Source organism: Uloborus diversus, chromosome 4 (genome assembly GCF_026930045.1).
Source record: "Uloborus diversus isolate 005 chromosome 4, Udiv.v.3.1, whole genome shotgun sequence".
NCBI lineage: Eukaryota > Metazoa > Arthropoda > Arachnida > Araneae > Uloboridae > Uloborus > Uloborus diversus.
The window spans coordinates 85,091,036-85,220,892 of record NC_072734.1 but is presented as its reverse complement, the minus strand read 5'-3'; the positions used below and the strand labels follow the sequence as shown (position 1 = coordinate 85,220,892).

At 32.9% G+C, this 129,857-nt stretch overlaps 2 protein-coding genes across 2 annotated transcripts; one reads left to right on the top strand and one right to left on the bottom strand.

Moving 5' to 3' along the window:
* Positions 1 to 8,565: 8,565 nt before the first annotated feature.
* LOC129221648 (developmentally-regulated GTP-binding protein 2-like) lies at positions 8,566 to 41,644 on the top strand (the record flags this gene model as incomplete). Its single annotated transcript, XM_054856174.1, is given in 12 exon segments — positions 8,566 to 8,651; positions 9,258 to 9,329; positions 11,264 to 11,353; positions 16,112 to 16,172; positions 19,240 to 19,330; positions 22,114 to 22,186; positions 24,931 to 25,021; positions 25,803 to 25,977; positions 29,244 to 29,332; positions 31,874 to 31,932; positions 35,079 to 35,132; positions 41,292 to 41,644. Coding segments are annotated over 12 exon segments (1,028 nt in total), but the record flags the coding sequence as incomplete, so codon positions are not given.
* Positions 41,645 to 52,367: 10,723 nt separating this feature from the next.
* Positions 52,368 to 101,683, bottom strand: LOC129221431 (forkhead box protein J1-B-like). Its single transcript, XM_054855917.1, has 2 exons — positions 101,204 to 101,683; positions 52,368 to 53,516 (listed from the first exon to the last, which is right to left on the bottom strand). The coding sequence occupies exons 1-2, from the start codon at positions 101,681 to 101,683 to the stop codon at positions 52,368 to 52,370; spliced, it is 1,629 nt and encodes a 542-aa protein (XP_054711892.1).
* Between the last annotated feature and the right edge of the window lie 28,174 nt (positions 101,684 to 129,857).

Below are 129,857 nucleotides of genomic sequence, written 5' to 3'. Positions count from 1 at the left end.
CATTTTGTGCGTTGAAAAAGGAATTCCTTGTAATGATAAAACACGTGTCTGCACTGTGCTTTTAACATTGTTTTATTTCCATTTACTTTTTAAGCAAAGGTATTTTTATATTTCTTATAACTAATTTTTATTTGTAGCAAAAATCCATTTTTAATATAAAAATTCCATATTTCTACACTTACTTTTTTTGCACAATTTTTAATAAATAAGTTTTATTAACTTTAAGTTTAATAAACTTTGGGGACATTAAAATAAAGATTAATTCCATTGAAGCATTACTAACTTCATTATTCTCAAAATTTAAATTTGACTGGTAAATGATTGCAGAAAATTATATATGCTTGTGCTTTTTTATAAATTTTAATATCTGTCTTGGACAATATTCAATTTTTTGCAACTACTCGATATTGGTCGAGTATCTGATCAAAATTGGGCCGAGAACCGAGTAGTTACCGAGTACTCGGTACGTCTCTAGTTTTAAAAACTAAATTCCTGCTGAAATTTAATCACGTATTATATAAACAATTTTGTTTGTGTCAAAAGTTTTACAAACAAATTATTTTTAACATTAAAAATAAATAAATAAAAGGTATGGATAATCAAATTGGAATTAAAACAAATTACAGTGAAATCCCTCTAATGCGGACACTAACAGGACAATTTTTTTTTGTCTGCAATAGAGAGGTGTCCACAGGACAGAGGTTTAATAATGTTATTTGCATCGGAACTGGGCAATTAAAAATTGTCCCCATAAGAGGGGTGTCCGTTAGGGGGGTTTCACTGTATACCAATCAATTATAGTTCTAGTCTGCCAAACATAAATAATTTTTAAAAGCAGATAAAACAAATATGCAGAAACACTGCAGACACATGTTTCTGACCCCCCCCCCCCCCCCCCCCCCCGTTACAAGGAGTCTTTTTCAGTGCATAACATTTGAGCTAAAGAATAAAGACATACGACAAAAAAATCCGACTTTTGTCGGATGCCTTTTAAATCCACGAGCTCCCATTTTGTGCATTGAAAAAGAAATTCCTTGTAACGCCAAAACACGTGTCTGCAGTGTTCCTGCACTGTGCTTTTAACGTTGTTTTATTTCCTTTTATTTTTTAATCAAAGGTATTTTTATATTTTTTATAACTAAGTTTTGTTTGTAGCAAAAATCCATTTTTAACATAAAAATTACATATTTTCTATACTTATCTTTTTTGCATAATTTTTATTAAATAAGTTTTATTAACTTTGGGGACGTTAAAATAAAGATTTATTCCATTGAAGCATTACAAACTTCATTTTTCTCAAAATTTAAATTTGACTTATAAATTTTAATTGTAAATGATTGCAGAATATAATGCTTGCTCTCTTTTTTATAAATTTTAGTATCTGTCTTGGACAATATTCAATTTTTTGCAGCTACTCGGTATTGGCCGAGTATCTGATCAAAATTTGGCCGAGTACCGAGTACTCGGCAAATTGGCCGAGTACTGAGTAGTTACCGAGTACTCGGTACGTCTCTAGCTGATTTCATCGGAATTAGTTTGTAATTAAGATGCTAGTTTAGTATTTATGATGTGAAGTTTTGCCTGATCCATTTTCAGACCGGAAATTTTTAACTGACAATTTAAACATAGCTGTAAAAAAAAAAAAAAGCTCACAAATGCATCCTACATGAAGGTTTGAAATTCACTCATCCTATTACAGAAGAAATTGAGTGTGAGCTTCTTCGTGAATCCCAAATGATTTCAAAAATTATTGAAATTTACATAAATATAAGATTGTACACTCATGCTAAATACTTAACAATTCACAAATGCCATAAAAATACTACAACAGTGCATCAAAAATCGAATAAGATGATATTATTCAAATATTGATAATTATATATAGTCTGGGTTAGGGTGGAGCTTATTTTTCAACTATGAAAATATTAACCTCTTACCCTCTCATTTTGTTCCTTTGTATGAAAAAAAAATTCAGGCCAAATATTAGCACATTTAAAGATTATTTAGAGGTAGCTCAACAACTGAAATTTTTAACATTGCAGGATCTTTTTTTTTTTTCGAAAAGCAAAGATTGCTTACTTTTCTATTATTTTATAAATATACCTTGGACTTATTTTAACTTCACATATAACTTACTAGATGGCACCCCTGGCAAGACCACAAATACTTAAAAGTCATGCTAGCTCTGATTTAGCCATTTTGACTTTTTAATAGCGCAAAGAAAGAAAGGTAGGTGTGGATCAGTGTTAGGAGTTGATAAAAAGCTTGATATAAAAGAGTAAAAAGCTCTTGAACGAGAAACAAAAGCAAATGCCCGAATACAGCAACAGAAAATTAAAGAATTAAAAGATTCTATAGTGAAACTTGAATCATCTACTGATACTGAAACTGATAGCAACTTAAGCTCAGTGGAAGAAGGTAAGAAAATGGATGTCACAGAACAAGCATCAAAAAGACAGAAAAAGAAGCGAGGGAGAAAAACTATAGTTACTCCCCAACTTGCTGCAGCTTTGGACAGAACAAAAGTGTCAGACCGAAAGGCTTTCTATGTCATAGCAGAAACTGCAAAAGGCTGAGGATTCAATATCGATGAATTTTCTTTAAATAAGGACTCAATTCGCCGTCAAAGAAGGAAGGAAAGAGCTCAGAAATATGCAGACATAAAGGCTAAGTTTCAACCTAAAGTCCCTCTAGTTATCCATTGGGACAGCAAATTAATTTCTGATTTAGTTGCAAAAAATAGAGTGGATCGCCTGTCTGTACTAGTAAATGTTAAAGAAATTCACCAGCTACTTGCAGTTCCCAAGCTTCCATCTGGGACAGGTGAGGCACAGGCTACAGCAGTATTTAAAGCTATTGAAAGCTGGGGTATATCAAACAAAATACGAGCTATGTGTTTTGACACAACCAGTTCAAACACTGGCAGTAACTCGGGTGCACGTGTTCTTTTAGAACAAAAGCTTGAAAAGGAACTTATGTCTCTAGCGTGCAGGCATCATATGTTGGAACTCATTATAGGTTCAGTGTTTCAAGTGTGCATGGGAGCCACATCTTCTTCTGAAATTCCATTATTCAAACGTTTCAAGGAATTTTGGAGCTTTATTGACACCGACCAGTACGAAACTGGAATTTCAATTGACATAGTTTATGAACTGATAAAGGATATAAAAGAAGATACAATTGCTTATGCAAAAAAATACATGGAAGAGTCACATAACCAACTAAGAGATGATTATAAAAAATTCGTTGAACTTGTGCTTATTTTCCTTGGAACTGCCCCTGTTAGAGGTGTTAAATTTATGTCGCCTGGAGCCATGCATCACGCCTGTTGGATGTCGAAATGTATTTATAGTCTCAAAATCTGGATGTATAGATCTCAATTCAAGCTTACATCTAAAGAAGAGAAGGGATTAACAGCTGTATGGTTTTCATTGCACGTGTATACATAAAAGCATGGATATCAGCACCAGAAGCTGCAAGTGCTCCATATAATGACCTGTTACTAATGAAGTCTTTGATTGAATATTCGGCTATTCATACAAATATCTCGAAAGCAGCTGCAAATAAGTTTTCCAGCCATTTATGGAATTTAACAGAGAAACTAGTTTCGTTGGCTTTTTTTGATAGTCATGTCAGTGCATCTACCAAGATAAAAATGGTCAGTGCTATAAAAAAAAACCAGCTAAAGAAAATTCTAAACAGAGGAAGATTGATCTTCAAACATTTGAGAACAAAAATTTGAATGATTTTGTAACAGCAAAGTCTATGTCACTGTTCCAGGCATTAAACCTGCCCGTAGATTATCTTTTTGTTGATCCAGCATTGTGGGAAACAAGAGATGACTACAAAGAAGCCTAAAAAATTATTCAAGCTTTAAATGTAGTGAATGGATCATGCTGAACGCGGAGTGGCTCTCACTCAGGAGTTCAGTGGACTGATAACATATGATGAAACGCAGTTGTAGTTTCTGCTGCACGTCCATCAAGGAACACCGCAGAATATGCCCTGACAGCAGGAAAGTGACTTTATCTGGGACTGTTTTAAAACAATAACTTGTTTCCAGAACAATGCCAGGTGCATTTTATAACCCAGAAACCACCTTTCATGTCTCAATTGATTTACAAGTGCTATATAAATAAATGTGTAACTATCACTTTTTGTCGTAATTTTCTCTATGTAACAAACTTCAAGTTCATTGAGCTACCTCTAAATATCAAAATTTTTCATTCAAACTTTATATTTAGTGGTTTTTCATCAAAAGGAACAAATTAAGAGGGTAAGACCTACAAAAATTAAAACTTTATTTTTTCAGTGCAAATAAGCTCCACCCTAGTCTGGGTGTGCCAATAAGCAAGTTTCAAGTCTTCTTTTATAATAATAAAGGGCTGCCAATACCAGCTTATTTTTACTTTCTGTACTTTTAATGTACATAATTAATTGTAACAGGAAAAAAAATTGCCTCCAACTTTACGTTTGCCTTTGACTTTTTTATGCTCAAAATGTCAAAAACAGCAAATTTAGAACCACGGTTTGACTTAAAAACGGCTAAATATACTGAATAAATACCTGATAAAATGCCATATAAACAAATTTCATTGAAATGTATTTACAAATTATAATTTTACACAGCAAATAGCTTTCAATTTTTATTAACTATATTTACAAAACAGAATTTTTGACCAAAATAAATATTTTTTTCAAAAGCTTTTGTATTTTCTACGCCTAAGGAAATCAAGACAGTTTTTGTTTCTTTGTAAAAGGTAACGTAAATGCTTCTTGCCCTAGCATTTTCAAATTTTAATCACATAACCACAAGTCGTTTTAGGAAAGTGAAAAAGCCCATTTTTCTTTCTTTTTTTTTTTAAGTTTAAGCATTCATTAAGGTTAAATTATTCTTCATGAAGACCTACTAGAATTAACCTGTTTTTTCTTTCTGGGCTTCTAGTATGCATTACTATATTCATTCACTCAACTATTTTTTTCTCATATATTATTTAATTAATGTATTCATTTACTCGTTTATTGTTTCCCTTTCTTTTTATTCATTCATAAAAAAATTTCTACTTTGAATACCACTATTCATTGTTTCACTTATTGTAAAAGCATAAAAGTTCAATTTCACAATTACAGGTTTTTTTTAAATTTTTGACAACAGTGCATAAAATGCGTAAAACATCATTTACCCATGCTTAATATATTGAAAAATTTTAGAAAAAGATCAGACCTTTTGATTAAAATGAGGAGTGCTTTGTGTAAACTATTTTAATACTCCATTTTGAACTGTATTGAAACATATTTTTGAAATGGCTTACTAAAAAGAAATAAGAAATCATTTAGTTAAAACGCGAACTTATTTTAAGTCAATTTATCAAGTCAAACAGAATGAAAACTTTTTGACACTGTAAATAACTTGCCTTGTAATAATTTAATCAGCTTTACAAAAAAAACTTTTTCGGTAATGTTTTCTATAGATTCTTTAAAGATTCTGAATTTTGCAGTCCGTTTTTTTTACAAACTTATTTTGTAATTATGTACTTAAATATCTTCTTAAAACATAAAAATAAAAACTTTATTTATGTTCCTCCCTTTTTATTGTTTATTTAAGGTGTTTAAATAATGATTCGAAAGTGGAAAAAAAATGGAGTAAATGGGTTCATTAAACAAATAGTTTGTTATGAAATCAGGATGCGTTTTTGTGCGAACCTAAGAGGGATATTATTTTAAATACTGGAGTTGTTCCATATTAATAAACTCCTCTGTATCTTGAGCAAAGAAGATTCCCCTAACCAGATTATCTTGCCGTCGAAACCTCTGTCAAATAGTGAGGAGGAATGAGAGCTTTTTTGGATCACATTTTCTCCCTCAGCAGTCATTGCACCTTACTTATACTTCAATGTTGCTTACAATGACAACGTGACACTATGGGGAACTGCCTTTAAAATTTTGTATGCTCTGATAAAAGCCATCTCTATTGATCTTGACTCTTATCTGAAAGCTGTCAAACTCAATCCACAAAGCATGAATAGGAACCTACAGTAAGCAGCCTGGGGAAACAAAACTCTCTGTTTTTACCTGAGTTAAGGGGGGATGGTGGATGATCCCTCCTACTCAGGTCAGTTCAGTCGTCTTCTCTACAGCATTCTAGTGTCTCTACGTGCTTTTTTTCCTAGAATTTAAGAAGTTCTTTGGGCAGATGGTATTTTTTCGATAAAAGATCACATACTAGGGAAAATTTGTGAAACTGAATCAGTGAGGCATTGAAATTATTCAAAGAAAGTCAGACAAAAATGACTTTATACAGGGTTCGTACGCTCCTTCAAAACTCCTCCATTACTCCTTCATTTAGGAAATTTTTTTGAAGGGCCCTTCAAACTCCTACATTTTGGTTTTAACTCCTTCAAAACGCCCTCTTTTTTTGCTCTAGACTACATAATCTTCTTCTATGACAATAACTAAAATATTTCAATCAACACCTTAACTTCATCCCAAGGGCGATTGTATAAGGGCAATTTTAATGTAATTTCGTATTTTTTTTTTGTTTTGTTTCGTAAAGATGCGATTTTCAAATTGATATAGAAGTCATAAAAGTTGAAGGTGAAAATATTATTAGTTAACTACGATGTTTCACAAGTGAAGTTTAAATCATGCTTAAATGGCGCTTGGCTATTTTTTTCAAGTTTTATGATCATTGTTTCTCCCTCTACCATACTCACAGCAGCAAAAGTCAGGTTGTGTATTTAAATATTTATAAATACATACGTTGATCTACTATACTAAGTGAGTGTGTTAAAAAAAACAATTGTTTAGTAAATCGCAGATATGATATTGTAAAAAGGGTCATCCACAAGTGATGGGGGGAGACGGGTTCATGAAATTGTGATAAGGGGAAGAGAGAGGGTGACATCACAGTCATTGTAACAATATATTTATAAAAAAATATGACATGTGATATGTGGCAAGAGGAAGAGTTAGGTGAAGTGTGACACTTTTGTGACAAGGGGGAAGGGGACCAAATATGTTGAAAAAATGTGCAACATCATTAACTGACAGCCCATTAGAACTCCTTCAAAATCTCATTTTACTCCTTCAAAACTCCTCCAAAACTCCTTCATTTTATTTCTGAAATTGAGTACGAACCCTGTTTATAAGCAATGGCGGTATTTGAGACCTGACCATATATCCGATTATCCATAACACAAATTGGGACTTTACTAAAGTGACCTTATATGCGGGTGACTTTATATCAAGCTCTGACTGTATAAACAAATGTTTAAATGTCAAACCAAACTTTTTTTTGGGAGGGGGGACATTAATTTATTGGATGCATGGCATATGTTGCACTCAGCATGGAATTTAGTGAAGCCAACGACAATAGAAAATAGTTTTCACCATGCAATGTTCTTCAAAGCATCACATTCTTCAGTATCTCAAGAATCAAAACCGAGATTGAGACTGAACCAACTTGTAATGATCTTTTTGGGAAAGTCTCAACATTACTTGGTTGTCCTGCACTATCATTAAATGAATATGTTGCAGTGGATAATGATGTGTGTACAGCACCTGTTTTGACAGACAGAAATTTTAGAAATTTCAGAATCCAAATGTTTCCTCTAATGTAGGTTCCGACGACGAATCCGACATTGCCAACAATACAGTTCCTGCTCCTTCTTCTTCAAAAATGAAGAAAATGATAAAAGAATGTGCAGTTATTTAGATGTTCATTCAAATGGAGAGATGACTAAAGCAACTTATTTGTTTTGTTGCTCATGTTTTTGATACAAGTAAGGATTGAATTGTCTTTTTCAATGCCTTATTCTCCGTAAATTGCTTGAGAGCATCCACTTGGATGCTCTGAAGCAATTTACGGAGAATATGGCATTGAAAAAGACAATTCAAAAAAAGATAACTGACATGTTCCCTAAAACACAATAATATTTTACTTGAATTTTATTCCAATGGATGTCACCTACTAGTTATTTGAATGGAATTCAAAATAAAACTTGATGGCATTGAAAATGTTTGTAAGTATTGTTCTTTTATTAGAAATATTTTAACACAAAATTTTTTTTAACATGAAAAAATATTTTGGTCACCTCAGTTTTATGTTAAATGTATTCCACTGCAGTTGTAACAAAAGTAACTATAATTGGATCCTATGAGAAAGATTGATGGAGAAGATTTTTACAAAATGAGTTTTGCATTTAGAAAAGTAATATGGAAACACAGTTTGATCAAAACTGATATAATCTCATCTAAATATAACTGGATGTATAAACTCTCTAAAGATTTTAATTCCTAATTTAAGTTCATAAGCTAAAAACGCTAAAAATTAGAGCTATACAAACTATTTTAAATTATTACCAAAATGCACTGTACTATCCTACTGAAAACTTTTTGTGCATTCTTTCTGATTATGCTTAGATGTGTAACTTATACACATACCGTTTAAACCAGATTCTTCGAATTTTAATTTTCTTTATTACTATAAATTCTAAAACTGTTTGATTTTTTTTTTTTTTTATTTCTTCAGTGTTCAAAGCATAATTTTCTTGTTCTCTGTTATAGCTACGGAATATCATTTAGGAGTTCTCAAAGCAAAACTTGCAAAATACAGATCTCAATTGTTAGAACCTACTGGCAAAAAAGAGAAGGTAATTTTTATTTTTTGTATTACTGGTTCTATGGCGTTTAGTTTTTTTTTTTTGCACCCCCTCCCCCTTTCCCTATGAGCCTCAAGTGCCGTCTCAGCCAGAATAACATGTGGAGGTCGGCAACAGCATGCAGAGGTTCCTGTTAATGTGTCTCAAGTAGGAGGGTTTTTTGCCCATTGACATTAGCATTTGACCAACCATTGGAAAAATGAATGTCAACTTAGCAGGGTAGGTGAGTTACCAGAGTTTCACTCTAAAAAGAAAAGGTGATATGTGTAATCTCCAAAAAAGTAGTTTCTTCATAACTTTGCCCTAACATGGCGGTATTTACTGGAGTTGCCAAACAGTTGTAGAATGTTGGCAACTAGAACATCCTTAGTTTTCGATAACGATAAATCCATTCCATATTACCAATGAACCTCAATATTGCCCAATTCATTCCCCCCCTCCCCTTGTTCATTCAAAGTATCAGTTTGCTTAAAACATATTTTTTCTGAATAATTTTTCTGTAAAGTATAACTAGTTCTAGTCTCAAAAAATATTTTTATAATTTTCTTTTTTTATTGCTTGCTCCAGTTGTATTTCTATTCATTATTTTTTCTCCAGGGTGAAGGTTTTGATGTTATGAAATCTGGTGATGCTCGTGTAGCACTCATTGGATTTCCATCTGTTGGTAAGGTAATTGAAAATTTTTATTGTTCCTCATTAGTTAACCATTTTTTCAAGTTGTTCCTGAAATCTAGCATTTAATTTTGATTTCTAAATAAGCATAATATTGTTAAAAATTATATCGTTCATATATCGTTAAAAATGCTACTGAATAAAGTTTTAGTCAAACGTTTGGTAGGAGTAATTCTGAGCACTCTTAGATTTATAAAGAAAAAAGTGGAGTGTCACATTTTAGGAAGAAAAAATTTACTTTAATATTTGTAAATTTTTTCCCCTTCTTTTACAGTCAAATATTTTATGTAGAGCATGCTTCACCAAATTGAAACAAAAGATTTTTTTGCAAGGTCTGATTACTAAATAGGCCATTTAGACTGTCCCAGGGCCTCTGCTTTTGTGGGGCCCCCAAATTGTTTTAGATTACAGGTATAATTGTAAAAGTTTGACTATTCCCAAAAAGTATTTGGTATAGAAGAACCTCTTGATATCTTAATCGGGTCTTGCTTTTTTGTATTGTTTCAGTTCATTGAAACATGCTCTGTAGAAAATATTAATACTTGAAGCACAAATACAAAATCATTGGGGGAGAAAGACAAAGTTGGCATTTAGTAATGTATTACTCATATCATAAAGGAAAAGATGGAAAAGAATTCTTGTTTTACATAAAAATGTAGTGTTTGATATATATATATATATATATATATAAATTTGTTAAATATGGGATTTTTAACTCCTGTTTTGTGAATATGCAAAACTAGTAAAACTAATGTAAAAAATGTAAGGTTTGATAAAGTTATTAAAAGTGTCTACATAATTATATGACATGTCATGACAATTAGTACTATGAAGGAAGATAATGATTTAAAAGGTTATTATTATTATTTTAATTCATTTTTCTTATTCTCCAGTTTATAATTTAAAAAATAGAAGAATTCAACTATAATGTTTAATAGAAATGGACTATCAAAGCAATGATGTTCTCAACAAAATTATTTTACTTAGTAATTTTTCCAAACATGTTATCGTAATGAAATTGTATAGAAAATTGGATATACAATCATGTGCCCGTTTATAACAAATCAGTGATAGGGAATGTATAGCTTTAATTCTCCTTTGCATTTTCCTGTGTGTTATTTATTTTTTTATAACAGAATAATGGCAGAAATGAAATTTTTAATTGGTTCCTTCGACTCTGCTCTAAACAGGCATGACTGTATATGTTTATAACTCATCATATGAATGATGTGTTATGCATTCATGCAATGTTTCCCATTTTTTCATCTAAATCAACACAAAATTTCTTATTGTCTTGTACAGAATGTATAATTTTAACCCCCTTTGTACATGTTCCTATTTGCGTTACATCAATTTTTGATATTTATTTCCTCCTTAACAAAAACTGAAATAATAACTAATATAATTGGTGTAGTAATAAAAATTTAACAAAAGTTTACTTGTATAAATTACATTTTTAAGCTGGAGAAAATAATTTTTACTGATGGTATTAGTAGTTGAAAGGGTCAGTAGATAAAGGTTTTAACTGACAAGTCATAAGTCAACATACCTAAACATTTTGACCCATAAGAAAACTTACGGTTTTCTGTTAGATAACACCTTTTTCATCCAGGATGTCTGGAAATTCACAGAATAGGACTTCTAATGTTAGCAATGTTAGCTAATATGAAAAATGATAATTTAACACCTTAGTCCAAATCAACAAAACCCGTTTTTTAAAAAAAAATTCAGTTAACACCTTTATCCACTGATCCTTTCGATTCACTGCCTAAAAGTTTTATGTAAAAGAGTTGAATAGTTCAACAACTCACATTTTTGGAAAAAGCTTTTCTCTTTTTATGAATCTTTGTAAATTGTATTGGAAGTTTTTAAACAAATTATGTAATATGACTTACATAACAACTACAATGCTTTGTTTTGTTTTAAAATAGTCAACATTATTGAATATTCTGACTGACACCCACAGTGAATCAGCTTCCTATGAATTTACTACATTGACTTGTATACCCGGTGTCATCCCCGTAAGTATCAGAAATCTTAATTTTCATTTTCAATATTTCACTGTTACTTTCATGATATACTAGCGGTATCTGCACGGCTTTGCCTGTAGTAGAAAATTAAAAGGTCATTAGGTTTCTTGTATATTTACAAATAATGGATGATGAATTTCTCACCAATATTCTATATGTTAATTTGCTCGTCCATGTTATGGTAATTTACTCGTCTATGTTTTGGTAATGCGCTTGCTGCAAAGGAATTAAAGCCATCAATGGTAGCAATAATAAAATCATAGAAAAAGAACAAAATCAAATTTTTGACAAATCGCTTCAAGCTTCTCACCCCAATGCTGCAAACTAATTTTATGCCGAATTTCATGAAAATCGGCTGAACTGTCTGGACGCTTTGCATGTAACAGACATCCAGACTTTAGCTTTATTATTAGTAAAGATTTTGTACCTACATGGTAATTACTATGCAGGATGCTTAAAAGAAGTCACTGTCGATCCTTTTCTGTAGGTATTTAAGATTAACCAAAAGGTTTAATTAAATAATTGCACTTTTCACCAATTTAATTAAAATACATATTAAAAGCTTTATATCTCATTAATGCAGAACAGCAGTCCCTTAAAATCCACTATAGTATTGTAAAACACTGGTCACAACAAAAGCAGTGCCCTAAAAATCTTCATTAGAGTAAAGACAATAATTCTCAACTGATGTCAATAGTTTTGATAATTCTCACTAGAATACAGACCACAGTCCATAAAGATCCCTATCAAATTTTACAAAAGTCATATATGTAAAAAATTTCCAATGAATTGAGGATAGCAGTCCCTTAAAACTTTCATCAGAATAAGGATTTTTGTTCCAAAATTGGCACCACAAAAGAAACGACATCCCTTAAAAATATGATTGGAATAAGAATTTTTTAAGGTCCTTACAATATCCTTAGTTTAAGTTTGTTTCCCCAAAATTGTAAATTAATTTTCCTGGAATTTTATTTCTAATTGTCCTCAACCAGTGATAGAAAGAATTCTTCATAAAGTATGCCTAAGACTGTTTTTGAATAAAAGCTAGGATTTAAAGTATTGTACAGAAAATCAAAGAAAGTTTTTAATTTTTGTTTTTCCTAAATTCTATTGTATTAAGAATAATTTGTAAAAAAAATTATAATGAAAATTTGCAAACGGTTTTTGATTCACATTCCTTACTGAACAAGTTAAAAATAGCTGTATTCAAAAACTGTTGGGTTATGACAAAATTTTGAAGTTTAAAATGAATATTCACAGTTTAATCAGCCACTTTGTTGATTATTTATGATTGCCCGATTTTCACCTATTAATTGGCAAGTAATTGTTTTAACAACATTGGAAAACTATTGTTTGCAACAAGCTGTAATTATGTACTTAGATCAAGAAGCTATGTTCAACGAGTTCATAAGCAGTAAGGTAAGTGCATCTGTAGTGAATACTACACTAGAAGTAAAGAAGTACCTAAGAAGGTTCTTCTGCCTTTATATAGGAGTTTAGTAAGACCTCATTTGGAGTACGCTGTTCAATTTTGGTCGCCTTATCTGAAGAAAGATATTTTTGTATTGGAAAGGATTCAAAGAAGGGTAACTAAATTAGTAAGGGGACTCTCAGATTTAGATTATGATACCAGACTTAATAGGCTTAACATGTATAGCCTGGAGCAAAGGAGAGTCAGAGGGGACATGATTCAGTTATTTAAATTTATCAAAATGAAAGATGTAAATGGATTAAATTTTTGCGGGGAAAGCAGGACAAGGGGTCATTATTTTAAGCTATTTAAATCTCAGGCTAACTCAGAGATTAGGAAAAACTACTACTTTAGCAGGGTTGTGGGCACTTGGAATAGCTTACAGGAAGAGGTGGTAATGAGCAAGGGGGTGGATAGCTTTAAGAGGCCATTGTTCTTCATTGGGGACTAATTAATTGACTCGGACCAGCCTAGCTGGGCCCAGAGCCTGTTGCTGGTCGTCACATTTGTATTTGTATTTGTATAACGTCCTCTAAAAATAAGGATAAAACTCTTTCCCTATCAGGGTGCCCCTCTAAAAATTATCCCTTTTTTTTATTAATGCCACATGGCTAGGCAGGGTTAAGATATTATCCTTGTTTTTCAAGGACATTATCCGCTTCTGGTGTACATCCACTATAGGTGCACTTACCTCAAATGAATAATTTTCTGCAGCAAATGGTAATGTGTATTTATAAGTTAATTGTAATAATCATAATAGAAATAAAAAAGATTAAATCATCCTTTTTCAAAAATATTTTTTGAATGACTGCATTTCAAAAAAAAAAAAGTAGATAAGAGGTAAGTTATGTATGCCTGCCTGACAGATTTTCCTTTCTCCCCCTTTTTTTTTTGATATTCCATAACTGTATTCACTGTCAACGCCTACAATTGCTATATGCATTTTACAATTTCTTTTCAAAATCCATATATTTTTACATTCAATAAGGATTTTAGCATTGTTAAATGTGTTGATTTTTTTTTCAATTTTAGGAGCATTCTGAAGCAATGATAGTTAAATTTAATTTTTCTACTTTATATTGAACTGCATATGTATCATATAATACAATGATGCACGCATTTCATGTGTCAATACTTTTTTCTGTACCCTACCTTTACCATTGTATTTTAAAATTCCCTCATTTTTTGTAAAAAGATAAAAGTCCTGCATTAAATGGCTACTAAAAATAAGAAAGTCGATACTGAACCAAAAGTGTGATTAGACGATGTTTTATATGGTTTTCATGTCTAGTGAACTAGAGAGCAATTTTATTTCAAATAGTAAGAAAACTGGTTTACAGAATTTGAAAAAAAAAGAAAAGAAACATTTTAAAGAATAGTCATGAAAATAGAAAAAAATAATTTATTACTCACAGAAATCGACTTATTCTAAAAGCTTAATTAAAAAAAAAGTTGATGGAGGGAAATTATAATATTAAAAATCATTATCGTTACAACTACAGAGGGCGGCCAAATTATTATACTTAAACCAAATTTTCTGTACTTTCATTGTTTTTCATTGTTGTTAAATAGTTTTATTATTTGATCACATTTTACAGTGCATTAAAAAAGCTTAAAGTTTATTCTGGCAACACTTTACTTTTTGTTTTTTTAAAAATAGTTTAAATGTGATAGACATCAGTATCAGTGTCCGTTAAAATTTCAAGTTACAAACTTCTTCTTGTGAGTGTTTTTTGGGAAAAATTAACGAATTTATGTAAAATACTAAGTAACTCAAATAACCATATCATGTGTTGAAAGCATGCCATGCCGCATTCAAGCTGTGGTGACAGCAAAATGCGGAGTTACTAAATATTAAATAATTATTTTTTTACCTATTTGTAGTATCGATCAGATGGTACTTTACACTTAAAATGTTTAATTCATATTTTAAATAAACTTTAAAATATGTCAAATAATAAAACTATGTAACAACATTAAACTAGTATGTTGTGGCCATCACGAAACTTTCTTCTGTATCTTTCTTATAATGCTGATCCCTCCCCATGCTTGACGAGGAAGCAATATTCCCAACAAAAACAAAATTACACACGCCAAAACTTGACGACCATCCCAATTCTCAATTTATCTCAAAAGCAAAGCAAAGAATGAAAATTAAAATTATTTTAAAAGCCTTGCTTAAAATAATTACAAACATTTAGTTGTTAACAAACACAAGATGGCAATAGTTCAAAAGTTAAAATCATCACAATTTTCTGGTCATTTTCCAACAATTACAATCATGTAAAATATGCACACGTTAATTTGTTACGATTTATCTTTCTTTTTGAATTGCAATTACAAAGCTATTTTTATTCCCAAAAAAAAAAAAAATCTGCCCCCCCCCCCCCCCATGGAGTATTTGGTGCTAAAATTGAACCAACGCCTCTTACAAATGGATTCACATTTATTCCAAATTTCTTCCAGAACGTAGCATTACTTCTTGAGATATGGCACTCACAATGGAAAAAAAAAGAACGTTTGATTGCGCCACCCCCTTTTCAACTGTTGACGTCAAAGTAGAATCAGCTTTTAAACCCTCTAAGGGCAACTTGTGGATAAATTTTTGTTTAATTCCTTTCATTATTTCTTGAGATACAGCAGTCCCAATTGACTTCAAAAAACTTTCTATAGCTTAACCCCCGTTTGAGCTATTGACACCAAAATTGAATCCACACCTGTACCTGTTAGGGGCAACATATGTACCAAATTTTGTTTGATTCTGCCAGTTACTTCTTGGAGAATAGCAAGCATGTATAACTCAAGAAACGTCCCATTGCTCCACCCCCCTTGGAGGAATTCTCACCAAAAACCAATGGGCTCAAGTTCAAATAGAGGCACATATGTGTACCAAGTTTCGTTTGATTTCATGCTGTAGTTTTTGCTGTAGAGCAGCCACAAAAAGCTGGTCACACACATATACACTGACAGACATTTTTCAGAAACGGTCGAAATGGACTCAAAACACCTCAAAACGTTTGAATCCATCAAAATTCGAATTTCGAAAATTTGCACGAATCCAATACTTTTTTCTGTATATCAGATATAGAAGAAAGTAAAAACAATAAAAATGCAGAAAGTTTTGTTTGAGTAAAATAACTTGGCAACCCTCTGTAATTGGTGTTGGCCGATTATCTTTTATCAAACAGTGGATAATCTGCTTTCTTGCTTATCAGTGCACCCCTAGTTAAAAATATTATTTAAAGAAATTTTTTCTGAAAATTCATTTTCTTTTATAGTATAAAGGAGCAAATATTCAGTTACTCGATCTCCCTGGTATAATAGAAGGTGCAGCTGCTGGTAAGTTTCCATACTTGAACTTTATCTTTTAAGAGTTCATAGATTTATTTTCAACCTTTAAAACTATTTGCTAACTTTTGTAATATCCATGATTCAAGTCAACTGTACAGCATTTCTACCATGCATAACTTTGTTAGATATTCAACAACCAAACTGGTTCTTTTTTTTTAAATTTAAATTTTGAATGAATATTTCTTTAAAGTAATTGAAAATAATACATAAGTGAGTACTTTTTTGTTTGCTTGTATGAGTTAGGATTATTACTGAATGTTTACTGTCATTGTAACAGTAGTTATAAAGTATACATTTAAGATTGAGTTTAATAGACAAAGTTCAGTCAAACCACGTTACCTTGACACCTCTCAGTCTTTTTGAAAATTGTTGTCAGAAGCAGAGTCAAGCTTGAGCTGGAATTCCTTCAAAATGCATAATTGAACAATAACATACGATATAATTATGTATTTTGTATGTTAATTTGTGAATTCAAATTCTCAATTGGATTGAATGGATAGAAAGAATTTTGAAAATATTTAATTGAGACAAGGCTATAAAATCATAAAGAAAAAAGGCAGCATTTTTATTTCACCTTAAAATGCTTTCTGATAAGGGTTTGTTAACTTCTTGAACACAAATTCAAAATTCTATCTTTTGTATCTTTCTAAAGCTATAATCGTCTTGTTTAGTTTCTACAAGGGAAAAAAAATGGTATTTTTCATTTTCAGCTTATTTGCTTTAAATTTCTTTCCATTTCAGTTTGTCGAAGGGAAATGATTCTCAATCAGCCGGCTGGCTTTATTTTACATACCAGATTACTAGCCGTATATATTTCAGTAGAAACCAAATAAGCAAGCTTGTCCAATAAAGCTAATGTACTGTAGATGACAAAAATGCAAAAAAAAAAAAAAAAAAGACAAATTTGTTGTTACTGTCCTTTATTTGCACACTGCAGTGTTCTGGTCTACTTACAGTGTGCCTGGTCCACTTAACAAGAAATGTAATTTTACGTGAAAAATGTTTTAAGCCCTTTATTTACATCTAATTAATTTTCATTTACTGTCCGATATTGTAACTCAAAACCTTACTCGAATTTGCGCATGCGTCAGGTTTCTTCTGATTTTATCAAAACAGGGGTGAGAGCAAGAAGGAAGTAACGAGCAAGCAAAAACTGAATGCATCGGGAAGTGTGCTTCCTTAAACCATCACCACTTTTTCAGTTGGAACCGTTTCGCAGCTGTTAGTCGCGGAGTTCGAGAACAGACATTAATCTGCATAATGCAGCTAATTGACTTTAATTCAAAATCTGAAACATAAACCTGAAAGTGTGTACAAGATAAATTTACCTAAATGTAATTTCCGAAACTGATATACAGTGAAACCTGTGTAAGTTGACCACTTGCGGTTCAGCACTTTGGTGGTCAACTTAGACAGGTGGTCAACTTATAAAGGGCGGTAATGTTTTTTTTTTTTGTCATTTCTTGCATCATGTATTCATTTTTTGAGGAGTTCACTCTTACTCTTTCTGTTAAACTCACTTTAAGTGTTTAACATTATTGAAAGTGAAACAATAATTAAAAATACCTATTAGTATTTTTAATAATAAACAAAAAATAATTTCGTTATTTTTTCCTTGTTTTTAACTATATTAAACACTGTAGGATTAGAAATTCCATATATGCCAGCTAATTTCCTCTGGATTTCTCCATTTTCAATTAATTTTAATATTTGATACTTTTTATTAATCTCAAGTTCAACTAACTTTCTTTTTGAAGCCTTTGTATGTATAGCACAAAGAGTAACAAGCTCGACTCTCCCAGTTCATAAAGGCAAAATTAAAATGTCCTATCTCTTAATCCCTTGCACCAGAAACATGTAACTTTACTCATTAGCAGCCCAGATCTGTGTACCCGCAGTGCGAGGGGCCCACGTCCTTAAAGTGGCTACTGACCCTACAAATTGAAGATAAAATAGAAAAAAACTAGCACTAAGACTTATGCACTTTACAAATAGACACTGCTGGCCACTAGGGAGGGGCCCAACACATTTTGTTGCAGGGAGGCCCAAAATAGCTAGATCCGGGCCAGCTCTTTTTGCACAATTCCTCTGTTGCCATAACATATTGCAACTGAAAGAAAAGATTTTGAACTTTTCTACTGACACCTATTTTCATTGAACAGAGAACAAAAAGCTATCTCAAATAGAACAACAAATGAAAAACAAGTTTAGAGAATAAAGAGCAGCATAAGCTTTATGCTGCTGTTTAGTTAGTAAAATGCTAGTCCGTCATCAAAGCATTAAAAACATTCTTAGAAAGCTATCAAATAATAATAATAATAATAATAATTAATAAATAATAAAATAAAATGATTTGCTTAAGAAAGTTTTAAAAAATAAACCAAGTGGTCAACTTACAAAGGTTTTTTTACAATACTTCAAACCAAATTTGGCGTACATAAGTGGTCAAGATAGACAGGTGGTCAAGATAGAGAGGTGGTCAAGTTACAGAGGTTTTCCTTCATTATATGAGATAGGGGTAATTCCGTTCCTGACAAAAGCGGTCAACATAGACAGGTGGTCAACTTACAAGGGTGGTCAACTTTACAGGTTTTACTGTATATCTTTAACTTTTTTTAAAAAAGTAAATGGTATGAAATTTGGTTTTATTAATGGAGAACAATCATTGATCCCTTGTACTACTAAATTCTCTTTCATGGTGGTCTGAATAAGGTTTAATCCAACTTCTGGTTTTGAAGGAATCATTATCGAAAAGGTGCAACTTTTGGGATCTAATGCAGGATTGGGCAAAGGTTTGAAATATAAATGAACGAAGTGCCGCATTAGTCAATATTTAGTCACTTATGGGGTAGGTATCCATGCTTTTATCTGAAAGTTTTAAGTGGTCTCAGACCAGCAGATGACAATGATTTTGATCACTAATAAAGTTGTAGCTTTAATGCATTTTTGCAGGAGTTTTAGCTGTTACTGAATTTTCATGCTGCCATTTGCTTAAATTATGTTTTATTTGCAAAATATTTGCTTTCCTAACAAAAATAAATGCTATTCATTTAAGGTAAGGGTCGTGGCCGACAAGTAATAGCAGTTGCTAGAACAGCTGATTTAGTTCTAATGATGCTTGATGCTACCAAAGGAGAAATTCAAAAGTAAGTAATGCTTATAATGATTAACTATGTATGTAATAAAAAATTAGATTGGTTTGATATTCTGATGATTTTGTTTTTTTAATTTCTTCTGAAGAAAGTAATGCATTTTCGCATTGCAGAAATTTCACACTGAAATTTCATTTCTATTAGCATTATTGTAATGCAACTTGCATTACAATAAAGGCAATTCCTTAAAGTAATTACAATTCTAAAATTCTTCTGATATTCGCAATTCAAAGAAATTGTAGAAGGCACTGAGGCTGAAAGTGGTGAAACAAAACTGACCGACCTGCTTACATAGGATATGACTCGTCCAATCAGACAGCTACTTTGTCCACTCCAAATTATACGTTTTTACCTCTTTGGCTAATTTTTCCAATCACTCCAAGGTGACCAAGTTTTCACTGTAAAACATTTTAGTGTGTGATGCTTGTTAATATTTGTTGATAGCATTTTTTATTTATTTATTTATTTATTTATTTGCATTCACTATATCATGAATGACAAAAAAAAAAATTACGTAAGTTATTTAAATTTCTGCTACCAGTAGTTGTAAATTGTTTAAAATCATTGTATATGCTGACTTAATACACATTGGGGATTTTATTCAAGAATACCAATAAATAAATAAATAAATAAATAAATAAAATACTGAATCCACTTAACTGCTATTTAGTTTTTTAATACAGTCGACGCTCGATATAACGACCATCTCCGTCTCAGAGAAAAAGGTCCTTATAATGGGTGGTCGTTATAAGAGGTAGAAGTTAAAAAACATATATACATGCATCACGCATGTTATGTTGCTCTAATAAAGTTTGCATTTTTTCAAAGATTCCAGTTAAATTCCTAAAGTATTTTTTATCATAGACATTTTTTAAAAAATAATGGGTGAAAAATATTATGACCGATTTTAAAGTAGAAAATATGGGAAAAAACTGATTACATATTTAAAAATCGTTTACTTAAAAATCATTTATTTTCTGAAGATAAAATCAGAAACACTTGTTTGCCTTTTTAACGCACATGATTTTTGCAAAACACAATTTTCCATTTCAGTTATAGATGATAAGTAGTGTGCTTTTGAAAGAACATTTAAAATTCCCTTGAACATTCAAAACTTTTCGCACTAGAAACTTTGGTCTCAATTCCTTCTTCATCTGATCATGATACATCAATTAATTTTTGTGCACAGTATCGAGAAATAGTTCATCTTCTGACAGATGCTCAACACATGCTAAATCAGAATTGATGTTAGCATAATTGTTTTAGTTTAACTCTTCATCCAGTTTCATTTTCTTAAAAACATTTTACAGCATTTCATCTTCTTCATCGAATTTTTCATCTTGGATTGCCTGACTTCAGCAAGTTGCTTTTGCATTTCAGCAGTAGATTCCAATTCCTTTTGCTTTTCAAAATCAACATGATGAAAGCAATTTTTGAGGGTCTTTTCTGAGATTTCATTCCATACTGCTTCAGAGAGATGCAAAACTGCCAAGATCTTAAAAACCACGTGATCAAACACCAAACTAACATAAAATGTGTCAACCCCTTTTACTTCGGAATCCGGAAATTTCACTTTATACCCCCTTTATTTTTTCTGTGCTGTTTTGAGTAGTACTCCCACCCCCTCTCAAAGTTGGATTGAACACTGAAGACTACATGCAGCTGTCTGTAAACAGTTATCAAGATCATTTCAAGCTACAAATTTGCTTTATTGGAAAAACATCGGAAATAGTGCCCGCTGAATTCGGTCGTTGTATTGGATTAGAAGATACAGAACGGCCGTTATACCGAAAGCAAATTAACATTAAGTTCATAGAGACAAAGTACGGACTTTTACCACTGGTCGTTATAATGGAATGGTCTTTATAATGTGTGGTCGTTATAATGAGCGTCGACTGTATATGTGTGTTCTAGATAAAATGACTGACGTGTAAACAAATACTGTTAAAAGAGTATTTTTCAAAAAAATATTATTCTTTTATGAAAAACAACTAATAATTAAAAATGATTAGTTTTCGTTTAAATGTCATCATTTGTACCTGAACTGTTTATAAACTCAAAGAACTGCCATTTTATTGCTTTTGAGACCAGTTTTGATTACTCAACTTGTTTTGAAACTTGTTTTGGAAAAAAAAGTAAATAACAAATTTTAATTATTTGAAAGCTACTTTTCTTTACAGAAAAATCTTTTAAACTTTTTTCTAATGTTGTGGTATTGTTTTACACTTAATTTTAGGAGATAATCTGGAATATCCCCCCAAAGATTTTAATTGATAATTTTACATCTGTAAATACCTACTAATTATTTTCTAAGTAATGAAATTTATCACTAAAAATTATCTTATTTTCATAAAAGTATTTTGAAATATGCAAGTAAAGTATCCCATCCAGAATCTGTTTTATTATGATCTTGGGGTCAAAGTACTAATTTCATTATATTCTCTGATTTATTAAAAATGTAAGAAATCATAGTTTCCAATTATGCTATAGTTAGATTATTTTACAACAAGTGTTCGTAATAAAGTAATAGCACTAAGTAAAATGTTCTTTTTCTCAGATCTTCCTGCATATTCAAAAAAGTTACAAATTTTTTTATTTAACTGGAAGTGACTCTTAATTAATGTGTTTTGTATTGGTACTTAACATTCTGTGTGTGTAATAGTTTGTTCTTCCTATTATAAATTCCATAGGCTCTATGAAGCATTGATTTTTGCATCTTGTGTAGAATTCTTTCTTACAGATCAGTTAAATATCTGGAAAATATTTCATTTTTGCAGGCAGCTTTTGGAGAAAGAGTTGGAAACTGTTGGCATTAGATTAAATAAGCAAAAACCAAACATATACTTCAAGGTTAGTTTAAAGTTTTTTTTCAAACTTATAGTTTTTTCAACTTGATTTTATTTATGTATTTTTCTGTACACATATAATACTTTTTATGCAACAGTCCAAAGTAAAAATCCAAAGATAGGCCAAACAGTGAATCTGAGGGTTCCATATAGTCGATTTCCGTTTTGTTTCAGGCTCATATATATAGATCCATGATTCGTCACCTACACTAGTGTCCAAAAGTTAAGCATAATTCATAAAATGCGAGAAAAATCTGTTAATTTTTGTATAATTATATAAAGTTACTTATGGAGATTCATTGGTTGAAGAAGAAACACTATGTTGATGCAAAATAGTATAGTCGATGATGTCATGCGCGAATTAGGTGCGCGTTTCGGAATGTGGATAAAACAGCTCACACACTTTAGAGAGTTCAGGCGCGTTTCATGCAATTGCTGTACCAGGAAACATTGGATCTGGTGAAACAGAACTAATAATAGCACAAAGACGCCAATTGGACATGTTTGCGAAAGGAAGAATCGTTGGAATGCTAAAATCTGGACAATCACAAACTGAAGTGTCTCATATTCTTAATGTGCCTCAGTGTGTAATCTCGAGACTGTGGCAGAGGTTTTCAACTATGGGAGATGTTACCCGCCGACCAGTACCAGGTCTACCAAGAGTCACAACCGCAAGCCAAGATCGTTTTCTGGCAATTGCTGCACGACGTCATTGAGACAGCTGTGCCAGAGAACTGGGTTCCCCGCTCAGTGCCGTAACAGGTATAACAATTTCAAGGCAAACTGTTTACAGGAGACTCAATCATGTCCGTCTATATGCCAGAAGACCAGCAGTTTGCATTCCTCTCACATCAGTGCATAAACGCGCTCGTTTAAACTGGAGCTTGCAACATCGGCATTGGAGTCTGGGACAGTGGGCTAATGTGATGTTCAGTGATGAGTCCCGCTTTACTCTACAGGGGGATTCTCGTCAGGTAACAATCTGGAGAGAAAAGGGGACTCGTTTCCAACCGCAAAACATAAGAGAAAGACATCACTTTGCGTCAGCAGGAGTAATGGTGTGGGCGGGCATTATGTTGGATGGCCGCACCGACCTCCATATTTTAGAAACAGGCTCAATCACTGGTCAAAGATACAGAAACGAGGTTCTTGAACCTTATGTTCGCTTGTTTCGAGGTGCTGTTGGTCCTGAGTTCATATTCAAGGATGATAACGCGCCATGTCACGGAACAGCTGTGGTTGATGACTTCCTCGAATCAGAAAATATCCGAATGACGTGGCCTGCGAACTCCCCTGATCTGAACCCTATCGAGCATGTCTGGGATATGCTCGGGAGACAACTTGCAGCCCGTTCGCCCCCACCAAGCTCCGCTCCGGAGCTAAAAAGAGCTCTCCAGCATGCTTGGAACTGTTTAAGCCCACGACTCATCCTCCACCTCATAGAAAGTATGAGTAATCGTTGTGCAGCGTGCCTGGCAGTCAGAGGTGGCCATACACACTACTGAACTTCAGCATCATCTTTTAAAGAAAATTTTTTATGCAAAGAGTAAACTCCTCATATGCCTAATTTTCATTTAAACTATTTTTTGGGAAGATAAAAGTAAATATTACCGTTTTTTTGAGCAGTTTCCTTATTTTGTAACCGTGTTGCACTCGCATATCACGTTTCCTTCTATTTCGATATATATTTCTCACACATTACTCACATAAATAACAATTATGCTTAAATTTTGGACACCAGTGTATGTAGATGTTATACACTGATTTGATGCACCTTGAACGGATTTTTTTAACCTACCCATGCACCAATAGACAGAACCTTCTTTTGAGCGTTTGTCAGATTGCATATCTAATATACATTATCTAATTCTGTTTTATGTTGGCTTCTTAATTACAGTCTTATCAACCATTGCTAATGTTCAACTTTCCGTAAATAAATACTCCGAAACAGCCTGAGGGATTGGCTAAAAATCATAATTATGAATTTCAATTAGCAATCTGGTCTTTGTATTCACCTGACTTTTGAATTCCAGTTAACTTTTCTACAGCTGAAATTAGTTTATCTCATATAACCTATATAGTATATATTGACTGCTGTACATTTGAAAAACAGCTAACTTTAAATTGAATTTTTTACATGTATTTTTTAACTTTAAAGAATCAATCACAAAATTGTTTACCTATTAAATAAGATTGAACAAATGAGTTGATATTTTTTAAATGATCACAATGAAATGGTATATAAATAGTATATAAGTTAAAAGAGGAAAATTTCTTCTCTTTATATAATTACTAGTGGTACCCGCACGGCTTTGCTCATAGTAGAAAATTTTAAGGTCTTTTGGTTCGCCTGTATATTTACAAATAATGTATAGTGAATTTCTCGCCAATTGGCTTGCCCATGTTACTGTTCCACATTGTGATAACTTGGTATTATACTCGTCCATCTTATAATAATTTTGCTTGGGAAAATGTTCTGAAAATTGGAATAGAAAAAGAACAAAATCAAATTTTCAAAAAATCGCTTCGAGGTGCACACTCCCATGCTACAAACTAACTTTGCGCCAAATTTCATGAAAATCAGCCAAACGGTCTAGGCGCTATGCTCGTCACAGAGATCCAGAGAGACTTTCAGCTTTAATATTAGTAAAGAAAATACTTGCTTTGAATTTTCCATAGACCAGTGAAATGTTTCTAAGAGCAGTATTGTATATATATGTATAACATTCAATCAATTTTTATTTTTAGATTAAAAAAGCTGGTGGAATATCTTTCAATGCAATGTGCAATCTTACTAGGTGTGATGAAAAATTAGTGCAAATGGTTTTACATGAATACAGTATCCTTTGAATAAGCTTGTTTCATGATATTTTCTTCATTTACCCAGTTCATTTGGAATTGCATTAAATATATAATTTGCATGAGGTTATGAATGTGTAAGTTTTATGTTTCAAAAATGTTAAAAAGTGTTCTACTTTCTTTAACTTAGTTATGATAGATTTTGTAGCATTTTTATGCATCCTGTATTTTGTCATCAGTGCAATACAAATAAACTTATTGCTGGAATACATTTATTCATTTGTATGACTGGTTACAAAATTGATAAATTTACTATTGAATTAATTTTATTATGTATGCTTGTAGATAGATCTCTTATAATCACTTTACAGGGTCATTTCAGTGAAAAAATTTAATATGAATCTGTGATTGAATTTTTAATTTGTTCCCAAGTGAATCCCCATTGATGTTTGATATCTACTTTCTTACATAATTTAAAGAATTTTATTTTTTGAGAGCGAATGGTAAAAATTGTCTATACATAGTGCTATGAAAATTAATTAATACTTTTCAGTGTAACTTAAAAAAAAAAAAAAAATGTTTACCCTGCTCACTAGTGTAATGAGAATGTTTCCTCCTAACTGGGGTTGATTCATCACAACCCTTACATGTATAAAAAATACTATACTCGACATTATAATAGAAAACAGAGTGTTCTGTGTTGGATTTAGCCCCCATCCTTCTCACTGCACCCCTGTCATTTTTAAGATGTTATTTTTTTCCTCTTTTTATTTGTCTGGTTTTACATTTTAAGTTCAAATCATCTCCTTGACTTTTTCAAGAAATTTTTAATGCGGAAGTTTTATTTCGAGAAGATTGTACACCAGATGAATTAATCGATGTGATCAATAGGAATCGAGTTTACCTTCCTTGCCTTTATGTGTATAACAAAATCGATCAAGTATCTATAGAAGAAGTCGATCGGCTTGCTCATTTACCAAATTCAATTGTAGTTAGGTGAGTGTTCAGGATTTTAGATTTTTCTCAATTTTTCAAATATGTTGATTAGTTTTTTTTATTGCCCTAAAAGTTGTGAATTTAAAATGCTTTCAAATATGTTGATCTTGAAGTTTAACTATTATTTATGACAACATTTGAAATCTTATTAATGCTATTATTTTTCATAGTTTATCGAAAATAATCTGTTGGTACAGCAACAATCTCTCTCCTAAACATTGATAAGTGTCTTCAAAATTCTTGGGGACTATATCCACTTATAGTTGGTGACCATATCCAGTGTTATAAAAGTTGAAAAAAAAAAAAGCTCTGTCTTAACTAAAAGTACCTGTAAAATATTCACTTACAGTAAAATATTTATGTATGTTTGCTATTAACTGCCTATGACAACCAACTAGTTTGCCAATTATACATTTAAAGCAATAAGGCAGCTAAGGTTACTACTTTCTGTATTTAATTTTTACTGACCTGCATGGGTGCCATGTTTCAGTACTGAGAGCAGAATTCTGTCTTTAAAAAATATCAGCAACCAGATTTCTGTCACTTAATTAAAAGTTTCACTTCAAAAACTTTCAATTGTAGGATAGAAATCCATCTGCCGAATTTTTTTTAGGGACTGAATTTTGCCCTTAGTATGAAAATTAGCTCCACCTGTGCTTTCCTATAAGCAATGCATTCTAACAGTTATTGGCAAAAAACAGTTTTTTTTTTTTTTGCTTTTTGTGTCTTGCAATTTAAAATGATGTAAAAAATGTTTTTCTTCACCAATTCTTTAGAAATTGCAGATAAAAATTGTTAAAATTTTAGATCAACTTTTAAGATGCATTATAGATTTTAGATAAAACTGTACTTTACTCAAACATATCATTAGGTCATTAGAAAGTATTTTTAGCACTTTTAAATTTCATGACTATTTTTTTTTTTTTTTGTGCAAAAATTCTTTACAAAAATGGCTAAAAAGACTCCAATATTTCAGAATTAATGTTTTTTTTTTGGGGGGGGGATCATCTGAGACTCATATTTACTTTCAAATTTTGTTATGCCAGGCTGTAATGTCTGCTTCACAGAATTCCAATAGTCATACGTTGTCATTCATTACTGGTAGTGACTATGTTCTTTTCTTTCTTTTCATTTTATTCTCCCTTTTTTTAAGTAATGAAACTTATACTATAAGAACTATGGTGATTTTTAATGATTTGTCACAAATTTAATATCCAAAATTATTAAGTAATGAAAAATTAAAGGTGAGGATAACATAAATTGGCAAATTATTTAGTAAATCTTGAATTTCTACCTAAGGAATCTATACTAATATTATAAAGAGGGCGGATTTTTGTGTGTTTATATGTTCAAGGTAATCTCCGGAACCCCTGCACCTAGTTGAAAAATTCCTTCACCATATGAAAGGTGCTTTCTTACTGAGTGACATAGGCTGTAATTCGAAAAAATCCGATAAATAGTTCTTTTTTTATCCCAATTTGGGCCCAAATTTCACATAAATTCCCGAATATGGGAGTGAAAAATTACTGGCTCATATTAATATTATATATCGTTGTAAAGGGTAAAATTTTCTGCGTTCTAAACAATTTGTTTCAATGCTCTAACTTAATTACGGCGGGAATAATTTGTGTTTTCAGCTCGAACTTTTTTAGGCTTAGCTGAAATTTATTCACTACTTTCTTCATTAAATCTATCAATAAAAGTGAAGGAATTATCCCACAGTTTTCTTTTTGACACCATTGGAAAAAGCAACATTTTTTGCTTCAGATCTCTCTCGACCTTTGGTCGAAAAACTTAGCTTCTGTCTTCAAAGGAAAAAAAAGTTACAAGCGTTTTTAAATCAAGTTTGGAAGGTGTCATTTTGATTCAGGTTGTCAACCATTTTATTTTCGCGTTTCCACGGCTACGCTTTTTGAATCCATTGCTTCTTTCCTTATTTTGCATTTAATTTCTTAAACTTTTTTTATTTCTTGTTTCCATGGTTATGCTTTTAAAATCCATCTTTCGCATTTTAATTTCTTAAAAGTATTTTAATATCTGTCGTAATTGTTTGGAAGGATAATTTTGCATGGTGTTTTTTTTTCTTTTATTTTAGCCTGATTGTTGAATATATGTCATTTGACACAATTTTTATTCTCAAGGTAGATCGGGCAAAGCCGGGCAACACAGCTCTTAATATATAAATATTTGAAAGCTATTGTTTATGTGATTTTATACTTCTTTCTTTGTCTGGCGAAACATTTATTATTGCCAAAGAAAAAACATCCGCTTCACTCAAAAAAGGGCTAGGTTCCGGTAGTGTGGTCACTTGGCGCGTTAGGTGTTGAGCAGTTCAGTCTAGGATTATTGTTTTAAAGCAACCGTAAATGTAATTCATTGTTTTGGCGATTTGTTTTGAAAGAAAAGAAACTTTTGATTTGTTTTTATCCGAATGAAATGTACTACATTTTCTTTCTTTCTGACGATGGTTTCTGAATGTTCTACTGGATGTTTTTTTCATTTCCTAGACGGATGCATTATGATAGCGTGGTTGCTGGGCAAGTTTGGCGATTAACAATACAGTTGCGGAACTATTTCTACATTTGAAAGATATTATTTGATTACCTTTTTTTTTTTGTTTATTTGGCAAAATATTTTAATTTGCAATAAAAACCGCTTCACTTGCTAAATAGAGTTTTAAAGCAAGTGTAAATCTAATTTAATAATTTGACAAAAAATTTTATATTCCAAAGGTATTTTAACAGGTTTTTTTTTTTTTTTTTTGAAAAGGCGTGTACGTATTTTATATAAATGAAAATGATCATTTCACATCAGAGGGGGAGGGGCTGTCAGTTTTTTTATTCAACGGGCTTCCATTAAATTTTTAGCACGGGCATCACTGTGCGGGTACTACTAGTTAATTTTTATGTTTCTTTTACGGTTTTATCAATAAGTTATTGCAGCAGTTGCGCAAAATAATAACAAGAAAACAAAATCTTCAAAAGAAAAAAAGTTTCCTATAGCAACTTCAACTTCGATTGACCTTAAATGTGAAATGAATTGTGTTTGTGAGGCATATTTAAAAACTTTTAATGCAGTATTAGTTTTATGCTTAATACATGAACAAGTTTTAAAATTATTCATTACTTTTATTCCAGTGTATGGTCTGCTAGTTTACTTAGTTTTATGTTAAGCAATGTATTTTTTTAATTTTTGAAACTTCTGTTCTGTGTTGAAAATAGTTAGCATAAAAAAATATTTTTAAAATTATTTTTTGAACATTTCAGCTGTAATATGAAACTTAATTTAGACTACTTACTGGAGAAATTGTGGGAATACCTTGCCTTAATTAGAGTTTATACTAAAAAAAGAGGAGGTTAGTGTTTTTTATGAGTCAAAAATTGTGATGAAAATGCTTATAGTTTTCACAAATCCATTTCTGATTGATGTATGAGGCAAAGGAATGCAAGTGGACTATTTTAAGTTTCGAGTAAAACGTGTTTAAAGATCAGATCCTAGGTAGGATTTCATTGAAAATTTTTTCTAAATCATGCTGTACAGCAGTACCTACCAGGACTACTAGTACAATCTTGCCCCAAGACAGAGGAGAGGTTCACCTACCATTTGTACTGGTTATCTCCAAATTTTTAATTTTGCCACTTGCATCCCTTTATTTCTCACTACCTCATATGTAATATATGGAATGTTGCAGAGCTTGTGATTTTGACAAAAAAAAAAAGCTTCATTTATTAATACTGTTGCTCAATTTTATTTCTTTTTTTCATATTGTTACAAGTTTTATGCAGTCTTCATTGTCCTTTATGTATTAAAAGCATGCCGAAACAACCCATGATTGAAGCAAAAATGCATAATTTAACCTTTTCTTATGTGATCATATCTTAGTAGACCTTATTTTATGCTTTAGCGTGCTTGGGATTAATAAAAATGGTCAAGATAACAGAAATTTGACATACATTTTCTCTTATTCTGCCCTCCCCCCTATTTTTTGAACCCCTCTCAAAAAAAAAAAAAAAACATCTAGCCTTTGGCATTGGTTTGAATTTTGACGCCTTGGTTTCAAATTACGTTTTTCACATTCACAAATTGCGATAGGGCGCTACTTGTTGGGTTTCTTGCTTCTACAAGTGTAATACAAATGGAAAAGAAATTTGCACCTGTAATATCAAGATTGTTGGTTTTTGAGATTAAGTCATGCGAGGCGTATCCATAGATAATGAAGTAGTAATTAGGATGTAGTTATAAAGATATGTTTATTATGGCCAATTTGCACCTTTGCACTTTCATGAAGATCATATTTACAGCATATTCCGGTATGGTATTTTTCATTTCTTATCAATTGAACTATGCCTTAAAAAGAAAAAAAAAATTGAATGCAAACTACAGACAATTTGTAACAATGAGGAGGAAAATAAATCTTGCTTAATAAATCTTGAAAACAACAAGCTAGACTTACATTACTTACTTGGCTAGACTTAGACTACTACTATCTATTCTTGTCGTCATATTAATTTGAAAATCAAAGGAACATCGACTTCAGTGAATAAGCAATTTGTGATTACTTAGTAATAAAAGAAAAAGGAAAATCATTAAACAATTATTCTACAATTGTTCTTTGGGAAACATTATTTTGCCAATCACTAAAAAATATTTGCATAAGTTCTTATTCTGTCATCAATCATTTATATACTTGTATTTTTTTCATAATCAGCATTCTTATTAATATCATTATAATGACACTCTTATTGTAATAATGTTTTTAGGTCTTAAACATTTTGGGTTAAATTTTAGTTTGATGCATTTTCATTTACTGACCTGCTATTGGAATTTTTCAAGACTTATATGAAGTCTCTAATTACTTCAAATATCTGTGGTTCCCAACCTGATATAGCCATGTAGGTGAGATGGCCCCCACATATGCAATTTAGTTCCCCAAGGGGTCGATAAGTTCTTGAGGGACAATAGGGAGATGATGAGTATTTAAAAGATAAAATAATAACATAAAAAGCCAGAAAATATCGAAAGTGAACACGCATATGAAATCGATTGTTCAGAGTTCATTCAGAGATTCCAAAAAGCTAAAAGAGAAACAAATTAAAGTTCAGGAGCTTCCTCCTCACTCTTTGGTTGAACCTAAGGAGTTATTTCATCATCCATCAACAAGTTAATGAATTTTCATATTTTCAATTTCCTTTAAATTTAAAGGGTGCATTTTAAATTCCCCCAGATTTCAGTTTAAGAAAGAATATTTTCTTCAATCAAACTTCTCTTTTTTTTAAACACGTCAATTCTCTTAGTTAAGTATTTCCCTTCAAACAGCTCTCAGTTCGTTTTGTAAAATTAAAAGAAAAAAAGTGCTTTTATTTATTTATTTTTTTAGTTTAAAAATGATTGGATAAAATTGCTTTATATATTACATACATTTTATTCTAAATTAAAATTAGACATATATATTTATGTTCACTGGAGTTAACTTATGGTTTTTTCAAGGGAGAAAGGGGGAGGGGGCCATCTGTGTCAGTCAACCTCTAGAAGGCGGCTATGGGTTCAAAAAGATTGGGAACTACTGATCTATATCAATTTTTATCTCTCTGTTTTCTATGAGCAAATGAATTTGTATATGTGTTTTAACAGACATGACTCAAAAACTATGTTGAACGTTTGCTGTTGAACCTTTTGATTTTTTTTTACAAAAAAAGTGAGATTTTTCTTGGAAAATACTTCTAAATCTCGTTATTGTCTAAAAACCTTATACAAATATAGTTACTCAATATCACTCAATTACTTGCTTTTTCTTTGTTCTTGAAAAAAATTATAATTTACAACTCAAGTATCTTTAATTGTTGACTTTTTACCTGAAATGTAAACTTATAACTGTTATTATTGTATTGTTTCATAGAACCTCCAGATTTTGAAGGTGGCCTTATTCTTAGACGTGGTTCTAGTATTGAACATGTGGTAAGTATTCAAAAGTTTAAAAAATGCTAATAAAATATAACTTTGATTTAACAATACCCGATTAAACAATTTCCTCAATTTAATGATACATTTCACTGGTCCAGATTTGACTGCATTGAATGTCTACGCTCCTTGATTGGACTATATCCTTCGTTTAACGATAACGTTTTCCAGTCCCTTGACAATCATTAAATCATGGTTATACTGTATTTCTTTCGGAGCATGTCTGTACACTATTTTGCCGTATTCTTTTACCAAAAATTTTGTTGATTTACATTTTTTTCTAACTAATTGTTTATATTGTGTAAAAAAAACCTTATCTTTTCGCAAACTAAATCCAGAATTCATCTTAAGCATTCGTAAAAGCAGATTTTGACAACTTTTTTTAATTTCTTGAATTTAGCCTCTTTACTCTTTCTTTCAAAAGTTTCTACTCACTTGCCCATAGATTAGAAAAATCGAAATAAAATGAATTCAAGATGGCTGGTTAGAGAGACCGAACGCTATGTGAAGGAGGCTTCTATTAAAAGGATGTTTTTATGCGTAGGCATTATCTTGTCTATTGATGTATTTTTTAAAGACATTGATGCTTATCTTTCTTGAACATGCTCTTTTGAAGGTTCACGTTTTATTCTTCGTTCTAAAAAAGAAAAAAGAGTAGTGCAAGTTTTTTTTGTCAAGTACATTAACAGACTGCATAGTATTTGAAAGCAAATTTGTGTGGCATATTTCTGTTGAGACCAAGGGCAGATCCAGCTTCTGGCTTTGGAAGGGGGTCATTACAGAAAAAGGATAGGGGAGGGGTAAAAGTTAAATATTCCAGTGCAAATAGGGGGCCAGGAGCTAATTTTGTGAAATATATGTTCCCAAAATGCAGTTTTAGGCTGTATTTAATTGCTTAAATGGGGGTCTTGGCCTCCACCTCCCTAAAGATGTAAAATTTAAATTTTGAGTCGGCGGAGTTTTTTTCTGGATTTTTTTTTAACGCATAAAACTAGATTTTAAGTTATATTTTCTCCGTAGTGTAAACATTTAAAGAGTATTTTCTTCTTCTTAATAGAGAAGTACATTAAAAATTTATTATTTAAGAACTAAACCTTCCTTTTTTATAACCAGTGGCAGCAGCTATGAAAAAGATGTGATATGTGACCTCTTTCAAAACATAAAATTTCCTAAATTAGTTTAATCATCTTTCAACCATTAAAAGGATTGGACATAATTTTTCTTCGTCAAATCAATTTTTTGAGCAATTTTGTTATTTTTTTAATGAGTTTTAAAATTTTTAAACAGAAAGTTTTTTTTTTTTTTTTTAATTTTATGTATGTTTACATATATATGATATACACACACATCAAATGACACTATTTTAAGCTTAAACATTTTCCACTACTTAATGTTATTGTGTTGATATAATTCTGTTCTGTAAAAACATTAGTTTTGGAGTGGAAATGTAGCAAATAATATTTAATATGCGTAGAAATTTAATTATCTTAAAGCTTCCTGCTTTATTAAAGTTAGTTGTTTTCATGTGGGATACTGAACATTAAAAAATATTTAACAAAATAAATAAAATAAAATGTAGATGTTATAAATTAATGAGTACATTTTTTTGGGGGGTAGAAGTTTTTAAGTTTTTAAACAAAATAAACCCTATTGGAAAAAAACTAAACTTTTCTTTTCCTAAAATTTCCTTAATTTTCCTCCATTCCCATGTCTACCCCCCTCCCCTCTGGATGTGTAACTGGTATACATTTAATTTTATACTGCAATTAACTTACAGGTATAAAGTTATTAAGAAATTTTTCAAAAATTAGGGAAATAATTTGGATACGAGGCTTGTTTTTAAAGTAAGGTCCGTTTAGAAATAAAAAAAGAACGAGTATAGATAGAGCAAAGACATTTATTGCACAAAAATCTACCACCCTTACGCTATATTTTGACATTGCTCCAGTGATTTTCCAAGCATTTGTCATAGCGTGGTACAGGTTTTTGTATACCTATTCGAACAAATTTGCCGCCTGTGTAGACGACCATGAGAACTCTTACAAGGCTTTGACTGGGACGTTTTTGAACATCCTCTGGATCTGCCCCCACCTTGCTCGCAGCAACTTTCATTGGTTTCGGCATCTAAAGTCTTTCCTTGGTGGTCTGTGGCACAACAGCAATAATGAGCTCAGAGAACATGTTACCCCATGGTTGACTACACAGGCGGCAATTTTCTACGAGTAGGTATACAAAAACCTGTACCACGCTATGACAAATGCTTGGAAAATCACGGGAGCAGTATCGAAATGTAGCGTAAGGGTGGTAGATTTTTTTTGCAATAATTGTCTTTGCTTTATCTGTTCTCGTTCTTTTTTTATTTCAAAATGAACCTTACTTTAAAAACGTCCCTCTTATTAAAACAGTCTTTAAGATCATATTGTTTTGCTAATTTATTTGAGTATACTTGTGTATGAATTGAGCAATTTAGGCAAAAAACATGGTTCAGAATAAGGAGACTTTTTTGCATGTGAATGTAAGGCAAAATTTTGAAACAGTTTTCTGGGACAACTCCTTTAATGTATGAAAATCTGGACATTCTACCAGTTTTAGTGTAGTTATCCTTTTAAAGAAAGAAATACTGACATATTTTTGTGTAATTTATATTATCTGATGCCTTATTAAACACTTAAATTTAGTAAAAGCATGACTCCTTAATAAAAAGAGAGATGTTGAACTTCCAATTCAGATTTTCTGTCTAGCTCATAACATGAAAATGAGAGTTTTTTTTTTTAAATAAATAAATGTAGTAAGGCCACAAGAACTATTGAACAAAACATTTTTATTATCAATTCTAAATAAAATCAACAGTAAACAAAAATCAGAATCACAATAGTGGAACAATTTCTTTTTCCTTTTTTTAACATTTTCAAAGCTGCAGCTAAACTTTAAAAAAAACTAGGTAGAGGGTGGGTCAACATTCTATACGAGTACATGTACTAGATATGAATTTCATACAATCTGAAGGCTTTTGTGTCACAGTACTTTCTTTTGTGTTGGAACCTCCTGCTGTTATTCATTTCTAGAGAGATCTTTGTCATTTTATTAATAGACTTCAGCAATAGTCTCTGTAATTTTTTTCAATTTTTATGCTTTTCTTTCAGTGCCATGCAATTCATAGGAGTATAGCTAATGTATTCAAATATGCCTTAGTTTGGGTAAGTTATCCACTTGAGATTTTTTTAAATAATAGTTAAGTTTCTTGCCTTTTTTTGTTTTGTTATTTTCTTAAGTATCTTTTGTCATTTCAAGGAGTCAATGTACTTTTGTTATTTAAAATCTTGCAATGTCTTGGTTAGAAATTCTGATTTATATCAAGCCAAGAAATAAATAATTCAATATTTGGCTGGGAAAATACTTAGCATGATAAGCAGCAAAAGTATAAAATCATGTGCATTTAAAACAAAATATGTAAACCTGTTCCACATATTGCAAAGTGTTCTTCAGTTCAATGTTTCATTCTAGTAAAATGATAAGAAACTTGAATTTTTCCAAGTTATTTTCCTTTTTAAAAGATGAGATGAAAATACATCATTGTCAAATTTGCTTCATATTTCATACCCATAACATTATAGAAAAGGCAAAAAAGAAATGAAGGGAAAAACCCACTGATGTTGCAACTCAATAAGCCAAAATTGTTGTATCATTCTGCATTACACTATGCAAATGTTGCATTTAATCTTAAATAAATTCTATTGTATTGTATGTTAATGGGTCTTTTTGAATAACAAGGATCATACGCTCCAGGAAAACCTGCAGATCCTGGAAAAGTCAGGGAAGTTGATATCCTTTCCAAAAAGTCATGAATAAGTCCTGGAATGATGTAAAAAATTGCCAAAACCGGGAAAAGTCAGCATGTTTTTTTTTTTTTTTGCTACTGATGGAAGGGCCTTTTGCTGATTGTAAAATTAGATTTCCAATAAAATCCATGCAAAATACGCCTTTCACAAAATATTTTAGCATATCATTGGACCCTTCACAAAATTCTTCCCCGAAAAAATTATATACAGTAAAACCTGCAAAGTTGACCACCTGTCTTAAGTTGAGCCACTCCTTAAGTACTGCAGTGCAAAAGGTCAACTTACACAGGTTTCACTGTAACATGTGGCATCGCAAGGGGTGCAGTCTGCCCTGGGTTTCACCCGTCAGGGAGTGACACCCAAAGTAAAATTGCTAGCTTTTGAAAAATATTAAGGTAAAATGTATTTTTAAGCCTACAAATTTGAAAATTTTTCTCGAAGAGCGGGGGACCCCCAGTTCCCTTATCCCCCACTCCACATTATGGAGTGAATATTATACTCAAAATTAGGTACATATTGTCAATAGCCCTACTAGTGACTTTCTCTTAAACCAAAAACCTGAAACTCATTATCTTTCCCTATGCTTGTGATACGTTTTTGAAATAATTAAGGGCCATCAATTTCTTACCCCCCCCCCCCTATTGTTTTGACCTCAAGTTGGCCCTACACATATCCCTTTAGGACAAGTTATTATATATATATATATATATATATTAATATATATATATTAGGGTGGTCCTTATTTTTGAAGTTGCAGATATTTTACGCGACGCCCCCTTAATTTGTTCCATTTTACAAATAAATGATCCTTGCAAAATTTAAAGCCAATCCATGAATATTAACACGTGCCCCTAGGGCTCTCTTTTTTGAGTTTCGAAGAAAAAATTGCGGATTTTCTCATTTTTATGTAAAAATATTCTAATGTTTTATATTTAAAGTAATTTTGAACTTCAATAGGTGCTGCTACTTCCAGATCGACCATTCTCTCACTTTCATTCTGTAAAATTTAACATGTTACAGAGAATAAAATGTACACTAATGGCCTTGTGTCAAGTGTACCGCTCTTCTGCGATTGTTCCAATCAAGCAGCAGGGTAACGTTTCTTCCCATCAAGATGGGCACAAGGGATTCTATAGTCCATTAATTAATGACCTAGGCCATTAATGAATGATCTTTGGCAACAACAAATTGCCTCCTCCAGGCTTTGGGGGTGTTGATTTACAAAATTCCCTGTGTATGTAATAGGTGTGTCAAATAGAGTCGCAAGGTTTCAATGCTATAAATATAAGTAATTGCAATTATATTTTAATTCGCTGTTCTTTAGTTATAAACATACCCAAATGCTTATACAATTTCTAATTTTTAAAATATAAATTTCGAAAAATCCTCGATTACTGTTAACATAAAAATATACTGTATTTTCCGTAGATAAAATATAAATTTTAAAAAAATATCCAGATCGGAACAATGTAGAAATCTATCTATCCTAACCTGTTGAACTTTTGTTTTCTACAGCTGGTTTACCACAATGCAAAAAAGCTTGACAACTATTGATATCTGCTCGCCTTTTATCACTGTTAGACAAATGCCATATTAGAGATAAAGGTGTTGTTCATTTATTTACAGCCTACGTAGATGCAGTAAATTTAAATCCAAATGACATAGTGATCAATCGTACATTCCTTAAGAGAGCAAAAGAAAATCTTCGAGAGGTAAAATTAAATTTCATGAATTTAAATTTATATTTTGTAGTTATTCACTGGGATACAAAGCTACATCCAGATGTAACTGGAAAAAGAACGCCTACAGGATTGCCGTGATAGCTTCAGGTCCTAATATTGAACAGCTACTCGGAATTCCTTAGATATTTCTTCAGTTGTATATGATAGCTCTTTATTGCTAACTGTTCTAGCTGTAGTGTTTGATACAACAATTTGCAATACCAACCGTATAAATTGTGCATGCAATTTTTTAGAGCAAAAACTGAACGGTGATATATCACATTTGGATTGCCATCATCATGCACTTGAAATCGTACTGCAGAATGTGTCCTTAAAGAAGTTCTTGCCTTTCTTAGTTCTAGATCAAATATTCAATTATTTAAGCGCTTTAAAATTTTGTGAAAAGATCTCCATCATTCAGAACTTATAACATTTCTATCTAGTACACATACCACTTAAATTCTAAAAGACGTAGTGAATGACATATTATTGTTCGTAAAAAGCGGAATTGAGAAAGATTACAGAGAATTCTCATAACTTGTAATAATATTTCCTGGTGAATTTCCTCCTACAGGGATATGTTTTTGGCAACCTGGAGTTTATCCCTGAACCACATGGGTGGCAAAAGGAATTTTTGTTTGAAACTTTTTATATTTAGGAAACAATTTAAAGTGACCTTACATGAAAAGAAAGCCCTTCAATGCTTTTTTACAAAGCTGTTTCACAATTAAATGCTTTATGAATGTATGGTTTTTCGCAGCAACCCAATCGAGGCTCCTTTGAATAATATAATATGTCTGAAAAACTAGCAGCGTACAAAATAACGACAAACATGCAGCAGAAACTGTAATTGGAAAATTCACAAATCACTTACGGTATTTAGGGGATAAACTAGTAGCTTTGTCCGTATTGGATGAAGGAATTAACTTTGAAGATAGGAAAAGACTAATCCAAAAAATGCTTGTGATAAGGAAGACGTGTCTGATGACTGTTTAACAAATTTCAGATAACAGTAGATGATTTAGAATACTTTCTTAGTAAAGATGTTTCTCTTTATAGAGTCAATTACGAATCAATAAAATTGTTTGATAAGTTGCAAATACTAAAAGAATTTTTTCCTATTTGAGCCTGATTCACGGCAAAATGTTTAAGCTATTTAAAGGGAAGAGAGATTGTTAAAATACTGAAAATTGTGAATGATGCAACTGAAAGAGGAGCACAATATTAATCGAAGAATTTCACAACTAATTTACCAAATATGAGTCAAAACGCAATTTATTTTACAGACCGTCCAAGACTATCGGAAAAAATACACACTATCGAGATACATTGAGAAAAGCGTACGATTAAGGAAAGTTTCTAAAACTTTATTTCATTCTTATTCAACGTAAAATCTTTAGATGATATAAAGTAATTAAAAAGGTTAATTTTAGCGCTACCTCACTGTAAAAATATTTTGCAAACCTAGGGGAAACTATGTACTGGGTCTGAAGTAAAAACTCGGAAGATTTGTGGGAAAATTATCAAAAGTGTCAAAGTTCAACGGCCTAGGGGCACGTGTTATTATTGACCGATCGAGCTCAAATTTTGCACACGTTACTTTTTATTATAGTGTCACAAAACTAGGGGGCGTCACTTGTTGAATTCCGAAAAAAAAAATTTCCCATATAAATAAGGACCACCCTAATATATATATATATATATATATATATATATATATATATATATATATATATATATATATATATAAATTTGCTGTTTGTATATGAACACTGCAATGAGAATTAGTTTAAAAATTTTCAAACGAACAGAAATGGCTTTTAAATTGTATAAGCTGTTTTTAATTTTAATGAGATCCTTTGTTTTTCCTTTCCTTTTAGCAGATTGTACACTTTTCTGTTGTGTAAGAATTAGTTTGGAAGAGTATTGTCAGTGGTGACACAAGGGAGTGGTCCAGGGGGTCCGGACTCCTCCCTTGAACTCTTGCATTTTTTTCGATTGATTTTGATTCTATGTGTTTTGTTTGTGCATTAATTCCAAACAAAGACTACAATAATTTCAGTGCTAATAAAAGAAAAAATGGAATTCTCATTTTTTTTTTTTTTTAATTGTGCACTTTTCCTGTAATAAGAGATCTTTTTCGACTTCGAGGAGGCTAAAAACATACTTAAGTAGTACCATGTGTGATGAACGTTTAAATGATCTTGCACTGCTAAATTCAAGCAATGTAACCATCACACTCTGAGGAAGTTATAAATGAAATTGAAAGAAAACTTTATTTTATGCTATGATGTTTTGTAAGCATATAGAAGCAGACTGGTGGCTATAAATGATTAAACCATAATAATCGTATTTTTAGTTTTGTAATTGCAGATTATAATGGTTTTTTTCTTATTAATTATGTTAATTAGTTATTCAATGATTCATTTTCACTGCTTTTTATTCTCGCAAATCGATAAATCAAGTAAATATGTTTGACGTCATGTTGGAATGTGATATGAGAATGGGACTTCCAATCTTGGACCCTCCCCTAACAAAATTCCTGTGTGCCACTGAGTGTTGTATAGGACAAATTTTGTCTTATATAATTCTCATATTCAATTTACAAGTTATGTATTGAGTCTTACATTGATAAAAATGTAAAAAAAAAAAGAAAACTTGAAAATTTAAACATACTTCTTTTATTTTAATCTTTATTCCAAATTGTTTTTGCAATGTTAATACACTTTTATGTGCGCACCTTTCGTAGGTCAGAAAAGACTTAGACGATTTTCAACTTTGTGTTAGGTACTAGCAAAGTCAGAATTAACCTTCTGAAGGGTGAAGGTTTGGTCATTAAAGTCTTTACATCAGGGGCGGATACTATAGGGATCATGACCCTGACCCTCCTCCTAAACCATCAACAATATTATCCATCCATAATTTTTGTGTATGACTGTAATTTAATAATTGCATACAAAGCTGATGAACGTAGAATTTTACGCAAATATATGATTTAATCATTGTGTTCAAATTATTTATGAATAAAATGTATTTTTCTGCACTCTTTATAATACAGTAAATTTTTGTTTTTGTAAATATTTGACGCAACATTTGTTTCTTTTTTTCTGAAATTAATTAACACAGTTTATGCCTTACTAGTTGCCTTACTGCTGGCCAATTTGGTGCTTTTCCTTGACACTTAAAACATTTTCAGAAGTTTTTGGGTATCCAAAACACTTTACTTTCTAGCATGACTCCCCTCCTTTTCAAAATACCAATTTGTATCTGTTCCTGCCTTATATAGATATAAACTGGCAAACTCAAATTGGCAATATGTGGTAAAACCAAGTATTGCCAATAACGATTCTAGTGCCACCTACATGCCTTTATCTTATATTGTACTAATGGGGAAAAAGCTTGAGAAGATTAAGATCAAAATAGAAAAAAAATATGGATAAATCTTAAATAGTTTTTTTTAATGATTTTCTTTATTGGTGCAAAACTTTATCAAAACCCTGTATTTTATACAGCATTTTCATTTTAAAGATAAAAAAGAGAAGTTTTTTAATTTAAATTTTCATAAGCCAGACTTTAAAGTCTGGCTGTAATAAAATTTGTTATATTTGAACTTCTTGGCACTTACTTTTTGACTCTATTATTCACAATTTTATATATATATATATATATATATATATATATATATATATATATATATATATATATATATATATATATATATATATATATATAGTTTCTCTTTAAAAAAAAAAAATAATAATAATACTTTTATAAGACAAATGTTTCTTATTTTTAGGGTACTAGCACAAAATATAGTCCGCAAAGAGTTGGTTTGCAGCATATAGTGCATCATGAAGATGTTGTACAGATTGTAAAGAAATGATATGAACTCATATTAAATGATATAAATAATGTTATTTCTGGTTTATTTATATTCTTTTGTTACAGGCTGTTTTTTATTTCGGTAATATATGTCCATATAAATTTTTTGAAGTGGAGAATTCATTCATATTTCTAACTTAAACTATGAAAAGATAAGAAATGTATATTGATAAAATATGTTTTAAAAATATTTGAAGAGTTGATTCTATGCCTTGGAATATTTTTATGGATGAAGTGTAAAACTATTTGCCAAAAAATAAATCTGATTTCGACTTACTGATTTTTTCTCTTATGTAACAATGCTCTATTATTTACACTAAACTCTCAGATCATGATAATCATTTCAACCTTTGAAATTATTTCTTGATGATTTTGTTTTTAAATTTTTGAAGGAATTCATTAAATTTATAGCAAATTGATTAAAAACACAAAAATGAAAGGTCAAAAGCGATTTAAATCACCCTTTTGCAGTTCCTAGTGTATAAAAAAAATTAGAAACATTCTAAACATTAATCAACATTTGGTATCATAGCAGCACAGTGTGTTAAACCTGCAGCACACTGGACTGACATGTTGGGAGCACATGATCCAGACTTTGTGGTGATTAACTTTCTCTGTCACAGGTTACATTCTTAGGCGCTTCTTGGAATTTATTTTTCTCTTTAAATCAAAGTTTTTACTGAGGTTCTTAAGTCTCAAACGAGAGCAATTCCAGAACAATCAATGTTTATCCAATTGGTGGTAAGGCTAAGGAAGGGAACCATTATCATTGGTAACATAAATCAGAGAAATTTGGTGAAACAAATTGGGAGAAAGTCAGGAATTTTTTTTTTTTGAAGATCCTGGTGCTACTTTGATATGTACATTTAAGTTTAACTTTTACCTATCTCATATTTTGATGTTACGGTTATCATCCATTTACCTTTTACGTTTTTTCAACCAAAATATGCCATTTTTTGGTATTCACCCTAGCCTTCGGTCAGGCTCAGATCTACATACCTGCAGAATCCCCAGTGCAGGGGGGGGGGGGGCTCTGAGGGGACCTCAGCCCAATCCAGTGGGCGGTAAGGGGCCCTGGTGATTTTTCGCAGAGGGGCCTCAAATTTGTAGATCTGGTCTTGCTTTGGGTAACATATCCACAAAAAATATTTACTTACCTACTGGGTTTACGCGATCCACATCTTCAATGTTCCACTGAGTGATGTATTTCTATTCCTTGTGGAAAAGGTTTTAAACTTTTCATCCCTACTGTCTCTACAGTGCACAGTGCAGTGCAAAAAAGAAAAGAAAAAAAAAAACTTCTAGCAAGAATGTGGATTTTCTATTGAATCAAGACAATAATCAAAACAAAACAATTTTTTCTTAACAGTTTATTTCTAATGGAACGACAATAAATACAATTATTAAAAATCACACACTTGTAGTTTTAGAGAAGAGCATTTGAAGTGTAGATGCAAAGATAAATTGTTCTACAACAAAATAACGTTTAAATAATTGGCAAATCTTATATTAATGTCTTTGAAAAAATTAGACACACATTAATACTTAAAATGGTGCCATTTCAAAAATTTAAAATTCATTTTACTGGCTGGCACTATGGAGTGATTTTATGTTCATTATTACTGGAAAAGATCATAGTAGTATTGTGTACAGTACAAAATTTTCAAATAAGGAACATTCTTGATACTTGCAACATTTATTGGACAGATAGATTTCATATAGTGATTTCTTGTAGGGTCATATAGTGATTTGGTTTATTCAGGGGAAAAAAGAGCTGTGGTATCAAGTGTTAAATACAGAGTTGAAGTCGTTTTGCACAAGGGAATGCTGGATCCAACTGATGCCAAGTTTCCACATTTTGATTTGTTTGGAATGAATTCTAAGAAAAACATGTAAATGAAAATTACTTTTTGCAATCAAGAGATGTTCATATTTTTGGAGTTCAGAGGTATTTCCTTGTCTATGACGATGGGTTTTGAATAAAAAATGTAATGAGCTATATCTTCAAAACGTGCAAATTATAAAAATAATCTTTTTGCTATAAGAGTGATTCCCGAACTGTTAACTGAAATTATTGGAGGCTTATTAGTTATGAAACTTGAATTTTGCCCTTGCAGTGTAAATAAAGGTTATGCAGTGAATGGCACACATGTTTTATTTATTTTTGTCTGTTTGTAATAATTATACATTGAGAAGGGTTCCTTGTCTTAAAAAAGTTTCAAAAGCACTGTGCTTAGGTTAAAGGCCAAGAAAAAAAACGTGCTCTGAATGAGCCTTGTGCTTGTATTATTTCAGTTTTGTCTATATTCGGAAAATAAATAAAAGTAACACCAGTTTCCTTGTGTTCCATATTTAAGGCAAAAGTTTTAAAAAGTGATGTCAACATTTAAATTTTTAAGGAGAGTTTTGGTACTTAGAAAAATATCTTACTCTGAAAAATATTAAAATAGTTTTCAAAACTTAAAAAAAAAAAGAATCAGGATCAAAAGAATTGTTTAACAGTATTTATTATAAATAATATAGCAGTTTGGTTGTAGTGTCGTATCTGCTACAGATGCATATGAAAAGGTTATTGCTATGCGTGTTTTGACTTTTTACAAATTGGACAGCATGTTCTATAAGTGCAGGGAACAAAGCATGAGAAAAATTCATTCATGGGGTTTTAAGTCAGAATTGAGACTTCTTTTACCAGAGTTGAATTAAAATGCGTTTTGTTTCTCATTTGACTTACTGCCGATAATCCGCTCATAGAATTACAAAAAAAAAAAAGAAGAAAAATATTTCAACAATCGTGGCTTAAATTCACAAGCATTTTTCTGTCATAAGTGCCCTGTGATGAGAACCAAAATTTTCCTGCACATAAATAAAATGAGTTGTAAAAACTAAGAATTCGAAGAATGAAATTGGAATTTCATCGAAGTTATTAGATTAACAATTCTTCCCCTCTCTTTTATGGCGATAAAGACCCCAAACGTACAACCATACATTAACGTTTTTTAGAGCATGTACCTCCTGAGTGAAACAAAATGCCATATTATTTCAACCTGGTTTTAGAAGATCGCTTGCAGCACAAACGATGCTTTAAGAAAATGATGAATTCAAGAAATTCAAATTATCTTCATTATTTAAAGTTGCTGCACATTTTTTTAAAAAATGAAACTGTTCAAATTGAAGTGACAAAGATCATATCTTCTAGTGACAAAAATTACATAAATATGATACTGATAATATACAACTGTATCCCTTGTCAGCTTGAGCATTATAAATTGAATGTTAAAAGTTTGTGACGTCTTTATGACTCAGTTTTCTGATATGAGTTTCTTGTTATGTTTCCAATGATTCAAATGCATTGAATACACCTGAAACTAATCATCTTAATAAAGTAGACAGCTGAGAAAAGTCTCAGTAATTTTACAATGTATTAGAATTTCACGTAACTTTTGGTGTCTATATTTGGATCAATTTGCGTTTTGAGGGAGTTTTTGTAATTTATCCTGTCTTACTGATTCAGCTTTTGAAAACAAGAAGTAAACCAGAAACATCTGTGTTAATTTCCTACTGAATTTATGATGATGATCTTTTTTTTCATTCTGCATGTTCACAGCCTTACTAGTAAATACATATAAATACTATTTTAAATAATGTTACTAACACTAATAATCATTTTTTGGCAGTCGAAATTTAGTATTGCAAAGTTCCATTTTAATCTGACTTAGCATTGCTCCATAAAAGTTCAGGTATTTTAAGTCAAATTTTGTAGCATTATATCTATTTTTTTTTAATTAATTAATAATTTTTTTTAAAAAATATCTTTTTTTTATATTTGTATTGTTTTATTATGAATCTCAATATGAAAAAAAACCATTTTCTTCTTTACAAAATAATTTTTTGCTAAGTGCCCATAAAAATGTTATTAAATTTCAATAATTAGTATTGATAGCAATGTGGATGAAGAGTTTTTCTTTATTTACTCCACTGCACTAGGTAACTTAATCAAGCTGAAGAATTAATTTTGTAATCTCAGCTTTGTAACCCTTTGTTGCTCTCTGTGCCGAATCGTCGGTTTTTTTTCCGTGCCGAGGCAAATCTTGAAATTGAGCCATCTTCTTTTAAGTTTTCATAACGTCTCCGGAAAAAAAAAAAAAAAACACATTACTTGACAAATAGGGTTTGTCACCTCACAGAAGTTGTTGCCTGGCAATGGACCCTGAGTTGCTCTCTCTCTAGATTCAGTCTTAGTCCAAAGTAACTGTATTTGAGCTTTATCAGATTTTGAATAAAATTTACACATGTAAGTTTTTTCTTTCTTGTAATGGTTTAATTTTTATGCACACAAAAGTGCTTCAGTAATTAAGATGAAGCCTAAATGAAAACTAAACCTTCATACATCAGTGTTTGAAACAAATTTCGTGGGTTTATTTTCTGAGCCGAGCAAATTCCTCAGATAGAGTTCTAGTAATTTATTCTGGATGTGTGTTTTTTTATTTTTATTATTTCATGGTTTTAAAAACAAGCGAATATGAATTTCTGACCAGGTGATCGTTTAGATTTTTTTTAGCATTATACTGCCGATTATTTAACCTCCCTCCCCGCCCCTCTTTTTTTGTGAAATTGTTGAAAAAGTAATACTTTTTTGCTGTTTTGGTATATTTATTTTATAGATGGTGAATTCCAGCGGTAAAGGAAGGACAGTCTAACAAAAAAATCGATGCACTTCTGTCTGTGAGCATATGAAAATACATATATATTTTTTAAACTGATGCATAGACTTTTATACACATCATAGTAAGTTGCTAAAAAAGACAAAGCTAAGATTTTTTTTGTTAGTAACTTTTTTTTTAAATCAAATTTAAAAAACAATAATGGGAGGACATTTTTGCGACATGATTTTCACGCTATCATGTTCTATGAAAATTAGAGCACATACTGGAGTGTTCAATCATTGCATTTTGACCTCTAGTTTTAAAAAAATAACTATTTTAAGCATATGAATCATGTATTTGTTAAGGGTAAGGGAAGGACAAGTCCAAAGCAATTAAACTTGGTGAATTTCAACTTACAAACATTTATTCAGCTAATACAATAGTTTAAAACAATGATATCTAATGCCGGAGCCAACTGTTATATTCTGAATTCTTTAAATACTCAATAATTTTATCATAATCCATAGAACAATTATCTTCCTCCTCAGCAAACATGAAGGTCATTCCCACATTATTACACATTCTCAACAAGATATTTCTATTCCTTCATTTTCTATATGAAGTACCTGTGCAACATTGCTCTTTTTAAATTTCTTTCCCTTCCATCCAACTAGCAAAACTTGTCCAAAAGTCAATGAAACTTCTGGCATATTCTTATGATTTGGTGTTTTTGATTTAGCTGTATCTTCATTTTCAACATTGTTTACTGACTTAAGTCAGTCAGTTGACTTTAAAGTGAAATCTCCTTCAATTTGTTGAAGTACTTACTACATTCAATATCATAACTTGTTACAGGATTCAAATAGCGCACATTTTGTGTGTCAAGATGAGAATGGATATTTTTAGATCATTTTTTCTCCATCTTTTTGAAAGTTGATCTATGAATTTACTGATCTCTTTGCAGTACGTTTAATGGTTTAATCAATGCTCTCAACAGTCCTTTCCTGTAACTTGTGGCAACAAATCCAGGGCTCCCAAATGGTCCGCTTTTCCCGCCAAAGTCCGTTTTTTAGGGTCAAGTCCGCTTTAGACCGCTTTTTTAGCATTTTGGTCCAATTAGTCCGCTTTTATATTATTTTTACTTAAAAATCAGATTTTAAAAATTTTCCATTACGTTAAAAGGTACTGTACACCCAAACACGCGGCCGCGGAGCCTTAACCTGACTTTCCCGTATTATTTCACTTCAGATAGACGTCATTACTCCTCCTTCAACCGCTGCAGCATGGAAATCCATTAAAAAAAGTTTTGGGGGAGGAGTTATGACGTCGAATCGCGGAGCAGGGTGCTACCGATATTTCTCGGAATTTCAGCCTCATGTTTACATAATCTCGCGTTTGAAATTTCAATCCTTTTGCATCTTGTAAATATTTTGATGTTTATGACAGTAGGAAGTTATTTTGACATATACTACTTTAGATTAGCTTATTTTTCGTTTAATTTCAATAATTAACGAAGTACTTATTTTGGAAACTATGGCAACATTGAACTTACTCGGACTTCGCGGAAAATGAGTTTTAGTGTTTGAAATTTCAATCTTTTTGCATCATGAAAATATTAAAATTATTTACCCAATCCAATGTTATTTTCCCAAATGCTACCTTAGATTAGCATGTTTTATGTTTAATTTAATAGAAAATAAATAAATTTATTTTATGGGAAATATGCCAAAATTTGAACTTGGTTCGTGAGAATTTGCTTATCTGAGCTTTCAATCGTTATGCATCTAATAAATATTTTTATATTTTTGGCAATTTGAAATTGTTTTGACATGCTACATTGGATTAACGTTTTAATTTTTATTTAAATAACTAAAAAATTAATAATTTTTTGTTTTTAATTAAAATTTCTAGTTTTGCAAACTTAATTTTAATTACTATTAGCTTATTTTCGGTTATTACTGTTTTTTTATGGGGGGGGGGAATATGAAATGTAAACAATTGAGTGCATAATATTTTAACTGTTTGTATTTGAAACAAATTTGAATTATAAAATTTTATGAAGTTGAATTTATGTACATCATTTCACTGTCATGATGCCTGCAAAGAGGGGAATTAATCCCCCCCCCCCCATTAAAGTTCAAAGCACTCATGGCCTTGCAATCATGGAGTTTTTTTTTTTTTTAATCTAAGCTTTATGATTCTTGAAAATATACTTTGAATATGAAAGTTGCAAAACTAAAGTCTCACGTGATCTGCTTCTCTTTGTCATTAAGTATTTCAGACATTGTTATATTAGGAAAACTTTCAATACAGCAGATCTTTTATCAAAGTGTCTCTTGTAGAAAAAGCAGTTTGTTTTCCTCTACTTTTTATATTACTTCCTGTTATTTATATGCTAGCATTAAATGAAATGTGCATGCAGTATTTATAGTGCGAATTTAGGGTAGTACCTTGAAAAATATGTTTTTATTCTTGAAAAGTGCTTAAATTTTTTTCTCCCTAAAGGGTATGAACCCTGTGATAAGAGATTAAATTTAAAATCCAAAAGTATAAAATAATTTTATTATAAACTGAGTTGTAGCTTTGTTGAAAATTAAAACAATATTTTTTAGGTTTCAGTGTGAGTCATAGGGAAGTGCAAATTTCTCAGCAAATAGTTAGATGAAACTGGTGAAAATGGGAACACACAAAGTTAGAGACTGAGGAAAACAACAAGAGAATAACATTCTTTTGTTTGGTGTATGATAACGCTATTAAAGACAGAAGAACATAAAAATAATTTTAAACTAAATAAAGATGAAGGGCTGCTTCATCTATCCTTCAGTGAGACTACCAGCATCCATGGTTCAAGTCAAAATGTATCATGCCTATTTAGTTCTACAGAGGCTGCCTTAAGTGCTGAACTAAGTGCCCCCCCCCCCCCTCCCTCATCCAAATATTTGTGTAAATAATATTATTCAATGGATAAAAAGATCAGTTTCACAGGTGATAAAGGAATTGTATCATTATTATAGTTAATTAACGAATTATTTTCACCAATTTAACCCAGCTGGCAACTAATTTGCCTTTTGGTGCTTCCCTGGGTTTAACTATGAGTGGTCCTCCCAAGGTCCTCTTTTTGATCCTAACTGGTCCTCTTTAGTCCTCTTTTTGATCCTAACTGGTCCTCTTTAGTCCCCTTTTTGATTGAAAATGGTCCTCTTTTACCCTTTTCTGAAGCTAAAATGTGTTGGAAGCCCTGCAAATCTGAAAGCAATTTCAATATTCTATTGTTCCAAATGAAATTTAGTTTTTAAGCAAATGTTTGTGCTTGAATTGACTTCTCATATCACAAACATGTCGTACCAAATGATTTTCACATGCTTAGAATTTTTAAGTGTAGTTATCATAATTTTCATCACATACAATAGAAGAAATAAAATCACGAAACAGTTTTTAAAAAAACATAAATAAAAGTTAAATTTTTAAATAAAAGCACACATAATTTTTGCATAAATATTATTTATGTATGTTTTAAATGTGACTACTAACTCTAAATAATAGTTTGTTTTGTACTAGCATTCTAAAATTTTACCTTGTACCAGCTCATAGTTAAATGTCCTTCCATTACTGTATTTTTTTTGTCCTTCTGTTACCATTAAAAACCGTATAAATTAAATCTATATTAAAATTCTAACTATGCCTCCTTGACAAGGGATATAATTCTGCTTTGCATAAGAAAACATCAGTTTCTATACCCAATAGGTTCTTGGTGAACTAACTGAGCTGTAGTATTTTGGTAACGGAAGGACATCAAATTGTCACCTTAGTAATAGACCTATTTCATGTTTGAAAAAAAAAAAACTTTAAATTACTTACCAAAACGTTTAACTAGACATTCAATAGATAAAAGTTAACCTAAATACTATATGCTGCTAACAAGTTTATTGAAGTTACAGTATGTAACAAAAAAAGAGATTTTTTGCTCTGTAAATACCACTAAGAGAAAACTTGACTTTGCACTTGATTTTCTAAAAGTCATCAAACTATTTGGGAAAAACAGGTTGGTCAAAACAGGTCAAAAATTCAAGAAACTCATTTATTTCTGAAGAGAATGGTATATGACCGGTGACAGAATATTAGTTTTTAAAATTCAAGTGTCATGTCTCCTTTTTCCTGGAATTCACCAGATGTGCATTTTCGCCTTCGTTTTCCCATTAGATTTTTTTTTTCTCAAAGTTAAAACTTCTTTATGGGATAAAACTTTTTAAAAGATTTTTACCTGTTTGTACGTTTGAAGATTTCTTTCGCATAAGTGACCTCTTTGGTGAATTATAAAAAAAAAAAAAAAAATAGGGTAGAAATAAGTACATCAGAAAGGCTCTTATTATTGTCTAAAATGATATCTTTTTTTCATAAGAATCAAGGACTTGTGATTACAATAACATTTTTCCACTTCTAATCCTACATGAATTAGAGTTGCTGAGCCAAGGGACAGTTGTAGGACAACATTGGAAGCCTTACTACTGAGTCACCACCTAAATGGGGATATTTTACACATATTTATAAGTAATATATATGTATACATAATGTCTTATTTACATACAAAACGGCAACGAACTTAATTTGTCGATGGACCTCTTTTGAGCATTAGCAGTTGGCCGCCAGTTTTCTAATAATTTTCTCACGTGATTAATTTATAGGAAGTAGTACTACAAAAAGAATAAAATGCACCAACATTGAATGACGAAATATGTACATAACTGAGGAAAAAAGTTGTTACCTCAAAAACAAAACTAGAAATTTACAAACAAGTAGGATTTTATGTAAATGGTTGCTCAAAATATTTAAAGAAATGGTTCTTGAATATAATTGAATCATATATTTTTTAACAAATAAGATAACATGAAAATCTTTTGGCTAAGATCCATTGCTTGATAAAACTTTTTATTCAATCATTTGCTTTAAAGAAATGAAAGTCGCAAAGTGTTCTTTAAAGTTGTTACCAAACTATTGTGGCCAAAATACATCAATGTATCGCTAAAAACTTGTTTAGAAAAGGTTAGAGAAGGTCATAAGAGTTCGGTCAAAAAAGGTCCTCCAACTCAAACCATGAGGTTGCTAACCAACGAATAACTTTCATTTTTAGTTTAATTTTAATAGTAATACCTAAGTTTACTGATTACATAGTATAACAATTTTGAATCATTTGTATGTAAAATTCTGTTTTAAATCATGAAAATTAATTGCTTCTTAAAGTGAAAAGTATTTGGTGACTCACCATAACTGAACTATTTTGCATAGTAACATCTGACAAAGGATTTTGTATTAGTTGAAAGAATTTTTTGATTGTTAAAATATAGGTTTTAATATAGGATTTTTAAATGTAGTACAGTAACCCCCCCCCTGACGGACACCCCTCAAAGGCGGACAACCCTCTTATGCGGACAATTTTTAATTCCCCGGTTCCAAGGCAAACAACATTATTAAAACTCTGTCCTGCGAACACCCCTTTACTGCGGACAAAAAAATTTGTCCCGTTAGTGTCCGCATTAGAAGGATTTCTCTGTATTATAACTCTTAAAATCCTCTATTCATTGAACCTTTTTAATTATTGAGATAAATGCCTTCATATGAACAGAAACCTTGGAAAGAGTTTTGCTATGGCAAATTTTTAACCTTTCTAATATGATTCTTTTTTTTTTTTTCAGGAAACAGTAGTTTAATTACCAGTTTTGTCATTTCAAAGTAAAAAATTTTTTGTCATCGATTTTAATAATATGGTACAAAATTATCCTATGAGTATAGAAATGTAATTTGCTCAAATCTTTTAAATACATTATATTTCACAACATGTCATATTCATGGAAAAATATTTAATATATTTTCTCAGAAAAACAGAAAAAAAATCACACTAGTTCTACTCTGAGACATGATTATGTAATATAAAAAAAAACATTTAAATTCAATGGAAATGTATATTCATTTTGTAACCTGAATTGAATTTTATTAAGTTATCATTATTATTTTATTATTTATATTGTTATTATTATTTTATTATTTATATTATTATTATTCCATCATTTCAAGCCCGAGCTGAGCAATAAATGAAAAAAAATCTTCTAAATTAAAAAAAAAAATTAAGTAAATTTAGAGTTATTTATCAAATATTTGGGCGTTTATAGGGGTTTTTTTTTTCCAAGGGTAAAAAAATATTTCTTTTCTAAGCGTCCAAAGGTTTATTGGGAATGTTTTGAATATAGTGATGCTGTTAGCAACCTCAAATGGAATCATGCACACAGAAAAAGCAAAAGGTTTCTTCGTTTTACGGAACAGTTCATAATACTAGGGGGAAACGAATATGGATCTCAATATGCATGGACGGGATCCAGATCACCAAGATCATCAAGATCAAGGGCTGCTGCCTCCAGGGCAGCTTTGCACTCTGCCCACGGTTGATTCTGCAAAACATCATGATGCTGCTGTTGCTGTTGGGACAACTGAGGCCTTTCCACAACATAAGATGATGTTGCATTTTGGACGGTATAGCCGTTGATGAATAGGCCGTTGCTGTTTCCATTAGACATTGAGTTGTTCACACTGTTGCTGAAAGGTACAGAAATACTGAGCAGAGGGGTGAGGGTAACATCTAATGAGGAATGCTGAAATCCCCACCAGTCCGTCGTCATGCCATTATGGGTCGCAACTGATGATCCGATGCCATCGAGATGATCAGCTGTTGCGGCCACCAAGTCCAATTCATTAGGCAGATCTTGACAGCTGCTACCATCAGAACTGAAGAGGTCATCATTGAGGGCCAACGCTGTGTTGACAACAGACGATATAGAGTCTTCAGGCCTGTACCTATACAAACTCTCAAGCTCCAACTCTGGATCACCAAGGACTTCATTCCAGCAAAGATCATTACCAGCGTTGTTCTGTCCATTAATGGCTGGATTTTGCCTCAAATTTGTCAAACCAGCATGAGTAATGGGCTCCAGGGATTGGAGTACTTCTGTGTCTTCCTGACTGATCGATCCAGGAGGTGTTTTATTATTGCTATTAATTTGAGGTCGTTGTGCACACACCAGTAGCCTATCAGCTGGGAAATCACATATGTTATTCGAACTAGTTGCATAGGCAAAAACTTCTTGATGAGAGGTAGGAGGAGATTGTGTTATTACTGGCAAAGGTTTGAGATCGGCCATTATTTCTATGTCTGAATGAGCAAGGAGAGATCCGGCGGAACTTGGCGGAGTATCTTGTTGAAATGTTTCTAGAACTCTGGATAACGTGTCGGACTGTCCTTTAAGTTTGTTATTATCTCGCCTTGCCTTCTTTGAATTCGAGGTTCCTGTTTGTCTTTGTGCTGGTCTCCTCTTCTTAAATATCCCATCAACCAAGGATTCGGCATACTGAGGATCTAGCCTCCAGAAACCTCCTTTCCCCGGTTCGTCTTTACTTCTTGGAATTTTTATAAAACATTTGTTGAGCGAAAGATTATGGCGAATGGAATTCTGAAAGAGAAAAGAAACATTATTGTAATCAAATAAAAATGACAAGTTCAAATAGGTTTTCTCTACTGACAATCAGTTTTTATTATGGGCTACACGTGAGGAGGTTTTTTTTTTTTTTTTTTTTTTTTTTTTTTTTTGTGTGTGTGTGTGTGTGTGTGTTTCAAAACTTGATGATTTTATTTTACTTGACTGTCCGAATTTCAATGTAAAATTATGTCAAAGGCGGAAAAATCAGAATTTTTGACTGTGGTATCCATTATTAACTTTCAATCAATAAAAATCAAGATGAACAGAAGTACCGATCAATCGACCACTTTGCCAATTAATCGACAAAAAAAAAAAAAAAAAAAAAAAAAAAATTCAAAACAATATTTTTTGAACATAACTTCAACAAAAAACGGCGATGAATACAATAAATATATGTAATTTTCTACAAACATTTCGATAACTTGTTGTGTGAAAGTGTACAGAGTAAAAATTGAATGAAATATTGAAAAGTAACCTTCACAGCTGATATTCACAGAACACTGTTTTGAATAATGAATTTCCAGGACTTTGAAATTGCAATGTGAGAAAAATGCGTAAAAAAATCCCCCTCCCCCTCCCACCACATATTTGCAATGAATAGAAAGAATTTTCAATTCATATCAAGTCCATACTTATCCCATCCTAGGCCATCTCCCCCAGTCTTATCACATCTTTTGCCATGCAGCTACTTTTTGTTTTTTCGTTATTAATGTTATTTTTATTTTGAAGCACAGAAATAAACAAATGTGTATATGATATCACTGCAAGCTCCCCTTAGCTCTCTCCAAGGATAAAAGAAAGAAAGATAAGTACACTGATGCTTTTGTTTTCTTTCTTAAAGAAAATCAGGATCATTTCCTCAGTTTATGTTATGATACCCTTACACCAGTTTTGATAACACAATACTTTTTTTCCATTATTTTGTTCCTCCTAACTATGCGTGTTTTAAATTTTATGGCTTACTCTTTAAATTGTTAATTTTTGATTCAACAAAAAATTAATTATTTAATATTCTTTCTTTCTTTTTTTTTTTTTTGAAAAATGTGCATTCATTACTGTTATTTTTTTACAAACTGATGGTTAAAGTTTTGTTTGTTTCCAATTTTGAATAAAGTTATTCATGTTATACAAAGTTGCAACAATTTTTTTGTGTCGATACTTTTTTTCCTTTAGCACAGTACTTTTTGATAACCTGATATTTTTTATAAATAATTAAGGTCTTGGATTAAATGGCTACTAGTAATTAAAAAATAAATTAAAATTAAAAGTGCTCCCAAATTTACCTGTGATGACAACAGGCTATTCCTAACGTAATTTTATTAACAATGATATGAAAATTGCTCCAAAGACATCGGATAACTTTTGAAATTATTTTGGGAAAATTAAGAAAGTGGAGACTAATGAATTGTTACTCAGAAATAAACTATTAACTATTTTTAAAGACAAAATTATAAAAGAAAAAAAATGGTAGAACTGGCTAGCGTTCAAAATAACCATTAAGATCATTCGGTAATCGGCCAATTTGCTTATCGGCGCATCTTAATACGCAGGGCCCGATTACTGACTAGGCCGTGGCCTAAGGTCCCTGTTTTTTAGGGGTCTCCAAATGGCTAAAATTGTTTTAGTCAAGGACTAAAATTGCATGGTTTGACAACAGAAGCCCCCCCCCCCTCGCCAAAATGTTTGGCATCGGATCAACCAATATTTTAGTCGGGCTCTGTATGTACAATATAATCATATGTATGCAGTTTTTGTCAAGTGGATTATAGAACCATTTCAAGTGCTCTATGTATGACGTCACTCAAGCTGACATTTCCATTGCATAGTGGAACTCCCAACACGTCAATCTGCCAATAGAAGTATTATTTTAGATGCTAGAACTATATATTTTTTTTTTTAGAGCAATGACAAATTGCTTCTTTACCTCATCTGACCGTTTTTACGTTCTTATAATTTTTCGTCCCGGGTACTCTCTGCGAGTACCACCATCCACCATTCTCTACAGGTGCTTCTGCTCTGATCCTTGGCCTCCACCAGCAGCACTGTCGCCTGGAATCCTCTCCTCCTGGGTGGTGGCGTTCATATCCTAGACACACGCACGAGCAAGCACGCCTACATACCACCGCCCAGGAGGAGGGACATTCTCGCGGGCGTTTGTTGCGTGCTGGATGCTGTTTTTGTCTAAAGAGGATTGTGTAAAGTCGAGAAGATCGGGTATAAATAGAATCAATTCCTTGATACAGGGAGCCATTTGTAGAAACAATAAACCCCCAACTAGTAGGGTCCTAACACAACTCGTGATTTTGAAAAACATAATTTTAATTCAAGATATCAAAATTCAAGTTATCACTTTTTTTTAAGTCCCGAAGTATTTTAAGTTAATTATTTTCAACAACACCACTTTTCCGAGTGAAAGAGAATAATAAATACACGTATGTTTAAATTGTTCAACTATTCTGATAATGTTTGAAGACTTGTAAAGCTCGGCAACTCATTACATAGATTTAATGTTCATATAAATAATAAGCAGCTGTAAATCTAAAGCAATATAAGCGACCGAGATCAACAATTAATGGATCAACCTGTTTCTTTATTTAGCATCAATGTCGGAAACTGAGTATTCAGCAACATTGATCGCTCTAGATTTCATGCGCTGTTTCCCTCAAAAACTGTTCAACCATTCCATATATCCTCCGCTATAAAACTGAGGCTTTATGTCATTAAATCTTATTATCTTAGATCGATATTAGCATTGTGTTCATCAACAGCTGCATATTTATCTTTTTTATTCAAGTAATGAAAGTTTGAATAACCTAATATGAATTTCTCTAACACTGGTTCCCAAGTTGGGAGCAATTTGACTCCTCATGGAGGCAGTAAGTTCGTGAGGCACGATAGGGGAGCGATGAGTATTCAAGAGAGAAAATAAAAATTAATAAAAGCCACTGAACATGGAAATTGAAAGCTTATACGAAGCCTATTGTAGCAGTTTAAACAAGGAATCACAATAAAAAAAAAATAGATTAAAGTTCAGAAGCTTCCTCCTCACACCTCGGTTGCAACTTAAGGAATTATTTCATCATTCATATCCAAATTTATGAATTTTCAATTTTTAAAAAACTTTTAAGTGTCAGTGATTTGATTCCTCCAGATTCCAATCTAAGGGAAAATAGTTTATAAAAAAAAACGTTACTTCTGTTTTTGAAAAGTACGTCGTTCATTGATCTTAGTCCAGTTGTATTTCCCTTCAAACACCAACCAGTTAGTTTTTGTGTGTGTTGGGGGGGGGAGGCAAAAGGTACTTTTATTTATTTATTTTTTAGTTACATGTGATTGGATAAAATTGCTTTATTATTTACATTCTACTTCAAAAATGATATGTAACATTTCTATATTCAATAATTACTCATTGCTACTTCCTCTCCCCTCCAAGAAAAAAGGGTTGGGGGGGGGGGGGGGTATGGGTTAAAGTCAACTTCAAGAGAGAGGCGATAGGCCCACAAAGATTGGAACCACTGCTCCAACATATGTCGCATATGTTAGAGTATACACCACATAAATATGGTGTATGCTACAACATCTAACATATGAGTTACATATAATGTGGCACAGGTATTTCTTATAGTCAAATGCCCGCAGTTAATGGAAAACCTGCTTTATATTTCTGCACATTATTACATGATATTAGTTTTAAAATATAGTTTTGATATCATAAAATGTATACTAACTGATAATCGTATAAATTTAAAATCATCAATTTGTTAATTTATTGCAACAACTCAACAAATAATTTTAATAATCAGTTTTTAGATTTATTTAGCATTTGAATTTTTTACATAATTAACTATTTTGAAACACAAAAATAAGAGAACAAAATGGAACCCGATTATTTAGGGAGGAATGGAACACGTCCCATTGTTTCTTATTTAATGTTGCTCCATTCCACCCGTTGTTAAATATTTTTCTTAAAAACTTTTACTGTACGAACATTTTGACTAAAAAGAATCATTGAAAAATAAGAATTTGTGTTTACTTCTGAGGTATAAAAGGTAGGTACCTCTGTTTTTAACACCAACACTACAATTGTACAGTTAGAGTCAGGCAAGAGCCAAAAGCCTTTACATATCGAGTACACGTGTTGTTTTGAAAGACATAATTAACATTTTAAAACCGTTTGGTTATTGCATGTGACACATTATTTAATACAACACTTAAAAATTATTAAACTTTAATAAAAATTTTGATCACTGTTTTTTCGGAAATTTTCAGTTTCTTATGTTAAAACTCTTACAACAGAGCATTCTTAAAATTTAAATTAATTCTTCATGACCTTGTTCTACTATAAAATGGATATCTAAATCTGTATGTCGTTCTGATACAACAAACATAATTTTTTGTAACATTCTTTGTTCAAGGATATATTTACAGACACACTCGAAATTAATCATATTAAAAACATTTTCACAAGGAAGAAAGCTAATAAGTTTTTTACTTTTAATTATGAATTTTGTGTGTAATTGATATTATTTTACTAAAAGAGGGAAAGAAGAGTTTATGACCCAAGTTTTTTATTTTTATTCTTATTTTACTTTTCAAGTACAAAGGTATTTATTTAACTTTATTTTGATGTGTTCAAATGCTGTTTGTGTTAAAAACGGAAAACCTAACTTTTACAAATCAGAAGTCAGTAATAATTCATATTTTTTATATGATTTAAATATGAATCCCCCGACATGTTTGAAGAAATTATTCGGTTGTAACTTTATAGAGGAAGAGTATAGTGTCTGATTACGGTAATAATTTGAACTCCGATTTATTTTACTATGTCAGTTTATTTGTACAAAATAAATTCGCTGTCATTTCTTGAGAAAGTTTTCAAAGATTTTTAAAGTACGTTTTAATGTAACCTTCAAATTTGCCGAAAAAAATAATTTTAAGCACAGTAGAACCCCGTTTATCCGGTCCTTGTTCATCCGGATCTAATTTGAAGATTTGTTTTTATTTTTGTGTTCACATAAATAACAACTTTTAAATTATGGCAGCAAGAACGCAATTATGAGTACGCCAAAGATTCAATTTTTGTTATCTTTTGATGATGAATCGTTTCCGTGCCCGTCCTCTAATCAAACGCCAAAATCTGTTACGCTCGTAGCTCCTTGACCGTTCGACCGATTTTCATGAAATTTGGCACAAAATGATTTCGTAGAATAGGGGTGAGCACTTCGAAGCGATTTTTTGAAAATTCGATTTTGTTCTTCTTCTACTCCAATTTTAAGCCTATTTTGCCGTGCGAATTACCATGACATGGACGAACAAATTACAATAACGTGGACGAGCAAATTAACATACCTTATTGGCGAGAAATTCATCAACCATTATTTGTAAATCAATGTACATGCGAACCAAATGACCTTTTAATTTTCTACTACGGGCAAAGCCGTGCGGGTACCGCTACGGTAAAATAAAACTGAAGTATAATAGATAACAAAAAAAGAAGAAAAAAATGAAAAATTTGTAGGTACTGCCCTTTATTTTCTCACAGTAGTACTGTATTTGAAATTGAGATTCAAGCTACGCAGCATTATGCCACGTAATATTTATTCATTAGTTTTAGACGCAACAGCAAAATAAATCAAGTAAATGCAGTTTTGTCCAACTGTATTTTTTATTTGTATAATTTAACATTAAAGTAACGATTTATTCTTTCCGTTACTAAAAACTACAAAAATATTCTCAAATGTAGCACCATTTGTTCTCCAAAGAAGAAATTTCTTCTTGAACAAGTAAAAACGAAGTTGCTGCTTGACTAGGAAATACTTTTCTGAAGTGAAAAATGCGACTTGATTTCATAAATATTCAAAACTGATGGCGCGTGTTATGTTAATGAATTATAAATCCCTTAAAATTGCTACATTGACCTTAGGGCGTTGCCTTCTTCTGAGAAGTGTGTAACAGCTTTAGAACTTCACAGATTCAGTAATAGGCGACATCCAGTTCATTTTAACTATTTTTATTAGTAAAAAAATACTACTCGTTTGATATATACAGAGCTGCCAACTTTTGAAAATCCAAAATCGTAGCAGCATTTTGCAGGGGAGGGGGGCGTGGCCGCTGCCGCAGATTTAAACATAGACACAGTGATGAATTGTCAACAGTATAAAGAACAAAAACACTTAACAAATTTCAAATATGATACAGAAAATATTAAAACGGAATAAAAAAAGTTTATATTCTTCATGGAACTTTTTGGCAGTTTTTCCGTTTTTTTGCCGAAGATTCAATGATTGGATCAGGTTTTCGATATAAAAACCGATCCATCTTTACACCATGCAACTTTCGAAGAGCGATGCTTGTTGTGCGGAGACCGTCAGCACACGTGTAAAAGTTTGATTTTCTAAACTTAACGGTTTAAAATTTTCATCCTCTTTTTACTTCCTTTTACAAAAAAGGAAGTATTGTATTCGCGAAAAAATTTTCACTCAAAAATCGCCCTTAATTTCCATTTTGCTCACCCCCAAATGAATGTTGAGTTTTTTTTTCGATTCGACCACATGCGGAAAAGTGCCTAAGAATGTATAGACACGCGAAATATCCATTTTGACCATCACCGAGGTAATTACAACGACTTTTCTCGTGACGTCTGTATGTATGTGCGTATGTGTGTATGTGCGTATGTGCGTATGTGCGTATGTATCTCGCATAACTCAAAAATGGTATGTCCTAGAAAGTTGAAATTTGGTACATAGACTCGTAGTGGGGTCTAGTTGTGCACCTCCCCTTTTGGTTGCTTTCGGATGTTCCTACGGGGGTCTTTTGCACCTTTTTGGGGGGAAATCATTGTTAATATCAATGCAAACGTAAGTGGTGTTATAATTTGGTAAACACTTGGTGACGTATCGCCAAGCTTTTGGTCGCCAAGTTTTTTCGCCAACTTGGCGACGATTTTTTTTTAAAAAATAACTTGGTATTAACTTGGCCACCGATGGAAATATTTAGAGAGTTAATCATTGAATCACATTATTTTTATTTATTTTTGAAAGTACAGTAATTCATTTTCAAAATTATTTTTTGGCAACAGGGGAAAAACAAACGATTTCTTTTTTCTTACTTTTTTTTTTTTACTTAAGTATTATTTTCCCGAAAGAATTTTCACTCAAAAATCAACCTTAATTTCCATTTTGCTCACCCCCGAATGAATGTTGAGTTTTTTTTTTTTTTTTCAAATCGACCACATGGATAAGTGCCTAAGAACGTATAGACACCCGAAATATTCATTTTGACGATTCCCGAGTTAGTTACAACGAATTTTTTCGTGACGTCTGTACGTACGTATGTATGTATGTGCGTATGTACGTATGTGCGGTTGTGTGTATGTGCGTATGTATGTCGCATATTTCAAGAACGGTATGTCCTAGAAAGTTGAAATTTTGTACGTAGACTCCTAGTGGGATCTAGTTGTGCACCTCCCCTTTTGGTTGCATTCAGATGTTCTTAAGGGGGTCTTTTGCCCCCTTTTGGGGGAAATCATTGATAATTTTGATGTAAACTCAAGTGGTGTTATAATTTGGCGAACACTTGGCGATATATCGCCAGTCTTTTGATCGCCAAGTTTTGTCGCTAACTTGGTGACAAATTTGGCGATTTTTTTTAAGTTTTAAATCTGGTTTCAATTTGGCCACTGTAGCAAATATTTACAGAGTAAACTATTAAATCACATTAAAATTACCAATAATGGGAAAATGACATGAAATTGGAGTAAAAGGAAGTCATGTGATTCACACATCAGCTCGTTTTTTTTTTTGCGTTTTTGGGATTATAAATTAAAAAAACAGAAAATCTTAATTTTTTGACCCGATTTCGTAGCTTTGTGGTTTAAAACTGTAATTCGTAGAAACTACGATTTTTTCGTAGTAGTTGGCAGTTCTTTATACATATATTTCCACTTTTTGTAAATCTTAAGAACCTTTCTATTTCGAAAGTTTTTTTGACATCATACACTTGATATTTCGAAACCACTCATTTTAAAGCTTATCATATGCCGGCTGATGACGAAAAATAGACCCACTGTCTAATGTACCGCTTCTCTTAAATTAGAGATTTAAAATCATCCAAGAAGTCCTTTAATGGATTACAAATTTCCGCTTGGATTGTAAAAAAAGAGAGCCGGGTAACTCAGTCGGTGGATCATTCAACTTTCAACGGAATGGTCCGGGGGTCGAGTCTCTGTTCAAGTGACCTGCCGTTATACGAGTATCATTTTTAAAACATGCATTTTAATACAGTGAGAATGTTCTTCGAAATGTATCAACTTGGCCCAACGTGGGTCAGTTTATGCACAAATGAATAAACTGTTCATCTGACGTAATAACAAACGAAAGGAAGTTTTTAAGAGTTGCTTTTAAAGAAGAGTCTTATAAAATGTTTGAAGTATTAATCCGAGTTAGATGATAAACGTAAACCTGATTTACAACTAATACAGGCATGAGTATAGACATCTTTTCCAAAGTACGATTTTTCAATAACTTCAAGACGAATTATTATTTTTCTTCTTTCAAGAGTTTAATGTTTAAAAAAATTATTTTAAACGGTGCGTTTTCATTGTTTACGCTTCTGCCGATGACATCATAAATGATGAAATGCCATTCACAGAGAACAATAATTAATTTGTATCTTTACTTACATGTACTGGCAGCGATGTGGTTGATAGCACGCGTAGAGCGCAATATTCGCTTCTTGATTATCATAACATGGAAACGCGGTAGACGCCAAAGTACATCATTTGTGACGCCATAATGACCATGCCTTTTTTTCAAAATTGGACATTAAAAAAAAAAAAAAATAAAAATTAAGCGTTGAGAAAATAAAAGTTTTTTCTCGCTCCTTTGTTTTTTTTTTTTTTTTTTTTTGCTTATTCTATCAATTTCAGTGACTAAAAGTAGTACTGAAGGAAACAACCCTATTCTCATACATTCAAACATAAAGTACCTTTATGTATCATCATATGAAGTATCAACTTTCTAAAATTCTTTTTTGAATTAAAAAATAAAAGATTAAATTAAAAGACAAAGTTTAAAATTCCGGAAATAAAGTACAAATGTGTTCATAAAATTGTGTTCACACACACCCAAATGGGTGAAGCATAAACGTTTGATTTTAAATAAAAAAGCTTCCTAAATGTATGAATAAAATCATTATGTGGAACAAAAAACTTTTCATATAAAAATCCCATTAAATTCATTCATAGTTCGTCGGTAAATCATTAGCGGTAAAAATACAACGTTGATAAGTACGAATTAGTAGGATTTGCTTATTTACATTTTACTTTTCAATTTTTCAGCATGAAGGAATTCATTTATTTCTTAATTCGACGTTGTCTGCTCGTATCGATTCGTACACAGCCCAAAAAGTAACTTCGCTTTCAACAAATGAATTATAAGTTTTTATTTCGGTTTCAGTTTACTTATTTTACTTTCGCTCAACTTTGTGAGGTAATTTGTAGTGTCGTTTCTCTTAAATTATTTTATCATTTAATACGTTTCTAAATTAATTTTTGTTTTCAATTTGATACAATAATGCAATTTCTAATAGAAAAAAAATTGATCGTTTTAATTTTTTTGACTTAGAGTTATCATTGTGGAGGAACATTACAAGAATGAAACGATAGCATGGGGTAATCAATAAAAAGTGCTGTTCAGTAATAAACTTCTCATACAATAAGGAAATATTTCGGGAGGTCACAGTGTCCTCCTATAACCTCCCATTGGGGGCCCTTTTGCGTATAAAAATGAAGTATATAAACCTGTACAGTATATTAAACAAATAATAGCTAAAAAGAAAAATAAAGCAAAAACTATTATGTTGTGGCCTTCATGAAACTTTCTTCTATATCTTTCTGATCCCTCCCCATGCTTAAAGAGGAAACAATATTCCCAACAAAAACAAAATTACACACGCTAAAACTTGACGACCTTCCCAATTACCGATTTATCTCAAAAGCAAAGCAAAGAATGAAAATTGAAAATTATTTTAAAAGCTTTGCTTAAAATAATTACAAACATTTATTTGTTAACAAACACAAAATGGCAACAGTTAAAAAATTTAAATTATTGAGAAGATACCATAGACTAATAATAAGAGTAGACTGAGCTTTCCCAGACTTGCTGATGAAAAAATTGGTTCATGGATACATCATGTGACTGGTGGGAAACTTGGCGAAAACTTTATCAGCATGGCTGCTAGATGGCAACATTATCTATAGTTTGGCACTCGACATGTATTTTAAGACGTAATGTGTTTTCATTATAATTTTTTTCCATGTGCAAAAATTGAACTGTTTTTCTTTTAGTTATGCATTATTTTGACATTAGTAATTAGTTTTTTATCACAGTTTTCAGTAACTTTTATTTCATTTGGAACTGCTACGTCAGCGTTGGCGTGAACGTAATGACGTAAACGTTTTGCGTTAACGCAAAAATGTACTAATCGGTATCTTAAATTGAAATTGTAGGTAAAAATCTTGCCGTTTGCCGATTCTTTTTGGGCGCTTGCATCTTTAATTGCTTAGAGAGTTATTGAAATTGACTAAAGAAAATGCACAATACTATCTAAATGAAAAACTTACTATATTAACGAAATATTTACAACTTAGAATAACAAATTTACAAATCGGACTCCATAAAAGATCATTCTTCCGTGTTCCATCAGTTCTATTTATTTTATTTCTCGCGAGCGTTGATCGTTTGCTACGATCGTTTAGTTCATGGATACATCATGAACCAAACGATGGGCGTTGATCGTTTGCTACGATTCACGCCCGCTGTTGCTAGGATATCCACCAGTCACATGGTTTGGTTTATGAGCAGCAAAAGGGTTGCCATAGTTCGGTCTATTCTTATTATTAGTCTATGGAAGATGCCTAATATTTCCGATACAAATAAAATCGCGAGAAATACGCAGAAGACAGTTTGTTACGATTTATCTTTCTTATTGTTGCATTAATAAAGCTATTTTTATTCGCAACAATATATATATATATATATACGAAAGAAAATTAATTTGAATTCTGAAATTTTGAATTCAAATTTTGTTTTTCGCAATCACGAGCTGCGGCAGAACCCTGCTCATTGGAGTCATTGTTTCTAGAAACGGTTTTTGTCTTCCTAAGTCTGCCCCTCCTTCTGAGCGATTACGTGTGAATAGTTGTGTGTGTGTGCATAGACCTGTGTGTATGCACGTAGGCGTGTGTGAGCGTGCGTGTATGAGTGTGTGAGCATGCGTGTGCGTAGGACATCGAGACCTCCTACCAGGAGAAGTGGATTGCTCAGGACCGAAAGAGCCGTGCCTGCAGAGGCCGGTGGGCGGTGGTGCTGCAGAGGCCCCTGGTCCAAGCTGAAAGAGGAGCCGGACATCAAAGACGGTCAAGTGAGAACAATAAGCAATCGTAATTGTTCAAAAAAAAAAAAAAAATCAGCACTTCTAGAAGCAGAGCAATTGGCCCCAAAATTGAACCAACGCTTGTTTCCATATAGGTTTACATTTGTTCCAAATTTCATCCAGAACGTAGCATTACTTTTTGAGATAGGGTGATTTGCGAGTAGTTCACCATTTAGTGGAAGTTTCTACAAGTTCTTTTTAATTTCATAGAGAAAAAAAAAAAAAAACTGGAAAAAAAAATTGAAAATTTTTTCTGTGTGTCTATAAAACTATCAGGATCAACGATTACTAATCATTTTTCTGTTTTACTTACTATTTTTCAAGTTATTTCGAATATAAGTTAAAAAGGGAGATTTCGCCAGTAGTTGACCACTCACTTCCAGTAGTTGACCAGCGTGTGCAGTAGTTGACCATTTTTTAAACACTGTAAAATCTGAAATCTACACTGTTAAAATCGGACCAGATGCATGCCTGTATGTACTTAGGTTCCCTTAACGGTCACCCCTGATTGATTGTTGGGTGGATGACGTCATCACAGATGTCACGTGACTTTGATGATGGTTACACGGCAATGATGACTAATAGATCAAAATGTCGTGAAAACTTCGTAACATTTGGCGCCAAAACTGAGTCACCAAAAAATGGTGTCAACTATATATTATATCTTCAATTTCTTGCCAAGCCTATAGACTAAGGCCCCTATATATACGAGCCAACACATCAGCTTAAGTTTAGCCATTTTGGATCGGAGCGCGTGTTTGAGTGGTTGTCCTTTCTGGCAAGTTATCGCGTTTGGTGATTTCTCACTACGAGCACTCATTAGCGGCAAGAGGATTATTTAGTAACTAAAGTATTATTTTCGGCAAATTTGGCGAAACCCGAAACTTTGTTGTGGTAACCCTAGCAGCGCAACAATGAAAAATCCGATCCAAAATGGCTAAACTTAAGCTGATGCGTCGGCCTATCTATATAGCGGCTCTACTATAGACTACAAACGCATATGACGTCATTGATATATGAGACACCGAAGGCACCTCAGGCGGAGAATCTAGCCACCTTACCCTAGACCGCTCGTATAATGCTTAAATATCAAAGCATACTACTAAAAAAATGCATTGATATTATGAGTGATAAGTGTAAGTACAGTAAACTCCCAACTATCTGCAGTATAGGGCGACATAGTAACCGCGGATGAGTGAATTTCGCGGATAATCTGCAAAATAAATTAAAAGCGATAGCTAAAAAAATCAACACTCGTACATACTTTTAAACTCTGCCAGCAATGACCTGCTAAATTTAAAAAAAAAAAGGTCGCCTAATTTGGCAACATTTAGCAATTTTTCTCCAAATTTGGCGCCAAAAATAAGTTGCCAAAAATGATGCCAACTGAGCGATATCTCTTTAATTTCTCGCCAAGTCCATAGCAGCCACTCCAAGCAAATATGACGTCACCATCATATAAGTCGCCGCAGGATCCGAACGTTACCATCGACCCGAATCTAGTCACTATAGCTGCCAGAATAATGCCTAAATATTATAACATTATTGTTAAGTAACCCTTACATGAAAAATGTTTAATAGTTTATACGGGGTGTTCAAAAGTAACTTTCCCTATATACGGAGTCCTAGCGGCCTATTCGCTGAACCTATCGATCCAAAATTTTAGATACGGTTATTTGAAGGAATGCGTTTGAGGTTGATGATTTTAAACAACGCAGTGATCTTCTGGCTGCGGTTACAGTGATAGAATCTCAAAAGTTTCCAATGGCAACACCCTCTTTTTCCTTGCGCAAATTGATCAGTGTATTGATAAGCCAGAAATGGTGTTGGATCGATCGACGTGTGACAAAAATTGTTTGTTCAAAAATTTAAGCACAAAAAAAAAAAAAAAAAAAAAACTGAAGAAACACGTTTTTAACTCTGCATTTTAAAAACTTTTCCTTAAGCTTTGCACGTGGTGTTTAGTGGTTGGTGCTTCTATTACTGTCTTACCCTGTGAGTTATGCAAAATGCTTCTCTTTTATATTGTCATTAGGAGAAACACTTTTCATCGTTGCAGTTTTTGTCACACGCTACTCGTTACAACGCAATTTCAATACGCGGATCAATTTCGCAAGAAAAATTTTGGTGTTGAAATTTGAAATTTCCGAAATTAGTTTACTATAACAGAATCTGTGTTAGTACTACGTTTTTTAAAATTTTCGCAATTAGGAGAACATCTGTTCAAGTAACCGTATCACAAATTTTGCTTCTATTGGTTCAGCAGACAGGCGGCTAGTCAATTACTTGCAAAAATATTTTTTTTTGAACAAAAGTACCATTATATTTTATCTTAAGCTAAAAAATGTTTGTAGTCACTTTGGTTTCAAGAAAAAAGCTTTAAAACAAGCATAAGTTCATTACTTGACCGTTCTGGCTAACTACTGGCATTAATTGCATTTTAGACAATCAGTAGTTGACCACCCCTCAATCCCAGCATAAATTATTAGTAAATTGATGCAGTTTTTTTATTTACTTAATATAAACATGGATGATCAGCATATATCAGTAAATGAACCTAAAGAGTAAATTTTAACGTCGAGGAATACGATTAAACATTTTATCTTATGAAAATTCTCACTAGTAAGAAAAGTGATTTTCTTGAAATTTTTTGTATGCCTTTGCAATTATAATGTCCTAACCTCTATTCAAAACTTTAGTTACAACTATAAATTATAAGAGAACACTTCAAGGGATGCTATAAATCAATTCCAGCAATCAGATTAAAAATATCCACTTATTTATTCTTGTTTTGTACATATTAGTGCTCGAGTGGTCAGCTACTGGCATGTGGTCAACCACTGGCGAATCACCCTATAGCACTCGCAATGAAAAAGAAAGAACGTTCGATTGCACCACCCTCTTTTCAGCTGTTGACGCCAAAATAAAATTAACTCTTGTATCCTCTAAGGGCTACTTGTGGATAAATTTTTGTTTGATTCCGTTCATTATTTCTTGAGATATAGCAGTCACAAGTGACGACAAAATACGTTCAATAGCTCAGCCCCTGTTTGAGCTATTGACACCAAAATTGAATCAGCACCTGTACACGTTAAGGGCAACATACGGACCAAATTTTGTTTGATTCTGCCTGCTACTTCCTGGGGAATAGCAGGCATGCATAACTCAAGAAACGTCCCATTGCCCCCCCCCCCTTGAGGAATTCGCGCCAAAAACCAATTGGCACAAGTTCACATAGGGCTACATATGTGTACGAAATTTCGTTCGATTTCATGCGGTAGTTTTTGCTGTAGAGCGGCCACGCAAAAAACGGTCACACACATACGTGACACACACACGGACACACACACAGACATTTTCCAAAAATGGTCGAAATGGTCTCAGCGCACCTCAAAACGTTCGAATACTTCGAAATTCGAAAATTTGCACGAAACCAATGCTTTCTGGTAAGTAATAATTATATTAGCAAAATACGTTGTGTTTTCTGCATTAGTACTGCAGTGGCAGAAAAACAACTTCTACAGAATTCCATTGATTTCATTGCGAATTAACGTTCTAAGGGCGTGCTGCAAATTACACGAACAAATTGCATCGTGACATAAATAAGCACGGTTAACCTAAACGAAAAATGTTTTGAGTGAAGTACGAATATTAAGTGAATCAAAAAATAAAATCAACCGTTTTTAATATTCCCACTATACATCAACATTACTACAATATAATTAGGGTGAAAATTTACCAATTATAATATAAATTCATACAATGATAAGCATTTAAATGCAAATACTATTTAGCTAAAATTAAATTTTAAAGAAAGGAGGTTAGGAAGGTTTTCTTAATTGAAAGAATGGTTGTTTGAAAGTTTGATGAAAAGTTTTTTCTTGAGTACAATGTGTATTGCTTCTTTATACATAATATTATCTGAACACTGTAAATTTAAAATCAAGTCAACAGAAGCTTGAAGAATTGTTTGTAAAAGCGACATTTGAAAAAAAAAAAAAAACTATCGATACGGAAAAAACGATAAATGACTATAAACATAGAATTTCAGTAGCCGTATTTTGATTTCTATGACACACTTGTCTTTACTTTTGTTGCTACTGTTGCTACTTATACTTTCTGATCTAATGAATATGGGCTAGACTAGGGGCTCCCAAAGTGAGTGCCACGATACCCTGGGGTGCCTTAAGGATAGGCAAAGAGTGTCACGAAGTGTCCAGGATATCAAAACTCTATTGGTAATTAAATAAAACTGTGTTGTGGTTATTCATCAAAATCTCACTCGGTTTCTTATATTTTACTTAAACTAAAAGAAAACCCGAAATACAGGGCGTTTCAAAAAGAAAAGCGGGGTTTTAACATGTTATAATATTTATTACACCAAACTTACAGTCATAAGTGATATATCAAATAAAAGAGAAACTCAAACAGTTTTTCACATAATAGCCTACAAGTGTTCAATGTGAGCACCATTCGTCACTCGGCACACGTCAAGACGATATGCGAGTTCTTCCCAAACTTTGATGAGTATCTCATTAGTAATTGCTGCAACAGCTGTTTCAATCCTGTTCCTTAATTCGGGAAGGTCGGCTGGCAGTAGAGGCACATACACACGGTCCTTAATAACCCCCCAAAGATAGAAATCACACGGCGTTAGGTCGGGTGACCGTGGAGGCCTTGGGAAACAAGCCCAGTCCTTACGCCCTTTACGGCCAATCCAGCGGTCGGGTACAGTTAGGTTAAGCCAATCGCGTACCTCATTATGCCAGTGAGGCGGTGCACCATCTTGCTGAAATATGAAGTTTTCTGGTTCATCTTGTGTCAGTTGAAGGAAGAGCCATAGCTGTAAAGTATCGCGCTTTCTAGCGGATTGCAGCAGAAACATTCCACGCGCATGCGCACTGATGCCAACAAACAAAACTGGCTCTTTCATTTGATACATCACTTGTGGCTGTAACTTTGGTATAATAAATATTATAACATGTTAAAACCCCGCTATTCATTTTGAAACACCATGTACTATTAAAAAAAATTTAATTCACTTAACAATTAATAAGTGGAAACTTTTAGTGGTGTTTCTGCATAGTTTCCGGTTTTTTATTCGTAAAAAATTATGCAAATATATAAATATATGTATTACTAGCTGCTTATCTTTACGTACGTACATACAGCTCTATTTATATGCAAATAGATGATTAAATATATACAATATAACAGAAATGTGTAACAGATTTGTTTAAAAGGAGATAAATAACAGATATATATTATTAGGAAACAGTGGGAAAATTTAAATTGTTCAAAGATTACCACGATTTCGAAAAGTCTGGGAACTCTTGTACTAGAATATTTCTATGAGTTCAAAGATGTTCAAAAAAACCCGAAACAGGAAGAGAACTTTTAGTCTCAAATCGCCCTTCCCAAGTACCAGGCAGGAGAGGATTTGATCAGGAATCATTTCCGAGGTATTGCAATTTTTACAGATGGGGACAGATTGAGATGATCTTTTGACCTTAATCAGATCGAAGACACTTTAGTGGACCATTTAATGGCCTTTATATTATAGTCTGTTTGCTAACAGAAGCTGTGAAATCCCCCCTTTTCCATGACGATGTTTTTGTAATTGCAGCAAGGTAAAAAAAAAAAAAAAGTCTACAACGGATGATTTTAAATTTATAGTATGCTATTGTAAACGGAACTAGAGCTAAAATAACTGTTTATTTAATGCCGTAGCCGGCAGTGTCTGCAGAAATTGATTCTAGAGGTATTTGAAGAGACGTGTTTTGGATTCAATACTAGCAATAGGAAAACTTTGGAGTTTGACGTTTTTTCCGCGCTTTTTTTTTTCAGTGGAAACCAAAAAAGCAATTTATCGTACTACGTACTATAAATGACAAAAATGCTAAAAAAAAAGAGGGAAGAGGCGAGGGAAATGAAAAATTTGCAATTACTATCCTTTGCCTGTCCACGGCAGAATAGTGTGAAGTTTATATTTGGACAGTTCTGTGTTTAAAAAAAAGATGAACAACGGAATTTCATCATTGAAATTTATTATATATTATATATATATATATATATATATATATATATATATATATATATATATATATATATATATATATATATATATATATATATATATATATATATATATATATATATATATATATATATATTGTTATATTGTTTCTGATTCCTTAAAAATGTTATACATCCGTGAACAATTATGCTTGAGGAAACTTTCAAAGTTAAAAATCGCTGTGATGAACATTCTCCCTCGAAGTTTACAACATTTTCAAACGATTGAAAAGAGGAAAATTTAGAGAAGCAAGCTAAAAAGATTTTTTTAATATTATTTAATTAGCAGTTGGAGTGTGATCATTGAATCAACACGAAGTATGCAAAAAACTTATGAGGACGGTAGAGGTAGAGGTAGACCTAGGCTCTATCGGAGCAACTTCACGTTTTAAGGGAGCCATGTTTTGGGAGTCTTTAGGAACGAAAATCTGTTTTTAAAATTTACTTTTAAAAAATTAGTGCGTTATCTAGTACTGTAACCCTCGTAACATCGCGTATCGTTTCACCGCTCATTCGGATACGTAGCTCCTTTTCTTTGTCTTCCAAAAAATTATATTTATAAAAATGGTACTTTACATTTGACACCACAGAATTTTTTTAAACATTTTTCTCAGAAAAAGTATTTTCTTTTTAATCAATGAGCAAAACTGCCTTATTTTCCATTCAGTTAATTTGTTGCATTTTAAGATGGAACTTTCGATTTCATTCCACCATAAAGCAAAAAAAATACTTTTAAATTTTATAATTTATTTTTATTTTATTTATTTATTTATTTTATTTTATTTTATTTTACTGTATTTTTTTTTCAAAAAAAAAAAAAAAAAAAAAGTAGGGGAAACTCGGGCAACGTGAATACCTTAAGCTTTTCTTGATTATTTTCGTTTAGTTATTACTTTAGAAATTGAAACAAATGTTTATAATCAGTCTTCATTTAATGAACTTGCGTAATGCAATAACAGTTGTCCTTAATATTAATTACACTATTAGATATAAGGCCAGTTTTCAACGATGGCATAAATATCCACTTTGCCCAACACCCCGGGTAAAGTGGATTCGTTACTACGGCAAAGCGAACAGCAACATTATTTGTCATGAAACTAAACATTAATCGAAAATTAAAGGAACATATCCGAAAACCATTTTTTTTGCTACAATGGTAATTATTGTAGTTATTGCAAACAAAGAAATTAAATTTAAAAATAAAATAAACGCCGAAAATAAAAGGAACATATTTAAAAACATTTTTTTGCTGCAGTGCTAATTATTGTTGTTATTACAAACAAAGAAACTAACTTAAGAATAAGATAAGCATTGAAAATTTAAGGCTCATATTAAAAAGCATTTTTCTACAATACTAATTATTGCAGTAATTATTGTAACAAGCAAAGAAATTTTTAAAAGAAGTCAATATCTAAAATTTAGGAACATATAAAAAAGAAAAAACAAAAAACATTTTTCTTCTGCAATACTAATCATTGCAGTTATCACAAACAAAATCATTACCATATTCGAATGCTGAACACTCTTTATGACACTACTGAGTACGAACACATTGTATCCTGTTTTCCATTGGCTGATCATCTTCTTCAATGAACATTTTATCACAGAAAATGCGCCTTACATCATCAAATTTCTATACTTTCTTATTCTTATCATTCTCTTATGCAGTCCTATGTTTTGTAGCAGAGATTTTTGATTAGTCTGTTTGATACTTGGTCTTTTTAATAGTCTTCTGAGAAGCTTTAGTCGAAACTTCATCTAGTTACTTCATGACAGTCTTTTTGGATTTTTCAAATTTTTGTCTCTGACTGTCCTTTACTGGAGTACTTGTAGGGAGTGTAAATATCTGTAGTTTTTGTTTACGTGTTGTTATTGGTTTAACAGGCTGAGGAATAGGTAGTAAAACTGAATGACTCTAGCAGTTCGTAGAACATCCAGGTTTGGGTGAAGCGGCGGGAACATCATTACCTTGGATTTATTCTGTTGTTTCAGATCCTATGGAAATATAAGGATGGTCTTCAATGGTAGTATTGTCTTGGGATCTTAATATTGAGGAACTTCCAGGTTCGGATAAAGTGACTTGTTATGACCGGGCAAAGTGAATATGGTATTCACTTTGCCCAATCCGCTTTGCCCTTCAGGTACATTTTTGAGGTTACTAAAAATTACTAACAAACCAGAGCATCTAAAGTAGTCGTCTACGGATAGTTGAATGCTACATAATCGTACATCAAATCCTACTCATAACAAAGAACATGTCACAAATAGTATTAAAGTTATAAATGAAACACTAACCTCTGTTAACTAATATTATTTTCCCCAAAACATATTTTCTTCGCTCACTGGCGTCGCGTGAGGGGAACTCGTCCCGACGTGTTTGCCCCACACGGAGCGGCAACAGGCTACCGTTGCTATGACCACACGGCAGCCGGCCAACTAATTATTTGGGAGTTATAGGCTAAATTCGCTTTGCCCGGGGTATCCACTTTAGCCGGGTTTCCCCTATACAATTTTTTTTTTTTTTTTTTTTTTGTTTTCGTTAAGAAAATCGCCTTAGTATGATAATAAACCAATATTTTTGTAGAGTCACACGTCATTAATTTTACCTTAATTGAGTAGGGTTGGCTGGGGTAAACATGAACATGGGATAGTTCCGAACAGATTTTTGCTCAGTGTGTAGATCGGAGCTTATTGATATCAGGAAAAGCTTGCAGCGTGCTGTTCAGATGGAGGATAGGTATCAGGATATCTGGATTTTGACTGATAGTCTTGCCTCGATTCAGCATCTCTATAATGGGGACTTGGTTGGTGATCAGACTAGTCTGAACAGCTTGAATCTTCTTCAGAAACTTTCGCCCTGACACATCATTCATTTCCAGTGAATTCCTTCACACTTCGGTGTTGAAGGCAATAAAAGAGCAGACTCACTGGCTAGGACTGCTGCTGAGGAGGGTGTGAGTCCTTCAGGTAAACTCACCTATTGTGAGATTTCCACCAAAAATTGAATTCAATAGAAAAGTGAAAACTCCTCCCACCCACTCATGGCACTTTGCAAAATGTCCGGGTGAATCCTTCAAACTCAGACTTAGATCACACCAGACAGCCTACATCAGATTTTTAAGTGGCCACACGAGAGCCCTCAGGTTTTGTAGGGGTGGGTCTCAAGGCCTCTTCGGAGTGCCACTGGTGTTCTGCCGGTGAGGGCCTCAACAGCTCACATCTTGACTTGCTTATGTTTTACAAAGGATGAGGTCCTTTGCAACCCACACTTTTTCCTGGCATTGGAGATATTTGGATTTATGGGGATTGTCTAGCCCTGCTAGACAAATTCGAGACAAGTAACAACAACAAGAACCAAAAAGAATTAAAATGTGACGGTTCATCACTCGATTGATAACTATAACAGCTGTTTCCCCGCCAGTTTGACAACATCGACTACGCCATTCCTGTTGTTACAAGAGTTCATATCTTCGGGAAGTGAAAATCGTTTTGTTTGTGTGTTCAATTTTGTAACTGCCTCATCACAGGAAATCCAAGTAAGATGTTGTTCTCAAACATTTCACATTCAGTGATTAACGCCCCATCAGGATTTCGATTAATTTTTGCTAGATCTCGTCCTCACTGATTCGCAGAAAGAGTGTTCAGATTTACCCCATTCTTTTCTTGATATGGGGTAGTTATAAATACAGTTGGCTCTTTGTTTAACGACTTTCAAGGGACCACAAAAAATCGTCCTTAAGAAGAAAGCGTCCTTAAATAGAATGCTTTTAACACTACAGGTGGACCATCTGGGACCATGAAACGCCGTTGTTAAATAGAGAAAGTCGTTAAATAGAGCGTCGTTAAACTGAGAGCCAACTGTATTTGTTTCAGAGCATTTTCTGATATTTCTGATGATTTTTTAACGGTCAAAATTTTAATTATCATTTTAATCATAAAATTGAGGCAACAAACATTACCTCATGAGTTCCAGGTTCAAATGACAAATGCCTCGCACCCTCGTCAAAAAAAAAAAAAAAAAGGGAAGCCTTGAACTATTCCAGAGAAGACTTGATGAACGCATTTGCAGGATATTTTGAATATTAACAAAACCTACAAAGATTCAGTGGCTACCTATGGTATTAATTTGGGAGTGTTGCACAACAGAGTCACATGCAAAACGGAGGCTGATAAAATTGGAGCGGATCGCTCAACATACATTTGTATTGATGTGGAGCAAACTCTGGTGAAAGGCCTAATTGCCAGGGCTCGAATGGGGTTTCCCTGTGACAAAGAAGATTTGAAAACTTTCGTCCAGCAGTTTGTTGTAGCAAATGAATTGCACGATCGTTTCAAAGATTATAAGCCAGGAGAGGATTGGTATATTGACTTTATGAAGCAGCACTCCAGCATTTTACTGAAAACACAGAACTCCACTAAAAGCAAGAGATCCCTTCATGGTTGACCATTTTTATGCTGCAGGTAAAGGAAGTTTAGGAAAATCATTCAGTGGATTATGACTCGAATCGGTGTTCACAATTACCCCATACACACTGGGGTAAAATATATTGGCCTCAAAAAATTAAGGCACTACCGGTTTTTTTTTGCGTCTAATTTGCAAAATGAATGAATATAGAAACAAAAAATTTGGATTATATGTGCATTAAATAGTTTTTTATTGAAATCGTCATAGAAATTTGTTTAAGTGTATTGCAAAAACGATTTATAAAAAAAAAGCCATCTTTGCGGAAAAGTCCATTCTTGAAGAAAACAGAACATCAGAGTTGATAAGGTGGTGGGGGGTACTAAAGATAAGTTGCTGAAGGGTTTCGAATAATGATGAAGAGAGGGTTTAGAAACATAAATGATGGGATTATTTACATTATATAAACATTTGTAAGCAGGATCTAATAGTATAGTGGTATAAGTACATAATATTGTATGTATGACCATTTTTAAGAAATATTAATTAAAACCTTGCTGATCATAAATAAGATAAATTAAATTAAAGTGATGCGATACATATGCATAACAACATGGTGTGTAATCAGAATTAAATTTCAATTTACAATTTCTAGGATCAAATATTAATTCAAAAGTGATGGAACATTACAGAAAAAACAAGGCCTTTTTCATGCTCAGAAAGCACGTGTATCGGCGAATCACAATTTTACGTAGTACTTCCACATTTTTGGTCTTCAATTTGACTAGACGAAACGTGTCCATCTGTACCAGGACGCAACTTCAATACTTTGGATAGTGCCCAATTTATTCGCTTCGGGGTTGCCATCATCCATTAGACTATGTCTCCTTCTTTCAACAGTTGACTTTTCTTGGTTCTACTAATTTCTTGAAGAAACCCTAAATTTTCACCTCTGAAACGTTGTCTGAGACCGCTTCTGATCTTCTGGCGATGAAAGAATCTTCTGTTCATGGAAACTTTAATGATATTTACACATGAAACTACGGTCCTCTTCCTTTCAGAATTTACCACATTGAATCAGGTTTGTTTTCTGCAACAGGGTAAGTGTTTTCTGATTTGTAAAGCCATTTAGGCCCCTCCCACCATCGCAACTTTCCCAGAAATCTTGTATTACATCTTCCTTCCAAACATTCATTTAAGGAAGCCGAATTCTTTTCCTTTTCTGACTCATCGAAAACGGGACGAACTTCAGTGGTCGAGTTTTCTCGCAGAACAGCTCCATACGGCAGATGATGACAGTTTTCGTCGTCAACATCATTTGCAACTTCAATTACACCTTTGTTTTCCGTTTTCTCTTAAAACATCTTCATCGAATTTAATGTTTCTATTGATCCTTTGTTTGTTCAGTCTTTTCCTCTGCCATCTTAATAGTTGTCGGGAAGAGGTGGAAGATAGCTCAAACAGGGGAGCGAAACTTCCTTTCGTCCATCTGGTTCTCTTTTCAAAGATGCCAAAAGATTTTCTTCAGCGGGTTCTTCTAGTTCTCGTTTCGTCAGCCTTTCTGTGGGATCAGTAAATGCCTAATACATCTAAGTCCCTAAAGATCACTAATTTTCCTTTCAGACGATAGAAGAGTCAAAGCTGACAGTGTTCCGTATCCTGCTTCCTTATGAGCGGGTATCTTCCCCATCAAAGTCCATCCTAGACGTTTTTCTATGGCTAACGCCTCACATTTTAATTGAATAATCTTCCCCGCGAAAAGTTTCCCATAGACATCTGCTCCGACCAAACAATGAATTTCGTTATCATAAGGCTGTGTAGCTCCATTGAAATTTTCCAAATCTGACAGCATGATTCTATGTTATTTTACTTCACGAACCCAAACGCCTTCTTTAATCTTCGGAATTTCAGAGCAAATTTTGATTTCATCATAAGCATCGAAATTACACAAATAATCATGATTCAAACTGCTTAAGTGAATTTTATTGCGATTGTGACTTCTTACGCTTTCCAGTGTCCCAAACAAGCTATGACTCATCTTTTCTTCCCCATTTGCTACATAACCGATTTTATTAGCCATAAATTGAGTCATGTATGAGTGCTGGCTTCCGGAATCAAAGGCGTCACGAGTTATAATTTTATTTCCACTAATTTTATTAATTAGTCGAACAACAAGAGTCTGCATTAAAACATCATGCTTGTACCTTCTGTTAGACAATACGTGGTCATTTTCTGATATGTTCCCTTTCGACTCTCTTTCATTATTTCTGAATTAACCTGCATTTGTGAGCACATTGCAGAAAAATGTCTTTTAGAACATTTGGAACATCGTATATTACTCTTGCACATTCTTGCAGTGTGACTTCCCCTCTTTAAACATATAAAACACTCCCCCCCCCCTTACTCAGAAAATCTCTTTTATCTTCATACGGCATTTCCTTAAACAGCTTACATTCCGAAATAAAATGAGAAGAATCTTTACATAAAATGCATTCTTTTTTCGGTTTCGTTTCATCCACAAAGCTTGCCGCAGATGGAATATTACCCTACTTATCGGCGGCGACGCGCGCCGCATTTTCTTCGCAAAGAGGGTTTGTTTCAAGGCCCAGCCTGATTTGATATGCTTTCGCTTTTTCCCGGCTTGTAACTTCAGCCTTCAATATTTCTAAAATTTGCTTAACTTGTATACTTCCATCGGAATTACATTTCATAGTAATTTCAATCACGATATCCGAAGGCAAACATTTCATTATAATAGGACATAATAATGAGTAATTTTCATAGTTTTCACCTAAAGCTTCTGAATTTCGTAATTCAGTTTGACATCTGTCTAACATTTTCCTGAGGGCAAAAACATCTTTCGAGCTTTTCACTGGGCTTAAGGACAACAATTTATTCATATGAAATGATATTACTAATGATTTATCGATATATCTGTCCTTATGAGCCTTGGATAACCGATTCATAATGATTGTTCGTTAAAGTAAATCCTTTAACTGTATCGGAAGAACTGGCAGATAAAAATGATTTTAAATAACTAAATTTATCAATATTTGACAATTGTTCATTTTTATGAATAGCCGATTCAAATTGATCCCAAAATCTGTTCCAATCACCGGGATCACCAGTGAAATTTTCGATCTTTAATCGGGATAATTTGTTACGGAGATCGTAGGTGTAATGGGATATTTACATTTTTCAATAGTTCTTTTCACTTTACCTCTCGATTTTACTAACTTGGTTAGATATTCATCACATTTAATTACTTCACTTTCAAGTTTCTTAGGGTTGACGCTTTCTTTCTGAACTTCAGAATCTAATTCTACCAACTGATTTTCTTTTAAGGATAATTCATCCAAAGATTCCTCTAACTGATCTAAACCAGGATCTTCAATAAAAAGTGTTTCGATCTTTGTAAACAGTCTCGTAGCAAGGCTTCGTACCGTAGTACGTTTTTGTTTTGCTGCTTCCATTTTAAATTAGAATTCTTTATTGCGATATCTTTGTTATTTCTATAAATTTCTTAATAACAGTAATGAAAGTGCATTACTCAATGATAAATTATCACAAATTATCACAATTCAACTTTACAGTTCCGTTAGATCCCAATTCCAAATGTATTTCCGTTTGATTGCTTAGTTTTAGCAATCATAATATCAACAATTTAAATTATTCTAAAGCAATCCTGCCGTGGACGCCATTATTTAGCAAACACATCCTTCTTCTAAAGGTATTGCAAATCCAATTCTAAATTGAAACTAAGTAAGAATAAGTTGCTTACCCATTTAGGCTCGTTTGCTGGTGTTCTTCGCAGTAGAATAAGTAAATCTCCTAGTATGGAAGACAGCAATCTATTTTAATAAGCACACACACAAAACTATATACACCTTTCTACAAATATATTTACAAAATTAACTTATTTTTATGATAACACATAACACTTCATCCGACGCTCACAGTTCGGTTTTTTGTCTCTGGTCACGAGAGTTCTTTTCTTGTAGGAGCCTATTTCAGCGCCTTCTGCCGCCGTCGCGACACCAGCATATGGGAGGACATACGGATCAAGGTCCTCATCCTGATATCTCAGACCAGTTAGAGTTCCTCCATGGAACACATGCAGGTCAGGGTTACCACCGAGCGAGATCCCTGCCCAAATCATGATTCCACCAATCTCTATAGTTGTGCCTTTCAATAGTGTTATATTGATGGTATCTTGTGCGCTGTTCCCTCCAAATCAGTAGACGCCCTGAATCACTCTCCAATGTAAATCTGACTCGTCTGTGAACAGTACAGAAGCCTTTTGCTGCTGAGTCCAGGAAATATGTTCCTCTTCCCCAGCATAAGCAGATCCTTCGATGTGGTCTGTTAAGCGGAACACACACAACTGGCCGTCTTGCATAGAGACCTGCATTCTGAAGACGATTTAGCACCGTAGTAGCAGAGATTCTTCTTCCTGATGCTACAAAGTGGTCTACAACGAGCTGTGGCACAGTAGTGGTTCTTCTCCTTCCGACCGAAAGAACTAGAAAACGGTCTTCTACAGGTGTTTGTAGCTCGTGGTCGGCCTGGAACAGGTCTTATCTGGGCACAGAATCTTCTGATTGGTATTGATCCCAAAGTCGCGCTGAACAACACTACGAGACACATTGAGACGTCTAGCAGCATCGGCCTGAGACAATTCCATTTCCATCCATCCAACTGCCCGCCACCTTACCGAATCGGGCAAAACGACGTCTCTGAGACATTTTCTAAAGTCTATTGACTATTGTCACCGAAACTGCCAACAACATTTGAAAATCAACACAACTTACATACAAAAGTATGAGAGCCCCTATATTTGCATTTTTTTCCCCTCACTCATAAAAATATGTTCTTTTCTATAAAATAAAAGAGGCAACTATCGTTTTTTCTACAATTGGTTTTAAAGTTCGTTATTATGATTCATGCAAACTATGCATTTTATTGTTACTGCCATTTTGTTAATGGTAAACTTCGAAAAAACATGTTGTACCTTAACTTTTGAAGGTCAGTGTATGAACATATGGGGTAATTCTGAAACAAGCATTTTAAGGTCACTCCCTGCAAGCTTAAAAACAAAAACAAAAAAAAAAAAAAAAAAAGACTCACAAAATTAAGTTAGGGCAATGAAACATTCGTTTATGGTGACTTTCCAGTACTTCTGCATGTATGAAAGACTTCTGGTAGCAGTTTAATCTGAAATTTAGAAAATTTGTTCATAATTACCCCAACTGACCCTAATTATTTTTTTATGACCTGGGGTTGTACCGCGTTTTCGGATATATCGCTCTATTTCGTTGTCGCCCGTCAAGCACGCCATGAGGAGTGGGTTACTGTACAATGTTAGAATTTGCTATTTTTAAAACCAGTTTCAATGAAATTGTAAAAAAAAATGAAAGTTAAATACGTGTTATTAATTGATATGCACTAGAGCTGCCCCATTCTTTCTCCAAATACACGTAATAATGCAAAAGCATTTTTAAGTTTTAATAACAATCTAAAAAATATTTACGTTCTAATAAGAAAGCAATATGAGTCTTGTGATAAAGACTTTAGTTTCAAGGTTAATAGAAAAAAAAGGCCAAAAAATATTTTTTTCGTTTTATACTGAAACGTCACCTGTTACAGTTCCTTTACTTTATATGTTTTTTGGAATATTGTTTAGAGATGTCTCGTTTTTTTACAAAATGAAAGATAATATTTTCTTCATTTCAATGTGAAACACAAAGCTGGCGAAAAGTAGAACAGTTCCCTTCTTACACCGAAGTCTTTAATTGCTTTCTATCCATTTTAAAACAGCTTTCGTAACAAAAGTCTTCGTTTGGCATTGTTTCTAAATGATAATCCAGTCTAAAATAGGATTAGAAGGCAAGAATCAAATTTCCGTCCTTGGAAATTTCTTTTAAATGTCATTGACCATCGACCTCTACTCCACTGGACCGAGTCCAGTAAAAAGTGTGGGCGGGGTTTCTCCTGATTTCCATTCATAGGACGCTCCCGAGTTCAAAAAACCTGGAACGGAAAATTTTGAGGTTGATTTACAGGAGTTTTCCTATCGTTTGTACCGAAGCCCTCCCCATTCCCCATTAAAGACCTGGTCTTTTTTATTTCGGATGACCGTTTGAATGGAACATTTTATGCTTGAAATAAATATTTATTAATCGAAACGTATCACTTTCGATTTAATAATTAACATAAAGTTAAATGTTAATTGTCGAGTTATTACCTCAAAAAGTAGTTTTGTTATTTTAAAATCGTGCTTCATAAACTGCATGATTGATTTCTTTTGTATTTAAAAGACGATAAATGTTTTAAATGGCTATCCAAAAAGTGGAATGGTTAAGTATTAACAATTAATGTCAAAAAATATGATTTACTAATTAAAGTTAAGAACTGTTGAGAAATGAAAACATATTATTGAAATATATAAGATACTCCAGTTATTTTCTTCAAACATTTTAGTAACTTTGACTCATTCCAATTCATTTTCCACTACTTCAAAACATTTTTAGTGCATTGAACTAAAAAAAAGGGAAAAAAAAGACGTCCAAGCGCGGCACTCACTTGAAAAGGTTATGAAATACGTTTTCTACTCTCTATTTTACAAAAAGAAATTTGGCAATATTCTACACTGCTCATCATTCAATGATTCTGAATTTCCTGTTAATGTTTGAAAGATATTGTTGAAGTCATTTAAATTGCGGCAGACCGCCTTGTATAGTAGTTCGAGAAGTCTGACTGTGGATGTGGAGGTTCTGGGTTCGAATCCCGGCTCGGGCATGGATGTTCTTTCTCTCTCCTGTCCGTTTCCTTTCTTTGTGATAATGTGTTGTTGTGTTGTGAGGGAATGCCTGTTCTAATGAACGGGCCCTTATGGCATGCGTATACTGTGGAAGTAGGACTTCACACAAAAATACAGTACAGTTGAAAAAGTCAAGCAGCGCACCCCAAATAGTCAGCCTATCTGGCACAAGACAACATTGAAATTGCAGTTGCCACATTGCAATATTCTATGTAATATTATTAATGATAGAAATCTAGTGAAGCCTTAAACTACAAGTGGTATTTTTTTTATCGAATTAAAAATGTTATTTTACTGTATTCTCAACTCCAGAGCTCGAATACGCTATCTCGCGGCGATTAACAATGCTATCGAAAAAAGGTAAAACATTCCATTCCACGTGTTTTTTTTTGGGGGGGGGTAAATTATACGCTTCAAACAGTTTGTGGTGTAATGTAATTTCGAGGGAATAGAAAAAAAAAGCTTCCCACAATCACGATGAAAAATTACTGTCATTCGTTAAGCTTCAAAGCAAGTTATAAGTTACGGCATTTGCTTGCTTATACCTTTTTCATCCGCCATTAGACAGTGGCTGCAGCGCCCCCTATAGTTTATTGTAGTTGCGAATTAGAGTTACATTATTTTCATTAAAGTAATTGATTTTATTAAAATAATTGATTTCTGACGTGACTCAAGTTACACTAAATAGCAGAATAGCTAAAACACATGCTAATGCTACATTTTTAATGGATTTAATAATTATTATTTTTGAATTTTGGATAACTGTACACTAGTTTTGGAGTGTTTATTCCGTTTTAATACCAAAAAATGCAATAAAAACTATTGAAAAATGAATTGGGAAGTTTAAAATAGAAATTTTGGCTTAAAGTTACCTTGAATGACTGTAGTTCGGCAATTATTAAAATAGCTGAAATTTAATTCACATAGTAATCATTCCAAAAAACGCACAAAGAGAAATAAATCTTTCTATTTCTTGTTTATATTATTCGAAGAAGACGTTAAATGAAAATTTTGTACCGAATTAAACGATTGTAGCTTTCCAACATACAAAAATTCTTATTTCATGACATTAGTTATCTGAAGTCTACCGTTTAATATGACGCAAAATGTTAATTTTCTCCTAAAATTCATTGACTCAACTTGTGCGCAGTGCCTGATTACGCACAGGCCAACTAGGCCTGGGCCTGGGGCCCCATCTTCCTCAGGGGCCCCGATTTTTTAAAAACTTATACATAGCATTAAAAAATCATGCATTTTTGTGAAATTAGTGAAAATTAATGATTTATTAATTGAAAAAAATGTCTCTAAAATATTGTTAAACATTATTTTTCATTGACTTAATGTGACAGAAAAGAGAGGGGGGCCTCCAAAGCATTGTGGGCCTTGGGCCTCACATTTAGTTAGTCGGGCCCTGCTTGTGCGGTGTCACATTTCAGTAGGGGAATCCCGGGCAACGTGAATACCTTAAGCTTTTCTTGATTATTTTCGTTTAGTTATTACTTTAGAAATTGAAACAAATGTTTATAATCAGTCTTCATTTAATGAACTTGCGTAATGCAATAACAGTTGTCCTTAATATTAATTACACTATTAGATATAATGCCAGTTTTCAACGATGGCATAAATATCCACTTTGCCCAACACCGCGGGTAAAGCAAGGCGGATCCAATGGGGGGGGGTCATGGGGGTCATGACCCCCCCCCCCCTTAGCCAGACCAAACATTACACAACCGGGCCTTTTTAATCTTCCTGTTACTGAATTTTTCGAAGGAGAAATTGAGGACCACCCAGTTTGTGAACAAATTTAAATTATATCCAAGCACAAAAATTATGGGGGGGGGGGGGCAAGTGTGGGTCAAGGGGGAGGTCATAGGTTCATGACACTCCCCCCCCTAGCTAGACCAAACATAGCCCAACAGAGCCTTTTTAATCTTTCAGTTACAGATTTTTTCGAGAGAGAGAAATTGAGGATCGCCCACTTTATTAACAAATTTAAATTATATCCAAGTGCAAAATTAAGGGGGGGGGGCAGTTGTGTATCTAAGGGGGGAGGGGCAAGTGTTTATACAAGGGGGGGAGGGGCAAGTGTGGATCCAAGGGGGGGTCATGGGGATCATGAGCCTACTCCCCTTAACCCAAACCAAACATTACCCACCAGATCCTTTTTATTCTTCCAGTTACAGATTTTTTCGAAGGAGAAATTGAGGATCACCCAGTTTGTATAAAAAATTTAATTATATCCAAGCGCAAAATTTACGGAGGAGAAAAGCGTGGGTCCAAGAGGGGGGGGATCATGAGGGCCATGACCCCCACCCCCCTTAACCAAACCAAACATTACCCACCAAATCCTTTTTAATCTTCCAGTTACAGATTTTTTTCGAAAGAGAAATTGAGGATCACCCAGTTTGTGTACAAATTTAAAAATAATACCCAAGCGCAAAATTAAGGGGGAGGGGGGACAAGCGTGGATCCAAGGGGGGGGGGTCATGACCCCACCGCCTTAACCAGAAACAGACATTACCCACCAGATCCTTTTTAATCTTCCAGTTACAGATTTTTTTTGAAGGAGAAATTGAGGATCACCCAATTTGTGTACAAATTTAAATTATATCCAAGCGCAAAAATAGGGTTTGGAGGAAACGTTTTTGTATTTAAATTAGAAAGATTTTCGTTCTGAGAGCTCTGGCTTTAAGCAGTTTGAAGCAGCATATTGCAGTTATATATATAGGCTGCAATGCATATCTCAACACAAAATACCTGGTACCTCTAAGAAACGAGACAATGTAGAGGCTTTGCCTTAAAAAAAAAGTAAAGAGGGGGTTGGGGCAGGGTTTAAAGTAAAGGGTCCGCGAAGTGCACACGGGAAAAGAATCAAAATCCAGTTAAAGATTTCCCTCCATGTATCATAAAACTTATCGAAGAATGTGACAAGGACATGTATCCTGGCAAGCAATGGATTGCAAGCGAGTAAAAATTTCAAATTAAAGCTAATTACCGACCTTACTGTTTATATTTTCAGCTTGATAACTTTTTAAAATGTATATTACATTTTTTTAAAAATGCATCGAGAAAAATCAACTTATTGCATAAAATTAGCAAATTTTAGGCATCCCTGCTGGGCATCTAAATATTTTTTAGTTTAGATAAATATTTTTGTGGTACACGTGGGGCTATAGAGGCAGCGTTTTATCAACATAAAATTTCAAACTTCCAAAAAAAAAAACATATTTTTTGATTCGGCCTAGTACACAGTGCTGTTTTACACTTTCAGGCGCAATTCGGCACGGATTGCCGTTGTTCAAATTATATATTAAACTTTTTTTTACAATTGTTTTGACATAAAAGGAAAAATATAAGAGGGTGTGCGACTTGAAGAATCGACTTCCGTTTTTTTTTTTTTTTTTTTTTTTGCGGGGATACCCTAATACACACGTACACACGAATGTAGACAGGGGCACCCCTAATTTGCATTTTTGGAGGGGGGAGGGGAATTCTCAATTTACTGAATGAAACTCCGAGATTTAATGAATGATGAATTATGAGCATACCCACCATATCCACACGTCATCATGTGGATTGTGAGGTGTCATTAAAAAACAAGAATAATAATTGCAATATTGAAATATTGACTCCAAACTTGCCGAATCATTAGTCAAAATTTACCAAAGAAGGAAATATTTTTAGGAGGACACAACGTCCTCCGTGAACTTCCAACGGGGTGCTCCTGAACAATAGAAAAAAGGAAGCATAAAACCACAGTAGATTAAAAATTAAATAACAAAAAAGAAAAAAAAAAAGGTAAAAATAAGTTTTTGTAAAATTAGTTGTTTTTTCTGCATTAGTACTGCGCTGGCAGAAAAACAACTTCTACAGAATTCAATTGGGTTTCATTGTGAATTTACATACAAGGGGCGTGTTGGCAAAATGATAGCTAAACTGGCGGTTTGGCAACATTTCCAGTATTTGAGGTTTGTTAATTTAAAACCAATGTGTTAGATCGAGCCGGAATGATTTTATTCAGTACACTTGCGAAATGGGAAGAAACGATTGAACATGCACACAAGCCGGTGGCGTAATGTATTTATTATTTAATCACTAATTAAAACTAGTATGTTGTGGCCATCACGAAACTTTCTTCTATATTTTTCTTTTTTTTTCTGATCCCTCCCCATGCTTGACGAGGAAGCAATATTCCCAACAAAAACAAAATTACACATGCAAAAACTTGACGACCATCCCAATGTCTGAATTATTGCAAAAGCAAAGCAAAGAGCGAAAATTGAAAGTTATTTTAAAAGCTTTGCTTGAATTAATTACAAATATTTTATTTGTTATCAAACATAAGATGGCAACAGTTAAAAATTTTAAATCATTGAGATAATATTTCCGATCATTTCCATACAATTAAAATCACGAGAAATACGCAGACGACAATCTATTACGATTTATCTTTCTTATTGTTGCATTAATAAAGCTATTTTTATTGCCAAAAAAAAAATAAAAAATCAACACCTCTTGGAGCGATTGGCGTCAAAATTGAATCGAAGCCTGTTTACATATGGATTCACATATATTCCAAATTTCAACCAGAACGTAGCATTACTTCTTGAGATAGAGCACTCACAATGGAAAAAAAGAACGGGCGATTACGCTACCCCCTTTTTAGCTGTTGACACCAAAATAAAATCAGCTTCTATACCCACTAAGGGCTACTTGCCGATAAATTTTTCTTTCATTCCGTTCATTATTTCTTGAGATACAGCAGTCACAATTGACGACAAAAAACGTTCTATAGCTCAACCCCCGTTTGAGTTATTGACACCAAAATTGAATCAGCCCCTGTTCATGTTACTGGCAACATATGGACCAAATTTTGTTTGATTCTGCCAGTTACTTCCTGAGGAATAGCAATCACGCGTAACTTAAAAAACGTCCTATTGCTCCACCCCCCTTGGATGAATTCGCGCCAAAAACCAATGGGCACAAGTTCACATAGGGGCACATATGTGTACCAAATTTCGTTCGATTTCATGCGGTAGTTTTTGCTGTAGAGCGGCCACAAAAAACTGGTCACACACAGACGTGACACACACACACACACATACACACACACACACACACAGACAGACAGACATTTTCCAAAAATAGTCGAAATGAACTCAGCACACCTCAAAACGTTCGAATCCGTCAAAATTCGAAATTCGAAAATTTGCACGAATCCAATACTTTCTTCTATATATTGGATATAGAAGAAAGTAAAAAGAATTAAAAAGCATCCTCTTGCTAAGTTCGGATATTATCTTTGGTTAACACATGGTATAAAGCGTGAATGGAGCAGTTCGTAAATCAATATTCCTATGGTCTTTGATCTCTCTTTTTTTTTATTCCTCGTTGAATATTGATTTTGTGAAGAATGGCCGATACTAAAGCTCGATTAACAAGAAAAACATCTAGAACTGAAAGAGTTCTGATAGGCGAAAAACCTTTTTCGTGCAGAATTTCCGAGAAAGTTAATAAACTTCTTTCAAAGAATTTCCATAAACCTTTATGATACAAACCCATTTTAGTTCTGAGTAAAAAATGCTTTCTTTAGAATGTGACATTTGTACAAAAGCTAATATTGGAGAAAATTTCGGAACTGTTGTGAAATTTTCTAACGTTTGCCTATATTTCTCGAAACTACGCACGATCGTATTTGGGTTAAGTTCAGCATTGATAGCAAACTGTTTTTTTTTTTTTTTTTGCTTCTTTTATTTCTGTGAGGTTCCCCCCCCCCTTCTTTTTAGGGCAAAGATTTCACAACATAAATCAATTAATTTTCACGTTGAGTGATACCAAGATTTAAGAGCTACTATTTTTTACTTTCTTCTATATCTAATATATAGAAAAAAGTATTGGATTCGTGCAAATTTTCGAATTTCGAATTTTGATGGATTCGAACGTTTTGAGGTGTGCTGAGTCCATTTCGACAATTTCTGGAAAATGTCTGTCTGTCTGTGTGTATGTGTGTGCATGTGTGTGTGTATGTGTGTGTGTATGTGTGTGTGTGTATGTGTGTGTGTGTATGTGTGTGTGTGTATGTGTGTGTGTATGTGTGTCACGTCTGTGTGTAACCAGTTTTTTGTGGCCGCTCTACAGCAAAAACTACCGCATGAAATCGAACGAAACTTGGTACTCATGTGTGCCTCTATGTGAACTTGTGCCCATTGGTTTTTGGCGCGAATTCCTCCAAGGGGGTGGAGCAATGGGACGTTTTTTGAGTTACGCTTGATTGCTATTCCTCAGGAAGTAACTGGCTGAATCAAACAAAATTTGGTCCATATGTTGCCAGTAACAGAAACAGGTGCTGATTCAATTATGGTGTCAATAACTCAAACGAGGGTTGAGCTATAGAACGTTTTTTGTCGTCAATTGTGACTGCTGTATCTCAAGAAATAATGAACGGAATGAAAGAAAAATGTATCGGCAAGTAGCCCTTAGTGGGTATAAAAGCTGATTTTATTTTGGTGTCAACAGCTAAAAAGGGGGTAGCGCAATCGCCCGTTCTTTTTTTCCATTGTGAGTGCCCTATCTCAAAAAGTAATGCCACGTTCTGGTTGAAATTTGGAATATATGTGAATCCATATGTAAGCAGGCTTTGGTTCAATTTTGGCGCCAATCGCGCCAAGAGGTGCTGATTTATTTTTATTATCATTATTTTTTAGCGAATAAAAATAGCTTTATTAGTGCAACAATAAGAAAGATAAATCGTAATAGATTATCGTCTGCGTATTTCTCGTGATTTTAATTGTATGGAAATGATCGGAAATATTATTTCAATGATTTAAAATTTTTAACTGTTGCCATCTTATGTTTGTTAACAAATAAAATATTTGTAATTAATTCAAGCAAGACTTTTAAAATAACTTTCAATTTTTCGCTCTTTGCTTTGCTTTTGCAATAATGCAGACATTGGGATGGTCGTCAAGTTTTTTCATGTGTAATTTTGTTTTTGTTGGAAATATTGCTTCCTCGTCAAGCATGGGGAGGGATCAGAAAAAAAAGAAAAATATAGAAGAAAGTTTCGTGATGGCCACAACATACTAGTTTCAAAATGAAATAATGTACTTTGTATTCAAATTTGTAGTAATGTTCTAATTATAGTTTACACTCAAACCTGTTTTTGTGCGATCTTTTTTATGCGATTTTTTTTTTTTTTTTTGTGCCGTATATGAAAATTTCACACAAATTGGGATTCAACTGACTTACCTATCTTTAAAACGAGTGCTTAAAGAGTGTAATTTTGAGCGAATGTTTTTTATGCGGGCCGTATATACCGCACAAAAACAGGTTTGAGTGTATTTACTTAGCAATTAATTTTTTTACCCTTCAAATCAAACCGTATTGATCGAATGATGGAACCAATAAGACAGAGTCCAATTAGAAACTCTTTAACAGTCGTTCGTCCCCTGAGGAAGTTTGTTTGAAATATATTTTAACCTGGTTAATTATCATAATGAATTAGTAAAAGATTTCATTCTTTACTTTAGCAAAGCAATACAAGTACATTTTTGTCTAATTCCTCCTCAGTGTGAGGTAGAAAACAATATTTTCATTCTCATTAGAAAATGTTGTATGTGTTATTTAGAATGCCTACATTTATTAAGTTTTACATGATTAACATGAAAACTATATTTGTGGCAACAGCGGAGATTCAAAATGGTTTTTTAGTGCTTTGTATGGTTCAAACTGCTTATGCCATTTTTATGTGTCGTGATTTCAAAAGCAAATAAATTTTCTTGAATGTTTTTCTTATTGTGATTTTTTCAAATAACACATTTAAACTATTTATCAAAATATTCTTTTTGATTTTCTCTTGAAAATTAAGAGTTTAGAATGATTGAAAAGTAGGCATAATATACATCAGATTAAATGACAGAAAACAAAATGCTTTTTTAAATTTTAAAAACTAGATGAAAAATCTCCATTTTTTTACAATTTTCCCTCTTTAAACTAATTACTTAAAAACTATTATTTTGTATTTTTAAATGATAAACATATTTGTCGAACATTTGAAATTCTAAATTTAAATATGTGCTATCATATAGACAACTGAAGCATTTTTTTTTTAAACAGATAAATGCTGTTTTTTCACCAGACATACTGCTGCTTTTGCCATTAACAAATTAACAATCGAATTTGAATTATTTGGATCCATCACCATAACAGCGTCATCGTTGAATGGCCGCAGCGTGGCGCTGTTTACCGCATTATTATTTTACGTAAGCAGTTCATTTTTTGAAGCAAATGGAATAGGCATTTTGTATTAAGAAGGCGATAGTTTTACTTCGTTCAGTCGCCATTAGCTAAAGACTGCAGCGGCTTCTATAGTTTATTTGAATTGCGAATAAGCAAAAAAGTAAACACTCTTAGTAAGGAAGATTTTTATAGAACACTTGTGTTTTCCACGTAAAAATCGTTTTCTTCATGCGAATGAACCCAACATAATAAAAAATAAATAGCAAAGATAAAAAAGAAAAGAAAATATTGTCTTTTAATATTTATTAAACTCCCTAAATTCACTTGTTTTATTTTTATGATTCCTTTAGGTTTTCAGATACATTCTTACGATTTTTTTTTATTTATCTGTTTTTTATTTGTTTGGCAGCTATTAAAAAGTAAACTAAAACCTATGGAGAAAAGAGTATTGTATTTCAATGCAATCTGGTTAAATTTATCCTTTATAAGCTATTGTATAAAAATTCTTTTCGCTGTATTTCATTACCTTTTTACCCATCAAAAATTTAAGATTTTGAAAATTGGGGTGCTTTCCAATTTAGTTTTTTTTCCCTACTTTTGTACGCTTACTAATAAAAAAACTGTGCTGGCATATAGAATGTTCCTTTAAAAAATAACAATATTTAAAATTCACTGAAAGAAAAACTTAACTGTTTGAGATAATGCATTTGGCATCGTGTTTACAGACACTAATTATTTCTTTTTGACCTAAAAAACATATTTTGCCTCTAAAAGAAGTTACCTTATCTGTTACGGATAAGGTAACTTTTGAAATAATTATGGACCTTTCGAAGTAATTAGTATACATACGAAATAATTAGGAACCTAGAACAGTTGAAAGAGATATGGCTGATATTTTTTAGGAGATCGATATTGATATTCAAGGAAATACTCTCGTTTAGTTCTGGATGAATTTCTTTTGTTATTTTGATTGTAATCTAAATTTTTACATAAACTGATACAGAAAAAAAAGAAACGTTTACACGTTTTCAAATTTTACGCAATCTTAAATCCAGTAAAAACTACGACGAATCTTATAGTGTAAGACTATTATAATGCCTGTAATGGTGCTTTCCAGGAATTCAGATTAATAGTAAGGATTCAGCTAGATTTACAAACATTTCAGACAATCAACATAATCAGTGAAAACAATGATCAAAAATTAAGATACAAGGAATATTTATTTCAGCTACACAACTTAAAAAAATCGCTTGGACTTTAAATGCAACTTTTCCTCCATGATAATGCATGATCTAAAAAAAAACCCGTAGTGCTTAAAAATTATTACACATTTAATAAAATACCTCCTCTGTTATTATATTTTTGTAAACATGTGTAACAAAAATATTTGAACTAGTGCCCCTAAAAACTTCGCTCAAAAACGGAAATGTCATACTTTGAAATTATTTTCGTTTGTAAAAAATATTGTATTGCATCAGAAATAAAAAGAAATTGTTGATATTACAAAAATATTAAAAAAGAAATTCTGACTAGAGATAAACGATTCTACTTTTCGGTGTACCAACATTGAATTGCTAGTATCAGATCCTTAATTCAATATTCTCTCAAAAAGCTAAGATTCTAAATCAAGTCAAAAATAGGTTTTTAACATTTAAGACCAATTTTCAAAAATAGAAATAAAAACGAATTTTTCATGAGAAAAAACATTTTGCTGATATAGAATTGATATTAAATTCTATTTTTCTCAATTATTTAGTGCTAAAATATAATTTTTACTGTTGTTGATTTCTTAGTTAAGGAGGTGTGAAATTCCCTCGTAATCGTTACTGTAAAAAAAAAAAAAAAATGTGCATCACGGTACGCTCGGAAAAAGTGATAACTTTCATAGGATTAAATTATTATCATTATTTTATCCTGTGAAAGTAACAATTGACCTATGGTAACTATGGTAAACAACGAAATTTTTGCATTGTATGTTATCTAAAAATCTTGCAAAGACTGCATCAGGTACAGTTCCGTGACTTGTAGTGGCTTCTTCTGGCTTATTGATCACTTGAAATTGTAATTTCGATTGTAAAAACGATACTAAATTTTTAGCTCGATCAGAAGCAAAGTTAACATTAAAATCTCCGGTTAAAATTAAAGGAATTGTATAGTAAATAGAACCGACTTCAAAATTGCTCTAAATGAAAGATGGTTTTATTCTTTGATCACCATTCAGACTACTTTTAAACATTAGTTTTGATGTCGGCGCAAAAACAATAGATTAAATGACGCGTCGTTTCTAAGTATTTCGTTCATCAGAAAAAACACTCAAACTTACGAAACATTTTAGATTTTACTCTGTCATGAACAAATTAAATGTTTATTTATTATTTTTGTTTTCTCAGCCGTCCCCAACCCCCGCTTTGCAGAGTCTGCGGGGATGATGTTCGATTAAAATATGTACCCTTATCATAGTTCAAAAACCTTAAATGAAGCGAGATATTTTTAGTATAACTAATCGCAAAAATGTTTTTGTTTTGAAAATAAATTTAAAGATTAAATGCTGTTTTGAATATATATTGTTTACAATGTTATTGGTATTATATTGTATTATTAAACTCACCTTTCGTTATGAGATTGCGCTATGTTGCGACGATCATCCATCTTCAGTTAGTTTCATTACTTTTTCTACTATCACTTAACGCATAAAGCTGATCCAAAGAGCAAAGAAACAAAATTTCCCCGATCATACGCGCTTCTGTCGTATGCGCGAACGAAAGAAATGCCATACGAGAGTTGCGCCGTTACGCGCGTTATGACACAAATTGTTTTATCCTCCCATAAGAAGTTATCATTTCAAAAAGTGAATTGTTCAAAAAATACATTTAAATTATCAAAATAAAAAGCATCCTTTTTGTACATGTTCTTCTTCAAGTGATATTTCCAGCAAAGTTTGTATGAAGTGAGCCCGTCTTTAAGTTCCAGATCTATATTTCCTTGAATTCCCCGTAGACGCAAATGTTAAATTTTTTTGAAGTGTTCAAAATAGAAAGAAAATTATTCAAATCAACGAATGAAACATTTGAATGAGGTGTTCTCGGCAAGAGCTTTCGAACAAAAAAGAGTTTGTCTCAAATCCCTACTTTCCAATTTTTAATTTTCAATATTTATTTAGTTACTTTATTTTTGACTTTTTTTAGCGATATTTTTCAGATGCATTTTCCCTTCTTTCATACTTTTTCGTGTCCAAAAGAAATTTCAGCTGCGGTTTATTGAAAGAAAAGTTGATTCAACCAAGTTGCCTCGTGTGAAAACTACCAATAAAGTATAAAAAATGTTGTTTTTTTTATTTCTAAAGACTATTTCTACAACCTGAGATCGCACTAAAAAGAAAGAAATAAAATAAGTATATGATTTCTTGATTGCAACAACCAAAAATTGAAGTTGATCTTGATATATGTATGTTTATGTTAATTTTAAGGCAGCCAATAAAATTAAAATTAAAAAATTGAGAAGTAATAAGCGGTATGCGGCTCTGTGCGAATAGCTTTTATTATACCAGCTATATTTCTTCGCTCAAACTTTTAATTTTAATTTTATTGGCTGCTTTAGAATTAACATAAACAGACATATATTAAGATCAACTTCAATTTTTGGTTGTTGCAATCAAGAAATCATATTGTACTTATTTTACTTTTTACTTTTTAGTGCGATCCAAGCTTATAGAAATAGTCTTTAGAATTAAAAAAAAAAACATTTTTTAAATTTTATTTAGTTTTTTGGATTTGAAATCTATTTGAGGTTAAAATTTTTGAAAGTTAAAACATATTTTCTTGTTACCTATTCTTATTAAGAAAAAAAAAGGTTTGGACTTTAATTTTAATATAAATGTATTGCTTACATTTGTAGAGTCCGCAACGTGACCTTTTTTCGCCATAACTTTTTAATTTACTGTTTGAGTAGCATATTATGTTATTTTGAGCTTTTCCTATCAACACACCAACTCATATTAAAATAATTGGCAAATCAAACTAAATTAAAAAGTTATGGCAAAAAAAGGTCACGTTACCGACTCTACATAAATGTCAAAAATACCGTGAAATGACGCTTATAAGGAAAGCAACTTTTTTTGTTTATGAATTTTTTTTCAGTATTTCTGGTTTGTATGCTCAAATTTAAAAGCAGTTTAGTTCAAGTGTAGTGAAAAAAAAAGAAAGCTTTTAAAAGCGCCCACATATACTCGTACATGATTGCTTAGGTTCAGCCTTGAAACTGATTTGTTAAATTTATTGATAATACATTTATTCATTTTTTTAATGTTTATGGCAACAATTAAAAAGCGGAAGTATTTTAAATTTATAATTACTATTATTTTTCATTGTTTCTGGCAACAATTCAAAACCGGAAGCAAAACGTGAGGTTATGACAGATAATGCAAGTTACTAAATAGTCTTTAAATAAAAGCACCAGTCAACAAGTTGACCGGCAACTTTTTCGAAAAGTTGATTCCACTAACCGTGAACTTAAATTTACAACGTTATACATCTTAAATTTAAAACGTTAAATAAAGAGAGTTAGTATGTAATTTTAAAATTTCTAAGGTTACTTTTAGAATATGGCATGAGATCACAAAAACAATTCATAAGATAATGTTTCAGCAAATGTTGTAATTGATTGAGGTTGGGGAATTGTGTTCGCTCAGTATTTTACAATATAGCCGAATCGTTCCCCTCCCCCCCTTTTTTTACATCAATGTCTTTTCAATTTTAATAACTCTTAGGTTTGTATCTGAAATTCTGTACAACTTTTTTCTGACCGCTGATTTCAAATAATAAAGGCTATTACGAGTTTGCAAAGAATCAAATACTGTTTTAGAATCAAAGGATCACATTTAGAAGAGATGAAAGGGAGAAAAAAAAATTCACAGGCACACGATGAAAAAAAACTACTGGAATTACAAAGAGAAGTCCTTGTTCATTTACTTATTCAATTCTGCCGGACAATTTCTTTCCGGATAACGAATAAAAATGAAAAAAAAAAAAGTTGCATGTTGAATCGATGACGGTTTGCGTCAACCATGCAAAACTCATGCACGATTTGAGACATGTTCGCGATCAATAGGAAGTAGAGGAGCAAACTTCGATCAATGCACTTTTGTTGACTCTACGTGTCCGCTTTTAGCCAGGACTGTTGATCGATGGCTCCCTAAAAAACAAGTCATCTTGAAAACCCTGTCCCGTGCACTGCGACAAAGTGGGACACTGCAGCTAGGGACTCGTTCCTTGTGAGTTAATAGATTTAAAGAAATAGACTCCATTCGCTCGAGTTTGCATTGGAAGAAGCACTTCCGGGAACACCGAATTAAGAGATGCTGCATGAATAAATCTTCATGAAGCATATGCCCTAAATTGATACCGAACTTAGTTTGATAGTGCGCTCACAAAATGGCGAATGATTCTCACAATGCAGTGCGTGCTAGTATTTTTGTTTTAGTATATTTTGCATTTATTTTTAATTTTTATGTAACTTATTTTAAAACACAGGAGAGTACTGACTAAAACTGGTTTCATGTGTATATATTTTTTTTTTCAACCACATGTGTTTGCAAAGTAAAAAAAAAAGTGCATTTGTTTTAAAAATCACTCTGAGGTGCATATTGCCATAGTACTAATGAATTTCCTACAAATTTTCAGACTTTAATGATAGAAAGAAAATTGTGATCCTGAATATCCGAAAATGTGATAGATGAAATAAAATCGGAGATGGTAATTAAACGTGCACAAAAAAAAAAAAAAAATGTATCACGGAAAAACAAACATTAAATTTAACAAATCATGAGTTTTCTCTATCTCTTCAATTAAAACAAACTGACTGACAAGCTTTTCCCCCTTCACCCCTCAAGTGATAGCAATATATCGAACGTAAATGTATCACAAATTAAGTAGAAATCAATTTAAAAATAGATCGCGGCAAAAATTAGTTTAAAAAAATTATAGAATTGCTGGGTGTTGACTAACATTTCACAGTTGTTATTCATAGATGAATTTCGTTAGCTCTTTCTGATCGGAATTTTATTTTGGAAGTAAGAAGATTTTTCTTCAACTTATTTCAACTTTAGAGATAAAAAGCAATGTGGTAAGCGTTTTTTTTTCTTTTTCTTATACACACACAGAATTGTAAGGTTTCAAGTTATCGAGAATCAACAATATTTTGATTTACGTGACTCAGTCATTGATTCAAATCGGAATCACTAGTACAGAGGATAAAAGTTAAAAATTCTAAGAAAATTATCTTTTTTTTAAACTTAACATAAAATATAATTATATACTTAAAAGTTAATAAGTAAATTCATTTAAATATTAATAAAAAGTTTCCACTGAACCTGCTTAACTAACCATTTGATTCCTATTTGTTTTTCGAAAACTTTTTCTCTAAAAGCTAAATTTATTGAGAAAACTGCTTTGATTTTAAAATTGCACCCCAAATCAAATATAACTAAATATATCTGTATAAGCTTTACCAAACTCTTCATAACTACTTTCATTTCATTTCCCAGAAAGATTTGGTCCAAGATGCAATGTTCCGGTTAACATGATGTATTTCTGTACATTAAACTCAATACAATCCCCCCGGGAAAAAGGGTGAAAAACTGCCAATATTTTGAGCACATGGCACTGCTAACACGGTAGCATTTGGATTAAGGTCTTTGGAACTGTTCCAAAATGATGCATTCTACTCTTTCTGCGTCATCATCCTTCTCCTTTTTGGAGTATAATGATTGAAAAAATATAAGGACAGCTCTCAGCCTGCAATTCATATAAGAGATAAATACGGAAAAAAAATCTATACAGGTTTTTTTTCTTTGAGAAGGGCATTATGAACTCATCAAATTTTAGCTATCAAAATAGCTTAATTTTATTTAAACTAGTTATGAAGGGTGTATTAGATCTGAAATTAATCACTCGTCATCTAATGACTAAAGGTCTTACTTTGGCTCTTGGCAACTAAATAAAACACTTAAACGGCAACTTTTTCACTTATTTTTTATTAAAAAGGCATTTTTATTTCGTCGCAGTATATTTATATTAAACATTCAGGTAAATTTATGACAATGTTCCGCAAAGAAAAGACCATTTAATGGTAGGGACACTTTTGTTCTGAGAAATTGATAATATTTTTGGAAAATTTAAGAAAGGAAAAAAAAAATGTTCACATGTGCCGTTTTCCCCCCTACTCTCTTTTATTTATTTATTTATTTTTACTTATTTATTTATTTTTAAGTGATAAACTTCTTATGGGAGGGTAAACCAATTTGTGACATAACGCGCAACGGAGCAACTCTCGTTTGGTATTCCTTTCGTTCGCGCATACGACAGAAGTGCTCATGCTCCGGGAAATTCTGTTTCTTTACTCTTTGGGTCAGCTTTCAGCGTTAAGTGATAATAGAAAAAGTAATGAAACTAACAGAAGATAAATGATCGTCGCAACGTAACGCAATCTCCTAACGAAAGGTGCGTTTAACAATACAATATAATACCAATAACATTTCGAACAATACATATTCAAAACAGCATTTAATCTTTAAATTTATTTTCAAAACAAAAACATTTTTGCGATTAGTTATACTAAATATATCTCGTTTCATTTAGGGTTTTGAACTGTGATAAGGTGTACATATTTTAAACGAATTTCATCCTCGCAGATTCTGCAACGTGGGGGTTGGGGACGGCCGAGAAAACAAAAAATAATAAATAAACATTTAATTTGTGCATCACAGAAAAAAATCTAAACTGACTTTAACTTTAAAACAATCACTCGTTAAAAAGTTAGTTATTTGGGGGGGGGGAGGAATCCATAAAGTGTGCGGTTAGGGTCCCTGGTGATTTATGCAGGGAGGGGGGGGGCAAAATATAGATCCTAGCCTGGTCGTAATAATACACCAATTTTATCGTTTCCGATTTAAGCTTAACCTTGTGGTTTGTTCATAGTGATAACATTTATTTACAATTGACCTTTTAAAACAGTATTAAATCTTTAAATTTATATTCAAAACAAAAATATATTTGCTATTAGTTATACTAAAAATATCTCGCTTCATTTAGGGTTTTGAAATGTGAAAAGGTGTACATAATTAGAAAAAACTACCGTATTACCCCGCATTTGCCGGCATGCCGCAAAATATGAAGGTCATTAGATTTTCAACAATCCTTTCCTGGTCCTTTCCGGCATTTCGGAAAAAACAAGGTTAAAGAAATCGTAACAATTTAATACTATAATAAATATATATTCAACTTTTAAAAAAAAATAATATAAGTCCTATACTGGTGTGCCAACACACACAAGCACAAGAGTATAATTCGTATCTACACTTTTTATCCAAATTATTGCCACTAGGTGATTCTTTGTAACATATATTACCTAAATGCATTGTTTTGTGAATATTCGTGAATGGGATCAAAATAAAATTCCTGAAAAAGTGGCATCTAAAAAAAATACATGGAGGCATAAAAATTTAAAAAGTGATTTCAGATTTCTCATTTTGAGCTCAGCTACAGATTACATTTTTGTGCTTAGCCCGGCAGTTTCAATTTTGTACAAATATTTATTAACTATAGTAAGATGACGCATCATCAAACTACCACGAATTTTTTTCATCTCTACGATCTGAAATGTATTAGTTCGTTTTTGAAAAGGATATTACTTTGGGAATTTATTATTATTTTTCTTTGTAGAGTTTGCTTTGCGGTTGAAACAGAGGGGGGAAAATATTTTTATTTGGTTTCAAAATAAACCTTGAATTATCCGGTATGCCGGAAAATTCGAATTTCCCGGCATGCTGGTCAACCTCGCTTTTTTCCGGCATGTCGACTAATGCGGGGTATACGGTACATCCCTGCAGACTCCACAACGCGAGAGTAGGGGACAGCTGAGAAAACAAAAATAATAAATAAACATTTAATTTGTTCATCACAGAGTAAAATCTAAAATGTTTCGTAAGTTTGAGTGTTTTTTCTGATAAACGAAATATTTAGAAACGACGCGTCATTTACTGTATTGTTTTTGCGCCGACATCAAAACTTATGTTTTAAAGTAGTCTGAATGGTAATCAAATAATAAAAATTATTTTTCATTTTTTCATTTAAAGAAATTTTGAAGCCGGTTCTATTTTTTTTTTTCAAAATTTTTTTTAAATAAGAATCTAACCTTTTCTATAACCCAAATTACAATTACAAATGATTAATAAGCCAGAAGAAGCCACTACAAGTCACGGAACTGTACATGATGCAGTCTTTGCAAGATTTTTAGATAACATACAATGCAAAAATTTCGTTGCTTATCATAGTTACCATAAGCCAATTGTTACTTTCATAATATTAAATAATGATAATAATTTAATCCTATGAAAGTTATTACTTCTGCCGAGCGTCCCGTGACGCATATTTTTATTTTACTTAATATCGATGGCTGAAGCACTATTATTTTTTTCTTTTGTGAATATTCATATTTGTAGCTTCGTAGTAAGGTATCATGTGACAATGTTTTCGATTTAAAAAATGGCCCAGCAAAAAAGGGCCACTAATGAGAAAAAAAAATATGGCTTTTTCTAAGGAAATACTTTTTATTCAATAATTAAAGGTATTTTTAATCATGTATACGAGTGAATTAAAGAATGATGGAATAAATGAAAAGGAAATGAAGCAATAAACAAATACATAAATAAATTTATAAGTTAATACGTGAGAAAAAATAAATGAGTAATTAAAATAGAGTGGATGAATTAAAAAATAAGTGGAAGAATAAATAAATAAGCGAATTGTTAAATGAAGGAATGTAAATGAACTAAATAATGAATAAATATTTAAGTGATTGGATACATGACTGAATACGTAAACGAAATTAACTATTTCGCTTTGCCCCAACCACTTTGCCTTGCATGCACTTGACTAACTGCACAAAATATTCAAAATACAAACAAGCCTAATATTAAACAATAAATATTGCAATGAATATTAGTAAGTCTCAATTAATATTTCAAATGTTAATAACAAGAATTTTATCATTTAATAATAACAAAAATAATTTTTGACACGCAACAAAATATTACATCATCAATTTTTGAAAATTGCTTGTATTGTTTTATTTTTTGATTTTCAGAGGTAATTTTTTCTTGACTGGAATAGTGTACCTGCGTTACTACGTATTTCAAATATTACTAGATAGGTGGCACTAAAAGCAGAGTAAATATTTCACCATTTCACTTTGCCCCACATTCCCCTACTACTTAAATTTTGTGCTGTTAGCAATATAATGAAAGATAACATGATAATAAATATAATATAATATTAGTTTTAAGTATATCTATTGCTCTTGTTTTCTGATTACTGGATGGTTTGAATCCTATATAGCTTTCTTTCTGAATGTATCCATTACCAAAAATGTTTATCTGAGTTTTCTAAGGAGCCTTGGTGAAATCACACAAGAAATAAGAAAAGAAAGGGAATTTTTTCTTCCCAAGTTTTCCAGAAAGGACTAGTTTACCATTTTTAGCCATCACACCGAGTTGAAAAAAAAAATATTTTCTCCACATTCAGTTCACGAAAGATAATCGAAAATTATTGTCTCAACCAAGGATTTTTCAGGACTAGAAAATTGTTAGTACAAGCATCAACTGCATTGGTATTTATGAGGTGAAATAAAAGAACTTACCTGCCAACTGGGATCGGCATTCCTGTAATACATAAAATTTTCTTTAATCCATTTATAAATGGCAGACAAAGTCATTTTGTTCTTATTTGCCTTCATAGCCATGCAAATCAGCGTAGCATATGAATATGGAGGCTTCACTGTTCCGTTTGTTTTATAGTCAACGTCTTCGACAATTGGCTTATTGTTATTGAGATTACTGCTTTTTGACTTGATCAGCAACCTGTCACCACAGCAAACTGTCTTGGTGGTTCCAAAACAGTCCCCAGGAGATGGCACAGGACTGGCTGGCGGTGTTTCTGGAGTTGGAGCTCCAATTTTCGTCATGATGTTGAGGTTTTGCAGCCAATTCAAGTCCGTAAGGCAATCATCCACGTCGGTGTCGTCCAGAACGGTGCTATCCTCTGGATTTTGCTCGCGCCAGTTTTGGTGGAACCTCAAAGCCATCTCGTCCTTGGACACGATGGGCATCTTGAAGGTCATCTTAAAAATGGTGCGGAGACAACCATTGGGGATTGCGAGTTATTTGGACGGAGGAAACCTGCACAATAGAAAACGTGATTTTAGAAAAATACACTGCAGACAAAAAAGTAAGGGGCTGTCCATAAATGATGCCACGCTGTAAGGAAGAGGGGGTTCGTGTAATTGTGACATTTTGGGACAAAGGTTAGGAGGGTAGTAAGAAATGTAATAGCATCATGCCTTTTTTATAAGTTCGTTGTTCAAAAATAGCGCGACATGTGACAAAAGCAGGATGGGAGTTAGCTGAAGTGTGACACTTTGAAAAAGGGGGGTGGTGTCAAAAATGGTAAAAAAACTGTGACGTTAGTTATGGACAGCCCCTAACACAATAAATGCAAGTATAATTTTTTGTGTGACAGTTAAATGGGTGCAAATATTTAGTCCTTCTCGGAAACATGACGCTTCATCCTGATTAAATGGGAGACATTTTGAAAAACATGAAATATTGATGATTATGAAATGAATGTTCTGGTCATGGGGCTACGATTTTTTAGTGTTCTGCTCGCTAATCAATCACTTGACAGTCATTCAATTCTTTGGACTGATATTTTTCCTCGGGCGACAGCAAACACGCGATAGTGCTAGTGGATCTTTGAAACTAACTTTAATGAGCGTGTCGGTCGTGAGGTTAAATGAAATTCTTGAAGGTATTGCATTAGATTTGTTTTTTAATTTAATACTTGTAAGAGATATGCCCTAAGTGCCCTAAGAATAACTGTTGTTAACAAACTTACTACATTTTGTAATTTCGGTTGAAGATGTAAATATTTTAGCAAAATTTCCCGTAGTTTTGGTTACGAGAAAGTGAAAAGAGCATTTTGTATGAAGTTAAAAATTCCACCTAAATGTTCTTTCTATGTTGCAGTACAAGCATTATTGTAAAACTTTTCTCTTTCTCAACCACAAACGCAAAATTACCAACTGTGACTACATTCGCTCACATTAATGATGTAAATCGCTATGTTTCTCGTAATATGTTCTCATAATTATGTTCCTCGGCTTTCGAGGAACATAAACTTACTGTAAAATAAAAATATGGGAAAGGAAAAGAAATGCAAAGCCTGAATCTCGATCCCTAGAAATTAGAAATTACTCCTACACTTTCATTTAAACGAATTGTTCTCTACGCTCCAGGGCCCCCGGAACTACGACTACACGTTGTACAACTAGTGGGGTGCTCTCGTTGTGGGCAGCTCGGTTTTGTTATTTTATTTTATTGTTAACCTGCTGCTCAGTAATCCCTGATCCAGCATCCCCAAGAGATATTGATTTGGAATGGGAACTTGGAGTACCTGTGACCGCGACGGATGAAAAGTGAGCCAGTCACCATAAGCGAACACAGAAGATCTTCGAACGGCAGGCATTGAATCCTTGACATCTAAAAGTCCAAAGCCTTACCAATCAGGCCACCTGGGCCTACATTTATAGCAGAACATAAAGTATTCTTTCAGAACAACTCTTTTGTCAAACTTTGAAAATATTTTCTTGTTTTCTTTTTAAAATTTTACTCGCATTTATCAAGCACCCTCCTTTTATAATTTTCAAGATTTTACACCTTAATAGTTATAAACTCGAATTCTAAGCAGAAAGTACATATTTGTTTTAACTCTATGCAAGTCATCACCGCATATCATTTAATTAAACAAGTAGAAATTTTTTTAAAAGAAAAACAAGCATGATATATCAATGACCAAAGTAAATAATAAGCTCGGACAGTTTACTAGCAGATGATATGTTTATATAGTCATCTGAGTCCAAACTGTGAGCATTAATCATCTTTTCCACAAACCTGATGATTCATTTCTTAATGCGAAGCCCATTAAATTATCAATTGGACTGAGGCGGTAGTAATGTTCTTCCTTACCCTTTCGAGACACTTCTGGTGAGGCGGGGCGTGTCCTATCCAGACTACTTAGCATGCAGATGTCATCATTACAGCGGACATTGCTCTGCCGCGGCATAAACATCAGTGTTTGACGAAACTGGAAAATTGATTACGTAATGCACGCTTAACGGTTTGTTTGCAGTAACTGTACGACGTTCGCAAGAAGACAGTTGCTCGTCTGAAGAGAATATAAGAAAACGGTTTAAGGGGGTGGTAGGGTCAACCGACCAAAGTATTAACGTATTTTTTTTTTCCCATTTTTAAAAGAACTTTTTAAAAGTATTTTCTTACCAGGGAACCACACGAATTTTTCACTGATGATAAAAAAAAGGTGACTAGATAGAAATAGATTTAAAGAGTATAGTAAAGCATGCTTTTTGAATCATAGATTACTGACCCTCGTCTTCCTGTTATCGAGATATAAGGTCTTAAAGCTTGCAGAAATTTTAAGAAAAGTTGCCGAATTTAAAGATTTGGCGAGAAATAAAAGGTAATATCCAGCCCTGACAAGTTGAGCTATGGCCTTGAGCAAGTCCATTTCTTTTAAGGGAGAGCAATAAGTAAGAAGAGGAATTGGTAGGCGCGGAGTTGGGCTACCATTGCAACCCTTTTATTGTCAAAAAAATCTTGCACCGCTTGTTACTTCTTACCTGAATTATATCGTTCGCCAAATGGGCAATAACACTGCAAACAAAATACGAAAGTTCTTAAGCCGTTTTCCCTCACCCTTATTTCAACAAATGGAATCGTTTCATCGGTCGGGCAGCGGAGCTTAACTTGCCAGAGGTAGACAGCATACCACATGACTTCACCGTCTGCATCTGCAAATCGTGTGAAAGGTGTCTTGCATTGCATTTCTCACCAAAACTCGCTCAATTTGGCTAGTTTTCTTAAAATTTCGACAGAATATGACTCATATTTCAATAACATGGAGGCAAGGGCAAATAATTCATGCGTAAAAAAAACATGTTTTACTGTGATTTTTAGATTGTGCCTTATTTAATTTTATTTCATTATTGCACTATCGTATAGCTTCCAGGTTATAGAAAAAGTGGCAGCATTAACTTCCTTCAAGACAATTTTTAAAAAGACGCGTCTAGAAAATATTGTGTTTGTCAACTGGTTAGGGGTGTTCGTTCATTGCATTTGCTTAACCTTTATCAATTCAACCCTCTTTACCATTAAAAAACTTGAAGTAGCCTTAAAAGTTCTCAGTTAAAAAATATATATACAGTGAAACCCCTCTATTACGGACACTAACGGGACAAACGTTTTTGTCCGTAAGAGAGGGGTGTCCGCTTTACAGAGGTTTTTTTAATTTAATTAACTTTAGTTATTTGTTTATGTTTTTTGAAATCTTAAATGAAATATGTGTGAATTCTACTCTTTCATATGCATAGATTTTTTTTAATTTACTAGTTTTTACCAACATATACATAATAAACAATTATTTTATCAGGTTAAATTCAAATATTACAGTTTTGCACACTCAAAGAGATTTAAATAACAGGTTCGCATAAAAATTACATACCTAATTTGTACTTTTAAAAAATTGTTCGATTGATGTCTGTTGATATGTTTTGATCGATGAAAGTCTTTCATTTTCGAAATGTATCTTAAGTTCTTGTACCAAGTCTAGTCCTTTAGGATCGTTGTGTTTAATTGAAAATTCCCTGAGTCCATCTAATACGCTTAAAGCTTCGTTAACATTTTTAATTGTTTTAACGTCTTCTTTTACGGACAGTTCATCTTCATCGTCATCCTCAACTGTATGATCTTCGTTAATTTCGCGCACTATGCTTGCAATTTCTGTTTCGCTTTCTTCAGTGAAAACTTGGTCGTCGATGGGAGCATAGTCTTCAGCGGTCACATTTGTGAACCCTGCTTGTTGCATTAACGACTGCAAATCGGATCCATCATTGTCACAATCAACTTCGTTGTCAATTTCCTCTGTGGCAGATCCTTTTTTGAATCCAACGCGATTAAAGCAACTTACTATTGTTTCTTTTTTAACTTCCTTCCATGCGTGCTTAACCCAGCTGATTGCATCTAAAACATCAATTGTTTTGGACAATTCGCTACTTGTTTTAGTTTCTTCCATTTTATTGATTAAATGCTTCATAACTAGTTATCTGTATTGAATTTTAAATGCTTGAATTATCCCAGCATCCATAGGTTGGCATTTCGATGTTGTGTTTGCTGGCAAGAAGACTATTTCTATATTTTTCAAGTGAAAGTCTTTGGGATGGGAGGGCACGTTGTCCATAAAAATAACAATATGCCTTTTTTCTCTCCCCAACTTCTTATCAAAAGTTACAAGCCAATCAGATATGACACTGGTTGTCATATCTGATTGGCTTGTCATCCACGCTCTTCTATTTGAATACCAGTCTACAGGTAATTTTTTTATATCCAGTCCTTTAAAACACCGAGGTCTGGCTGCTTTTCCGATGACAACTGGTTTTAATTTTGTACCATCCATGCTGGCACCCAACAAAACTGTTAAGCGTTCTTTGGAGATTTTGCCACCAGAGCAGTTTTCTTTCCGTAAAGTTAAGGTTTTATCTGGCAGAGCTCTATAAAACAAACCGGTCTCATCAATGTTATAAATGTCACATGGCTCGTAATTTTCAATCAAACTAGGCACTTTCTCAAACCATTTCTCGCAAACGTCAGCATCCACATCCATGGATTCACCACATATTTTTTTAAAAACGATATCATGTCTCGTTCGAAAACGATCTAACCATCCATTGGAAGCTTTGAAATTTTCTATACCCATTTCAGTAGCTGCTTCTTTCGCCTTTTCTTGTAAAATAGGGCCAGAAATCGGAATATTTTTGCTTCTTGCGGACACAAACCATTTAAACACAATTTCATCCACTGCAAGGGCATTACTTTTAGGAAAATCTTTTTTCTTCTCTTGGTTTCCATTTATGAACCATTCTTTCTTAAACTTCTCTTTTCCTTTTAATATACAGCAAATTTGTGTGCGTCCCACACCAAACTTTTCAGCAATGTTCCGTATTCCAATTTTATTTTTTTCTGCGAAATCTATAACTTCAATTTTTTCTTTAAGAGAAAGAGTACGACGCTGACGATGAGTATTCAGAGCCATTTCAATGAGAACGATGAAACAACTGAATGCTTTTACCCTTAAGTTTACTTTATGATATTGCATTGGCTTTACTTTTACTCTCTATAAAATATTTTTGTTAGATGGCGCTTCGACTCGGCTCCACTTAGACACAACACGCCTGCTTGTTAGTCATCTGAAAAGGAACAAGGCAACGGGGGAGGGTGGGGGTATACAGACAGAAACTTGCAGAATAATCATTTTCTCTTTTCTTTTCTTTTATTTTTGACGATTTGATGATGTTTTTTGGAATGAAAAATGCATTTCGGTGTCAAGCTGAAAATTTTTTGCTACGCAGTAGATGCAAAGTAAAATTGCAGAGAAATATTTTTTTTATCTCCGTATAAGCTGGTCGACTTTGCATTAAATGAAGCCTTTCAATGGAGTAGCTATTTAATTCTCAAGTTTTGAATACTGTCCGCAAAAAAGGATATATCAATGTAAATGACTTCGAAAAGGGTGTCCGTGTCCGTATTTGAGGGTGTCCGTACGAGAGAGGTTCCTTATACATTAGGTTTAATGTCTCTCTGCCGGGGAATTAAAAACTGTCCGCATAAGAGGGGTGTCCGCATTAAAGGGGTGTCCGTTAGGAGGGGTTTCACTGTACATATTTACATATATGTCATTTAAAATTTCACGTGTTAAATGTTAATTTTTATCGATGTTATGAGTTATCTTTTTTAATATGAAATTGGGCTTAAGTTTTCATTCACTGATTGGTCTAGACGACCTCTTTCGATTTTATGAAAATAACCGCTATTTCTTAGATTTTTTCCCATCGCCCTTTTAAGGTACTAAATTTTATAGTTGCAGTCTTTAAAAATCTGATCTTCATTTTCATAGATTTAAATGTAAAGTTGTCACTTTGTTCGGTTAACTAATTGACTACTAAGAGAGCACACGTGACTCGGTCGTGAAACCAAATCGCTTGCACTTGTTTCATCTTTAGCTACTTCAAGCGAGAATCCAGGAAATGGGTCAGGGGGTCATGCTCCCCTTAAAGCGCCAGAAACTGCAAAATAAGAAACAATTACAAACACTATTTAAAAAAAAGAATTATTAACCGGATTCAAAGTTATCCAGTCTCAGGCTAGCTTTGAACCCCGTGAGAAATGTGATGTGAAGTAAGTTATTTTAATAAAAGTAGTATATCTTCAAACCAGAGAAAGAAAATTTCTAAATGTTTAAAAACTCTCCATTTCATAGTACTATCACAAAATTTCCATAATTGAATTTATTTCACAGAATTTTACAAAAAAAGAACGAGATATTTTAACAAGTTCAAATCAGCATTCAAGAATATCTTTAAAAGAAATATTGGATTCTACAAAGAACTATGAACAGAAAAATCTAGAAATATCGCCGCGGGTAAACTTTGGCACTGAAACATTCCATAGCTATGAAGATTTATTTTGAAGGATTAAATGCCAACTGGAAAAAAAGCATCAATTTTCAATCTGACCATTATGGTGATCTTCCAAGAACTGCGCAACATTTTCTACATATCTAAATTAATTTGTCCTACCTGTCACGGTTTTCGATTTTTAAAGGTTGTGATATCGGGAACATGCCCTTGATACATCACACCTAAAAGATATCCCCACTGCCAAAATTCACTTGGAGAAAGAAAGCTTGGGCTTCCACGCACACTGTAAAAAAATTTGTGTATAACCTTACTCCCTAAAATCGGTGGCAGCTTAGCCGCCTCTAATGCTTTGGTGTAACTTAACTGATATAAGTATAACTGATGTAAAGTAACTCATCGCTTGTGGAAGTTTACACCATACCATGCACTGTAAAAACGATTCAGAAACGTTCCTTGAAAATAATAGGCAGCCGATCTGCCCAATTTCTGCCAGCAACATATCTCTCAAAAACCAGGAATGGACCGTGGTAGCCCGATCGGTAGAGTGTCGGATTCGGGGCCGGAGGGTCCTGAGTTCGAACCTCGATGGTCGAAGACTCACCGTCGTCATTAAAGGGGACTGGGCGACGTTAAATATGCTCGTGGTCTCAATGTCCTCCAAGTGAGACGATACCTCTGGGGATGCTAGCACCAGGTAGCTATTAGCTCCTGGACTAGTTCTAAATTCTCATTAACTATTCGATCCGGCGATGGTACTGCCATCTATCGGTATATAAAATAATGGAGGCAAGGCACTTAGTATGCAGTCCTCGATATAAATACAGCTGTAGTCAGTTGTGACTCTGAGTAGGAATAGGAATAGGAAAAATCAGGAACGTTTTCTGCTTAAACTCAGTAATTTTCTTGAAAAATCTTGAAATCTTCCCGTTTAAAGCCACTCTTGTCCCTAGAACTTCAGAGTAATGTTAGGTAGGGATAATATGGCAGCTTGGCACTTTTCTGATTTATCAAGATAGTTCCAAAAGCAGCATTGCAAACATGGCGAAAGATAAGCCGTAATTGCAAGTAAGTATCAAGCATCTCACTTATTACAATTCTTGCAAAGCTTTGTAGTCCATACCGATTCGTTCCCTTTGGGAGTTTTATCATCGTAGACGAGCAGTAATCGAAAGGAAGTCGGTACACTTTATAAATACTCTGAGTCAATCTTTAAACTGGGAGCTAAAAATATATTTTACAACAGAGAGAAATCTGCATTCAGACAACTTGTAGCAATTCAGGAAACTTTTTGACGATGATACTTGATATTTTCAGGAAGTGGATAAAAACTATTGGAATCCCGAAACGTTACACGAAAATACTCAGTAACATTTCAGAATTTTTTTAGTGTCTTAATGAACGTCAGGTTACATCAGAATTTTCTGTATGCTTACAAAAAAATAGCTTGGAAGGTTACACATTAGTAAAAATTAAGTTTTCATCTGACTTTCTTGAACGGGTACTCATTTTAAATTGTGAGTTAACTATTTCTCACAATTTAAAATGAGTACATGATCTTCAAGTTAACTATTCGATGGTTTAAATTATCCAGATAAATTAAATGATCAAGAAATAATTTCCTTCTATACGTTTTAAATTGAAAGTACAAAAATAAACTAGTAGGTTACAATTCTTGAAATTTCGTTATAAGAGTAAAATAACTCAGCAGTTCCAATTTTTGCAGGTTTAAAATTGTTCGTAAATCTGTTCATTTGGTCACAATGTTAGACAAGTAACAACATTACAACCATCAATTAAACAAAACTAACATTTATTAACATAAAACAAATAGAATTATAACCATAGGAATGGTTCATGCTGGTATTTAAAGGACCAGCGACTCCCATCGTAAATTGACATCAATCAATCTAAAATCCTAAAGCAATCTGAATCTGAACTGAGATTCTTTCAATTTAAACTTAGGTTTGCCGTAAAACTGGAGAGATATTTAATCGCCAAACGAAACTAAAAGGGAGATCCAACAAAGAGTATTGGAAAAAAAAAATCATTCTAGACCGCTTCTAAAACTCCTTCTTTACAGCTGTATCTTTTAATTATTCGTTTATTCAATATTTATCAAGTTCGTGTTTTTCACAAACAATTATTTATTTATTTTAATATACGAACAAGAAATTTTTATTGCACTAAGAGAGGAAATAACCTGAGTGGTGTCCGAACTCACAACGCGAATCTCACAGACAGGTCGCAAAGCAAGAGCTTTTACCACTCGACCACAACGGCCGGCTTTCTTTTCGCTCATATGAGTTTACCTGCTCTGTGCCGATTCTGATCTTTACAAATGCGTTTTAAGTTCTAATGAAACCATAAACGTGTTAAAATGCTTTTAAATTTCAATTTAAGTTATCAAAATATAAATCAAAGTTCTTGGGGGAAAAGTTTAAGTTATTTATTACTGATTTTAATTAGAAAAACAAAGAAATGTGTTTAATTTTCTAAAAACTGAAAAAAATATTTAAAAAAAATTAAAGTGTGAAAAACTTTTATGCTGTAATAAAACTTTGAAAAATAATTTAAATTGAAATGCAGATTTCTTTTTGATGACCATAAAATATCTACAAACGTGCGAACTATTTAGAGAAAACTGTAAGAGAATTTTTTGTATAGATTTTCTGTAGATCTAGTTGAAGAAAATTTGCAGATTTTTTTTACCTTCAAAAAATCTGCAGAATATTAAGAGAAAACTAAAAAGAAAACTTTTTTGTGTGGATTTTCTGCAGATTATTTTGAAGAAAAAATGCAGATTTTGCTTGTCTTCTAAAAATCTGCAGAAATCTTGAAAAATACTTCAAAAAAAAAATTTATTTCTGCAGATTTTCTGAAGATTATTTTTAGCTGGGATAGTGCAAGGATCCTCGAACAATTTGAGTTTTTAAAACAATGATGCTATACACACCCCAGAATTCGTGTAATGTTACTCCCATTAGTTCTGGTAACCATACACTTTTTTTTTACAATGCACCACTGGGACCATACTTTAAAAAAAAAGATCCGACTAACGACTGTTATCAAGGAAATGTTGCCACAACACGCTGAGTACCTTAAGTTCGATGTGGAGTGGTGTCACATGCTGCATTAATATAGCCCCCCCCCCCCCTCCAAAAAAAAAAAAGTCATCTTCGCTGTCCTTCTGTGAGAAAGTTCTTCATGACGACTTTTGGTCCTTTTTTTTTTTTTTCTTTTTTAAGAAATTGATATTCGATGGTGGTTTTATTCAAACTCCTTTTTCAACCATTTGTAGTTTATAAATTTTGATGTTTGCTGCATGCATTGTTTAGCATTTTATCCTTTAGTATTCACAGTAATACACTTTTGCAGTGCCGAAATTTACACTGGAGGAGACTTTTGTACTATTTTTTGATGTAGAAATGGAAATTCTATCGTCTACTATGTATACACCAATGGAAGTTTGCAATGTTTCGGCCAATACTCCACTCGCTAAGAGAGCATAAACACTTCATGTTACGTACAACGATCCCGTAAGAATTATCCAAAGCATGTTTAGTGCCAAAGAGCTATAACACAATGTATCTTTGATTGTATATAAGAAAGAAAAACCCGCTATTCTTGAACAAACGAATGGATTCAGCATTAAACCGAGCACCAGCTAATATGAGGGATAAGGTGGTGTGGATATCGTTAACGAATGGATCGCGTGACCGCTATGTGGTCTCTCGCATTAAAACTAAAATGCTTTAATTGTTATTTAAGAAGCTTATATTTCTTATACGAATGTTGTTGAAAAATTGCTGTTGGAGGCGGAACCAATTGAGTTAGGGAAGTTGGCAAAACTATTTGCCTAATTAAAAAGTGTCAATAATTTTGGAAGATCTGTTATTATGAAGTGATTTACGAGGAGTCATTCGCAGTGGTATTCCAATATAATGCTACTCAAGAGAATTGAAATAAATAGCTTTATATTTGTAAAATATGTAACGGGTTAAATCGGAATTGAGCTAACTGTTGTGTAGAAATTGATTTAGATTGTAAAGAGAGTTAAAATTAGCAGACTTGGCATCATATTTCTAAAAGTTTGCAGATTTCCCATTGCTTCGCGCTATTTAAGGTTTTTTTTTTTTTTTTTTTTTTTTTTTTTTAAATCTCAAACCACTGTGACAAGTTCAAGTAAATTTTCCACCTACTTTTTGGCAATAGCTAAATAAATAAATTTAAAAAAAAATAATTCCATTTGTTATTTTTACCACGAAAATATTGTGGATTGCTGCAGTTATCTTTATAGATATTAGCAGTAAATGTGCGCTGTAATATCGTTTAGCAAAGGAAAAAAAACCACAATTGCAACTCTAACTTTTAGTTACCTCAATCCAGTGGAAGCTGAATTTTTTCTTCTCTAACCCAGGAAAATTTTAGAAGAAATTGCCGATACATTTTTTTTCTCTTTTTTTACTCATACACAGGAAAGAAACTTACTTGTGCAAGACATTGGATCTAAATATTAATGCAGCAAATAGTGAAAAAACTAAGTCAGACCACTTGAAAATGTTAAAAATATGCTACTGAGTATAATAATTTTGACGCAGCCGTAAACCGTTGATTTCTATATTTAGAAGTTAGAATTTGTGTTGCTATTTGAATAAGATTCAGTATTTAGCAGTAAGTTACCGCCCAAAGCCAGGGCTAAGACAGAACTACATGCAGTATGCCAGACAGCCCGGTTATCACATCCAGAGACTGGATGTGATAACCGATCTGTCTGGTATACTGTATGTAATTGTGCCTTAGCACTGGTTTTGGGGTGGTAACTTACTGCTAAATACCCAAGGACTCGCTTGTGAGATAAATTAACTTTATCTACCAGTTTGTTGGCTATATTATATATGATAATTTCTAACAAGAACGAAACAGCAGTCTCTGGATGTGATAACTGGGCTGTCTGGTAGTATATTGTATGAAGATTCAATGTATTGTCCATGTTAATAAGAAGGAGTTTAGTCATTACATCATAACCACTGACGCTTTAAAAAATCTTGAATTAGTTTACCTGAAAAAGGAATAAATGTAAAAATATTTCAATACAATGACGCAAAAGTTATTATTATTATTATTATTATTATTATTATTATTATTATTATTATTATTATTATTATTATTATTATTATTATTATTATTATTATTCCGATAAAGTATTACAATCGTGAGGAAATTAATTAGGCCTAATGAGAAACGGTATTCTAAGCGGAAAATTTTGAATTGGAGTATGAACCATAAGTTATGTATGCATCAGCATCATCATTAAAAAACACCAAAATAATTTTGCTCGAAGGAATATAATTTTCCTTTTTGTTTTCCTTCAGAATACAAAATTTTCCGGAATACTTTTTGAAAAATACTATTCCAACTTTACTACATTATTTGGTGCGTCTTTTATATATTTTTTGTACATATTGTATCCAAATTAGGTTTCCTTAAGAAAATCCTATTAAATCTATTAAATCAAACACATTTGTAATCTCTTCAATGCACGTACGAGTATGTCATATGCAAATGAAATGCAAATAAACTATTTTTACTCATTTAAAATTTGGCCGCGGCTCTCCCGTCTCCTTAAAGAATTTTCAATGCAACAAAAGTGCAAAAGTAATGAAGAAACAATGTAATTTAAATTAATTAATTATCATTAGCTAGCCATTAGATGCCACTCTTCCGTCCGAGATCATTGCCTCATCCTGAAAAAAAAAAGCTTGTGAGCATCAGTGTGTAGGGATGGGGATAAGACAAGGGCTAAATATGGTGCTTTCCTTGTTTAAACTCTCTCACTCTCGCCTTCTTTTGAATGTGTTTTCTTTTTGCCAAACTTTTTTAGGCTCTTTAGAAATATCTTTGCCATCAGAAAGGAAAATAGCATGTTCCCTTTTCCCCTTTACTAAAAATTTTTTTGAACCACGGGATTTTTTTTTTGATTACTTGAAGGCATTTGCTTGCGTTATCTCCCTGTCGACGAACAGGTCGATGTGTAATTTCTTTAAAGATACTTTCTTCCTAAGCGGTATATTAGCATAGTTGTTAACTTTCCCACATGTGATCATGCGGTTATGGCTGCTGTCTTTCATACAGATATGAGTTGATAGCTGAGCTCCATCCCTATCATTAGCAAAACCTACTACAACTCTGGAGCTATATAGCAATCTTAAATCATCACGTTTAAACGTAGGGAGTAGTTCGGGAAGAGTATATTTGGAGCTAATTACCTTCGCTTACCAATTACAGCATCTTGTACGAATTACTGTGCTTAAACATTGCTCATTTTGATCTCCTCCAAAAAAACTGAAAAGATTGAAGTTTCTCTGCAGATGTGGAGAAACTGGAATTCAATTGAGGTTTCAAAAAAAAAAAAAAAAAAGCCTCGAGAACCTTGGTTGATCTCGTTCGGGACGTCTCCAGTCTAGAGAAACTGCAACCGTATCGTATAACCCGTTTCACGTGTACCTGTGCATCCTCCGTTCCGTACGGGGATGACTTTGTGCCGCTATTCGAGATTCCGCATCGATTGGTCTTCGGGGAGGGATGTGCTCTGCTTTCCTTCTTCCACCAATGAGACTGTCATGGAGGGGGTCGATACCTTACTGGAACGGCGACTCCCATTTACTGGTGGGGATGCTAGAAGCTTCTGCGTAATTTATTCCTGGAATATTACAATGGCAGAACGAAATGTGCTTCTTCGCTTGAATTAAGCCGCTCTGCGACAGTCCTCCCGCTGAATTTTTATGGGTTCATGCTGTTGATAAAGCAGGATGATTAAAGGTTGGAGGAAAATAGTAGTGGTCTTGATGAAGAACTTGAGGATTATAGTTTCTAACTAATCAACCTTTTTTTTTCTTTTTAAATTTAATTTTTCTTTTAATATATCACTTAGCGTAAAACTTTGACATCTCAAATGAGACTACGTAGCCAGGAATTTCTCTTGAGAGAGGGGACAAGGGTTGGACATACTAGTCCTTACATGTTATGTACACAGTGAAATCTCGTTACATTGAGTGTCAATGCGTCGCAAATTTTGCTCGTTGTAGCGGGGCTTTCGTTGTGGTTAATTCAGGCAATGTAATGGAAATTAAATCTGATTGGAAATTCATATCGTTGACACGGATATTTCGCTGTATTGGCATCCGTTGTAACGAGATTTAACACTATTAACGCATTAAGATTGATAATATGACTTAAAACCAAGGGTTCTTGAACGTTCACTCTCGAAATCCTTTTCGGTACACCCACGATTTTCTCTTTAAGAGAAAGGGTTTTATCATTACAGCCTTTACAAGTGCAACATATATTAACGTACCAGTACAGTGAAACCTGTGTAAGTTGACCACTTGCAGCATTTTAGTGGTCAACTTAGACAATAGGTCAACCTATAGAGGTTGATATCTATGTTACAGGACTAAATCTGTACCTGAAAAGTGGACAACTTACAAGGGTGGTCAACTCTACAGGTTTTACTGTATTGGCACTGTGGAGTAAAACGAAAAGTTCTGTGGGATTTTACTCCTTTTTTCCTCTTGCTGCTCCCTTAAATGATACACATTTAATGAAATAAAATCATAAGCTCAAATTCAAGCTCTTGAACTTACATTTACAGTCCCTTTTAGAGTTTGAAAACGAAATTGAATGCGAATGTTTTGGGCGAACAGGAAAAATAATTCTACCTCTTCCCAAACATTACAACCTGTTACAGGCCAAAGCTGTCCCACAAAAGCTTTTCAATTTTGTTCTATATACAGTGAAATCTCGTTACAACAAACTGCAAGGGATGCAAATTTTGTTCGTTGCAACGGTAATTTCATTGTTAGAGAATTCAAGCAATGTAATGGAAATTAAGTTAGGACTGAAAACTTATATCGTCGAAACGGATGTTTCGTTGCATTAATAGTCGTAGCAACGGTATTTCACAGTATTTAATTTATTTTACTCCTTCAGGCTATATGTCTACCAATGTCTTGTCTTTGACCAAGGGCATAGTTTTTGCCATTGGTCAAAGCCCAGGAGTTATATGATGTCTTTCTTCAGTTTTTTCTTCTTTCTTTCTTTACTTTTTATTACATACTTTTTGGTTTTCTTTTGTCTTATTTTTCCATCTTTACACGCAAACTTAAGCGAAATTAGCTTGTGAATGAACTTTGTTAAACTGAACTTCAATGTTTTGCTGACTTTAAAAGCGATAACAAAACGTAAAAACTGACGAAACTTAAAAGTACTGTCACTAAATAAAAGGGTTAAGGTTTTCTATACCATCAAAAAAAAAAAAAAAAATCTTCACTTCTGCATGTTCCAGTGATTTCGGAGAAAGTTAAATTTTTTGTTGAATATCTCATTAGCAAAACAGGTACCGGCGACTGAGTCATCTAACCATAGACACGTTTCTTTCAACAAGTCAGTGTTTAAATTGTTTTGAAAACAGCATCTGTAAATGGAAGAATGGCATAATTTTTGAAGGGGGAGAAAATAACAGAAAGGGAATAATTAGTTTCAGTGCTTTAACTGGGGAAGAAATAAAATGTGGGAGCTAACCTTCAATCACCAGTTTTTCCACATTTGCATACATTTAATCAAAGAGAGATTGGGTTCTATCTAAGCATAATAAGAAGTGATTTGAGGCAGTAAGAAATAAAAGGACGTGAGTGAACGTTTTACATTTTAAATGAAATTCAGATCTTAAGTAGGTTTTCATTGAAACGTGTTTCAGCTATATAGCTACTAGTACTATCTCTTGTCAAATAACAGAGGAGGGGTTATCCTACCATCTTTATAGTTATCTCTAATTTAAGGCATTTACAACCCTATGCTTCTCATTGCCATATTTTTTCTCCTTTGTAACTTTAATTGCTTTGTTGTAGGCCATTGTCAAATTTAGGTACCAATGTACCAATTTATCGGCAACAGGTACATTATACAGTGATCCCATTACAACGAAATATGCGTTTCACCGATATAAATTTTGAGTCTAATTTAATTTCCATTACAATGAAATTCCTGTCACAACGAACCAACTTTCCAGTATCTTGAAGTTCGTTGTAACAGGATTTCACTGTTATTATATCAATGACAACGAACTACAAATTTGGAACACGAATGCAACTTTCTAAGTCGTATGATTATTAATGAAGAAATTTAAGCACAAGATTAATGTAGCTTTTTTACTCGAATCTTTTTATTTCTATAATATCAAGCATGAAATTTGCGTTCATGCTCATAGTGAACAGCAATCATAATAGTAAATGAATTAATTTAATATCAAAAATATTTTCATCCTTCAGTTTAGCAAGTATTATAGAAAAGTGCGATCCCATCTAAATAAAGCATTAGTTTCTCACTAAAAAAAATTATATTAAGAATTAAAAAAAAACAAAAACATACGATAGAAGTCCAGTAGACGCTGAACTATTTTCATTTAGGTTTGAGAGCATTTACTTAAAGTATTTTCTTAAAATAAGTATTTGAGATTAATAACAACAGTTACAAATCTTTACTAATAATAAAGCTGAAAGTCTTTCTGTCTGGATATCTGGATCTCTGTCTGGATCTCGTGACGTGCACAGCGCCTGGACCATTCGGACGATTTTCATGAAATTTGGCACAGTGTTAGTTTGTAGCATGTGCACTTCGAAACGATTTTTCGAAAATTCGATTTTGTTCTTTATTTATTCCAATTTTAAGAACATTTTACCCAGCAAATTATCATAGCGTGGAAAAGTAAATTACCAAATTATCATAACGTGGAACCGTAACATGGGTGAGCAAACTAATATAGGAAATTGGCGAGAAATTCATCACCCATCATTTATAAGTATACAGGATCACCAAATGACCTTTTAATTTTCTACTACGGGTAAAGTCGTGCGGGTAATATATATATACTAGTATACAATAAAATTCAAAACTTTTCGCCTTCAAATTGAAGGGACACAAATTCTAGAAACCTGCCGAATGCCAAATGCCATCACTTCAGACTACAGCTACATTGCAGGTAGAATGTGACAGGTAAATTGACAAACGAATCAGAAAATAAAGTTTTTTTTTTTAAAAAGATAGTATGCATATTATCAATTTATCGACACATACCTAAATAAAAATAATTTTAAAAAAATCTTTTGCTATTAGAACAGAATAACATACTCAGTTAAAAATGAACCAAAAAATTGCAAATTGCCTTAAAATGTTATTTAATATTTACGACCAAAGCAATAGGATCTTAATGAAGGATTGACGTTCAAACAAATGAAAAAGAATTGATCGATCTTGAAATCTATAGAATGGATAAATTTAAAATATACAAATAAATATGGTTGCTATTTATTCTAGGAAGCAAAAGTTTAAATTTTGTGAAATTCAGTTGTATCAAAGACCGAAATACTGATGGAAAAAATCATTAGAGATATAATCTACTTCTTGGCATTGTTCAGCAATATCAAAAGAGAGGTGTTATGAAAGTATTTTCCGATAAATTTTCATGGGAACTTTCATTTTACATAATCTACTTTCGGAGTTATTGCGAAATGATGCTTGAAAATTTCTTCCATGCATCGCAGATGACAAGATTTGAATTATGAATGAATATATTCCAGTTCTCGAATTAATCAGAGAAATATTCAGAACGAAAAAAATATTCCCCAGGGAAAACTTTTATCACTAATCACCAACATTCCAACTTTTCCCAAGTAATCACACTGCCATATATCGAAGTTCGGACCAAAACTTTCTTCAATTGAAAATAATTACTGCTTCAGAATTTCGACAATGTACATGGAGCTCCCATTTCTTTTCAGCAGGAAGAAAAAAGAAATATCATACACGTGAAGAATAGCAATAAAAAATTTAAAAAACAGATAAAAAAAACTTCAGTTGGTGCAATCGATTCAATCGGTTTTTAGCCAATGGGAGTAGGAGGACTGAATCTTGCCCGTACCTTCAGGGCATCGTGCTCCCAGATTGGACAATGGTGACGTCACGGACCTCTGACGTCACTCACGGGATGATGTGGGTGAGAAATGTCGTGAAAATATATCATGGATTCTGGATAGAGAAGAAAAATTTTGCTAATCACATTGAATTCAACCAAAAGTACTTTCTGAAATTTTTCGAAGTCTATTTGTTTGATTCCAAAGTTTGAAAAATTATGCATCGTTTAGTACTAAATGAAATAAATCAGTATTACCTCGATTTAACGATACCCGATTTAACGATTTCCGCAATTTAATGATACATTTCAGTGGTTCGGATTTAACTGCATTGAATGTATATGTTTCTCGATTTAACGATATCCTTGATTGAACAATAGTTATTTCCAGACCCTTGACAGTCGTTAAATCGGAGTTATAGTGCAAATAAATAGCAGAAAGCTTCAGTTTCGAAGAAGACTCCCAGTAATGTTCTTCTATGCCAAGTTTTAATTTTTGCGCTGCAAGCAACATGTTCTTACCGTGTTCTTATTTCTTTAAATTTTTTCATGCCTTTGTTGATAACGTTTTAATATCATAAATTTTTGGTTCTTGACCAAGTTTCTCGTATGAAAGGTCCTTGGTTTTTTTCACTTTCCCCGGGGTGACCTGAAGTACATATGATTGCCGTCTAGAAGCGATACCATCAGACTACACATTTTACTCACGTGCATAATTGAAGGGCTCGTGGCGGAAATGTGACAAGCCACAAGGGTTGACTTTTCGATCAAATCGTTTGTTTCTCATAATAAGATTGAAATAAACATGACAATGTATTATGTCATTTGGAGAAAAACATATCTGGTTTTAAGGTTGCAGAATATAGAATGTATACTACCTTTGAAAAATTCTGCAAAGATTTTTTATTATAAGTTGGAAATTGGCCTACTGAGAAATCCCCATTATGTGGCATATATCACATTCTTTCCCCGAGCCCTTCAATTAAAGGTTCTAGCAATTATTTGTGATTGATATCTTATTGAGAAGTTAAGATAAGCAACCCTCGGTTTGTGTATAATTCACTCCTTCCTTCCTATTTAGTCCTTTATTCATAACTAAAACAACGTTCTAAACTTTCCCTTTTCCATGAATTTGTATCCACCATAAAAATCTATAGTAATGGGGAAATTGCCTTCTAGTTTATTATCTGTTAGTAAACGTTTTCGGAGGTACACAAATCGGAGGTTAGTATACAGTCTGCACACGAATGAGGTGGAATTGGCAAACCTCGAGTTTAGACGAGTCTACCTGAGTGGGGGGGGGGGGGGGAAGTAAAAATGTGATGCACGAGCTTCGTCAATTTGAATAAGACTCTGCTTAATTTAGAGACACATTTGCAAAAGCTGGCATCCCTGAAAACTAATACAAGCGTTCATTTCCGCCTGTAAATCGGATATTTACCTTTCCATATCATCGGTGGTCAGACTATAATTATGTTGCATTTCTTTCTTCAACTATCTCAAGCAAAATGATGGAGCTGGGGGAAAACAACAATGATAGCATAAAGCAAATTAAAATGAATAATTTAAACTTAAAAAAAAAAGAGTATTAGAATGACCGATCTCAGAAAGAAAAAATAAAACTACTATACTGCTTGGGAAGGTAAACGGCAGTTTCTGCACAAATAAGTTTTCGAGATATTTGAAGAAACGCGTTTTGGATTCCATGCTAACAATAAAGAAATGTTGGAGTCTGACTTTTTTTTTTTTTTTTCGTGCTTTATTTTCAGCAGAAACCAAGTAAGCAAGCCTATACAATAAAACTGAAGTACAATAGATGACAAAACTGCAAAAGCAAAGGAAAAATTTGCAGATACTGTTCTTCACCTTCCCACGGCAGTAAAGGTAAACACATCAGTAGCAGCCACTGCTTCAGTAGTGGCCACTTCAAAGTTTAAAACTCATTAGTAGTGGCCACAGTGAAGTCTACAATATTAATTACCTCTCCTGAAACTCAATGAGCGTATAGTAGCCCAACTCTTCCCAAATTGTCCCATTTTCTAAAAAATGCCAGAGTTTCAATTTTTTATCTATTTTTTCCCAACCCCCAAATTTGACCCATCAGTAGTGTCAACTCCAAAGTCTAAAAATTTCAGTGCTGGTCATCTGACATTCTCTCATCTGATGAATTTACATTACTTACTTTAAATTCAAATAACTGATGAATAAAATTGATTCAATATGATAGTTACTTTAATTAGGTACCAATATATTAATCATATTATTATTAAAGTAAGACAAAACAACGTAAGCAGTATTATTATTCATTTCTTTCTTCAAAGTATATAACTAACCTTAAAGTGCCCGCTACTGAAGTACTGTACGCTACTGGTGTGTTTGCCTTATCTCTACATAGTATAAAATGAAGCCCCCAAAAAGCGTCTGTGTGTTTGAACTCGCAAAACTCGAGAACTACCCGGCCGATTGCGCTGAAATTTTCACAGTTTGTTCCTTTAAGTCCTGAGAAGGTTTGCAGATCAGTTCGAATAAAATTCGATGAATAGTTCTTTTTTTATTCCAATTTACGTCCAATTTTCACATAAATTCTCAAATATGGGGGTGAAAAATTATTTGCACATACTAATATTACATATCGTTAGAAAGGGTAGAATTTTCCGCGTTCTACGCAATTTGTTTCAATGCTCAAACTTTATTACTGCGGGAGTTATTTGCGTTTTTAGCTCGAATTTTTTTAGGCTTAGCTGAAATTTAGGCATTACTTTCTTCATTATAAATCAATAAAAAGTGAAGGAATTGTCCCACAGTTTTCTTTTTGACAGCATTGGAAAGAGCTGTTTTTTTTTTTTTTTTTTACTCCAGATCTAAATCGACCTAAGGTCGAAAGTTTAACCCTCTATCTCCATTAGAAAAAAAGTTACAAGCGAATTAAATGAAGTTCAAAAATCTGTTTTCTATTCAAGTTTTTCACCATTTTATTTTGCGTTTCCACGGTAACGCTTTTTAAATCCATAGTTTATTTCCATCTTTCTCATTTTCAATTCTTAAACTTATTTTATTTTGTGTTTCCATGGATGGTTTCGCCTTTTTAATCCATATTTCTCATTTTGTTTTAATTTCTTAAAAGTATTTTAATATCTGTCGTCATTGTTTGGCGAGAAAATTTTGCATGATGGTTTTTTTTTTTTCTTTCATTTAATCCTGATTATTGAAGATACTTCACTTTACGCAATGATTTTTTTTCAAGGTAGACCGAGCAAAGCCGGGCAACGCAGCTAGTACACTGTAAAAACGTTCCTGGAAAATAATAGGCAGCTGATGTGCCCAATTTCTGCTAGTAACATAAATCGCATAAACCAGGAACGTTTTCCGTTAAAATTCAGTAACCTTCTTCAGATTATCCTGAAAAATCCAGAAATCTTTCCGTATAAAGCTAGTCGTGTCTCTGGAATTTCAGTGTAATTAGTTAGGGATAATATAACAGCTCCAAAAGCTGAATTGTAAACACGGCAAAAGCTAAGCCAGAATTGCAAGTAAGTATCAAGCATCTCACTTCACTGCAATTCTAGCAAGCTACGTAGTCCAAAGACTTATTCGCTTCCTTTGGGAGCTTAAATCAGTCTGGACGAGCCGTGATCGAATTAAAGCTTATACACGTTATAAATACTGTCAGTTAATCTTTAAACTGAGAGCTAAAAATATATTTTTATAATAGTAAGAAATCTCCATTCATGCAACTTGTAGCAGTTCAGGAAACGTTTTGACAATGATACTTGATATTTCCAGGAAGTATATAAAAAACATTGAAATCCCGAGACGTTACATGAAAATACTCAGTAACGTTCCGGAATTTTTTTACAGTGTAGTATTATGAGGGACTACTATAAATATTACGGTTTCACGGGCTGGAAGAAGAGACTACACGAAACCAGTACCTTTTGATTAGTAACGGTTCAGCGCTATGTAAACTAAGGGCAAGTAGTCAGTATAATGAGTAAATTGAACTTAGGTATCAATTAAAAAGATAAGTTTTTAAATTTCTTGCAATATCCTTATTTTAAGCTAATGTGAAAAAATGTCGACATTCATTTAATTAAATTAATCAATTATTTTTCATTTACTTATTTATTTTAAGAGTACTTGTTCTTCTTTTCTGAATGCCGTTTTCTAGGTTTCGCTGATACTTTAAAAACCCCATGATATACTGACACGATTTTAAAAAAGTTAATTATTTTTCCGACTCAAAGTAGGACAGCTTCAGAAGACATATTTATGATTAAAAAAATATTATTGCTTTACAATCTGCTGAATTTTTATTGTCATGAGATGCTTTGGAGATGATTAAACCCAAATAAAGAGAGTATGGTTTAGTATTCTTGAAGAATAATATCATTAATTTATTTATCAGCATTTAGACAGTTCCATAACCCTGCAATTCACATCACACATTGGGATCTCTTAAATTCAGAAAAAGTTCTAGTTACCAGAATGAGCATTATAATATCTTCGCCTCAGAGCAACAGTAAGACATCGAAACACTGGAATAACAGTAAGACATCCTACTGTTGTTCTGGGGCTACGATATGTTCCTAACGTGCTCCGTTACAAGGAAAGTATGCTGAAATGTGTTCCGAATCCGTCCCTTAATAAAGAAAGTGTTCCAAAAATGTGGCGAATGTGTTCTGCTCAGGATATTTGTTGCATGAAAATTTGGAATCACATTTGAGAATAAATAGAGGACATATTTGAGCGCAGATTGAGCACAGATCTGTAACTACTTGTGAAATTTTTGCTTTCTTTGCTGCAACTAGAGGAGGGAGGGAAAAGCATCGTGATTGAAAAATGGTTTACATTTAATTCCACATTCAAGCACTTAACGTAATGGAAGTACAGTCACATCAGGCAATGCCACCAGTTTGGGAGGGAAACAGGGAAGTAGTGTCATGTATACTTCAAAGTGTTCTAAAAAAAAAAAAAAAAAGATACAAGTTTCCATGCTCAAAAAATGTTAACAAAGAGTTTTAAGATTTGCAATGCAAACATGAAGGCGTTTAATACAAATATCTGTTAAATAACATAAAATAAACATTTTCCAGATTTAGGAAAACAAATATTTACCCCAAAAAATGATCATACGTTGAAAAGAATCAATGTTTCACCATCACTTACGTATGGAACCATAAATGGCACCTTTCATAGCAAAGGATTACAAAAGTTTCAGAATAGGGCCCAATACTGGCATGGAAAGAGTTCTTTTGAATATCCAGAGACTTTGATCCTGACCATGAAAGAGGTAAGACTTTTGAGTTCCTTTGAAACCGAATCTGCAGAAGTTCTATGAAGGAATTCGGGAAAATGGAATCTGGTGTAGAACACGCAATAAAGAACTGTACCAATAATTTAAGCATCCAGATGTGGCCCACAGTGTTAAGATTAGCCATTTGAATTGCACTGACCACGTTATCCGCTTTAACAATAGCACTTCATATCTGCAGAAAATTTTTCATGGCAGAAAGACAAAGCTGCGCTGGGTGAATGCTGTGGATTAATTTAAAGCTAAAGACTAATATGAATGTAATTTGATGGTACGAGAAATAAAGTCAAGATTCAGTTCAAAATTTTTGAAGCTATGGGCCAATGAAAAGGTTACATGTAGTCCTGAAAGAACAAGGAAAAACTGATTTGTTTTTTAAATAAAAAATCACTGTCGGAATCATAATAACTCGTTTTTTTTTTTTTTTTTTGAACTAGCATTAGACAACTAAGAAAGAAGACAAACAAAGATAGATAAATAAAAGCCTATTCATATCAATTTTCATGAAAATTTGTTGTATGATCTTGACCCTATGCAAAAAGCTACACTCAGACATACTTTTGATTTTATTAATAGTCGACACATAGACACCTATAGTATATAATGTATCAAAAATCTGCCATTAAAGAAATCATTTCATTAAATGATCTGTACTAGATTCCACCTGTGCGACGCCATAAAATACCAGAAGTGACTGTGACTATCCATATAGAGCATCATTTCTAATTGAAGCAAAAAACATTTAATTCCCGAAATGCCACTTATCTTCAACCGATAATTTATTGCCCACCCCACTCAATACTTCCTGACTGCCAGCGCTGCAGACATTGGGCCCAAATTAACCGCAATAAAAATTCCGCCGGGAAGTTACTCTTTTTCCATAAACAGTCCGGAATGTCCTGAGTGGAGGAAAAGAAAGATGGCCGCCGTCCAGTGGGCCGCCCCCACACGATCCTTTTTCCCAGGAAATCATTAATCAGAACGACCGCTCTGACGTCACACGGAATACCTGTTTTCCTGTTTTTTCCTTGAACTTCGCACATAGAGAGCTCCTTGGAACAGGGCGTATTCTCATCAGTTGATAATATTGGGGATGTGTTTTTAGAGGAAATTTGTGACTCATTTAGTTATACGAGAAGATATATTTTTCTAAAAATTTCTAGTCGTGATTTCTGAAACGATATTATCTACTCAAAGTTTCGGTTCAAATGTGCATTAATCATTCTTGGTGAGTTTTTGACCATGAAAAGTTTCTAGAATTTGTGAATCATCTGAAGAGCTGAGAGTTCTGCCATGCAAACCCTATCTTTAAATCTACTACTCAATTTTTTGGCCAAAAAGAGAAATGAAACCGTAATTGGAGCTTTTCCCTTTTAATGCATCCCGGCCAAGTAGCTTGACGTGAGCGTTTGTGCTTTAAAGAAAAAAAAAAAGCTTTTTAAAAGGGCCCAAGACATTCGGTGGATTCTAGAAAGTTGTGAAAGAAAAGTGGAACAAAACCAACATTCATGTTTTAAGGTATGCTCTGTTATCGTGTAAATTCAGATGCAATACATAGTTCAACTAAAAGGTTATCAGTTTTTATAGAAAATATAGGCGAGACAAAAACGTTTCACGTTTTGACGACTTGATTTTTCAAAAAGACATTTTATTTTCTTCATTGAATAAAATTTGGTGTTAAACTTCATTCTTGTTTTCTTTTTTCAATCAGCAGTATTGTCTAACCATGTTCAGTTAAAAATAGTTTCAAATGAGCTGAATTCAAAGTTACATCGGCCTTTTTTTTTTTAATTTTGCTTTCAAATTCCGATTAAATTCATGAAACATTTTAATTTCATGCCAGGTACAAGCTTTCACAATTAAAAATGTGATTTGATTTGCATTTTATTACAATAATAGTGTTGATTCCCGGACCAAAAAACACTTTTGGTAAAAACATGGGTTGAGCTGGTTTTGAGACTGGAAATCTTAATTGTTTCGAATGAAAAAGTTTGAGGTAAATTTCATAACAAAATATATTTTTCGAAAGTTTCCTCTTCTCCAAAGTGTCGATAATTATACTGCCGCGGGAAAATAAAGTGCAGTATCTGAAAATTTTTCACTTTTTTTTTCTTTTCTTCTTTTTTTTTCTTTTTTTTTTTTTTTTTTTTTTTTGCATTTTTGTCGTCTATTGAACTTTAGCTTTGTTGTGCAAGCTTATTATTTGGTGCCTTTGAATAATAAAGCAAAAATTATTACTAGACTGTTATGTCAACAAAAAAAAAAAGGCAAACTTATTAGTACTGTAAAGTATTCAAAATAAAACTACACCACTTTTGGTACTGAAATTACAAAATTTGGTTAAATAACCAAATTTATATATATCAAATTCGTTGATTTTTGTAAAGCAGATCCCCACATTGCTTAATTTTTGTCTCCAATTCAGACGGGTTTTGTGTACAGCTTCAATTAAATTTCTTTCTGGGGTTAGCGTTGGTATTTTGCATCGGTCTTTTCTTACGTCCACCATCACGGTTTTTTTTTTTTTTTTTTTGATTCGACTTGCAGTAACGATTGTATTAAATCTGGAGCGAAAGGAGTTGAAGATTGTGGGATCACTTCATTTTCTAAATTGTCATTTTATGCCGATTGTTTAAAAAACAGATTTTTTTAAAGCGATGATCTGTCGGTCACATAAGCAGGTTCAAAATCATCCTCTGCAAAAACTGAAGTGAAAATAGCAAATTCCCGGTTTTACTAAAAACATACCAATAGAACATTAATATTAAGTAAACAGACTCTTCAGTCTTTACTTTCATAATTTTCATTTTTTACGAAATAAGATATCATAGTATATATACATACATTTATAACTCTTTCCTACAAGTTTTTTTTTTGTTCAAAGCTGCGCTAATATTTCAGTTTCAGTTCAAAGGTGCCCCATCATCTGCAGTTATGTATTAGAATAATTTACTTACATAAGATAAAGGATTTGAACAAAACAAAGCGCTAAATCTAAAATCTTCCCTTGAATATTGAGCATTCATTTAGAATTATTGGAAAAGAAATTTATTTACAAAAACCTAACAACTTCATTTTCATAAGTTTGGATTCAAGAAGGAGAAAAATGCACTTTTCTCAGACAATACTATACATGTAAAATAGTAAAACGTTGCTTCCTTTGTGACATTAAAGCAATACTAATGTGCTGCTATCTATATTTAAAAATACAGGGTGCCCAAAAAGTCTTTAATTTTTAGAAAGCTTAACTGTTTATTGCAGAATGAAACTGCGAAAGTGAATATAAGTAATTTAAAATATTAAATGATAGTCGACAAAGTTGGTTACTGTCGGATATTAAAACCAAAACTACTTTTCCTTTTTTTTCTATGCATAGTGATTATGTTCTAAATGCGTAAAGAGTTTCTGTGACAACTTTTTATGCTACAAAATGAGGTATCCGCGAGATGAAAAGATATGTTATATTACTTCAAAAAATTCTTGCATCATAATACGTTCTAATAATTATTTTTAATAAAAAAAAGTAGTGTTATCAAAGTGTTAGTATAGTAATTATTTCAATACATTTTATATTTTAATCCAATTAGTTTTCATCATGAAAAACAAGTACTTGATTATGGCTAAAAATTTCATTTCACAATAATTAACAATTCTATAAATGTATTCTTGTAAATCAATTCACATGTTCTTGAAAAAAGAAATAATGCTAACATTCTTCGTTCACTATGGTATTAAGTAACATCCATCAATGTTAAACAACTTTTCATCGCAATCTAATTTGCCTTAATTTTAAGCAAACGCTTTTTTTGTAGTAAAAGTTTATCATTAATAGCTTTTTCGCGTGCGCGTTTCCCAACGAATAAAATAAGTCAATTACCTCTAAAAGATGTTAATAAAAAAGCAGCCAAATTGCCTTGCAAGAAAAACCTTTACCCAAACAAGAAATCCAATATTTTCAGTTTAACTTTGTTGCGAGTAGTAATGAGTGAGAATATTTCTAGAACATAATGATAAGGGTTTTTCAAACAAAGAGTTTTGTTTGAAAAATTTCTGCGGGAAAATGTTCGTTAAATGTTGGTCATATGTACAATACGTTTGCTTTTCTCGTAATTTTTTGCACAGAATTTAACAACAAAATGAAAATTGTGTATGCACAAGCGGAATTGGGGAAAACTGATGCAGTAAGTTTCTCCATTAATCTTAAGAAGCGGTACACAAATTCGATTCTTAAATGTATAAGCTTAAATAGAGCTTTTATAAACGCAAGGGCGACTGAATTAAAAAAAAATAATAATTCACAAAAATTCTTGTTCTGCAAGTTGTCATTTTGTTCAACACAATTTCTTTATTGTTTTTCGACTTACATTGGTGCAATCTCGCTGTATTTTGTTCTTTGACCGAATAGTGACCTAACCCTTTTCCTCTTTTATTTATCCTTGCACCTATATATCTCCTTTTACTAATTTTCCCCTCGGAAAATCCCATTTTACCCTTTTGTGAGTAATTAGATCCAGGATGGTAACCGCCACTGTAGAGTAAGTTAGCGGATCGCTTTCACTACTCTCATTCTAACCACAATATTTATCCCTATTTCACATGAAGCGCGCCGTCAGTAGCACAACTGGGGGGAAAGCTGGTGGGAAAAAGGGGTGCTACAGGAATGAGCACCATGGTACAACTTATATCTCATCCGGGGGAGGGGGGGGGGTTAGGATAGGTGGGACGATCAACGAGAGCACTCATTAAGTGTGATTGCATTTCACTCGATGGGAAATAGGGACGCAATCGTTGTCCTGGTCATGAAAAGTGAGTGGGGGTTGTGCTTTCCGGCCACACGTCATCCAGCCTCCACTCGACTGCACGCACTTGATTCAGAGCTATTAGAGGAGAGTTTGTTTTTGATCTCTTTGGAGGAGAGCTCTCGAAATGATGCTTCGAAGAAGAATTGTTTTAGCAGTTGAGAGAATAGTTAGCATTTGGCAGCTCGGTTATAGAAAACTACTGTACTTGGCAAGAGTTTTTTTAGGTAGAGTAAAATCTCATTAATCTGGACCCTACTAAACCGGACTTTGCTTAATCCGGACAGCCACTTAGGGGTGCAATGTGTATACTCTATAAATAAAAAGCGAGTTAGCGCAATAATATATTTTGTATTTTTGAATTTTTTTAAATGCAATTTTACATTTCATGCTCTTGAATTCAAAATACAATTTTTACTGCGCGTAGTAGTTTATTTATATACTTTGGTTCAATTTATAGATCATGTTGTTTAATCCGTACTTTCATCAATTCGGACGACCTGGATCCCCTATTCGTCTGAATTAATGAGGTTATACTGTATATGGTTTATTAATTACCAGCGGTACCCGCACGGCTTTGCCCACAGTAGAAAATTAAAAGGTCTTTTGATTCACCTGTATATTTACAGTTAACGTCTACCATGCGTTAAGCTTTTTTCTTTTTTTTTTTCC

Coding starts and splice junctions, on each gene's coding strand:
- LOC129221431 (XM_054855917.1), bottom strand. CDS start 101,683: ATGACCTTCAAGATGCCCATCGTGTCCAAGGACGAGATGGCTTTGAGG. Junction 53,517..101,203: donor ATGCCGATCCCAGTTGGCAG/GTAAGTTCTTTT, acceptor TTTCTCTTTCAG/AATTCCATTCGCCATAATCT.